General features: G+C 32.6%; 1 long non-coding RNA gene across 1 annotated transcript; it reads left to right on the top strand.

Annotated features, from left to right (window-relative positions):
* Positions 1 to 49,179: 49,179 nt before the first annotated feature.
* On the top strand, positions 49,180 to 125,421 carry LOC126770696 (uncharacterized). The gene is made up of 3 exons (XR_007669480.1): positions 49,180 to 49,284; positions 63,950 to 64,049; positions 125,232 to 125,421. It is a non-coding gene; the product is annotated as an uncharacterized LOC126770696 (long non-coding RNA).
* The last annotated feature ends 18,758 nt before the right edge of the window (positions 125,422 to 144,179 follow it).

The raw sequence follows: 144,179 nt of genomic DNA, 5'->3' as shown, positions 1-144,179 counted from the left end.
CATACCATGACTACACGACAATATTTAATTGGAGTCGAAAATAGGAATATTTATAATAACTAAAAAATGTACTATTCTTTAAAATTAATGGCTCAGTGGTTTTAACGATAGAACGCATGGATCTTTCCAGAAGATCGCAACCTGTATCTCTCGCAACCTAGGCTGGCTTTTGACTTACAAAAGAAAATGATCATTGTCATCATCTGAATTGTCATTACTGTTTTGTCTCTATTATACTAAGGGAGACAAAAGAGATACGACGATTTGTCGTCTCTCTTACTATACTGTTGTCTCAGTCACTCTTGCCATTTCGGTGTCATTTATTGCATAACATTCGCATTATTATTAATATAATTGTCTTTGCTGGAAAACATTGCTTCAAGGATTTATGTGTAACTGACTTAACTTTATATAAAAATATACTAAATGCGTATCTGCCGTATTAAATGATTTACTAGCTTTATTATTTTATTGTTATGTATTATGTCTTTAAGACGTTTAAAAAAATAGAATGTCTTTGCTAGCGTATGCAGCAGCTGTTATAAATGGCTTCCGCGATATAAAACAATGATTTATTATTAGGAAAACTTTTTTTACAATCATTTAAATATAGACGAATTTAACGACTTATAAAACGACATTGCTTTAAGTATTTTATGTTTTTATTTTAAACATTATATTTTTTATTGTTTAAATCACCATATTGGAGGGAAGTCGACTTATTTTGAAAATAAACTTCATCCGTGATCCATAATATTAACACTTTAATAAAAAGAATAAGAATAATAAACAAAAATCTGGTGTACCTACATTGACAATTAAAAGAAAATCAGCTGAGTTTTTTAGCCAATTCATCTCAGGTCTGTGCTTCCCTTCCGAACCTTAGATTGACTATCAATAAGAAATAGGAATAACAAAAGGTATATATATTATATAATCTATATCTTAACTCGGCTTATTAAAAGCCGAGATGGCCCAGGGGTAAGAACGCGTGAATCTTAACCGATTATCGTGGGTTCAAACCCGGGCAAGCACCACTGAATTTTCATGTGCTTAATTTGTTATTATAATTCATCTCGTGCTTGACGGTGAAGGAAAACATCGTGAGGAAACCTGCATGTGTCGAATTTCACTGAAATTCTGCCACATGTGTATTTCACCAACCCGCATTTGAGCAGCGTAGTGAAATAAGCTCCAAACCTTCTCCTCAAAAAGGGAGAGGAGGCCTTAGCCCAGCAGTGGGACATTCACAGGCTGTTACTGTATATCTTAACGTTTATTTAATCTTAAATACAGTACAATTCATACAAAGATTTAGAATAAAATTCAAATAGGTAGAATAAATACTTAAAAAAAAACCACCCCAAGTTCATTCTTATCATGAAAAGGTTTTTAAATGTATTATACAATTGTCTGAAGTAGACATATAAAACCGTATATACGTGTAATCAAAGTAAAGTATTAGCATAGCGATTTAAGTTAGCTTATTAGTTAAGTTTAATTTTTTTTTTCGAAAGTGCCTATGCAGCAGAATTGAAAACAAAAAACGTTTTTTTTATTCAGAACCAAGTAAATTACTTAAAAAACAATTATAATTATCTAGTCAAATATACAACCTCTTTTTAATTAGGTTAAAAATATATTCTGCCACAAAATTCGAACATAAAACAAAGTTTATTTAGTGGAAATAACGTTTTTTTTTTTACTCTTAATAAGGAGTATTTGTGTTGTCATACTTCAAATTTTATCTTTTAATCAATACACGAGTGTTGACATAGATTTTAACACCAACTGGCTCCGCGCACCAGCATATTGAAATGAATGACACTCAAAGCTCTGTTGACGTGTTTGTTACTATCAGTTCTCACTGGTTACTCGATTTTGAGATAACAAAAGTTACAAATTAAACGCGCGGGGTATTAATGATTAAATTTTGCTATTTCCTTATTTTCAAAATCGTTTTAAGGATGTAAAGAAAAAGGTTTGAATGCAAGTAGTGTTGATTCTTTTTTTTAATGTCCCTTAAGCAATCTAGCACAGAGGTTTGGTTCTTATTCCTTTTAAGAAGAATAATACAGAGATTTTAGCGAATTGCAGACTGATGCTCTTGTTAAGCTTATGACAGCTTGTACCGGAATTTACTATTATTTTTGCAACTGGAAATACAAAATATTAAACTGCATTATTTTACATTGCATACATCGCATTATTTTAGTTTAGTTTTAGTTTAGTTATTTCTTATATCTGATATGTTTTTTTCGTATTTCGTAACTACCCTTCTAGTGTAGAACGAGACAATGTGTGCATCGTGTGAGCACAGTGTTTTAAAATCAGCTAGTGTGTATTCGAAATTTATTCAACATTTTGTACGCAATTACGTGTAGAATAAATTTAGTTTGGAGTTACTTATTATATATATATATATTAAACACATATTTGAAAATATTCAAAATTAAACTACAAATGAAAATTTAAATTTCGAATCGTTCTCATTCGAAATGTGTTTCTTTCGAGAAACTGTTGTATCGTGACACATCAGTTAGTATGTAGTTAGAGTAGTCATGGAGACATATTCAGGCAAATTGCTGGCTCGAAGCCAATTGCCAGTCATCCTGACTCGATTTAACTAACAATTGTCTAGCTACCGGACCAGTTGCTATTGTCATTATTCAGGTGATCAAAACTCTTTCAGCTATAGTTTGAATTTCACTGGATGAAACTATGATATAATAATAATCTTAATATGAATTGAGCATGATTTGTCATTATTTATCAAAAATATATTATATAATTTAATTTTGTGATAGGGCTCAGCCTGCGATCGCCCCCTGGTTATGTCTATATTATGCTGAAAATAAAAAAAATATATACATCAAAATTAGACACAAATCAGTAGTTCTTCTCAGATCAATATATTTTACAATCCAAATCGTTGGTACTTTCGTTTTGTAATTTACGATTATATGTACATTGAATAAAGGAATTTGAATTGAACTGAGTGTATTGTAAAGCTCATATGATTAAAAGTAGGAAATATTATTTAGAAATGTGGTAAAAAATAGACCACAACAACGAATATTCTTTGCTGTTCTTCAATGTTATTGGTGTAAGAAACAGCCTGTGAATGCCCCACTGCTGGTCTAAGACCTCCTCTCCCTTTTTGAGGAGAAGGTTTTTTGGAGCTTGTGTTGGAATACCACGCTGCTCCAATGCGGGTTGGTGGACTACACGTGTGGCAAAATTACAGTTAAATTAGTTTAGACTATTAGACACATGCAGGTTTCCTCACGATGTTTTCCATCACCGTCAAGCACGAGATGAATTATAATCACAAATTAAGCACTTGAAAAATTCAGTGGTTCTTGCCCGGGTTTGAACCCACGATCATCGGTTAAAATTCACGTGTTCTTACCACTGGGCCATCTCGGCTATTGGTGAAAAGCAACGAATATTTCCGTTTTTATAAAACATTTATACTGAATGACAAACATAAAAGGAAAACACTTATTTTTTGGGGTCACAGTTTTGCTTGGCGAACGCAGAATACCTCATAATAATCGGATGAATTAAACCAAACGCATAAACAATAAATATGGGCAATGCAAATGGACAAGAATAAAAAAATAATTTTTTTATATATAGAAGAAGATAAAACTCTAATAAATTTTAATTTCATTTGAAAAAAAAAACATTGATGAAGAAGGCGTCGATCAATAAATGTATATGTAGATGAAACAGCGTGGAGTGGGTATTCGTTTATTATAATGTTGTGGAAAAAGGGGTAAATATGAGTTACATGTAACCTGCATATAACATTCCACACCGGTAGCTTTACTTTAATTTAAACAAGTATATATAGTATAGTATATATATAGTGTAGTATATATATACTAATATTATATATATACATTAGTCTATATATATATATATATTTTTTTCTTTTCATATACATTCGTTGTCACAGGATAATCTAATCTGGAATACACGATAGATGAGCTGGCTTATGTGATCAGAAATGCAATAATAATATCTTCCTGGCTCGTGCCAGGAATATTTATACTTGTGTGAACACTTATTGTTTATTATACAGGTGTAGTTTCTATTTCCTAATTCGTAGAGTCCGACATGAAAGGAGAGAGATTAGACCCAAGACATGCTTCATATGCTTTTTGAAGTTTTGTCACGAAAGTGTAACATTACAAATTACCTTACTCCGATTGCTAAATTCCTTGAAAAATATTTTTTTATTGGTCTGACTCAGATTTAGAACCCATGACCTAGGGATTTGTAGCCTTATTAATTAGCCACAAGACAAGGCAGTTGGAGTTGCGAAAAGTAAATAATACTGATCAATAACAAAGAATCACTCAAATTTAACTTTTGTAATATTTTTACTAGTGTCTCTCATTATATATTTTAATGACGTCATATACAGTAAGCAAACTTCAACAAGTAACAGCTTGAAGAAGTTTTTAGGTGAAAACAACAAACAGGGAAAAGGGTAATAAAGTGTCACGTTTATCTTCTACGTTGTCGTTAAAAAAATTTTTTAACATAAATGTGAGACACATTAATGACAGTCAGTTGAATATAATAATCGTTTTTAAAAACCTATGAATACACGGATCCAAAAAAATACCAGATGTCTCTATATAAAAAAATTGGTGATAATTTTTCGGCAAAGATAATAAACAAGGGGCTGACTGAAAGCGATAATATTTTGAAAGACGACGCTGCTAAGTAAAACGCGTAGAGTTTCGCAGTGAATAATAACATCGTTAGGTGTAGACTTTTCATCGAAGAATTCAACATTTTGTTGATCGTTCTTAATATAATCGACTTTCCGAACCGATTCTGTGCTCGGTTGATCAAATCATTTGACTCGAAAGACTTCTAGAACAATACGATTTATTTTAAACAAACTGGGACCCGCGGTTTTTCCCGAACTCACTTTTAAATATATATATGTAATAATAAAAAATCCTAAGGCCTAACAATAGTAATTGAAGTAACGTTTGTTTCTTATGAGAAATTTCGGATAATCCTGCAAAATACTAAAATAGTGTTAAGCAGTATGTAATTTTAGATTGTAGATTTTTCTGACATATGTATAGGTTAACGGCGACAGACAAAAATAAAAATAATACTTTTGGTATTGATACTTGCAAAAAACTAGTTATACTTAAAACCAAAGTAAGGAATTTTATTCATATGTATATCTGAAATTTTCAAATTTAAACGCAAATGTTGACACACAAACTTTAAAAGATGTTACCTGCTATATATTCATAGAGGGTTCATCTCGTTTAGTAAACAAACATCCTATTTAACTTTCTGACACCGCGAACATTTACCGTGAAATATATACCCAAAAAATTGTCTTTGTTTCTATTCTAGTAGAGTTTCTAGTGGCTTGATGTAAGGCCGCAGACCCGGAGGTCCTGGGTTCAATTTCCAGGTTCCGGTCGTGTCGGATTGCCGTCCCATTGGATTATGTGAGAGTGAGGGAAGAGATAGAGTACCTGTGTTTGCGCACACACATGTGCACTATAATATCTCAAGCGCAGTTGGCTAATCTCTCTTGCGATTGGTCGCCGTGGCCAAAATCGGTCTGAAGGACATTATTTATGTATGTAAGTATATTATTGCGATTTTCTCTCAAAATATTAATAGTATTTAAAAAAAACAATTTATTTTCTTTCAAATACGTAATTTTATAGAAGCACCTTAAAATTTTACAATATTTATTTACTTCTTACTGGTGACTACAGATGTGACAGAAGTTTGAATTACCGAAGTACGTCATGTATAGTCACAATAAAATAAATTAAAAATTTATGTCAAAATTATTTTCTAAAACGCGTCCCGTAAAACCGACACAGTCGCTGAAGCTGCTCAAGCACTCAAGTACCGCAAACAATCACTCTTATCTAACGAGTATGAATTTGCAGGGCTGGGTTTTCTAACGTCATGTCCGTGGGCATCAGATACCAAACCAATAATAAAAGACTTTTCTTCAAAACTTGTGTATATAGACTAGGAGCCCAAAAAATTAGAGCTGTAATATCACCAGGATCATTGATTTACACATTTTTTATAAAATTATAATAAAATATATAATCTGTATATTTCTATGTAATATTTTTTATTATTTGTTATGTTCTTTTTTCGTTATAATAATAAGGAAATATATTTTTAAACAATTATATTATTACAACAATTTTAAAATGTTTTTATTAATAAAATACTCGTTTTGATTGTTTCGATACAGATTTTATCTTTTCCTATTTATTTAAAAAGATCAAAATATATCTATTAAACTTGGTTTTGCGGCTTAGAAGTATTTATGAAATTTAAGCCATAATTAAATACAATCGGACTTACTAATAAAAAAAAAACCTGAATGTGTCTAATTTCATTGAAACTATGCTACATGTGTATTAAACCAACCCGCATTGGAGCAGCGTGGTGGAATAAGCTCCAAACCTTCTCCTCAAAAAGGGAGAGGAGGCCTTAGCCCAGTAGTGGGACATTTACAGGCTGTTACTTACTTATTAATAAAACAATTCAACAAAACAAACAAGATCATTCATAATATGATCTGTATGGAGGTGAAATACAGTTAGAATATAAATCATTTGAAACTTTTAATTGAAACTGAACTGTTGAGAAGTTACGCTGGGATCTGCGTGGTATTACTTTTATAACAATGAAATGGATGAATTAGCTTTTATTTAGATTGTACTCATAATATGACATGACATTTCAATATTATTCTTTTTAGGGATACTTTGAAATGTACAAATCTATGAAAATATTACGTGAAATTGTCAGAGATCATTTTTGGTATCTTCCTTTTCTATGGTCATAGATAAAATAATATTTTTGTGTTTTAATTCATTAATATTAATTCATTTAAAGTTTAAGTCTTCTTTATGTTATTTCTTGTCTGTTGAAATTGTTCAATATTAAAGAAATGCTACGTAATGGGAATTTTTACGAACCTAAAAATAAATAAGCACATACAAACTCATGTGCTTCTTTCGATAAACATTAAATCAAACTATGGGGTCTAGGAGTTTGAAGTATATAGTAATCACCATACGGATGATTTACAAAAATTGGTCATTTTATTTCTTATACCAACATTCGGGGGAAACTGAGAACCTTCCTTTTATTAAGTCAGCTAAAAAAATAGATGTCTATGTAAGGTAAATAAGGTAGACGATATAGAGAGGTTCATAATATAAGTTTTGTTTACTAACAAAAACTAATAAAAATAATACTAAGCCAATTGATTGACAGTACTTTCATATTATGTAATACATTTAATTGGCTGTTTCTTTAGAGATATACCACTTTTTATCGTAAGGATTAAGGATTTATTGTACCTAAAAACAAGTCAAATAAAAACTGGTGATTTTACCGGAATGGCCTAGTGGTTAGAACGCGTGAATCCGTTCAAAGCCGGGCAAGCACCACTGAATTTTCATGTGCTTAATTTGTGATTATAATTCATCTCGTGCTTGACGGTGAAGGAAAACATCGTGAGGAAACCTGCATGTGTCTAATTTCATTGAAATTATGCCACATGTGTATTTTATCAACCCGCATTGAAGCAGCGTGTTGGAATAAGCTGCAAACCTTCTCCTCAGAAGGGAGAGGAGGCCTTAGCTCAGCAGTGGGACAATAACAGGCTGTTGTGTGGCAGATGACATGTGGCAGAATATAATATGAATGAAATAAAATAATATTTGCGAATAAAACATTGGAGAGCAATTAAGTCGATACGATAGTGGTGATTTTTCGGTGAAAACTTACCAAAAATTTATCAACGACGTTTAATTGATGCGAACCAAATTTTGCTTTTGTAAATTGGGAGATTTTAAAAGTTTACTCATTTTTACAAACCAATATAAAATCATTTATTTTTATAACATCATAAATTATTTTAAATAAATGCGTGTTTTGTATACTTTGATTGCTATTATTTATTTACGAGACGAATTTATTTGTTTGTTTATTCGTGTTTGACGTTGATTGTTGGTTTTACATTTATCAAAAAATATTGGTAGTAGGGCTTTGTGCAAGCTCGTCTGGGTGAGTTTCACCCACTCATCAGATATTCTTCCGCAAAACAGCAGTACTTGGTATTGTTGTGTTCCAGTTTGAAGGGTGAGTGAGCCAATTTAATTACATGCACAAGGGACATAACAACTTAGTTTCCAAAGTTGGTGGCGCATTGGCAAAGTAAACGATTAACATTTCTTACAGAGCCAATATATATTATTGTATTTGTATCTCTCGCGGTTATGGAAGTACCAGACGGATTTAGAAAGAAAAAATCATTTGGTAGTCATATTCTTGCCTTACATCTCGTTTTGACTTACGGGGACGAAACAGTAATGAGTTACGCGGGTGAAACCGGGCAGAGCAGCTTGTGCCCTATATATTAAATGCATGCTGAATTTTAAGTTGACGCTTGAATCGTGCACAGAGTATTCTAAATTAGTAACATTTAGACACTACCAACATTTAAGTTAGTCGATTTTTAGATAGAATAAAAAACCATTACTCGATTAAAACTCGTGTAACTTTTTCATTTGTTTGTTGCTATAATTGCTACAGTTCGAATATACATTACAAATAATACCCTTTATTTCGTTTTTGATTAAAATCTTACTCCTAATAATAATACAGTTATGTAAGAACCAGTGTCAATTCGTCTGCATAATATGCGATTGCTGGCAATTATTGTAAGAAAAGCAATTACTTACCCGTGGCAACAAATTTTCACAATGCCCCAAGTGACTCATATACTCGACTGATTTACTCGCTGGAACTTACCCTATCTTATTTTTTATTCCATTCACGCAGGCAAGAAAGGGAAAACAATGTGATTTATAGACGAGACTTACAAATAAAAGGATATTTTAAACTGCAAAACGATTCGACAATTCCACGACTCTCGGCTATGGAATGTTGAATGAATGTTTATATGCTGAATTATAATAATTGTAATCTACTGAATACTTAATCCTAAATGTTGCCAACAGTGAAAAAACAACCCTGAAATTTTAATAATTTATTTTTTTAATATTTGCTGGGTTTTTTCAGTATAGGTAGGCGGACGAGCATATGGCATACCTGATGGTAAGTAGTCACCAACGCTCATAGAGATTGGCATTGTAAAATTGTAAAAAATTAACCATCGCTTACATCACCAATGCACCACCAACCTTGGGAACGAAGATGTTATGTCCCTTGTGTCTTTAAGTACACTGGCTTACTCACCCTTCAAACCGGAACACAACAATACGAAGTACTGCTGTTTTGCGGTAGAATATCTGATAAGTGGGCAGTACCTACCCAGACGAGCTTGCACAAAGCCCTACCACCAGTAAGCCGTTGCGGCTTTTGTAATCATATTTATAAAGATTTGAGGCTCAGCGCGAAATACAGTTTCTCAATAAATCATTATAGTGTGATAAATGAAAAATCTCTGTGTCTTACAGTTTCACCGGTGCGTTTATAATAACTCAGTCAGGTGCAATCAGGTGCCTTTTACATATACATCTGTAATTATAGTTAGAAAGGTAGTCATTAGTTGAAATATCAAACAATCAATACATAAAGTAAGATTATTCACATTAATGGCCATTAGGGTAAGTCGTTTCATGGAATAGCCGTTTTCGAATTGTCAAAATAACGTAAACAAAGCTATTATCCAAAGGACGTGTGTATCCAATATCGATCAGAACCCACTATTGCGTGATGACAGATTAAGGCTTTAACTCACAAAGCGATTGTGACAATTGTGACGGAATTGTTAAACTACTGTTCAAAACCAATGTACATTCGGAATAGTTGGGTCGAATATGGATTTAGGACGATCATCCGTCTGCGGGTTATGCACAGCTTATGCAAGTGAAACATATGTTATTGTTGAGGTCTCGTTGATTTACGTCTTACATTTTCATATAAAAGGTCTGATGTTTTTTGTTATCTAACGTGAAAATATCGATATGTTTTAGGTAGAATACGGTACGGTAGTCATTATTAACAAAAAGATTTATAAGACTTTTGTTTTATTAAAATATATTCTGCATTGCCGTGTGTTGATTATTGTATTATGGGCGGGCAAACGTGCCACCTGATGTTAAGTGGTCATTAGCGCCCATAAACATTGTCGATGTAATTAATATTAACCATTCCTTAATCACCAATCTGCCACCAACCTGGGAAAAGAAGATGTTGTGTATCTTGTGCCTGTAGTTACACTGGTTTATCCACCCTTTTAAAAACCGAGATGGCCTAGTGGTAAGAACGCGTGAATCTTAACCGATGATCGTGGGTTCAAACCCGGGCAAGCACCACTGAATTTTCATGTGCTTAATTTGTGTTTATAATTCATCTCGTGCTTAACGGTGAAGGAAAACATCGTGAGGAAACCTGCATGTGTCTAATTTCATTGAAATTCTGCCACATGTGAATTCTACCAACCCGCATTGGAGCAGCGTGGTGGAATAAGCTCCAAAACCTTCTCCTCAAAAGGGAGAGGAGGCCTTAGCCCAGCAGTGGGACATTAACAGGCTGTTACTGTACTGTATCCACCTCTTAAACCGACACTCAACAATACTAAGTAATGCTGTTTAGACTATTTGAGGAGTGGGTGCTATTAACCCAGACGGGCTTACAAAAAGCCCTACCATCATGAGTGAGTGTGTTATCTTTTATGTATGTGTTCATTCTGTGTATATATAGTATAGTACGTTTTTTTTAAATACTTTAGAAAGGCTTATTGACCTTTTGAAATTTATCGTTATTGCAAGATATATAAACCTGTGTAGAATCACAGCGATAATCCGCCGCACCGAACGAACCATAGTTATAGTATGGTTTATAATAATTGTGCCTGAAATTACTGGCTCACTCATCTTTCAACGTGAAATATAGTAACACACAGTATTAAATGTTGCCCGGTGTAACAATTATATTAATTAGTGTGTAGTCTAGTAGTATTTAGACTGGCCTGCAAACAGCCCTTCCACCTTGTAATAGGAGTCTGTTTTTCTTGTTTGCTTTGTATTCTATAGAACTTGTAAAGATCTACCTTTACAAGGCTATTTCCTCTATCCCAAGATTGCCTGGAATAAATTGGTTTTTCACGATAATCGCCTTTTGTGCCATACATTATTTTTAGATTGTTAATGTAAAATAAAATGTGCCATTATTATTATTATAGTAAACATGTATGTATTAAGAATATATTCGTAACTGCCTCGTTGGTGTTGTTTCTACATGTAAGGCCGCAGACCCAGAGATCCTGGGTTCAAATCCCAGGTCAGGCCAATAAAAAGTTATTGAGTTTTTTTGTCGAAAATTTTCAGTAGCAGTCCGGAGTCCGGAAGTAGGAAGTATGTACACTCAGAAAGCGCGTAAAGCCGTTGGTTCTGCGTCCGAACTCTTTCCGTCCGGTGTCGGATTGCTGTCCCATCGGATTATGAGATTTAGGGAATAGAGAGTGCACCTGTGTTTGCGCACACACTTGTGCATTATAATATCTGCCGCGCAGTTGGCTAATCTCTCTTGAGATTGGCCGCCGTGGCCGAAATCGGTCTGAAGGACATTATATTCGTATCTATATGATATTGTACATAATTGTATTTTATTTGTAATACCCAATCTAAATATTTATTACCTTCGTTCATAGACATTGCCACTCAAAAAGTATAACTTGTTTATTACGCCTTCATTGCGTCCTTTCGTACCATGTGAAGTAATGTAAGATCTGTTATGCCTGTGATATACATTCTTATTCTCAAACTTCAAATCAATACACAGAAATACCGAGTATCGATGTTCGGCGATAAAATAATTTATGATTGGGTGGTGTCCACTCAGAAGTGCCTGCACAATACGCTATCTCCAACACTACAATCGAGATATATTTGAAAATAGAATCACATCGAAAAAACCTAACATTCAATTTCTAATAATACGTTTTAAGCCTTAGTATCGTTAAAAATATGTACCAACTTTTACGCGATTCCAGCCGCGATTAATTTTACTTTTTCACTCCCTTAATTCGTACAATAGTTAGTCTAGATAACCTAGTTTTTGTTTTAAATAGGACTGGTAGACTCTGAGATTAGCGAGTTCAGACAAACACTTTACCTTTACATTATCATTATATAATCGAATAAAAGTTGGCAAATGATCCATCTTAAGTTAGTTATGAACTCCTATAGAATGCCAATGCTCTGTAAAAAATATTGATATAGGGAATAATATGTTATGATCTCTGTGTATGTGTGTGTGTATGTGTTACCTATTAAGGCAGGCTTGCTTAAAGCCCTATCAACGAAGGAAACATATTATACACTAGTTGTGCCCGCGGTTTCACCCGCGTATAACTTAAAGAAACCATTAAGAACATACTTATAATATTTCAGTACATACAAAAATTTAAGTTTTATTTTCGTTTGATATTATGATTTATTGATTTTTGGCCGCACCCGGATATAGATGGGGCAACGTACAATTGGCCATGAGAAAAGCATCATTCCCTTAAATTTATTCCAACATACTTGAGTGTCTTTCCCTGTGCTTTGTTTATTGTGACTGAAAACGATAAATTCACCGGAAATTTTGTTAACTTTTAAATTTAAAACGTAATTTTTTATTACAAATCGAAAATAAATGCTTATTTATGAGAATTTTCAAGTAACTTACTTAACTACCTGTTGAAATAATGTCAAAATTATAAAAAGTACTAAAACTGTCTATTGCCTTATCTCGATATCTTTCATAAGAATAGTACCACGTTTATAAAAACGACTTCGCAAATAATACATTATTTTAGAAAAAATAATTCGCTTAACCGCGAACTGTCCAACATAAGCTGAACCCTATTTAATATGATTGATCACATAGATCTGAGCTCAACTTACATTAGAAGTCTAAATCTCTGAAATTGTCCATTTTTTAACTTTGTGTTGTTCCTATAAACTATCAATCATCATCATTTTATAGCCTACCTACCTACCTAAAGTTTTAGTCAATTCAACTGCACAATTATTTTATAGCATTTTTATCGAAAAAAAGTTTGAAGTGATCCTTTAAATTGACATAACTTTATTATTTATGAACCGATTGAAATAAAACAAACAAAAATGAAATTTTAACAGAAATAAGTCATAATACATTAGTGAAAACCGTACCCAAATCCGTAAAGCCGTTTTGAAGATTAGCATGCACAAACACACAGATAAACAGATAAAAATTCTAACAATCATTTATCTGGATTCTAATAATAATAATAATGTCCTCCAGACCGATTTCGGCCACGGTGGCCAATCTCAAGAGAGATTAGCCAACTACACATGAGATATTATAGTGTACAAGTGTGTGCGCAAATACAGGTGCACTCTCTTTTCCCTAACTCTCATAATCCGATGGAACGGCAATCTGACATGACCGGAAAAAGTTCAGGCGTAGGACCAACGACTTTACGTGCTTTCCAAGGCACGGGAGTGAACACACTTATTCTATAGTTCTGGATTCTATTGCGTAGATAAAGGTTTTACACACATACCTTCCATGTACAGACAGCGATCAGATACAGATTTATTATATGATAGATACACAGTAGAGACCAGAAACTAGTATTTGAATATAAGTAGATATAATATGAGAATGCTTTTGCTTCCATTATCTCTGAATACATATTTAAACAGAACTTGATAAAATATTCACGCGCCACAATTATTGCGAAATTAATTTCCTCACTTTATGAAACGGACATTCCGTCATAGGAATGTCTGCATCTAGGTATAGTTGACATAAAACATTTTGGGTATAACAATGTTATTGTATTATTTTTATATATTAGCGACATATAAATATGAAGGAAAATATGTAGAATATACTAGACGAAGACAGTTTCTTAAAAATATGTAACTAAGTTTTGATATACCTACTTTATTAATGCTTTACTCCTGATTAAGATAAATTATTTCAAATAAATTTTATATTTTAAATATATGAAGCATCGATTATATACCGTAAGTCACAGATTTGTTTTTGAAAATTTAGTCTATTGTCATGAGGGTTAAATAACAATATTAGTAGCTTTTAAAAATAACGGGCATTGTTATTATTATTTTTAAAAAATAATTTAAAAAGTCAGGTGTCCTCATGATATTTTCTTAATTTGTCGTCCTGAAGGAGCTTTCGTTATGGAATCTGATAATATATTTCCATAGCGAAAGGTAGACAGCGAATAACTATGTATGTACAATAAAAAGTATTTATTAATATTCCATTTAATTTAATTAAACAAAGAAACTTGATATAAACAATTTTTTTTAATAATAACACAACGAATTTAATTATAAAGAGCGGGACAGCTTATTCGGCAATGTCTCTTTTGCTTAACAAAAAGGAGAATGCTGCCAGTATTTCCTCGATTTGTTAAGGCCTCAACATATAGTAAAACAGACGTATGCAAAAAGTATTTGTACGTCTCGAAGAATAATTTTAAACCGACTTGAAATAAGAACCTCGATCAGAGAGATCTGCCCTAAAGTTCAAATGTTTTCACTTCCTATCGTTTTATTTTTGTAAAATGTTTAGCTAAAAATAGCCGAGTAAAGACAATATCGAATACCTAAGCGGGCAGATAGGATCAGAATTTAAACGTAAAAAATTGAGTGATCTTTGTTCTCTCTTTTGAATTCAGGCGTACTTCTAATGAAGTAGTGAACCCATCAAGATAACCTTTGCCTTGTCAAAGGACTTCTCGAATTCAACAACAGAAGCATTTTGAGACAAAGCTACCTCATTGTGTAGGAACAATACCTGAGATAGCAGCGCTTCGTTTGTGAAGTTTGCATATTGAATGATGACTACGTTATTGAGTTTACAAAGTTGTTGGCGATTAATTTTATTGACAATAAATGAAATGACGTTTTCTAAATTCAAAAATGTTTCTTTCGTAATGTATTTAATTTAATGTTAAACAACACAAATATTAATTGATGGTAAATAGTAACTACTAGTTCTTGTCGACTGAATATACATTCCGATCACCGGTTCGGAACTAAAAATAACGATTTAAAACTGCTTGTTAAACAATATCTAAAATATTTAATTAAAATATATTTTGAATTAATTCGTTATGAAAAATACGTCAGCTATTTACATGCGTTATTATCATTGATTTTCACGGAGGGTATAATTATATTATATATAGTAAGATTTTATAGATCTAATAAATATATAATATTATATGTGCTATTAGAAATTATTAATAAAAACAAGCTATCGGTGGTGATCTACTTCAATGAAATATATAAGAAGAGCCAGGAGGGTCTTCACCAGAACTCATTTTCTTGTTAAAGTGGGGGTAGATGGGCGTGGTAGAATAAATGATCAACTCCGAGATACAATCGACGTAATTTAATCAGTATGCACATAAATAGTACGATGATCAGATAATTAGGAATCACTTCGACACAAAATCATCATATATTTGTAGACTTAGTTCAGCATATATTTATACAGATTTTAACTGAAAATGTTTTAATAATAATATGTTATTTATATTAATACGTATTTTTTCCTCTTGAGTTTATCTCTCATGTTGTGAAAATAATGAAAACCCGCGTATAAGAACCGTAATTAGCTTACTGAACGAAGTTAATTTTTAAAATGATGAAATAAAAACAATTACAATCAATAATATTTTTTTTTTGTAATTATATGAAAAAAGTAATTAAAATAGACCAGTCTATAATTATGTTTAATAACTATGTCACTGATACTTAATGTCAAACGGTGAAAACTAAACTTCCTCCATGATTAAAATGTTCTCTACACAGCGAGTTTTAATTTAGTATACTCAAGTTGGAAGTTCAAAGTTTAAAATTTTCAACTACTTAAGGGGAAGTCTTTATTGATATAGAAACTGCTTTGGACAACATAATGCCTTGAAATCTTTTAAAGAAAAGTTCAAACGTTAAAACTTTTGAAAATTAATTTAACTTATATTGGCAACGACAACGTCTCTTACGCTTTCTAGCACTACATTGTATATCTAGTACTAGCTACCCCACCCGCGATAAGCCTTCCCTTCAAACTTCAAAATCTTCTCCATAGGAGGATGCGACCTTTTTTATAGTATTATATAGGTAGGTGGACGAGCATATGGGCAACTTGATGCTAAGTGGTCATTAAGGCCCATAGACATTGGCTTTGTAAGATATGTTAACCATCGCTTACATCGTCAATGCGCCACCTACCTTGGGAACTAAGATGTTATATCCCTTCTGCCTGTAATTACACTGGCTTTCTCACTCTTCAAACCGGAACACAACAATACTAAGTATTGCTGTTTTGCGGTAGAATATCTGATGAGTGGGTGGTATCTACCCAGACGAGCTTGCACAAAACCCTACCAAATGGTGGGACAATATACAATTGCCCTCCACTGGTTTCATACAAAAAATCAACGCTACGAAAGTAATAGGGTTCTCGCAAATTTATTATAGCTAAAACTTGTAGCTATTACATAATAAGATGTAATCAGTTTTTATAAATTTAACTCTTTCAAACTCTGAACTTTATAAATTAATTATTAAACATCGGTTAAACAAATTTCTAATGTGGCTAGTGAGCGGAAAATTATATTCGTCGATCTCAAAGGATTCGCAAGGCTATTAACGTCTTTTAAGAAATTCGATAAATAAATAAATCTGCGAAAATCGTAACTAAATTATTACGTTTCATTATATCCTTTAAGAAATATAATTTCAGGTTTAATTAAATAAGATTATGTTCTAACAAATTTTTCATTTTTTTATATTATTAGCGTTTATTTTAAGCCCGTTTTCTCAAACTTTAATTAATAAGAAAAACAATATAAACAATTAATATAGATAACAGTATACATACATATATTTTGTTAAAATTTATTGTACTTTTATGTAAGGACTTCACGCAAAAACCTTGGACAAATGCATATGAGTTCAATGAATTTTTATAAAAAAAAATCAAGAGTAAGAAGTCTTAACCATCCCATACATCCACAAAGTACTATCAACCTAAGGAGCAAAGAGCTTAGATACGACCCTTTTTCCCATAGTAACACTGGTTACCTCACAATTCAATATAACTATATACTAAGCATTGCTTAATGATATGATGAGCTTAAATTAAATAAAAAGATCCGTGACCCTCGATGTCTGTCACCGTAACTTTTTTTTTTTATTACTATGTGTATTCTTACGAAATCGAAACGAAAATGTATTTGAAATATACGAAAACGAAAAGTTAATACCACAATACTTACAATTTATTTCATTCCGCACGACTGTATCCATTCGAGACAGATCATACCCTCATCACTTTCGTGGTTTTCTGAACAATACAATAAGGTACATATTTCTATGCGGATAATTTCAACATATTCAGAACTGGTGAACCGTAAATACGATATTAAAGGTTAGGCATGACCAATAGTCTTAATATTTTTTTTTAATTTGAATATAGAATGATTACTATATTTGAAATAAAATTTTGTTTTATTAGTAAAGCATTTTAATATTGAAAGAAAAAAATAATCTTGTATTAAATTAATAGACTACCCAAGTGTTTTGTGATTATATTTATATTTTCAGAACACATGTTCGACGAAGCGAAGTCGTTAATTTATATGATGTAATTCTTTTTTTTTTAATTAAATTTAAATTGTCAACGATTAACTTTTAAATCATATAATAAATATTTAAGTGTTAAAACGTCGATTATACAAGTTAAATTTATGTTGCATAAATTCATTTTTACGTTACATGTTTTCACCAAAAAATTCGGTTACGATCTATTCAGACGAAAGAGTGATTAAGTACGCTCGTTTCAAACAGAATATCCAACGATGTCACTTTATTGCCTAGCGAATGTTACGCGGAGTTACGGCGAAATTTTATAAATTAAATATTCATAAGCTGTTCAGTGGCACTTGTTTGTTTTTATATATTACGTTTTTGTTTACAGGACTTTTATGTTTTTATTGTCGTAAGTTCTGACGAGAATTCATTAGGAATATACGGATTTTTGTTAGAAATATCGATTTAACGTTTACTTTTTTTAGTAAATTACTGTAATTCTAGGCGGAATATGATTAGATATATACTATAATACGTATTATTTCGTCCACATTTCCATCTCTTCTCGTACGAATACAATCGACGTTCCATTTATGTGATATATAATATAATAAGTTTTTTTGCCAATGATATTCATCATACGATTTCCATAAACGTCGACGACGAAAATCGTTATTATTTATTGAGACTACTCTAGCAACAGAATTAGACTAGCTGCTAGATATTGTAACCCGAGAGTGAGCCCCCTTAAAAACATGTTACGACGACAATCACTGATACCTGTCGTTTTAGGTCGCTGGAGACAGATGGTTATTTTAAAATAGTTGCCCAGGTAAGTTCTGTTTGGCTTATCCAGTACAAATAAGTGAATTTAAAAATCGAGAATGATGAGCATTTCAAGCAAATGGTCCTCTGGATCAAGAACGTTTTTATTATCACGGTTTAATTCGTGAAAACTAAGATAAGATCGAACGCGTAGCAGAAGTAATTGCGTAGCATGAACCCGAAAACCGTGCCGTTTTAGCTGAAGGCGCTTCACGTATGAGAGTCAGATTTTGGTGTAGAAGACTTGATGAGATCTCTGTCTGTAAACATTTGTTGACGATACTCGCTCGACAGAGACGGTGAATATTGCAAAATTAGAATAGAAATTAGAATTGAAATATGCGGTTGAAATAGTGAACCCGAGTCAATTAATGTTATTTGTAACAAACATTCATTTGTCAGTTTCAAGCGTGCTAATAAAGGCGGTTTATCGAACCGCCGTTGGCATAATTGTAACACGCCCCAACTCATATTTAATTTTAAAGCTCGTTGATTTATTTTTTGTACCGTTGATTTTTTGATACATGCGAATAAATATTAACTTTTTTCAAAGTAACAAGTTAGGTATGACTTCTTTTATGCTTTTTTTTTATTTGTCCCAATGTTTTTAATGAGAAGGTTTGGAGTTAATTTCACCACGCTGCTCTAGTACCAATTAGTAGATACTCGATACGTATAATGTGTAGAAGAACACCAACCGACACATGTAGGTTTCCTCGCAATGTTTTCCTTCATAACAACGAGACGAATAATAAAAACATGACAATCTTGCTATTGTTTCTATTGTAAGGTACTTATAATTTGTGCCTCGAATTTTCGAACTATGTCACACGTTCCCTCATTCAGACTTTTGCTTTTAATGATACATTACACGACTGATTCTCAATATAACGAATACAGTTAAAAATTTCCAGAAGCACTGCATTTATACTTCTTTAGGCATTGTTTCCACCAATCCGCATGGGAGCAGCGTGATGGAATATGCTCCAAACCTTCTCCTCAAAAAGGGAGAGGAGGCCTTAGCCTAGCAATGGGACATTCACATCCTGTTACTGTAGGCATTGTTTGTTAATTCACTCTTTGTCCGCTCGAATTCAAGAAATTTAAAAGTAAATATTAGGATATTGCTCGTTCAAAATTGTGTATCATAGAAATGGCAAAGCAGATTCCAAATAATTGACTATTGAATAATATTTATTTTATATTAATGAATTGGGTAATTCTAAGCTCACAGTAAAGATGCGAATTAGAAAATATATTTCTATTTATAGTATATTTGTTAGAAAATTGGCAACCAAATTCAAGTACAAGCAATCAGCGCAGAAGAAGAGCTTATATGTGCGCAAACACGATGGACAAAAGATTGAACAGGCATAGGACAGTGGCTTTACGAGCTTTTAGTGGCACAGGAGTAAAAAACGAACGCTTGGTAACTCCGATCTACACCCGTGAATTCCAGTAAAATACATTTTTTATTTGCAGTTAAGGATATAAAAATATATTATACTTTATACGATAAAAACGCTCATTACAACTTTCATGAAAAAATATTATAAAATGTAATGGTTTTTAATTCAATATCCTTTTTTTACTATGAGGTTGCAACAAAGCCATCTTATTAATAAGTATACAATTATAAAAATATATTTAATATACACTACATTTTTAAAACACTTGATACTAAAAAAGTATAAAACAATAACATTTTTGTTTACTTTAGTTTTGTGAACTGTTCAACCTGTATACGACATTTGGCTGACTCATAGCAATTGTTATTTCGGTCACTGGGTTGCCTCCCTAAAAAAACAAAGCATATTTATTACTAAAAAATACATGTCAATATATTTAACCGTGTCTTTACTTAAAGGCAATAAAAATGATGCGAAGGAATTATTCTCTAATTCCTACATTCCCCTGCCTTCCTTCACAAGTCGCGTGCTGGTTCTCGATGTCATTGTGACATAAATTCTACCGGGAACAAAGAAATTCGGCAACTTTTTTCTTTGTTGTGCTTCCAAAAAATGAAATTCTTCACCAGCTCACGTGTTCCCCTCCTCTTATAACCTACCTGGGTTCCATCAAACGTGGAGTGGATCTTGCGGGCCGCCAAGGCGGGGCTGGCTAGTGCAGAACATCTTCTCGATAGTACTGGCAGTCGTCGCGTTTGGACTCTACTACCACTTACTATCAGGTGGAGTAGAGTCATTTGCCTTCCCGGCAAATATATATTAGCTATCAGCAAATATATATCCTTCGAGCTGTTTCTGCAGCACTCGTACTACGGTAGAACTCGTACTCGTAAATATATCGATATTTCATGTTTTCCATTGTGCGGTAATAAGCGACGCCAAATAAAAAAATAATGAGGAAAAAACAAATGAATGACTGTTTTCAAAACTCAAATGTATCAGCTAAATGAATTTATATATTTGAATTTGGAATTCTTAACCAAAGAGGAGATATTTCAGATCAAAGTACTGTCCGTGCTGCGTACAGTACTGACCATACGACAAAACGCTAAATTCATATGTAAGGAGCTAATATATTAAATACAAATATCTATCAAAAAATTATTATAATACTGAAACTAACTTATATTATAAATGCGAATGTGTTGAATTTTATTGCTACATTTCACTTATCAGAGAAAAGGTAAAGCGATTGAGGAAACAAAAAAATTAACTTCTTACTATTTATTATCTTAAAATACAAAATATACTGTAAGGTTTTGTAAATCCATGAAAAAAGTGAATCATAATTATGTTTTTTAGCGAGATACGGATTAAGCATTTTAATTTAACTCCTGTGGTTTATGCATCACCGGTGCAGATGTTACGGATCGTTATTCAGCGTTTTGTGATCTCAGACGCCATAATTGCTGCTTAAAATAAATTACTCCTAAATTGTTGTACAACAACAGAAAAACCGGGTCAGGTTGTTCTTTATAACTGACTAACCGTTTATCGTCACTTTTGATCTCATACGATGGGCTTTTTTAATTATATAACACACTGATTGAGCACGGATGTAATTTTAGAATTTTACAATATATTTGGATGTCCTTTTTAAAGAAAATAAACAAATATTTATACACAACACATATTATATCTGCGTTAAGCCAATTGATCGATTTGCCTATAATTTGCTAATAGCTTATCGCATTTGCCATGTATTTTTATATGTATTTATTGAAATATCTTGTATTTGAAGCTTAAATTTCGTTTATTCGTTTTTATTTTAACAAAAACTGAAATTTCGTATATTTTTGTCTATTCTTTTAAACGGAATTTTAAAAATATTATGTATAAAAAGTTTGTTTGTGTTAATATGTATTTAAAGTGAATTGACGATGTTTCCTATGCCTAGTGAGCTAACAATATCTAAAAAAATACAACATATTACCCTACTATGAGGATTTGTTTGTTGAAATGTTATAATGAAATGTATTATGAAATGACAGGCCAGAATAACCTCTAAAATAAAAAATATATAAAATACCAATAATTAATGTTATCTCCATTGAACCCGCAATCTTTAATTACGATTAACACGTTTATACCACTGGGCCGTGTCGGCTTTTGGTAAGACTAGGTACATTGTTTGTTTATTCAGCAAATATTCACAGATGTATCTCAAAGAGTCAGTAATCTGTGAAATTGAATATCAAACACGTAAGTCGCCAATGTCAAGTGTCACATTATATATACATGTCTAGGCGGCTATTAGAACGATGCCGTATATTTTTGCTCCATCGCTTCATCTTACATAATACGAGAAAATTTATGCTTTATAAAATATTAACACATTGTTTGACAAATTTCTATATCTTTATATTTTATCTTTACGTTTTTATAAGTGATATAGTGGTATGCTTGGTGGTAGTGCTTTATGCCAAGCCTGTCTGGGTAGGTACCACCTAACATTTCATAACATGGCCGTTTGTGACCGAGCCAGTGTAATCATAGACACAAAAGGGATATAACATCTTAGTTACTAAGGTTGGTGGCGCATTCGCGATGTAAGGAATGTTTAGTATTTCTTAATGTGACAATGTATATAAGCGGTGTTGAATACTTACCAATAGGTAGGCAACCTATTACCAATAAAATAAGATAATATAAGTAATAAATATTTTATTAAATTCGGATTTTTGTAAAAACAAAGAGTAACTACTAAGTTTCTTGCCGGTTCTTCTTTATAATCAATTCTCATTCCGAACCGGTGGTAGCACTTGACGACTTGGGGGCCCCAGAGGCCGAGCATCATCAACGCGATGCTCGGAAGCGATGAGTGCTGGTCGTAATTGGTCTCCTTCTGTGAAAATGTAATGTCGCGTTGCGTTTTTCCAGCGTAAAAAAGCAAGCTATACGAGCGGAGTACTGTACTAGAGGGCAGCAGAAGCATTGTTTCAAAATTATACAAAATTTAAATATATAAAACGACATATATGAATATCATATATAAGTATATAAGTTTTGTTGTCATAGAGGTTTTAATGAGTGGAAGCCTTTGTCAGGCTTTACTGTCTTCTTTTATATAAAATAAGTAATAAGATCTAACTATACCAAGTTAATTAAATTACCTTATGCTGTTTTCGCATATTAATATTCATGAAAAAAGCTTATAGAATATATTTTTATCCATTTTACATAAACGATAAATATTATTTTTAGGGATTACTTATATTATTTTTACTTTTAAAATCTTATATCTTTTAATATTTTTTTTTTTGCCAGCAAAAAGCAACTGATCAGAATTTGATTTTACTCGTATGTCAAAATCCTACAATACCGTAATATTTTTCGGTAAAATAAATCATTAAACTCACAGCAGAGAAAAAAAATTAAATGTTAAAAAAGGATATGCGAAATCGACTGTAATAATTATAGCACTCAAAAGACACACTCATCAAAATAGAATAGAATAAAAGCACTCACTTCTTTCCAGGGTGATATCTACCAATTACCTGAGAATCTATAAAATAAGGAAAGGAATAAGCTCCAAACCTTCTCCTCAAAATGGAGAGGAGGCCTTAGCTCAGCTGTGAGACATTAACAGGTTGTTACTTCTATAAAATAAATTGTAAACACAAAATAACTTGTACATAGTATTTTCCCGAAGCCGAGATGACCCAGTGGTAAGAACGCGTGAATCTTAACCGATGATCGTGGTTTCAAGCCCGAGCAAGCACCACTGAATTTTCATGTGCTTAATTTGTGGTTACAATTCATCTCGTGGTTGAATGAAAACATCGTGAGGAAACCTGCATGTGTCTAATTTCAGTGAAATTCTGCGTATTCCACCAATACGCATTAGAGCAGCGTGGTGGTAAGCTCCAAACCTTCTCCTTAAAAAGGAAGAGGAGGCCTTAGCCCAGCAGTGGGACATTTACAAGCTGTTAGTATTTGCCCTTTTTTGCCTATGGGCTTCGATTTCTCCTCAATTCTCTAACTCAAGTGGGTTTAATAAATAATATAATAATAGTCCGTAACAGTGGTTAGGTATTAGTAACGCGTAGTTCGACGATCATATCTACATTAATGTAATTAGATTTCAATTAATTGCGTGCGTTTCAAACTCGGTATTAAATATTTCGAACGTTGAATTAGATATTAATATAACAACGGCGCAGTTAATTAATGCTATTCAATTTTAGAAACGAGATACGATGCTGATCAATTTCCTGATTACTTCTCTTATTTATAATGAGTCTCGTTGAAAATGCGTATATAAGTTTTAAGATAATATTTTTACATAATTTAAATTATGGTGTTTAATATAGCGTTGAACGGATGGTAGGTACAAGCTCGTCTGGATAGGTACCACACACTCATCAGATATTCTACCGCAAAACAGTAGTACTTGGTATTGTTGTGCTCCGGTTTGAAGGGTTAGTAAGCCAGTGTAATTACAGGCAGAAGGGTTATAACATCTTATTTACATATCATGATACTTATCATCTAGTTCCCAAGGTTGGTGGCGTATTTTCGATGTAAGCGATGGTTAACGTTTCTTACAATGTAAACGTCTGTAGGCGTTAGTAACCACTTACCATCAGGTGGCTCATATACTCGTCCGCTTCCTATTCCTATATCTAAAAAAAATTGAAACATTTTTCAATGCTAATATTAATGAAAAATAAAATTACATGTTTTTTCCACCACCTAAATTCCGTCCACCTAACTTTTTATACGGCTATTAAGACGGCTTTGCGACTGTTCCAAGGTCAGGGAGTTTAATACTGTTGACTTACTAACTCCTGCTGCTAATGAGAATTCCCTATCAACATTTGGTATTCCGAAAGGATTTTCGGAAATTACAACAATCACAATGTGCAAATTAAAATGTATAGATAAGAACGAATCAATGAATAATGTATTCTATTGTAATCAAAATTCCGGAATGAATTATTTTATTAATGTAAGTAATTACTATTAGTTATTTTTTTATACATTGTATTATGCATGGAAATTAACCGCAAAGGTTCGATCTCAGTCTATTAATAAATAAAATTTTATTATTAATAAATCAACAAATACATAAAAGCAAATATGCAAATACATTGAATATAATGAATATCAATAGTTTGCCCAGACTATATTTTTTTAGTTTTTGCTTTAATTTTGGGCGTTATCGTATCCGAAATATGGGGGGAGGGGGGGGGGGGAAATTCAAGTGATTAAAACTTCGAAAAATAATATAGCTAGTGGTTTTTACAACGCACAAACCACTAGTGGTTTGTATATATACATATATTTTATATTGTGAAAGTGTATCTGATAGTAAGTGGTCAGACTGGCTTGCACGAAGTCCTACCACCAATTACATGAATTAATGTAATAATTATCAAGAAGAATTTTCAAAGAACATTATCCAATACAAGCAATAGCAATATTTTCCCGTTTCGTATAAAGCCTTCGATTTTATTGAACAAATCGAATAAACATCGTGATCTTTTATTTAACTTAATATGTCTGAAGTAAACTTTGTTCAAAGGCAAACAAGAAAATGTGACATGCTTCGTATACGCGTTGAACTGGCTAGTCTGAGCGGCGGTTGTCGAAACTCGCAACTTTAATTATTTATTCTACTGACTCAACTTACTTGTGACGCTTTATTCGAAATAGTTGTTCGAGTAGAACAAACATTAAAACTTCATTCGTAACTCAATATAGTTGATTGTGATAGTGCAATTAAGTTCTCGTTCCCGTATAACTTTCTAGTACATTAGCTAAATACACAAACTGTATATTAAACACAACTATATTAAACAGTTGATTAATATATCATGATAAACTGACAGTACATAATCACTAATAAAAAATTACCGCTTGACAAGCTATTATTTGTCCATATCCAAGTAAGGTATGTATGTATGAAATAGTATTTAGCTTATAATTATCTATATATAATTTTATATATGTATGTGTATGTATATATGTATGTATTATAATAAGTGTTTAGTAGGATGTAGATATGTGTAGTTTATTAAATATTCTATATATAATATATAATAATATCTCCTTTTTATATGTAAATGCACTTACCTGTTCTCTTACAAAAATTCTATTATATTACAAATTCTATTTTACTATTGGTAGGGATTTGTGCAAGCTCGTCTGGGTAGGTACCACCCACTCATTAGATATTCTACCGCAAAACAGCAGTACTTGATATTGTTGTGTTCCGGTTTGAAGGGTGAATGAGCCAGTGTAATTACAGGCACAAGGGACATAAAATCTTAGTTCCCAAGGTTGGTGGCGCATTGGATATGTAAGTGGTGGTTGACATTTCTTACAATGCCAATGTCTATGGGCGTTGGTGACCACTTACCATCAGGTGGTCCATATGCTCGTCCACCTTCCTATTTTATAAAAAAAAAATTATTTCACCAAAGGTTATCTGTGAGAGATCAGACCGCCTTTGCGCACCATTTTTTATTTTTCTTTTTCTTTGATTGTTTCCTATTTCTCTTATCTTATTTATATGTTGTGCAACAAGTGTTCAATAAATAAATAAATAAAACTTAATTCTTTATATTTTTTACATATTATTTAATTTCAATACACATATATACGTGTTGTAGTGATACCAATTTTGTTAATACAAAATAATTAAATTTGATTATTTTTTGAACATTACATAACAAAAAAAAACATTGATGTCCTACTTGTTAAAAAGAAACCAAAACACTTTAAAAATATATTAATATACGATTAGAATGTATATTCTAAGATTGCCTCTCGAAATATATCCCTGAATCATTACGCGTTACTCTGCCACCGTATATCGGTGTAAACATACGGGGTAAACATTACTAGGAGATTGTGAGAATATGAGCCACATAATTATTTGATAAACAAAGGGATTGTTTTCGTTTCGCTTTTCACTCTTTTCAACGATATAATACATTCGGTAAGACGAGCAAATTAAATAAGAATTGTCACATTTATTGAATATGCTTATGTGGGTAGACTTGAAATTGATTGTAATATCTGAGTAGCTTCCTGTTTTGACTTCGTATAGGTAAAATTCGTACCCCAAAGATCAGGTTTTAATTAGCCAATAACGAACGTTCTAGAACTCTATATTATGATAAAAGTGTTTATTAGTATTACTTATAACACCGTAGTGGTTGATTTTTTTTATAATAGGACGTGCATATGGGCCACCTGGCGGTAAGTGGTCACCAACACCCATAGACATTGTAAGAAATATTAACCATCGTTTACATCAATGCGCCACTAACATTGGTAACTAAGATGTTATGTCCCTTGTGTCAGTAATTACACTGGCTCACTCACCCTTCAAACCGGAACACAACAATACCAAGTACTGCTGTTTTGCAATACAAAATCTGATGAGCTGATGAACTCAGACGAGCTTGCACAAAGCTCTACCACCCGTAAAGGTCTACCACCAGTACAAAAGCCTGTATCGTTCTACAGAACGATACAGGCTTTCAAGCTTCAAGTTGTTTTTACTGTTAAAATCGTTTCATCGGCTTTGACATTAGACAGACAATTTTTAATCAATAAAATTATAATCGATTTATTATCCGTTATCAATGGAAACAGGACCTAGTATCAACTAAAACGGTTGAATTCATTTGTAAATTTCTGATTTCACGATATTATTTTGTCAAAATTACCTAATGAGCTAGCAGTTTAATGATGTGTGCTTGGATTTCATTGTGATATGAATAAGTAAATACAATATTTGGTTATTCATTTATATTTCTTGTAATACATTTTATATTTTCTAGTAAACCACCTAACATTTGCAGAGCTTCTTGCCGGTTCTTCTCGATAGAATCTACATTCTCAACCGGTGTTAGATTCAATATAATCCTGTAAAATGACAATTCATAAGTGCTTGTAAAACTAACCCGAATATCATATGTTTAGATGCGACTTGAATGAATACACCCATTTTTAAATACTTTAAAAAACCTTTTTAAGGTCTAAATAATAAAGCTTTAACCTCGGGATCATAATGTACAGTGAACTAAGTAACGCCCTATTGTCTCACTAGCTAGTAACTACCGTAAGACAATGAACTTCCTAGCAACAATGGTTTTAATCCTCTAGAGACGGCGCCTTAAATGCTCATATATGTTATATTACATAAAATTTGAATAGAGAAGAAAAGAGAAAAATAAGAGAACACAGACAGAGAGTAAATTTAATAAACGTTTTCCATCTTGCCAATTATATTTACTACAGCTAGGAGATTCCCTGATCCATACAATAGCTTTGTTAAAAAAAAAAACGCTCGCCAACATAAAAACGCCATTTTATTGGTGGACAGAAATTTAAAGTAATTAATTCATTATTGGCGCGACTTGTGTTCGTTGAATGTGTCCAATTGTGTTATTCGGATTTTAAAGAGTAATTGAGTAAATTATTTACATAAATTTGTATGATTTGTTGTTCTATTTTTAAAAAGACCAATTTGATGTTTTAATAAAATCAGTTTCACTTCTGTATGCTAAATCTATATATGTACATTATTTATATTGTTCGTACTTTTATTTGTGTTATCCTACTGTTTTGTCTTTACAGTTTTAACTTTACGTCTATCTATATACAGACTATCTATATATAACGACTAAATTAATTTTAAATCTATCATAAATTCCAAATTTAAAAAATAAAAATGACATAATGTAATACTCCACCTCGCAGACCAAGTATATTTATAGCTCATATTTTTGAATATAAATGATTTCCCAGTATTAGCATGTAATTATATTAAAATTACTTTGCAATTAAATTACGTACATTCAACATTTTGCAGTTGCAATCAGAACCATATTAAATGTCGACACACGTCCTTTTGTTAGCGAGATTTATCATTTAAGTATTTCGGCTAAATTTAGAACTTGTTGAGCTTCTATAAGTACCCTTATACGTTTAAATTTGAATTTAGATATGAAAATTAGTTTGAAAATAACGCTCAATGCGGTCTTTGTTGAAATAAAATTATTGTTTGTGTAATAATTTGCATCGTTAGTTTCATCCTGTATTTTTTTCATTTTGCTGTCTCATTTATGAATTATAAACAAACGCATTGTAAAAGATTCAAACTCAAAAAACCATTCGAACATCAGATTTCATATTTTAAGCTTTTTATTGACCCCACCAATAATTATATATTTTTTGGACTATTACAAAATTAACCGTAAACTATTTTTTAAGCAATAGTTATGAGGGGACTTTATGTTATAGTTTGGCGAATGAGCAAATAGGCCACCTGAAGGTAAGTGTTCACCACCATCCATAGACATTGGCGATATAAGAAATATTAAACATTCCTTAAATTCCAATCCAAAGCGCTACCAACCAGAGAACTAGGATGTTTTGTCCCTTGTGCCCGTACTTATAATGGGTAAGTGTTGCGTTCCTGTAATCCGGAACCTAACAACATTTAGTATTGGTATTTAGTGGTGGAATATCTGATGAGTGAGTGTTACCTACCCACATGGGCTTACACAAAGCACTTAGTAAAAGTCCTATTTTCTTCTCAACAATATATACATTAGTGCTACCCTTATTATATAGTATATGTACGTTACTGTACAACCGTCCGTTTACTAGGCTCAGCAGTCACACGCGATTTTATTCATAACTAATAATACGTTTCAGTTCACGACAAAACATTAATCTAACAATTGTGCCATCAATTTGTCTCATCTTATTAGACAAACAATAAATTGTTTCATACTACGAACAAGTATATTATTTGTAACCGTATCGTAGTTCATGGTTAGCAAGCACCCGTACAATATATTAGCAATATTATATTTATATAAATCATAATATTTAAAAAAACGTATTGCAATGCTATCTCATTATACAATACAAAATGTATACGAATAGTTTAATTATAGATCTGGATTTATAAATGTATCGAATATGGTTACGCCTCCTATATATAGAACTTAATATATAATATTTACATATACGTATATAATCGATACGAATATTAAAGAGTGTAATCACTTTAAGTCTCGACCGACTTTGTATCTATACAGGCTTTAGTTTGATGGCAATATACTGCGAAATAATTAACCACCCCCGACCCACCGCCCCGCCGCCATTTCCTGTGAAGTGCGAATGATCAAGCTTAGTGCACTTACTAAAATTTTCCAGGTTAGTTGACGCTTGTGGTCTACGATCTATAACTTACTCAATAACGTACGTACAGATTTATATGTAAAAAAGTAGTTTCTTAGAATACCACAATTATATGTGATGATATCCTCTTGACAGGGTTCGGCCACGACGGCAAATATTAAGGGAGATTCATCGTCAGTCATATTATATTAAACAAGTGTGAGTGCAAATACTGGTTCACTCTCCATTCTGTTGCTCTCATAATCCGTTGGGACGGCTATCCGAAATGTCCGGAAAGAGTTCTAGCGCAAGATCAAGGCTTAACGTGCTTTTGGAGGCACAGGACTGTACACACTTCACAATTTCCAGACTCCGGGCTGCTACTACTAATTATTATTCGACGGAATAATCCAATAACTTTTTATTTTCCCCAACCTTGAGTTTGCACCCATCTAGCCACTAGACCGAGGCAGATAAATATAGTTACATACAGACAAACACGACGGGCGGATTTTACGGGCGGTACCAATTTTTATGAAAATTGGTTCAGTTGTTTAGCTTTGAGAACTTAACAGACAGACAGAGTTACTTTCGTATTTATAATATTTGCATAGATGAAAAAATACAAGAAAGAAATACAAGAAAATAAAACTTGCAGCAACAGCGGTCTTACCGGTATTAAAATAGCAATCTCTTCCAGAAAAACCTTTGAATAACGGACATTGAATATTCAAGTAAGGTTGTGAGCAATGAATACATAAAAACAAGTAAAGAAAAAAGAACTTTTAACATTATCAGGTATAAAAATAAAAAATAAAACCCAAGTAATGTCCTACAGCCGAGCAAAAGCGTTAAATGCTCTTCTCGTTAAAAAGGATATTATTACAACGTTTTCGTTACAATTTTAATATCACAGATTAGCAAAAAGCTATCAGATGTTAACTATACTACTAGTTGCGAAATAAATAATTTATAACAAAACGTTACCACCCACTTGTCATATATTATACCGCCAAACAGCAATACTTAATATGGTTGTGTTCCAGTTGGAAGTGTTATTCAGGAACACAAGGGACATAACATCTTAGCCACCAGGTTGGCTACGGCGATGTAAGGAATGGTTAATGTTTCTTATATCGTCAATGTCAATGGGCGCTGATGACCACTTATCATTAGATCGTCCATAGGCGGACGCCTATTCATTATGAAAAACTTACTGCTATTTATACACGATAGTCGGAATCCAATTGAAAAACAAGTAAACAAATCTTGTGATGGGCGTAAGATGGATTTATTATAATCTTTACTAATATTATAAAAGCGAAAGTCACTCTTGTCTGTCTGTTACACGTCCACAGTTAGAACACTGAATTGATTTTGATTAAAAATAGTATGAAGCAAGCTTTAACCCCGATGAAGGTTATAGGCCACTTTTTTATAACAACCCCTACCCCAAACAAGTATATCTCCCTCCTTAGCTAACATGTGGGCGAAGCCTCCGGCAACACTTTAGTCGAACATAAATAAGACAAGTGCTTAACCGAGTTCGACATTTTCATCGTCATCTTCTATCCACTAAACTATCTCGGCTCTCACATATTCGTACACTGAGTAAGTTAATTAAGTTTCAGCAACATACATCTGTTTCAAAGCAACCATATTCTCGTTCCTTGTAACTGTACTTGCGAGTATGTACATTCATAGAGGTCGTGTTATTACTAGCATCGTTGAATTGAACATTGAAAGCCTTTATAGTATGTTTCCTTAGTCATTTAAAGTACCTATACAATCCATCTGAGTGTACTATGAGAAAAAAAACATTACTCATTTTAAAGAATAAGAAATAAGTGGGTTATTAAATTAAGTAAAAAAACTCATATTAAATATTCAATTATAAAGCTTTACAGTATGCATAAAACGAAGCAGAGAAAATGTTTTTATATTATCTGTTGCCGCAAACACGATTTTATCGGGACATTGTTAGTTCCGAAGTAGCACAGACGAGTTTTAGTAAAAATATAATAAAAATGAAAACCGCTAATAAAATCATATGTAATTTATAATACATAGTTTTTTTTAAGTTTGTTCGAACATATGTGTACCAGGATAGTAAAATAGTAAAAATACGACGTTCTTAACCAATCGCGAATTCAAATTCGAGCACTATTTCGTTATAACGTGCTTAAATTGTGTTTATTATATTCGTGCTCTCGTGTTCGTTAAGCGGGAACTAAGGTGTCGTGTCCCTTGTGCCTATAATAATATTGGTTCACTTACCCTTCAAACCAGAACACAACAATACCGAGCTAGACCTAGACAGGCTTGCACAAAGCCGTACCATCAAGTACTAGGTAGCACGAATTAATAAGGTGTAAACTTTAGTTTTACAGGGAAAGCGGCTTTTGCCCATCAATGGAACGTCACACTATGTGTCACATATACTAATAGTAAAAGCTTGTTTGTGGATATTGTGTACTTGTATGTATCTAAGTATTAAAATGTACACCACCTCTTCATTTAACAATATTGATGATTTGTGACATAATCAACAATGATTACACGTGACTGCAAAGGTAGACTAAAAAACGTTTATAAGTGCATTTGGCTATTAAAAAAGGAAGATGATAATAATCTCCTTAGCACCGACGTGAATGAGACAGCTATAATAGGTAGTGGCGATGTATTATGCATAAACAGAAATGCTCGTAACCCTGAATAGCATAGTTGTGAATATGACTCGAGTTTGTTGTGTCCTAGTTAAGCCAGCAACTAGCTTTAAATGAGCATTTGCAATGAAAATGCATTCGTACGTGACAATTAATATATAATATATATACATATATTTGTATAATAATAATATATTATGATTTTTTCAAATAATATTAATTTCAATAAGTAGGCGCACTACTATAAAGACCACCTCATAGTAAGTGATCAAACCGCCTATAGATATTGGCTTTGTAATAAATATTAATTCAACACATTGCAATGCACCACTTACATTTTTTTTTTTTATAGAATAGGAAGGTGGACGAGCATATGGGCCACCTGATGGTAAGTGGTCACCAAACGCCCTTAGACATTGGCATTCTAAGAAATGTCAACCATCGCTTATAGCCAATGCGCCACCAACCTTGGGAACTAAGATTTTATGTCCCTTGTGCCTGTAATTACACTGGCTCACTCACCCTTCAAACCGGAACACAACAATATCAAGTATTGCTGTTTTGCGGTAGAATATCTGATGAGTGGGTGGTACCTACCCAGACGAGCTTGCACAAAGCCCTACCACCAGTAAGGACATATCTTAGGACATATCTTAGGAACTAAGATGTTATTGTACCTGAACTCACAGGAATACAACAATACTAAGTACGGTAAGTGCTGTTAAGCGGAATTAGTGTGACTTTGTGGAGTTCCTACTTCTAGAGCCAATCATGGATGTAGAAAAAGATCATGCCTAACAAAATATGCATAATCATCTCTACTGAACCATCGTGTAAAGTTTTAACTCCATAGAATAAGAGGAAGTGATTCTGGTTCAGCTTGCCAGATTTGTTCAAAACAAGCTAACAAACATTGCAAGTTATTTGAAAACTTTTAAAAATCTCGTGTCTTTTCTGTAAAATAATGTCGAATATGCAGCTGCTTTAATTGCAATAAACTTGTAAAATTACTAAACAACTAATAAACATTTATTTTTTTACCTGATGGTAAGTGGTGACTAACGCCCATATACATTGGCATTGTAAGAAATTTTAACCATTGCTTACAATTACATCGCCAATACGCCAACAACCTTGGGAAATAAAATGTTGTGTCCCTTGTGCCTGTAATTATACTATACTTTTTATGATGTTGTATCTTAGACTCCACAGACGTGTTGTCCGTGCCTTTTTTCCTACCCGTTTATAGGTTGGTATTTTATGTGCCTGCGTATTTTCATGTCCAGCCAGCATCATAGTCAAAAGGTTTGGATTGTTTTTTTAGTGTTATTGGGATTCTAGATTCCTAGGCTTGTCTGGATGGTGGTCAGCCTGTCTATGATGAGGTCGTCTCTATAGATCGCCATTCTAAAGTTCTCTTATTTGTATATATAATATACACAACTATATATTTGTAATAAATACATTTAAATGTTTAAGACGTAAAGTTGGATTATCTAGGTAGTATGTACTTTTTATATCTGTTAAGGTTCGGTCAGTTCGGAGCTGTAAATAAGTAATTAAACTGCACTCGGCAATTGTTCTCTCCTAGGATTTTCTGTCGGATTCTCTAAAACGGACGCGGGTCTGAGTTGGGTATACAGTGTACACAAAGCTGTATTTTTTTTAATCATGTTGTTTTTCCTAAATTAAAAGATTAATGTACCTTTGGGATTTTGAAAGGAGCAGCCCTTAAATATCCCACAGCTGGACAAAGGGATACTTTCTGCGTACAAGTTTTGCACATTAAGAAAAGTGACACTGAATTTTCATGTCCTTAATTTGTGTTTAAAATTCATCTCTTGCTCGATTCAGGAAAACATCGTGAGAAAATCAGCACGTGTTGGATCAAATTGTGTTACATGTGTAGGGCTGGCAACTGGCATTGGAGCAACGTGGCCGAATAAACTCTAAGCTTTACCAGATAAAAATCCAAGGTCGTTACTTAATTAGATTATCTATTTGAATTTTTCGTAATTAAATCTTTATCGTCTTATTAGTTAATATGTATCTTACATATTACCTTTAAATAATGATAACTAATATAACATATTACTATTGAGAACCTTCTTTCGTACAGTTAACGAGAGAAAATATTCTTTAAACTTACTTTTAGTAAATATTTTTAAAATATTTTCAATATCAGTTGTCACTTAACGTGAAATTGACATTTTATCTTCAACAACTGTCATAGCAGAAACTTAAAAATTGGCTTCGATTCATAATATTTCTATATTCTACGTAATTTAATTTAAATATGAACTATTTCTAAATCATAAAAATATTGTTGTTGGAAATACCCGTAAATTGATAGGTAGACCTTGATAAGGCGTTTTAACTACTTAAAATATTTGGTTCTTTAATTTTTCATTATTATTGAATAATATTTTACGTAAAAGTATGATTTCATATTATATTACTTACTTATAATAAAAATTCATAATAGACTTGCCCTTCTGGGTGAATTCAACCACCAACTGTTCTACCTTCATAGAATACTCAGCATCCAATTTGAAAGATGAGTGACGAAGTGTAATGAAAGATACAAGGAACATAACTTCTTAGTTTCCAAGATTGAAGCGTCAGTAGCTTAAAGGTTTACGGATATATATATAGGTTGGTTGAATAGTTAATATTCCTTCCAGCACCAATGACTATAAACGGTCGTGACCTACCTGTAAGAAATAAAAAAATAAAAACTGTAGACTTAATTTATTCACTATAACGAATAATAATCTACTTCCAAGTTTATGACAAAATCATTATCCTTTCATGCTTTATTCGCTAACTACATTTAACTAAAACAGCTACATCGTCTAACTTAAATTATTTCAAGTAACACAATGTATCCATTATTTTAAATTTTATACGCAAACAGTTCACTTAAATTTATTTACCACTTAAACTGTTATATCTTAACTTTGATTAAAGAAACCGTCGACTTTAGCGAAACTCGAGACGTTTTTATGTTCCTGTTTTTAATAAAGCTGATTACAAGTGCTATTAAAACTCATAGGATGACTGAAATGCTAGGAAGTTGGACTAGTTTAGTTAGAGCTTTAATTGCTAAATGCCTTTTAAGACATGAACATTTCCCTAATTGAAACATTAATGTTATAATCGACCTCTTGTACTTTAACTACAAATTCAATTTATACACGGGGCAAGGTATAGAAAGTTTTTATTGGCATAAGTTTAGTTAAGTGCCACAGACAAAACTACTATTATCATTATTTTAATGTTCCATCGCTTATATTCTTTGTCACCTGTACGTCTTAATTTAATTTTTAACAAGCAAAGGAAATAAGCGGTTCCACCTATAGTTAGTAGACATAAATAATATATTAATTATATTGAGATGCACCACTCACTAATTTTAAGCATTGAAATTTAGCTGATTGATGAAGGTTAGAAATTTCAGGCAGGTAATGACGGGTCACGGTTGTTTTGGAGAATACCTGTGTAAGATCGGACGCGAATCGTCGGCGATGTGCCACCACTGTGGTGCGGACCGGGACACCGCTCAGCATACGCTGGAGGCGTGCCCCGCGTGGAATGTGGAGAGGTAGATCCTAGTCCACGAAGTCGGACAAGACCTGTCCCTGCGAGCAATCGTGTCGGCGATGCTCCGAAAGGAATCGGCGTGGAGGGTCGTGGCCTGCTTCTATGAGACCGTCATGGTCCAGAAGGAGACCGCGGAGTGGGAACGGGAAAGGGCTGATCCTGCTCGGTGGAGACGACGTCGGCGTCGTCTTGGCCCTCCCACAGCCCCGACGCCCGGGGCTTAAAAGATAGAGCGTAACCCTGGGGCCGTGGATGCGTCTTATTTCAGACGGCCCTGAGGAGGACGGCAGCCGGGATGGCCTCGCGCTGCCGTACGCACTAGCGAGGATTGCGGGGGGGGCGGGATTACCTTTGCCCCCTGAGGAGAGCTCCGCCGAGCCACGAGCAGAGCAAAGCACGGGAGAGGCCGCGGATGCGTTATATCAACATGTTCCCGCAGCCTCTCAGATCCATGCCGAGGACGGCCACCGCAGTGGTTTTAGTGGGTAAGAATCCCACAAAACCCAGTTCCCCCCATGGGAGCTGGGTACCTTTCTGAAGGTTTCCACTGCGTGAAAAAAAAAGGTTAGAAATTTCATTAACCCCTAACTAAAAAATCAGGAGTCATATTTGTGTATTTTATACACACAGGAATTATAATTAAACAGATATAACGGTTTTACCTATTAACTGTTTAGAGGATGATTACTTAAACAACGCTATCCATTCTTCTTTCCTGATAGAAAGTAAGAAATCAGTGTTTAACTAAACACCCGCTGAATGACGTTTATAAACTAGGCTGTTAGTATTTTTATTTTTAAACAATGTAACAACTATTTAAAACGCATAATGTTGTTTATTCATCAAGTATCTTCATTAATTAAAGTATTAAAACTGTATTGTAAAATTGATATAATCATAGTTACTCTCAAAAATTAAGTATTCAGTAAGATATATATCCTTTTTATATTTTAATTTTGGGATTTTTAAAGATATTCGTACATACATTAATTATATATAGTTATTCGATTTAAGCCGAGATGGCCTAGTGGTTAGAACGCGTGAATCTTAACTGACGATCGTGGGTTCAAACCCGGGCAAGCACCACTGAATTTTCATGTACTTAATTTATGATTATAATTCATCACGTGCTTGACGGTGAAGGAAAACATCGTGAGGAAACCTGCATGTATCTAATTTCATTATAATTATGCCACATGTGTATTCTACCAACCCGCATTGGAGCAGCGTGGTGGAATAAGCTCCAAACCTTCTCCTCAAAAGGGAGAGGAGGCCTTAGCCCAGCAGTGGGACATTAACAGGCTGTTACTGTTACTGTTACTGTTTTACAGGTATCACTAACATCAGCTAAGAATAAAACATAAATAAAGCATGTTAAGTATGTGGCTGGCTTTGTATTTACGACCTTTGGTTTGATTCTCGGATTATCTACGTGTTCTTTTTCTTCGTCCGTTCCAAAAAAAAACGAGTTATATATTCAAGGTTTTTCTAATTTGTTTAAGCTTGTTGAACATTTTTTTTTTTTTTTTTTTTTTTTTTATATCGCCGGGAGGGCAAATGACTCTACTCCACCTGATGGTAAGTGGTAGTAGAGTCCAAACGCGACGACGGCCAGTACAGACGGGAAAAACGTTCTGCACTAGCCGCCTTCGCCTTGCCGGCCCGCAAGATGCCTCTTCACGCCTCGTTTGAAGGAACCCGGGTTGTAAGAGGAGGGGAATACGTGAGCTGGTAAGGAATTCCATTTTTTGGAAGTGCGACAAAGAAAGGAGTTGCCAAATTTCTTTGTTCGCGATGGAATTGATGTCACAGTTAGGCGGTGACATCGAGAACCAGCCCGCGTGGACTTAAGAAGGAAGGGGGAACATATTACTTTATCTATTCAGATTAGTGTGTATTTATTTGAAAATCATTACTGTGACTGACCATTTAACCGCAGTCGTGACACAAATGATGACTGCGGTCAGATCTTATTGTCATGGTATATACAAAATGAAATACACCTCAATAACAAATAATATCTACATTTTAAAAAATGTATAATCCAAAAAGGATTAATCTCATCGTTTATAAAATTTAATTTGATTTAAATAAACAAAATATAATCTAAAAAAAATTAAAGAGCATTTGACTTACTAAACTTGCGCAGGTATAATCTGTGCTTTCAAGACATATCAAAGTAATATACGGAATAATGTAACATATCATGAAGATTTATATAAATTATTTTCTGTATAGTAAGATAATGAAGGCAAGAAATGTTCAGTATAATGACTCCCAACATGCGTAGTCTTATCTTGAATCACATTTGGAGTGAAGTGGCATACATTTATTTAAATATAATGTATATTTGAACGAAGCAGGAATATTATTTTTTACTTTACTCTCCACTTTAGGCGCTGCAGTGGGTCAATCAAGCTTTTCCGTGATACCATTCCTGAAAAAAATAATTGATTTATCCAAAATCATTATATATTATTTAAAATACAATATGTTTTTGCGAAATGAATTTCAGACGAAACAAATACGATAAAATCTTATGTAACTGCTAAGGCACACTCAGACAACACACAAATACAATATATAAACACCACACACGCGCGCGCACGAACGCGGATATTCATTTTTATTTGTTTTTCATTAGATTGTATAATATACATCTACACTTATTGTTTTTATATATTAATAGAAATCAAACATATGTCTTCATAAAAGATAAATGACACACTTACATGATAACCTAGAATACTGCATTGAAATTTATTTCACAAGCTGAGCTGACAAGTAATGAATGTCATGATGAGGTTATACTAACGTAAGTGGTCACTCGGTTGAAACGAAGCTCATGTCTTGCGGTTTTGCTAGTTCATCCCGTGACGTATAAAATTTTTCACAAACTATACCATCTATGTGATATCACTTAACTAAAATTAAATTTAAAATTTAATTAACCCCGACATAAAAAAATACCTATAAAAGAGAAAAATTAAATATATTTGTTCGGCCTTTAATATTATAATGTGTTTTTTTTTTTTAATTCATATGCTCCTGCTTTTGAGGAAAGAAACTATGTGTTACATTTTTTCAGAATACTGCCTCATGTGTGCCAAACTACACACATTGGACGATCGTGGTGGAATAAGCTCTTAAGAGGAGCAGACTCCATTCAATCAGCATTTGTATATTTACAGACCATACTTTTGGCTTTTTGCGATTAAGGCCCGATTTTTCAATTTCCAGCTAACTCTTATCTGATGAATAAGACCTTTTGACAGTTTGTGAAGAAAGGTTATATACATTTCATTATTTTTTACATAACTGGAAAATTAAATAAGATGTAAAATATGTAAGCACTGGCTAAAAGTTCTAGAAGACTTTATTGACTTTCATAGTTTCCATTATCATAATCGAAGACTGTTCGCGATATAAGTGAAAAATGTGATGCAACAGATATTCTTCATTTTATAATTTATCTTGGGAAGTTCGACTAGAAAATGGACAACTGTTGGTAGCACACCGTCTAAGTATTGCAAGCTACAGGCTCCAAGGTGTTATATCCTTTGTGCCTGTAATTACACTGGATCACTCACCATTAAAACTGGAACACAGCACAACAAAGTATTGCTGTTTGGTGGTAGAATAAATGGTGAGTGAGCATTAATCAACATAGTGGATCTCCATAAAGCTCTCATGCATGCTCTCGTCCCCGCGTGGACATTATTGAACACTGATATTTGTCTTTACAACATGTAAATACAATTATGCTTATGTATATTATTTGTTTATGCTTATATATATTCAACTAATGACTAATCGTTACTATATTAAAGAAATTTTTACTATTATTTACTGATTTCAGCAGTAATTAAACTCAGATATTTAATAAATACATATATTGATCAATGAACATGCAAATTTGTATATTATTCGAACATTACTTGTTTTGAACAGCAGCGCTATTCCGTAGGAACTCACTCTGTATCTGACTCGTAAATAATGTAGAAAATCGACTTTCAGTGTTCACGCTATTTTGAGTCGTATATAATATTAATATTATAATAATTTTAGTCAATGTCGTATATCATCCTGTGACAAATCATGATCATGTTCTGCGGTGAGTTTCGAGTCTGTAATTACAGAATAGCTCTACATAACATTGACATTGTATATCTCATACAGTGTAATTCTACAGAGTAAATAATTTAATTCTAAAAATTACATTTTGATTGCTTTCGTTCAATATAGCTTAAAAATAACATATTACTAAACATTATGTTTTAAGTTAACTTTGGGGTTGAGTGAGCACCGAAATATCTTCTAAATGAATGAGGAGGTCTGAACCTAGCAATGGGACATTTCTAGGCTGTTATTTAAATTTTAGAATCAACAGCCAATTTGACAAGCCGGTTGGTAGATACTTTCCTTTCACGCCGAAAAGATTCTCACTCACGGCAGACATTTGTGTACATGAACATGTCAGTTTATCCTGAATCGCGGTGAAATTATCTATATATATGCATATATAAGTATATATGTATTTACAAAAGAAAAGTAGTATATGACGTATATCAGCTGTCTGGTTTCCATAGTACAAGCTCTGCTTAATTTGGGATCAGATGGCTGTATGTGAATAATGTCCCAGGATATTATTATTATTATAACAACTAGTGAAATGTCTCATTACGGTCAAATTAGCATACAATTAATTGAATCAATAAGTAACATCATACTACCTGAAGCTGTTATGAGATTTTTGTGATGAGATTATATATATGTATTGAAGATACTAGGCCTTTTTTGCTCTTAATTGAATCTAAAAAAATATATAAATTATGCACCTGGTAGAAGCGTTTTTACAGCAGCAAAACTTTTAAGGAATATTTGAAACTTATATAGTTTATTCGACTATTCTCTGTCAAGCACTTTTGTATTAAATCATGATTCGTCAGTTTACTAGATTATATAATGTGAGAATGGTGCAAAATGTAAACAAAGAAAGAAAGATAATCCACGAATCAAGTGAAATAATTATGTGATTTAAATACAATTAATAGGTATTCCATAAAAAAATAATAACGTATTAGCTTCAGTTTTTTTTGATTGCTTAATATTAAATAAAATGAAATTATATTTTTCTGTTATCCTATTGATATAGAATCGGTGCTGTGGTTTTTCCTTCAACTTAATTTCTATATTTAATCATACTTTGAATAATTTATTTCCGGTATCTAGCTTTCATTCTTTTGTTCGGTCACTTTCTTTCTTTATAGCCAAACTTTGTTTCTTCTTCTTGTACAAAAATATATTTTTTTATTACTATGAAGCATTCAATTTCTTTTATTGTTTTAATGTTGTACATTTGGTTGGTATTTGTTAATGTCGAACAAATTTTTAATATTTTATTAATATTTATAATAAACTACTTTAGTCTTAACTATTAAATTTAAAAATCAGCCCTAAAACTTATGGGCAAATGGTAATGGTAACAGGTCACCATCGTCTTATCGTCTCATCGTCTGGTGGTTGTGCAAGCTCACTCATCAGATATGCAACCGCAAAACAGCAGTACTTGGTATTTTTATGTTCCGGTTTAAAGGGTGAGTGAGCCAGTGTAATTACAGGCACAAGGGACATAACATCTTAGTTCTCAAGGTTGGTGGCGCATTGGTAATGTAAGCGATGGTTAACATTTCTTACAATGTCAATGTCTAAGGGCGTTGGTGACCACTTACTATCGGGTGGCCCATATGCTCGTCCGCCTTCCTATTCTATAAAAAAACATTGGAGCTGTAAGAAATATTAACCTGTCCTTACATCGCCAATGCGCCACCAACCTTGGAAACTAAGATATTATATCCTAAAGTGCTTGTCATTACATTGGCTCATTTACCATATAAAGCGGAACAAATAATACAAATTAATGCTGTTTGGTGGATGCTTTGGTGCTCACCCAGACGGACTTGCATCAGTTCTACTATCGAGTAAAGTAGTAAGTAAGAATTTGATGAAAATGTTAACAATAGGTTTATCATTATTGTCATCGATTCCTATATATTAAATTTATGTATTTTGGATTATTATTATCAATATTAACGATGAAACTACAGAACTGGTAAGCCCTTGTTATAACCCCTTGGGAAGACCTTAAGCAGTACTCGGTTTACATTAAATACGAATAGTTAAATACTTAAAGGCAAAATTACCAGCAAGCAATGAATCTTTAATATATTATGTAAGAAATTAACTTATAGTATTCCACCAATTATGGTATGTTCATGGCATTATTCCGTATGACAGAATAAAAACAAAAACATGCATATATTTTTATGTATAATAACATCCCCAATCAATAATCCAGTATTCGCAAAGCTAATTTTTTACCTAATTTATTTATTTTAAGCAATTTAGTTAAGAAATCATTATTATGACAAAATTGATGTGTGAAATGAATGCTATCTTTAAGTATTAGCATTATATTATATACTCAGACTTTATATATACATTAAAATACATATTAGGTAATCTTTATAACATTTTTATAGAAAATATATCTTACTTTAGTGAACTATTAAATCTATATTAAGTTTTCACTGTTATATCGTATTATTGTTTGCAACGTAAATATTACTATTTTTCTATCGTTATGATCAAAAGTATCTTTTTCCTTGTTTTTAATTCGCTTTATTAGTATTGGTATAATTTTTCAAATTCACTGAAATAGCCTTGATAAAGTATATGTGTGTAGCCTTGGCCTTAGTAATGGACTACTGTTTGGTTTAATTGCAGGTTACTTTTACAGTTTCTCTATTTTTCTGTATCTACGTATAAGTAATTAGCTAGTGTTGGAGTTAGTTAGATACGCGTAATAATAACGTACCTAACCTAACCTAACCTAACCTATAAACTTTAGCTTACAAAGTTATTTACAAACGAAAACAAATACTTAAATATGAGTATTTTCTAACATGCTACTCAACTACCAGTTGAAATATGTCAAAACTATAAAAAGTACTCAGAACTGTCTATTGTCATACATCAGATTTAGATATCTTACATAAAAATTAATGCTATGTTAAAAAAAAACTACTTCTCAAATAATGCATTATTAGAAGTTTTTAAAAGGGACAAATCCGTCATAAATGATTGTTGCGTAACATTAACCGTTTACGCAGAGTACGCATCTGAACCTCTCAAAAGAAATAAATTTTCCGTTTTTGCAACATTATGTGATGTTATATAGCCTTCCTCTTCCTCCTAACCAAACAAACTCTTTAGCTTTATATATATTTATAGAATAGGTAGCCGGACGAGTATATGGGACACCTGATAGTAAATGGTCACCAACGCCCATAGACATTGGTACTTTTAATAATAGTATAATTGGTGAAATGCTTCATAGGTAGATCATATGTTTTCTACTCTGCTTGTTACATTAACTCAACTTTGAAAAGGATTTTTTAGAGTAATTAGGTATTTAATATTGCGAATTAAACGGAACAAACGACATTGTTTTCATTAGTCATTTAAGGAGCAAAATGTAAAATTATTATCGATCGTAATGATCGTACACCCAGCCGCACAGCAATAAATAATTACTATACTTTATTTATAAACAGATAAGAACTATATTTCATTAATTATTGACGGTATTTCTGAAGCCTACCGTATTATTCATATCACTAATGGTACTATCCAGTAATGGATTTCTCTTAGTTTTAAAATATGTATTAATGTAAGTGAACGAATGGTTTAATGTTGTGTTTAAGCATCGCGGATGAAATTTTTTCAATGAATTTTATGCAAAAAATGTATGCAGAGAATGTTTCAAATTTTAAATCTATTGTCCATTTCGATTAATTAAAACGATGGGTACAGTACAGTAACAGCCTGTTAACACTGTCCCAGTGCTGGGCTAAAGCCTCCTCTCCCTTTTGAGGAGAAGGTTTGGAGCTAATTCCACCCCTAACCCCCTAACCCCTAACAGCCTGTGAATGTCCCACTACTTCCCTCTTCCTTTTTGAAATTTGACATTGAAATTTAGCTTCCATAAAGCACAAAGGAGTTTTATTTCATTTATTCATATTGCTTTAAAATAAAATAAAAATATTTAAGTTCGATTTTAACTTCTTTATTAATATTAAAATCCGAAATATCCGGTTTATAATATACTTAAGAAACGATTCGTTATCTTACAAATGGTAGAATAGACTACGAGTCATTTTCAAGAGCGTAAAAATTAAAGTACGATTCGTTAAATATAGAAATCGGGTATAATGAGGGTAACTTGACTGGCTTTACTTAACTTTTTACAATGACTATATATACAGGAGAACCTTTCTGGCTATTCGTAAAAATAAATTTAAAATTTCAAAGAAAAAATGTATAATCTCTTACATTTTCACTCCACAAATCAAGCAGAAACCGTAATAGTAATCTAGCTGTTCGTACATATTGCTATAAAGGCTGTTTTTGCATTTAGTCGTTGCTTAACCTAATTTAACAAGTAACACAAAAGGACCACAGGCGAAACCCATTCGTACTAACATAATGATTTTACGTATTTCAGAGCAAAATCGAGTGACCAACTGAATACAAATGTGGCGAGCGAATGTTAAATACCCGACTATTTTCAGTCGAAAGCCTGCAAATTACTTTAATATTGCCGGAAAAGAGCGGCTGTGTTGCTGATTGTTTTTTTTTACATCGTTGTTGTGTGCTTCTTAATATACCTGCATTATTTTATTTCAAACTCCTCTGTTCTATAGAGTTTTATCTTTAAAAGATAAATAAGACGCAGACTTTTCTGTCAGCATTTTGAGATTTAAAAATTCTTCATATTATGTTTTTTTTATATCTTCATATGTGTTTATAATTAATTTCTTGTTCGTTGGTTATGAAACTTTTACTTGTATGAGATGAAATTTTCTGAACCCACCAAACCACAAAGTTACAGCATGATGGAATATGTACCAAAACCTTTTTCATCCAAAAAATACTGAACGGATATAGATGAAATTTGAAGTACCTTATATTCTAACTTAACATATACGCTACCAAACATCTGCCACCTCCCCCACATTCACGCGAAACCACGAGCGGAAGCGACATTATATTCTGTCGTGTAAAAGCTTAGTTATGCATTTTTAATTTTATATTAATATTAAATTAATAATTAAAACATAATTTTAGGAATTACGACATGTATATATATTATATATTATTCTATAATACGATACGTAAATGTTTACCTGTAATTTAAAATATACCTACGTTTTATTACTTGTAATATATTATCATCCATTGAAACGAAAAGCTTAAAAAACTTGAAAGGCGACTAAAATATTTTCCATTCAACAAGTTACCATCACGAAGAATGTCAGAAAAGAAAAGTTGGTCATATCTTTTCACAGCTCACTTCTATACATTCGGGCTCGAGGACAGTTTGAAAATTTTAATCGTAGCGTAGAGGAGTCACACGAGTTGTCTAAATTTTAATATCACAGTTCAAAGTCGATGTAGACAAACGACAACAGCTAAGACAAAGTGCGTTTTTCGTGGAATGAATATTAAAAAAAAAAACTTATACAGGTATATAGGAGAACGGAAAGAGACGACACGATAAGCTTATATCTCTCTTCTTTTTATAAATGTACATAAAGGCAAACAAGTTCAGTAAATATGTCCTGACTTGAAATCCTCAATACACAGTCAACGAGTAATCTGTTCTTTGTGTTTCATGAAAAGTGGTATTAATCGTATAATAAATATTTAACGGATAACAAATTGGAGGGAACGACCCCAACCAGCCGCAATAAGACAAACTGTCGATGGCTTCTAACCAATATAAGATGAACTATATTTTATACATCTCAACTTGACATCAGAGAGTGCCAATTAAGATTGAACTAGACTAGTTTGTATTTTTTTTGTAATTGCACTAAGCCGTATGTGTACCTTCTCTATAAAGTAAAATAGATATGACAGTTTCTATAGACACTTGAGATCTTCAAAAATCAGATAAAAAATATACACTCTCTGAATTAAAAAAAATCTAGAAGTCGTTATGTAAAATCAATAAAACTGTATGATTTGCTACCACCGGTTCAAAATTTATATTTTACAGAGAACAACCGAAAGAAACTCAGTATTTACTCTATTTAATTAAACATTTCATCAATATACTCATACAACCTATGCTCGTTTTTAAACTATAAGCTACGATGTTGTAAAATTTTCGTGTTGATCGGAACAATGCAGTTTTAACGTGAATCTGCAAAAAAATATAAGGATATTTCTTCTTTATTATGACGATGGTAATGTCCTGACCGATTTTGGCCATGGCTTTCAATTTTAAAAGAGATTAGCCAACTGCGTGGGACATATTTTTTATAATTTACAAGTATGTAACACAGATGCACTCTACTACCTCACTTTGCTCAGGATAACGGCTTTTTCGTGTTTTTCGACGCACGGAATGTACAAGTTTCCAACTTCCAGACTCCGAGTCGCTACTGAGAATGTTTCACAGAAAAACACAAAAACTTTTTATTAAGCCATCTCGGTTTTATATTAAAATATAATTAATATTGTTTTCGTAAATGAAGTATTTGTTCGGAATAACTTATCACGGTTAAGTTCTATATTCGACATGTTGTTCTCAAAAAAAGGAAACTCGGTCGAAATAAGCATTTATATTCAAGACGAGGCGTCGTGTACAGCTGATGTGAAGGATAGCTTAAGCATTTGGCGACGTATAAGGGATATTATACAAATAATTTGTTTTTTTATATAACTTGTCAAATTTAGGATAAAAATGGATCAACAATAATACAAAACAATATTATTAACTTAATTATATTTATAACGATATAGTCTGTATTTATATTTTAATTTAAAAAACGAATAAAAAACGAGTCAGAGCCTTGGCCTAAGCATTTCTTTCTTAGGCATTCAAGCTAACAAAATTTACGAACATACAATAAAGCTTCATAGATGCACATATTACATACAAAATTTTATGAAAATGATGAAATTTGTGAAAATGTACACTTCTTGAAATATGGATATAAAAACACTTAACGACATCGTTAGATGTTTTTAATGTTTGTTTAAAGAAAAATACTTTATTCATTCTGCCTTAAGACTACCTCAGCCAAGTGTGCCCTAAATGTGTTTCATTTGCTGTGGCCAGATGCCGCCGTCAGGTGAAATATTATTCGCAATTTGGGAGACCTCCGTTTCTTTTCAGTAACCCTAACTTCTATGTAAAGTATTTAAGACATATCTACACCAGAGCAACAATTAAGACTTAAAAGTTTCGTTAGCATTTGCTAAAGTTCCATGTAACATTATTTTAACGTATAATGTAATGTTTTGAGATCAAAAAGGAAATATGTAACTTTAAAAATTGAATTTAGAATTTGTTCCATTTTTGCAAAATAATAAGTGTATTGAATATTTGACTGTTTAAAATTTAATATCAAATGGAACGTGACTGAAAATTCAAATGAAAACTGTTGTTCATTTATCGAATTAAAAAACAGAACTAGTAAAATTTTCGAATCAAAGTTTTATTTTGACTCCACAGACTAAAAATTAAGGTATAAATGAATAAGGAAAAATCGATGAGAGAAGATAGTACTGAATCACATATCTATATGATTTAAGGTTATACTTCAAACTACTCATTATCCCTTTACATAATATTTCTCTTCCTCTATTATACTATTTCTTTTCGATAGTAATATAAAGGTTTGCTTGTACTCTGATATAAGTTGTCTTTCTCTTTTTTTATATTTGAGTATTATTGTCTGATCAATTAATTTTAGCCTCGAATGACAGGAATTTTTGTAATTATATAAGAATTTTACATAATTTTCATGAATATGTTATAAAATACTTGTTCATATTTTAAGCCAATAAATGCCTGATAAAATCAATGTAGTAGTTAAAATGATATAAGCAAACAAGTCAAAAAAATACAACAAGCAAATGTGTTTAACAACGACGTAAAGCTGCAATATATTTAAACCAAAAATCAAAATAATTTCGCTTTGCATAATGAATTTGTTATTTTTTTTTATTGTTGATAGATACTCTCATACATAATTTTATCTTATTTAATAAAAAACAAAACATTTCAGTTTATTTAAACAGAATAGCTGTTTTTTATTAAATAAGATAAAATTATGTATGAGAGTATCTATCAACAATAAAAAAATAACAAATTCATTATGCAAAGCGAAATTGAAAAGTACCCACAAATTTTAAAATTAAGTTTTTCAATTACTTTAAAACATTTTTGACGACGTCACAAATTTGTAAAATTCGTGACTACGGATCTAATGACATACATTAGAAGCAACCAGTTGAGTTGTATACGCTATGGTACTCACACATGCATATGTAGATACAAACCAACTGGATAATATTTAAAAGCCATAAGCTTCGCCGTTTTTGTGTTGTTAATTGGTCAAGAATCAGCGATGTACCCACAAAGTACACAACATCGTTAAATTTTAACGGGAAAGCTATCCAGCTTTACCGTATTGTTGTTCAAAACTTCAATAAACGAGTGATTTCAGCAGTATTGCATCTAATATTGCAACATTTATTATTCCATTACTGAATGAGTAGTTACTTTAGGTATTTTAATATATTATTTATAAAATTAAAAATAAATGAACAGCTAATCGCCAAATGGACATGTAGTCCATCAATATCAGCTACTTACCCTACCTGTATCAGGTAGGGGCTGAGGCAGGGCGGGCGGGAGAAGCAGTGCAACCGCTGCCTCGGCGCGAATCGGACGCGTTACAGTGACGTTCTAAATCAGTGCCCGTTCTGAAACTGTGTTGTTCTATGCCGTTTTGTTTGGTTTGTTTTAACATTAGGATCCAATTCTAGGTACGTCAATTATTTTAAATAAATTATTTAAAAAATATATCTTCATACAATAATTTTTTAATGATTTAAATTAACAAAGAAACAACTTGTGGTACAGTATTCCTTAAGCAATTCCCATATTATATATATATTATTTAATGTAACATCGTTTTTACTTTTAAAAGATTTTCTCTTTTAATTTTAAATAGGTAACATTTTAATTCAGTATTGTAACGTAATTATTACCGCCAACGGGGCTCGGACTAACGTGGATTTAACTTGTTGCATACATCGTTAATGTACTTCATTTACAAAATTACCGCTACATTTATTTTCAGTTTCAGTTGTACGTTTTAAATGTACGTGATTAATTTAATATTTGTAATCAAGATTTACCACTTGTACGTTTATTTGTATTTCAGAATAATTATACTTTTAACATGACCGTTAAATGTTTTAAGTTAATTTTACGTGGTTTTAAAGACTGAAATGAAGGAGTAGGGTATTTTTTTAATTATTATTAGTTCTTTGTATCTTAACTGATATTGTTAAAATTATATTAAGATTAGTTATAAATATATTCTGATGTAAAGTGGATAACATTGCTTTAATTAAAAATAATTATAATAAAAACAATTATTAATTTTGTAATATTCAATTAATGAACGAGTCGCACTATAATGGTCCAGGTCTCGTATCCCTATGTAATTACTGGTTAAATGAATCGACTAAATTCTTCTGGGTTCGCCATACAAGAGAAAATATATAATAAACACTATATTGAAATCAATATTTTTAGTAAGTTAAAATATATATATAACCAATTGACTGCCTCTTTGGTCTAGTGACTTGATATAAGGCCGCAGACGCGGACGTCCTGGGTTCAAGTTTCTGGTCGGGCCAATAAAAAGTTTTTGGTTTTTTCTGTCAGAAAATTCTTAGCAGCAGCCCGGAGTCTAGAAGTTGGAAGTGTGGACACTCCCGTGCCTCGGAAAACACGTAAAGCCGTCTTGCGCCTGAATTCTTTTCGGTCGTGTCGGATTGCCGTCCCATCGAGTTTATGAGATAGATTATGAGAGTTAGGGAATAGAGAGTGCACCTGTGTTTGCGCACACTTTTGTGCACTATAATATCTCCTGCGCAGTTGGCTAATCTCACTTGAGATTGGCCGCCGTGACCGAAATCGGTCTGGAGGACATTATTATTATCATTATATATATAATCCAAATATAAAGATTTGTCTACTGATTTGTTTCCGACAAAGTGAGTTCATCGTCATCTCTAATCTTTTTTGAAGGAGCTAGGAGATGCTTTGATCGTAATTTAATTAAAATACTAAAGTTTCTTTATTATCTTCCCTTTAATTTCCTGGAATAATAAGTATCCATCTTGTATTATCTTGACTACACTACTATCAGACACGAAGTCGGAGTGTCGCCTTCAGTAGAAAACTCGTGATGATTTTACAAATATACAGACAAAAATAATATTTAATTCAATTTATTTTGTTTTATTTGACTGTATATGAAAATAATTCCTAATGTTTTTTGTTTAAACAAAAAACTTGCTACTTTGTTATTTTATATTATTAAAGTCTGAAATTTTGTGTGTTTGTAAGTTTGTTAATCAATCGTGACTAATATCCCGAAAAAACACAATGTTCCAAAAAATTAAAATACATTTTTATTAGAGCCGAGCGAAACTAGATCGCCCAGGTACTAGGTAACGTATTTTATATACTTCAAATCATTTGTGTTTTCCGCCCGGAGAAACATTAGGCCTCCAGTGCTTAATGGTGCTTAAAAGGATTCATGTTTAAAGTAAAGATATGATATTTACGTGACGACTGTCGGGTGGAATCGAGCTTGGGCAGAGAAACATTAAGATACGTTGGACAAACAATTAATAAGAATATCTTATCTGAATTTGACCCAAAACCAAACTAAAAATAAATAATATCATAGTACTTTGCCAAAATTAAATAGTATACATGATTGTGGCTTGGTGGTCAAGTCGCATGACTTCTTGGTTGATAGATTCGATTTCCACTTGAAGAATAAATATTTAATAAAATCATATCTTTTCGATCCGGCTGCTTGTTGTTCGGTTTACTTATTTAACGTACTTACGTTTATATATATTTAACTTTTTTAGGTTAAATATGAATCATAAAAAGTAAACAACTTATAGCTCGCACATATATTTCAGTTCATGGATGAGTGAGCTACTGTAATGACAAGGGCTGTAATATTTTAGCTTTCTGTGTTTTCGGTGCATTGTCAGTGAGCGGACAGAAGTGACCACTTACTAGCAGTGGGCCCTTTGCTCATCTGCCCTCATAAAATAAATTAAAAAACTACATTATGGAAAATCACTTAAAAGAAATTTATCCTATAATTATTTTTTAGTACCCAGGTGGATATTTAAATGGTTAATTAGATAATTCAGATTTTAAGTCTTGAGAAAAACTTATCTTGAAAATTAAAATGCTATAGGTAATTGCTATAAAAATCAATAACATAAGAAGAAAATAAATTTGACGTAAAAAATATTGAAGATAAAAAATGATAATGAGTATTAGAACATCGGAAGACTTTTTAACTTGAAAGTTAAAAGTTCAATATATTGAAATTCATTTTCAACTGTTGCGCTTGACGAACTTGAAGTTGAAATATTTTTAGTCCAACTGATATATAAAATTGACTTTCCATTATTTTATTGCATAGTTTAATGATAGTAATTAAAACTCTATAAATCCAACAGATAAAACATATTTTTTTTTACAAAAACATTCGTTAAAACAAATTGAATAAGCCTGTTCGAAAATATCAACAGTGTTTTTGGCGACTGGGCAGTCTAACATTTTCCGTTATGTACTAAGCTTTTCATTCAATTGTTTATATGTATTTTTTATTTTAGTAACAATTCAAATCAAAATCTATATAGTATATTTTACTTTTATGGATATATTTTATTATTTGGACGATTTGTCTACCGAACATTTGGAACAAGAGAACATTGTTTTTATATTTAGTGTAATGGAATAAAGATTCCTGATTCATAGGAAAATATAATATAATGTTTTCCATGCAATTATTTAAATGTTTTGACATAATACATCAATATAATTTTATATTACTGACACTGGGTACTTCTGAGCGGGTACCACCCACAACTATTCTATCTGTAAACATTAATACTCTTATTGTCTACCTCAGTTCAGCAGAGCTCGCAGTAATTGCTATGCTACTTAGGTTCCAAATTTATAGTTGAATAAATATAACAATAAGTACCAAATGTATATATCGCAATGGTGACCACTAAATACACCTAGTGTAACACTTTACCCGCCATCAACTCCATTAACATAATTTATTTACGTAGATAAACTCTTACAGTATGGTGTGTGAAAAGAAAATATAATATTATATATACACATACATAAAAGCGAGTATAAATATATGTAATGCTTAACACTGCTTATAAAAATAACTCACTTTCTTTGTAGTTCACTGTAAAAACAAAAAAATACAGATTTATCTAATTAATGGTGTGACATATTTTTATGGCTTTGTACTTTTATATATCTACGCCGTCTCATATTTAATAATAAAGAATACGAACGTGGGCAGGTCAAAGCTCGGTGTGATTGATTTTTACAGGGTTAGTTATTCTTTTGTGATACTTGTAAACGCTTTTATAACTGGAAATAAATAACGTTTTCAAACGGTTACGTTAAAGAAAGAAATTGTTTAAAGTTAGTGTCAAATTCTTGATGAGTTTTTCTCTTCTTACAAACAATTTATCTTTTTATTATTAAATAAAACAGTTTAGAAGTACTTGATTATAATGATGTATGTTATAATAAATATGGTACAGACAGTTTTGTCGTGATAATATCTATCTATATATTCATGATTTGTATTTACTGTTATTTTTTAAGTTACATTTTATTACCTAATTTTGATCTTTTCTGAGCGGCTTACACTGATATAACCATAAAGTTTACAAATAGGCTTAGACTAGTATTCTTGCACGGCAAAAGTATACATGGCACACAAAGCAAAAATTTATGGAAAATATGGAATTTGCCACGAAAATATTTGCGTTGAATGCATTCAATTCGCAACGCAAACTTTTATCGATAGCTTTAGATCTGGTGGTTAGGAGCATAGTAAGTGTTCCGTGGGCAATATCAAATTGTTAATATGTATACAAAAAACATCGCTTGTTAAAATATAATATACATAATTATATAAAACTAAATGTGATGTTTTTTTTAAAATATTATTGTATCTGATCGTAAGTTGTCACTTCATAATATAATATTACCCCATCTACGCAATACTAACGTCTAACATCTACGATGTTCTTTATCTTATTCCTGTAATTTTAATAAACAATTTCAAGCGGAAACATTATTTGGCGATAGAAGAACTAATTGATGAGCGACTTGCACATACTTAAAGTATCCACAAAACCAAAAAGATAATCAGTTCAGAGATCCTTAAAGGCCGGCAACGCTCCTGCAAGCCTTCGGGTGTTGCAGGTGTCCATGGGCGGTGGTAATCACTTTCCATCAGGTGACCCTCCTACCCGTATGCCCCCTCGCACATAAAAAAAGAATACCATTTGTATTTACATACAAATAATCGATAAAATTACTATAGAATTATGAAAATAGCGCATGCATGGTCTATTATAGATTTATATTATAAATGCAGGAACATGATAATAACCGCCGCTATGGCTGGTGGCATCGTTGTCACGTTCATGCACTACCACTCAATATAAAATAATTTTATTGACATTTCAAAATTTACACATTGAATCCATACTGCTATTAGAATATCAAAAGCTATAAAAGCTTGACAAGGATTTAATTTGTATGTATAGAAACATAAGTACTTAACTGCAAATTCGTGGTGTTTCAGATTCCCTAATAAGCGAAAAGGCCTGGAGAATATTAACTTCTACATATTACAATTTACAGCTAATTGTATAATTAAATAGATTACTAATCATAAACAAATACGTTCTGTTATGTTTCATGTTGTTGCGATTGCTTCCGTGAATAAAATTAGTTTGATAGGAAATAGCCGAAATCATTTAATTAATGTACAAATATACAATCAATACAATTGCTCTCATACGTAATACTTCTGATATATGCAGCCAAAGTGCATTTACTATTTATTAGCGGGCCTTTAATCAATGATAAAATGTACTAAATGAAGATTATAAATGTGTCTATTTAATACTGAATTCTAAAGCCAAGATTTTACTTATGTTTAACATTATACTCTAGTGTCCGTTTTATCTCGCTTTTGAATAGATTTTACATTTCTTGGCAGGCATCGGTTAAGTTAGTAATTTCGTAAATGTCGCTATTCAAGTGTATAAGGTTTTGGAACGTATGGACATTAAAAAAGTACTCGAATGTGTTAAATTATGACGTAGTGTCATTTGAAGTCGAAACACTTAAGTCATGAAGTAATTTAGTGCAAAAAAAGACTTAACGGTCCATCTCATTGCATTCACCGGTGACTGGACCCATTTTTCTCACAGAACATCGGAACTGCGATTCAACAGAGAAAAATTAGCATTTTTGTGAGCATTCAGCATGCAGATTTATTCTGTAATTATTGTTAGGTTATTTTTTTTTGTTCTTAAATATTATTCTGTATAAATAAACGTAGAAGTTATTTTAGAATTTGTTATTTTGACATTGGGAATATTAACAAAACAATTTTATTATATTCATAAGCATATAAGTCCATAACCAATCCTTATAAATTAGGTTATTGAATATTGTCATTAAGGCAGTGATATCGGACAATGTTTTCAATATGTCGTTGAATTGACGTTGAAAACGAGAAGTTTTTCAATTTTGTCGTATTACCATATTGACGGATCAAAATATAATGGACGTTGGCTTATAACATCATTCAGCTTAGTATCAATTATTATTATCATTAATCTTGATTATAATACTTTTTCCTTATAATCTTTATAGCAGATTAATTCCAGAATGAACAAGGTTTTCAGGTCAAGAATCGAAATGTAGGTATCCACTTGGAATACGTGTTTTAAACGCAGGCCAGGCTGATTGATGGATGTAGAATGTTTTTAACTTATATCTTTAAATATATGGATCTATTAAATACTAGTATCGTCTGATGTAGAAGTTAGTAATTTTTATTACGGTATATTATAAAAGGCATTTTTTTTTAATTAACAGCCTCTCCTTTTTGTGGAGAAGGCTTAGTTCTTATTCCACAACGCTGCTCCAATGCGGGTTGGTGGAATACACGTTCAACATCAAGCACATGATGAATTATAAACACAAATTGAACACATGAAAATTCAGTGGTGCTGGCCCGGTTTAGAACCCACTATCTAATGCTAAAAGTTGAATTCCTCTCATTTAATAACAAATACTAAAAAATCTACGATACTTTTCGTTGCTTACGTAATATGATATAGATTATATGTATATGTTGTGTGAAAATGTAAAAGAAATATTTAGAAATGAGAAAATGAATGCAAGTATGTTCGTGAAAAACTTTCATATTGAATGGAGTTCTTTCAAACTGGAAAATTATAGTTTATCGTTTATCTGAGTTGAAACAATTTTAGAACAAATTGGAAAAATGTTCAAAAAGACTTCCTACGTTGCTAAATTAAAAAATAATGAATAATTCCACATTTATAATAAATTAGTAACTCTTCTAGATTGAAACAAAAAAATGAAATAAAGATGTCGTATTAGTGCGTTTTCAGCGCGAAACACTTGTCATACCTCATAAACATAATTATATCATTATATTTATTTGCCCTAGGGTGCAAAATGAATGACATATTTAAGAAGTTGAAGTATAATAATATCTTATCTTAATCTTGTAATATTTTGTTGGTTGTGAAAACATGCTCTGGTGTTATTAATTTTTTTGATATTTACATGTTATTATATATCTTTTTTCTTATTTTTGACCTCTTTTAGACTTCAAGAATTAACTTGTGCCATCCAAAACCAAATTCTAAATAGAAATGTAACAAATAAAAGTTATTTACCGAAAAAAAAAAATGTAAAACCAATATCTTCTAATAAAATCTCAATCCCTCGTTTCGAATAGGTCTCTTTTCTACCTCATTTGTCGGCTAGATGCCGTTCTGTACCCTTCATGCTGATCTATGGAGTGATCCCATTCACAAGGGGATCCGCTAAGTGAATATATTTTTCCAATTTCGTTCACACGACAGTCACGCTCAAAGGAACGGCCCCTGGCGTTTACCTTGCGGCTTTTTTAGGAACAAATTCTATTCAATTTATGCTGTCCTGGTAGGAATTTGTTATTTTTGCGTCGAGAAGTTTATTTAAGTAATTTATTGTGTATATTTAATTTTCTAAGTAAGAATTATATGTTTTTTTAATATAATAAATATTAGTTGATGTATCTCATTTTAACAAGTTGTAATGAAAACATTATTACTATATTCTTTAAACATATTTAAGAAATTAATTGCCACTTTATATTATATAATAATAAATAATTAATTAATTGTAATAAGCACAGATTACAAAGATATTTTATCAGTGATAGTTTTATTGAATTTTAAGGAAATTATTAAATAATATTAAATTAATTCCAATAGCGTTTCGGAGAATGTTGAATTTGTTCTCTTTCCCAACTGAATTTGTATGTTTTTATTGAATAGTTAAATGAAAGTAATTAAAACCTTTCAAAGCAAAACCTAACGAGTTTCTGAAATTTACTAAAACGTTCCACTAAAATAGATTGAATTTGCTGAAAAAAAAACAGATTTGGTAACTGATTTTTATTTTAAATAAAAATGTTGACGGCTTTATTAAAGGCATAAATAATGCGGCCCTAAATAGGTTTTCTGAGAACAAATAAAGCGTGAAATCAGTTTTGCGCTCGTGGGACAAATTTCAACTTCGCATTAGAACTTAATGATTGCTTATTTATAACATGTAATACAATGGATTCCCTGTAACGTTTTAGGGATTGTTTATAGTACCGTAGCAATAACTTTGTTTATGTTCGAATGTAATACACATAAAGAAATTATTCTGCAGTAAAACTTGAGTTATAATCAGAACGGTTTCTCGGTCAAATACGGTAGCCTCCTGGTAATAGCGCTTAGCACACGTCGAAGTCTGGGTAGTTACCACCCACACACCAATTATGTTGCTGCCAAACAGTTTTGTACTGTTTATTTCGAGGTTAGGTTAGTTATATATTTCAGGCAGTTGACGAAAGTATAGTCTTTCCAATTGCCTATTTGTCCACTTTACTGGTGGTAGAGCTTTGTGCAAGCTCGTCTGGGTAGGTACCACCCACTCATCAGATATTCTACCGCAAAACAGCAGTACTTATTATTGTTGTGTTCCGGTTTGAAGGTTGAGTGAGCCAGAGTAATTACAGGCACAAGGTACATAAAATCTTAGTTCCCAAGGTTGGTGGCGCATTGGCTATGTAAGCGATGGTTGACATTTCTTACAATGCCAATGTCTAAGGGCGTTTGGTGACCAGTTACCATCAGGTGGCCTACATGCTTGTCCGTCTTCCTATTTTATAATAACTTGTTAACATTAAAATAAGAAACTACCTTAAAAATCTAGTATATTACGTGCTTTTGACTCACGACTATAGCTGATAACTAGAGTTAACTTGGAAATGTCAATAACGTTTTAAGCGTACCCTACATATTATAGTCGTAATACTGAATAATATATGTAACTTAAATGGAATAAATTGAAGTATTTTTTTCACTCTTTTGTTAGTTAACGTTACCTACTTTAGACGTCAAATTCAGATGGACGAAAAAAGGATATAAAAATCAATTTAGTTCCATTATTATTTAAGTAGCTTGGAAAAAATGACAGCTGATGAATACCCTGCTGAAAAAATACTTCACTTTTACGAAAAGACTTCGGTTAGTTGAAAGAAGTTGGGTGGTTTTTATGGTTTTGTTCTATTATTTAATGGTTTTGATAAATAAATTATTATTTGACGTATATTTATTAGACACATTAAATTTATTTATAGTAAAATATTTTAAATACGTAGACAATGAATATGAAGTGCGTTTATTTATTTTTGCCTTTTCAGTTTAAGATCTAAAATTAGATATCAGGAGATAAATTAATTATTATTAGTAATTTTTGTGCTCCTTCTTTTTCTATTTCTGCATATCCTTTATGAACTGTATGAATAAGAATTTATAATAGTTAATTATATGTACTTAATCATATGTAAATATTTAATTATTTATACTCCTATCTGCTTTACCATATTATAATAAAGCCCTTTTTCCGAATATGGACATGGTGTTATTCTTGAAGTACAAGTGTGACTGCCGACTTTCAAACTCAGGGCGGTCACTAAAAATGACCAACCTACGACTTCATTAACTTCAATTGCAAACTTGCTACGAATACAACGAGGTAGTTTAAATAATATAATTACGTATTTTAAAAATAACATATAACACTCTTGTTTAAATTTAAAGCGCATTTTGGCCCGTCACGAACATCATTCATCCAATGGTTCGACGTAAAAGGTTTAATGATTTGGAAATCTTTCTGATAATCTATACCGGAGGTATGTTTTTATTCGTTTAACATGTGTTTTTTTCCGTGTTCGAAATATAATTTTCGGTTCGTGTTTGAAATGACATATACCGATATGGCTCAGTGGATATGTTCAGTGAAAGATGGACCACAGAATTTTTATGTTTTTAATTTGATTTTATAATTATCGTTTTGACGATGAAGGAAAATGTCGTTAGGTTGTCTTCATGGGGTAGGGTAATACAACGTTTGGGGTAGGGTGGAAAAATAAGCTCCAAAATCTCCTTTTTAGGGGGAGACGAGAACTTTATCCAGTAGGATATGCATGGGCTGTTACTTTTAATGAAATACGTAAAATACGACTGCCTCTGGATTTAGATGTTCCGTTCAATCACGCTCAAACAAGTAGACGGATTCTAATAAAATTTGGTAAGAAAGTCGATTATATTATTAAATTAGATTATCAAATTTCAAAATATATTTTTTAGTTCTAATTTTAAATATATTTACGTAAGGTTGGGAAGCTTCCCAGTATCAATAAAACAACTCCAACTGATTTATTATTCCCATAGCGTTCAGCAGAAAAGCTTTCTATAAAGACGTTAGATTTTTTTACACAAGCATTTCTTTTATGTGATTCAGAAAATATAGGCATAAAAATGAGAATTTGCTATGCTTAAATATTTCAAATACACATTTTTTTCATACCCGGTATTAGGGAAACATTTACATTTCGGTTTCGATTCGCGTCAGCGCATACATACGACTCGTTTTTACCAATTGATACGACCTGGATGAAATGGAAGGCAATATGTGAGAAATCCGGCTTGTTATAATATATCTATGAGTGAAAATAAGTGTAAGGGATATAATACGATTCAAAAACATTATTTATTTACTTATTATTTACTATACAAGTCAGTGGTTAGAGTACCTGAATTTCAACCGAAAATTGTGAATTTTCAGATGCTTGTTTCGTGTTTATATTTCATCTCATGCTTGGCGGTAAAGGAAAATATTGTGAGGGAACCTAGACACATATCGTTTGAAGGTCAACCACATATATCCAACTCGTATTGGAGCAGCGTGGTTGAATAATATCGGAGAAGAGGCTTTTCCCAGCATCATTATATTTTTAGACATTTTATTAGTTATTTTGATTTATTGTAATATAAATTTCTTATCCAGAAAACGCATACGCACCGATTTTTCTAGCCGAATTAATAAATGCTTATATCTTGCAACTGAATTGCAAGCCAGTTTTACCTAACCGTTAAAGCTGAAATGTCGTACATATTTTTTAAACTGTTACTAAAATAGTTAATTTTAATTGTTTACAAATTGCAACATGCATTATGAATTCGCTTTCTCTGTACTCTGTATTTTGATTGTAACATTGTAATGTATACTATGTAATATTGATCTTGCAGTTTGAATTGTATTAAACCCAGCTCACCGAACTCATTTAACTGTATCCGAACGCACGAAACAGATACATCTGAGAATGCAATGATAAATCTCCACTTTGAAATACAAATACATATTGGATAAACTAAAGCGGAGTGGTGCTAATGGCTAACATGATAACTAAAAGCTCGTACACGTCACTATGTAAGCCCATAGTATATTCAAGGTTGCTTCGGAATATAATTTGCCGCGAAGTTTTAACTAGTTCTTATTATAAAACAAAGTATTTTATTTATTAAAAAATATAAAATTGAATGTGGTTTTAATTAAAATTAAATGTCAAAATCTTTGTTAATATATTTATTAAACTTACTAATTCATTTTTACAAAGTTCGGAAATCGTAATATCTCAAATACAATTACAATAATTACAATTTTAAAGAAAACGCACTTAATAAATATACGTGCATGGTAGTTATGAAGATTGACTGCTTAGTAAATATTTTATTTAAGTTTTTAGTTTAACTGTTTAAACTGTTGTATTAAATATCTTCTCAGGCTGGTTGTTTAACGTTCACTCATAAATCTGGACGTTATTATCATTAACCATTTAGGTTACGCTTACATTATTTTTACATTATACATTATTTTTTGTCCAGAGGGTGGATCTACCAGTTATCTGTCCGATAGCTGGTTGGAATCACTACGGGTACGCGACCCCGGACTGCTCTAGCTACTAGTGTCACATTCCTGTATCTTCCGTGATCACAGTATCCTCACCCCTCTCCTTGATACGTTGTTTCCCAAAATTATCCCAGCGTCACGCCAAAGAAGAAGGAAAACTAATATTAAACCCGGAGCGGTGCCTCCGTTTAGGCGTAAGCCAGTCACCTGCGGCCAAACCAGCACCACACGTATTGACTCGTCATTCCTGCGGATCCTGCTGGGGAGGAGGAGAGGGTGGCATGGGTACTGGGCAAGCTCGTGTTGCCATAAAGTCGCCTGCCCAGGCGTAGCAGCATCCACGGAGAGGACACTTCGCTCACCTGTCTTGCAGGTGGAAAACAACACGGAGAGTGGCTTGCTTAAATCATCTGACAAAGATGCAGAGGCCTATATATACATTATTTATCGAGGAATGCTCGACATGGTTCAAAGACGTCATTACTCGATGATTTCGCGTCCACTTCATGATAGTGAGGATCGCAGTCTTTTCAAAACACGTTGAGCAAATAGTGTAAATGGAGTAATATGAACATTATAAAAACTAACGCTATATACAGTTCAATGACACTATATGTTTTTATAAAAATCTTACAACTATTTCTTAAGCCATTATCACCTAACCGATAAATGTGAAATTTCCTTTTACGTTTGTATTTTGTGACAATGCGCTCTAATCTACTGAATAGTTTAATTATAATAGTTAAATTTAATACATATATTTGATTCATATAATAATAATTCTTATTGAGAACTTAATTCAGTATTTAAAGTATAAAAGTAGTATACTGTACAAGTAATAATCGCGTTTAGTACATAAAAGCTTTATTTAGAAATAACTTATTAACTTTTTAAGAACTATATTGTTTCCCAAATGAAGTACCAAATACACTTTAATAAGTATCAATTTGAATAATGTTTTTGTTTTTAATACATTTAAATTCTATTAATTGTACAAACGTCCAACCAAGTGAAACGCTACATGCTGTCTATTGACAGAATATTCAATGTATGTTTTTCGCACTATGCTTTTTGTTCTAATGCAAATCCATCTCATAAATTAAAATTGAGTGCCACAGAATAAATAAAACTGACATATCTATTTTCGAATATCAATGAATGAAATAAAACAGATTACATACGTATAAAAATATCTGTCTTCGAATGAGAATGAATGAGAATTAGAATGGGTTAAAAATGCCGCTTTAATCTTTAAAGAAGCATATCTTTTCTAATAAATAATAATTTTCAGCAATTTCGAATATGCTCTTCCCCATAATTTATCATTACTACAAGGTAAAAGAAAGGAAAATTCCCAAATAAAGGTAACGTTGAGTCAAAATTTAGACGTTACTTCAGATTTTTATTTATATTAAAATCTTTGTTAGGAGAATACAACACGCTCGTTTTTCTTGAATAATTGATTTTCTCATTAAGGCTGGAACAATCGTGTAGATAGAAAGGGAATTCTTTACACAGGTATGAGATTAGCTAAATTATGATGGAGTAGTGGATTTGCGGTCTAATTATATATTCTTATTTTGGATTTATTTATTTGATCTCTTTTCATGAGTTCTTCATAATATTCTATTGCAAATTACTGTGTATTATTTCTGTGTATTATATTTTGATGAAGGATAATATTTTATGCAGTGAATAAAATTCATGATTCTTTTTATTTAAATTGATCTTTAAATCTCTGACTTTCTCTTGTTTTTTTTTATATATATATAATAAAAAAGACGGACAGAGGTAGACGGACGGACATATGGGCCGCCTGATGGTAAGTGGTCATCACTGCCTATAGACAATGGCGTCACAAGTAAGAGAGACCTGGTTCTTCCTGACTGGCCTAGCCAGTCCGGGTACGGGCTTCGGGGTTGCCCCTTTTACTCGGGTTTCCTCATCGGCAAGTAATCTTGCCGTGTCTTCATTTTGGCCCGAAGGGCCAGAGTCTCAATGACCCAGTGGCTGTTGTCTTCGTTTAGTCCGTGTTTAGTTTGTCTTATCCGGGTGGTTGTCTTGTTCAGCGGTTGTCGTCCTACCATTCGTGGTCCTGTTCGTCGCTGCCATCAGTGCGTGCAATAGAGCAGTTGACAGGCGATAGCAGGAGTTCCCGAGGTAGAGGACGCCCCTCAGGTGATCGTGTATGCAGTGGTGCAATGCCGTGGAGGTGCACGCACTATTGTCCGCTCTTCCGAACATTGTGCGCGCGAGGTGTCGGATGAACTCCTCCACGATGGGCTTTCTGGTGTCTGTGTGTGTGACGTCGTTTCTGGCGTACCTCGGGGCTCCTACTATCATTCGCAGGCATCGATTCTGCTGGATCTGCTTCGCTTCTGGTGCTTCTATCTGTCGCTTCTGGTCAGGCGCGAGCGGGCATAAGCTCCGAAGATCCTCAGTTTGGTCTTCTGTGCTAGGGAGGATGCGAAGAGTGTGTACAACTATTGGACCGGGCAGCCGTGGCATGATTCATCGCCGTATTGACGGTGGATATCAAGCACAGACTGCAGTAAATGTGACACCCCAGCCATAAGTAATATTAACCATTCCTTAGATCACCAATGCACGACTAACCTTGGGATCTATGTTATGTCCTTTGTGCTCTTATTTACATTGGCTTACTCACCCTTACAACGGGAACACAACAATATTAAGTGTTGATGTTTGACTGTAGAATATGTGACGTGTGGTTGGTACGTACCTAGATGGACTTGCACAAAGCCCTAACATCAAGAAAACAAAAATAACGATTCTTGACATCGCATTTTTTTAATGGATTATGATGTCATTTATAAAAGATAAAAAAAGTTTAAACACGATTATAGCTAATCTAATAATTAAATAATATAATAAATTTTTTGTAAACATTGTCCGACTACAGAGTTTTTACATAATTATTTTTAGGCGTAATTTTAATCTGTTGCGTGAAATAATATTATTTTTTCTTTGTTACAGATATTCGTGCTCTGTGCTAGTAAAAAGTCTGGTTATTTCTAGACAATTACAGTGAAGTGTTCGATATATTGAGTTTTCTATTCCTTCCAATATATTAAAGGTAAGTTCTAATAAAAAGCGAAATACGATTATGTAAAAATATCACAAGAACATATATACCTGTAATAAAATATAATACTTCGTCTGATACTATTTATTATTTTTGGTGGTTCATATATGGTCATATAAATAAAAAAAATACCTAGCATGTTTTATAAACAATAAAATCTACATAAAGCAAGATTATCTAAAATTATTATTAATAATTAATATTCTCAAATTTATTTTCACACCACAAAGAAAATAATAAAATATTTATTATATTTGACAATAATTTAGTAATTATTTTTATTACACGAAGGCGAAAAGGGATTTTCCCTGAACACATTATTAAACGTAAACCGCTTTGCCTTAATTACGTGTAAACTAAGGGCTTTACCCCATTAATGCGATTACGATCGTTCATGTCTTGAATGGGGCGGCGTGCCAACAAAAGTGTATTGTCAACTTTATAATCGCTACGGAACCACAAGATAAGGCCTGACGATAACGGGGGCTGTCCTATTTTACACGCGACGAGTGAATTGTAAGAGTTTCTGAATAAAGCTGTTTATAGACTATGCTACGTTATAAACAAATTGACTTTCGTACAATTAAAGCCCTTACCCTCTAAATAAAGTAGCGCGCTTACAAAAATTTGTTGTCGTCTTAAATCGCTACGACACCGCAAGATAGCTTGATAACGACGTGGTCTGTCCTAGTTTACACTCGACGGAAACTGAATCGTGAAGGTTTGTTGTTTAAAACTGGCCATAGATTATCTTACTTATACATATATATGAGTTAAAATAAAACTCCCAAATCTGTCTACAATGTGAATGTGACAGTCGAAAGAATGTGTAGAAAAAAATACTAATAGTAGTATTATTATATTTCCAATGGATATTTTTTGGAACGTGATCGGCTGCAATTTGTTTACATAAGAGTTATGTATCCTGCGCTTAGACTCTTTTTGGTCGAGACAGGCTTGAGAGTAAGATATTTTTTTAATCGGGTCAATAAAAGTTATCGGGTTTTTCTGTCGAAGAATCTCGTAAAACCGTCCCATCGTATTATGAGAATGCACCTTTGTTTGCGCACACATTTGTGTACTACATTATATTCTATCCAGTTGGCTATCACTTGAGAGTCGCCGTGACCGAAATGGGTCAGAAAGACATCTTGTATAATACGGTCCTAAAATTTTACCAAATAAATACACAAATCAAAATATAAATTGGTTATTATATATATTTAAATTAGTTATTATATTATTTTTGTCTTAATGATTGCATTGTTAATTGAAAAATATAAAGGAGCGTCTATGGCAAGCTTTATTTCAACGCCGACATTTAGCGGTGTATTGTGAAGCTTTCTTGGCTAAATGAATGTGTTGTACTCTGAAGCAGATGCTTGGCAAGACCGTGAATAATGCGCAAAATTCTCAAAACAGTCGGTCGAGATCGTAAATCGTTGGATGAGTAAAGATAACGTTTACGCCAGATATTTCGTCGTAAAGATGTAGGAACTATTTGTTCATTGATTTTTTTTGTTTTATTTATAAATTGCGATTATTTTTGAATTGGTAGTTTTTTGACTATGAATCTAATATATTAAATGAATATTAGCTATTACTATGCGAATTTTCATAGAAATGAGTGGTTAAAAATGTACAGATTAATATTTATTACTTTTATGTAAATTATATAAGTCTATAAAACTTTATCAAAAAGGGGTAAATTTTAGTTTAAAGACAAGTCAAGAAAAAAAATCCAGTTTTTCATGTATGTATCATGTAACAGCCTGTAAATGAACCTCAGGTCAGCTAAGGCATTTACTCCTTTTGTAAAGAAAATTTTGGGACATATACATATATATAACCAATGCACCAATGCGTATGTCTGAGTACACGTGTTGTTTTCATCCCAGAGTACAGATTTCTTCACGATGTTTTCGAAAATAAAATTATAAACACAAAATAAAAATCATGAAACTCCAGCAACTCTTGCCAAGCCCGCAATCTCTTCAACGCTCACGTATTCTAACAACTGGACCATCCAAGCTTTTAAATACTGAAACAAAAAAGGTTTTCGTTGAAAAAGATATTCTAATTTGTGTTACGCTGACTTGAAACTGTTGTTAACTTATCCACATAACTTTTTATGAAAAAAACTTATGCATGTAGAAATTACCGCAAGTTACCTATGTTCACTTAAATTGTGCAGTGAAATGTTTAATTTTCTGAACTTAAGTACATAATTGGAAATATTTAGAGGAAAAATAGCGAAATAATAGAAACATATCATTGAACAAAACATGTGAGTACCCGACGCATTTCCTCGGCGGGAGGAAATCTACACGTGTCGCATGTCATATGTACATCCACAGCCAACAGCAGCAGTTGTAGAATAATTTCAAAACCTTTTTAAAATTATGATGTTCTCCTGACCGATTGCGGTTATGATGGCCAATCTCAAGATATAATAAGTCAACTGCGCGGGACATATTATAGTGCACAAGTGTGTACGCAAACGCAGATGCACTCTCATAATCCGATGGGACGGCTTTACGAGATTCTTTAACAGAAAAAACCCGATAACTTTTTATTGACCCGACCTGGGTTTTTAATCCAGGACCTAGGGATTTGTGGGCTTGTATCTAGCTACTAGACCACCTAACCAGGCTTTTTTAAGGAATTAGGCCTTTGCTCGGCAATGAAAATTTTACAGGCAGTTAAGTACTGCAAATTTCATTCATTACTTATATCCTGATTTATATTAATTACATGCTTACATATAAAAAACAACAGCAACAATACCTCCGAGCTATTTCAGGAACATAACATTAAACATGCTTCCAAGAATTTATAAATTCGTTTGAAATCCGGAAACATGTAAGTAATACATGAATAATAGACACAATGATTATACACATCGAGTCATCGAGTTCCCGCACGAGATTTAAAACCGTTTTTATACATTATTTTAATTTGACATATACTCGTATATCTAGTTTCCAAACTTATGTATTAATATTATATTGAAGTCAACCATAAATTGCTTAATGTGAAATAGAATAATGTTTATTTAAATTGTACTTTTAGGTCTAAATAATTACACAGAATAAATAAACTGAAATAGCAGTTATGAATAGTATCAGAACTAAAACAATTTTGTTTAGTTATTTAAATTCTATGTACATAAATATAAATGTTAAGCAACAATTAAATTATATTAATTAGGTTTAATTCAAGATGTCTAAGATGGGTGGACTTTGTATTTTATATTTCATAGCTTTAAACTGGATTACAGTTTCATTAAAAGTTATTCCGTGACGTCTATGCGATGCTTTGCTGTGCTTTCTAATGCATTTTTTGCATTTTAAAATGAGTTTTTTTTAATTTAGCATAGGTTCCCAGAGTGGCAGATAGCCACCACCCATAGACATTGTAAGAAATATTAACCATAAGTAAATAAGTTTTAGTCTTGTGCCTGCAGTTACACTGGCCCTAAATTAATTAAAACTTGAAATACAATAAGTATTGATGTTTGGCGGTAGAACATGATATCAATGGGTTTTACCTACCCAGAGGGGCTAGCACAAAGTCCACCATGTGTATACAAATCAAAATTAAAAAACGATTATTTACAAATCTTGGCAAGAATGCTTGCAGCATTCCCCCGTTGAATCGCAATAACGATTCTCCACATAATAAGTCCATATGAAGTTTTGAATTTCGATTCAATGTAATTGCAAAAGTCATTTATGATTGACTGACATGACACAAGTATAATTGTGTATCTCAAACTCCAGAGCACTCGGATGGGAACGATTCTAATTTCGGAACGGAGAAACAGATCATACTGAGATCAAAACAAGTTTAGGATTGGAATTTCGCATCGGAAATCTTATTTAGAACACTATGCGCTCGTACTATCATAAGCGCTTTACTCGCGGGTATTTAATCTATTATTAAATACATACATATATATAGATTAGCTCAGCTACCTTTATAAAAACTAAATGAGTACACGCGTTGCACTTTTTAGCAATAAGTTCAAATTTGAAAAATAATCTAAAAAATAAATTTAATTATTGCCAAAAAAAGCCTTGCTGATATTAATTGTTCTTACATTTCATCGCTAGCTAAGTTTATGGTAATATAAATGAACGCCCCAAGCTTTTATACATTTATTAAAGCATTATTTTATATATGATTTTTTTTATAGCTTTTACGTAATTTATACTCAAATTATTTAGTAAATATAATGATAATACTATTAAATTAATGTTATATAATTTTTATTTATGAACAACTTTGATGCGTTTTGTTGTTGATATCGATATTTTTCATTCCCATCAATAAAGAAGTTACGTTTCTCCTTAATTGATAATTGCACTATTCAAAAGAGGTTGTAGGATTCTGCTTTTATATATACGCAGTGTTTGTAGCGGGTAAATTAGTCTTTTTTTTTAAATAATTATAAAAATATTATTTTAAAACATTAATAATATGTATATATGTATGCGTGTTACAAAATAATATAGATATGACACTTCTATGCCATTATGTTGATTGAGATTATAGTTGGCTTTTACAAAATGTAAAATGACTCATTAAATTTTCGCAGTCTAATCCACTTTTATAAAGCTTATATAAGGTTGAATGTTAAAAAAACAATAACATTTTGAAGTATACCACTACTGGGCAAAGGTCTTTTCACCTATCAATAATAAGAGAACTTCATCTTTCAAGTTTCGTCGCGGTATTTTTTGCTTGTACTGTCAATCATAAGATAAATTATTAACACAAAATAAGCACATGCTAGCCTAATGTTCGAACGGATTTGACTTTTCAATCTTATATCATTATTAATATTATAAAAGTAAAAGTTTGTTTGTTTGTTACGTTATCTCGTCGTACCTTCTAAACCGATCATGAATTTGCTTACACATTGTCAGTGGTATAGAAAAGGACAGCGTATCTAACAATCACCCGTCCCTGTCTCACTTACGGATGGAGCCGCGGGTGAAAACTTGTAATAGGATAAGATCCTGTAGGTCTGTCTACCCACGGGACCGCTTCGGCTGTTTTGAGTGTAAAGGTTTATTTGAATTCTATGTATTATGTGTATTTATGAATATATCTGTAAGCTGAAATTTAAATTCAACGAATGCAAAATTATTTACTAGATTTATGATATGCTAAAATAGTTTCTTCATAATATTTCTTGCTATACGTATACATTTATTGACGATTTATTATTTATCGCTAGTCTGCATTCCCTCGTGACTGCATTCAACATAATTTTACAGTATGAGGTAAAAACTTCTTGGGGAAAATGAATTAAATTTAAGTTGAGTTTGAATTCGACAAATTAACAGTACAAATACTAATATTTTAAACAATCTGTAAACTCAAATTGATAAAAATATTTTTAGTTTCAAAATAAAGACAAAAACAAATTCAAAATTGTCTGACTGTACATGCTTCAAAATTTTTTTATATTATTTTATTGGTAGACGGATGGGCAGACGGGCCACCTGATGGTAAATGGTCACCACCGCCCATAGACATTCTAGCTGTAAGAAATTATACCTTTCATTATATTCCTTCTTATCTTATATTATTATATTTGGCCTTTCCTTATATCGCCAATGCACCGCCAACCTTAGAAACTAAGATGTTATGTGCCTGTAGTTACGCTGGCTCACTTGCTTAAGTACCCATGCCACCCTCTCCTCCTCCCCAGCAGGATCCGCAGGAATGACGAGTCAATACGTGTAGTGCTGGTTTGGCCGTAGGCGACTGGCTTACGCCTAATCGAAGGCACCGCTCCGGGTTTAATATTAGTTTTCCTTCTTCTTTGGCGTGACGCTGGGATAATTTTGGGAAACAACGTATCAAGGAGAGGGGTGAGGATACTGTAATCACGGAAGATACAGGAATGTGACACTAGTAGCTAGAGCAGTCCGGGGTCGCGTACCCGTAGTGATTCCAACCAGCTATCGGACAGATAACTGTTAGATCCACCCTCTGGACAAGGACTAGAAATACGTAAGAGCTATACTGAACACAACAATAAAATATCAATCAAGATTCATAAACAACAAAGTTATACCCGAACAAACATAAAATATATAAATCTACGACGACGCTTTATGAGGTTCCACTCTGCAGCACTACGACATGCAATTTACCATTTTTCTTAGCAATTTCTTATAAGGAACCATCTGTGAATGTCACACTGCTGGGCTAAGGCCTTTTTTCCCTTTGAGAAGAAGGATTGGAACTTCCATCAAGCTCGTGTGCGCTTGGATACACGTTTCAGAATTTTAGTGAAAATAGACACATGCAGGTTTTGCCACTCTGTCCTTAACCGCCAAGGACGTGATGACTATAAAAACAAATTAACACTTAAAAATTAAGCGGTGCTTGCCAAGGCTTGCATCTGCGGTCGTTGGTTAAGATTAACGTCTTCTAAGCACTAGACTAAAATTATTAAAACTGAAAGGTTTTTATTATTTTTTCCTTTTAAATTTGACTCTTTATTTTTTTTGTATGGTAATTGTTTATTTGTACCTTTACTCAATATAATCTGACGAATTTTGCTTATCTATTAAGTTTTTTTAATTTTTTTTAAAACGAATGTCCAATACGCTTCGACGACCTATTGTGCGTTCATAGCACTATGCCAAATACATTCACGCAAGTGTCAATAACAACTGTACAGATTTTGAATTCAATCGGATTACAGGTACTGAACGTTTAATACGAACCTTCACTCATTTATATATATATAAAGCAGTAGAAACCATGCGTCTGTACATACAATAAATTATCAAAAAATGAGTGTGGATGATAAAACTAGAATAACAGAATACTAAAATGCATTACATATCGTAATAAACAGACTTTCTCGTGAACTGAGTGGAGGGCAAAAGTTAGTTATTCAATAAAACCTTTTTGAATGACCTTTGCCTTATAAATTGCTTCGTGCTCTTTGTATGATTTTTTTTGTAGATCCTTATTCTACACGCGTGAAGCCGAGACGGATATTCATCGATATAAATATCTATCCGTTTCCGAATAAAGCAGAAATCACTAATAAGAATATGCATTTCTAAAGTTTATTCAAAGTAGCATATTGACTAGGAGTTACTAAACGCAGCTTGAACAATATTGTATAACCGACGGACCGCAACTAACGATAACAACATGCTAGCAGCGTTTTATCGTTGAATCGCTTCCGATTCTCTGCGCGAAAATAAGCCACCGTTCTTTTCAGCGGGGAAGGCAATAAGAAAGGGTATTAAATATATAAGCACAATAAATAAAGTAATACTTTGTACATAATTGACATTGTAAATTGTAATTAGTTGAAATTTTATGTGCATTAATAGCGTTGATTCATTCATTAGAGTTAGTTTAGTTTTCAAACCAATAGTTTGATCAGTAGAACCAAAATCTTAATAAAAATTTCTTAAGTAAATCAAATCACATCACGTAAATCATTTTACTGGTGGCGGCTTTGTGCAAGCTTGTCTGGGTAGGTACGACCCACTCATCAGATATTCTACCGCAAAACACACGATATACTACTACTTGGTATTGTTGTGTTCCGGTTTGAAGGGTTATTATTATTATTATTGAAGGCTGAGTGAGCAAGTATAATTACAGGCACAAGGGACGTAACATCTTGGTTCCCAGAGTTGGTGGCGATGTGAGCGATGGTTAAAATTTCTTGCAATGCCAATGTCTATGGGCGTTGGTGACCACTGGACCATTTGCTCGTCCGTCTTCCTGTACTATAAAAAAAACAAATATTATCTACTTAACTTTAATGTCTTATATTTATCGTAAATATTTCTAATAATAACTATTATTATAAATGCGAGAGCGAGATTGTTTATTCGTTTTTTTCTTACACTTTCAAGTCTTAACTGCTGAAATCATCATCATGAAATTTGCCATACACATTTTCACGGGCAAAAAGGATATAGGGTACACCGCCCAAAGTGGTCGGAATCTAGTTAAATATAATTGCAGCTTACATTTACAAGTTTTATATTTATTGAGAACAGCCAAGTATTAGGGTATTTAAAGTACTGAGGTTCTCACCGGTGCCTTGGTTGCCAGTAGAATCCTCATTCCAAACCAACGGTAGCTTAAATGTATTTTTCTTCTATACCTGTTTGAATGGTGTATTTTGCAACTGTATTTTTGTTTGATATGTAATGTATAACTTTTTAAACATTATGAAAATTCTAATTTAAAGTAACTTTTAGGCTTAAATTAATATTATATTATGTGTTCTTGTATGCGCCACTTTTTCATTTGTATTCAGTTTTGGAAAGGAAAAAAAAACTAAGAACTCGCAGTCCCGAGTCCCGAAGACTGTCATACGATAGGCTTAGTGATTTTGCACCGCTACGTCGACCTTAAGCCTGACGGATAACTTCTATAACTATAAGACTATATGATTATTAAATTATATACAGCCTTATTTTTGAACGTTGTTTTGCGAGTGATTAGTTAATGCTGTATCTCCTTCATTCTATTGTATAATTTGTAATGGCAGAAAGAGCAAAATCAGTGTTTAACTAAACAGCCGTTGCGTGACTTTTATACTTTATGCCAATAGTCTTTACTGCATTATATAAAAAGGATAACGTAATGCTTGTGAGTTATAAAATATAGAATAATACATTTGTGTGCTCAATCGTGCTCTACTTTAATTTGTTGTTAAAATGTCAGACGATATTATAGATATGAGAAATTCAAACTCGTCAGTCTTATAGCGTAACATTCAAAGCTATTTAAAACCGACAAAGAGGAAGTACGCGGAGCTCGCTGCGAATTTGCTTTACGAATGCTCAAGTTGTAACATGTTACGTTCAATTCATGCGAATCAGTCACCACCTTAAGTAGAATCTGCCTTTTGATGTCGTAGGTATTAAACGTTTAAATGAAATGATTATCTTGCAAAATGTTAATTTACAAATGCATGTATATTGCAAGTTGGTTAAGTTCACGTATAATTAGATTATATTTTAATTAAAAGGTCAAGTCAACTTGTTAAGAACGAGGTGGGAACAAGAAATGTTAATTTGTGTACGTAGAACTATGCAGCGTTTTATCAGAACCAAATCAAATTTAATTGAGATTGCTAAAAATTTAACACGTCAATCATTTATAACTTTTTTTTAGAATATTATATATATCTAATATCTTACTAATGCAAATATTTTATTATTTGATTAAAACAAAAAATTACATTATAATTAGTTTTGTTATACAGTCAGATATAAGACCAATAAAACAAATTTCTATTATTCCGCAACATATATTTATTGTTCAACAAACTCACCTGTAACAATTATAAGATTTTTAATTAATTCTCGTCCGTATAAAAGTGGATAATAAACAAAAAAACTAATATCTCACCGCCTCCGCATAACATCCAATAAATAAGACCAGTATCACACTTGCAGCTGTATCTATAGAACTGTGTACAGTCGAGTGACTAAAAAGAGATCTTCTTCATATAAACGCTATACATTTATAAACTGAACTATTGCTATAAGCTACGAAATAACTGTGTGATACGAGTCTTATTCAGAGAGTGGCTTATAAAGGACGGCTCGGATTTGTACCGGATTTACTTTTTGAATATCTCTCTTGCGGTTTCAAAAATGAATCCCAATACTAGGTCAAGACAATCTGATATTACAAAATTCAATATTTCGCGGACATCTGGCTTTTGTACTTCATAAAACTGTATTCAATAGTAAATTTCCTTCTACCTTTACGCTTATTCTGTCTTATGCTTACCACTATAATAATAATGTAACAGTCAGTAAATACCCATTGCTTAAAAAAAGCCTCTTTTGGTGAGGGTTGACCACCATACCGCTTTAATACATGTCGGAGATTTTCCGGATGAACACTTGCAGGTTTCCTCATGACGTCTTCCTTCAGCGACCAGAATGAGATGAATTATATACAAAAAATGTAATAAGCTGCATTAATTTAATCCGCGATATTTGAGTAAAATTCACGTTTTATCATTACTTCACAACTAAAGTACATCTAACGGAAATATAAATTTTTCGTATGTAGTTTTAAGTCATTCTTTTAAAATTCCAAATGTTATATATAAAAACGATGCCGTTAAATTCGACCTCGAAACTTAGCTCTGGCGCCCTTTATCTGAAATTCATGGCCATTGAATATTTAATAAATTAAATTATACGTATATAAACATTGCGTGCTCTTTGTGGTCGAAATATTGAAATGGTTCTAATTTAGATTTTATGATATCACATATTATTTACATAAATTTTTATTTTCGTTAGATTTGTCATATTCAATATAACTTTTCACTTCAACAAAGAATTTACTGTACGGTCACGAAATTGGAGCACGCTTATACCCGCATCTTGGCTTAGTTGAAACGTAATATTTATTCTGTGACAAAGGAAAATCTGATTTGTTGTGCAGTTTTATAAATTTGATAAGAATATTTGTTTTCTTCGAAAGTTTAAAAAATAATTACATATGTAAATAAAATATTTAGGTTTATAATTTTTCAAAAAATAAATTTTCATCAAATGTTCAATATCATTAATGAATAAGGCATTTTTTAAAATTAAATAGTTAGGAGTGGTAAATGGGCCACCTGATGGTACACGATCCATAGAAATTGACGCTGTAAGAAATATTAAACGTTCCTAACCTCCCCGTTTGTGGTGCACCAACCTTGGGAGCTAAGATATTAGGTTCTTTGTGCCTATTATTTTACACTGACTCACTCACCTTTAAAACTAAGTATTGCGGTTTGGAGGTAGAACATCTGACGAGGGGGTACCTACTCAGAATTAAATTTCGTAAGCTGTAGCCCCCTCTACATTTTCCAAGACACGAAAATCCTTATAAATAAATAAGACTTGAGACATTTTTATAGAAATATAATAGATTTACACTTGTTTTTTTCAACCCCTACCTCCTTCCGTTCCAACATAGTGACCCAATAATGTTGTTCCCTCATTTCGAGGAGAAAATAGCTGGATGCTTGCCATATTGCTTGCCATATTTATATTGATAAAACCGACCTTGACTCACCGAGATTTCTGGTTAAGACACCATGCTCAATAGCGTCATACATAGCTGAAACATTAGTAATGTAAAATTTAAAATAGAATTTAATTTAAAAGAATTTTCGACGATATTTCTCTTTGAATGGGAACGTAACTGCAGTTTAAATCTTTACTGATGTTATAAACAGAATCCGTGTTGGTTTACTTGTTTTTTGTATAAAATTAAATTATTCAACAAGTGCTCTAGGCTAAATTTAAAAACAATTAATAAATATTTCTAATAAACTAAACAACTGTTCTCCTGTTATTTTAATTATGTACATATTCTACTCAATATTAAAAAAATATGACGAAGATGAATTAGATACTACATGATCTACTTTACTTTACTTAATACTTTATTGTACACCACACCACAAAGAGAAAAATACAAAACATGTATACTGCCTAAATAAATGTACAATTATGGCGACCTTATCGCTACAAAGCGATCTATTCCAGGCAACCAACGGTGTTAGTAATTACTGATAGGATATGAGGTAGGTGGTCTATAAATAAAATATCTAAGTAATAGTATATGTAGAATTCTCGTTTTTCAATTCGAATCTACTTAATTTGTACTCGTGCTTGCGTAGGATGAAATTCTGTCGTATAAAACTCCTGAACTAAAGTGGTTGCGAAAACTTTAAATCAGTGGAACAATTAGATTATGTTACTTTAATTATTTTACATGATAAAAGTGTTACCAAATACACATTCATATGTTAAAAGGCCAAAAAAAATTCGACAAATTTTGTACATCATTGATGTGCGAAAACTGGTATTTATCTTTTTTTTTTTTTATAGAATAGGAAGGTGGACGAGTATATGGGCCACCTGATGGTAAGTGGTCACCAAACGCCCTTAGACATTGGCATTGTAAGAAATGTCAACCATCGCTTATAGCCAATGCGCCACCAACCTTGGGAACTAAGATTTTATGTCCCTTGTGCCTGTAATTACACTGGCTCACTCACCCTTCAAACCGGAACACAACAATATCAAGTATTGCTGTTTTGCGATAGAATATCTGATGAGTGGGTGGTACCTACCCAGACGAGCTTGCACAAAGCCCTACCACCAGTAAATATATTATCTGTTGAATTGCAATGCATTCTCGTTAAACATAGAGGATTTTGGAATGTAAAGTAAACCAAAATTCTTAGAAAAGGTACCCATAAAAAATAACTAAAATTGTAATCCGATTTTGATGGCTGACAATTATCTTATCACAAGGACCTAAACTTTATTCAAAAGTCATGAAACGTATCCAAGGTCGCAAGACAGTCTATGAAAGTAATTAGATACTGTCCCACTGCTCAGCAAACTGCGACGAAAAGTTGGAATTATTTGAAACTCGGTTGCGGGTGGGTGCTACTTACTAAAACGCTTTACAGTTTTTCGCAGTACTCGCCAGAACCCTCTGTAATTGCTATCACACATTTGGTTTTAAAAACTCCTAATATAAAGGTGTTAATGTTTGCTTTGCGGGTACACATTAAAACGAAATTACGTTTGTTATCTCTCTTGGAGCTCGTTAATGGCAAAATAATTGTAGTTACTTTTGATGTACGTACTAATATTTTAATCACGTATAATTTAATATGTAGTAGTATTTTAGATAAACATTTTATTATTTGTTTTTATTGATAAATTAAAACCAATATAAATACGAAATGTACATGATTTTAATTTTTAACCACGTTATAGCAAAAACTAAATATAAAAGTCCAATGATCATTAGGAACATATCACAAACCATTGCAATAACCCGAAGCGCATTGCTCACGTCCATTCCGATGAATATAAAATGCAAATGGAAATGAAAAATTTAATTTTATACTTTCAAAAGTGAACGCGGTCCACGACTCAGAGGAAACATAACACAGTAAAATGGTGGCTTCATCGCGGAAGCTGTGAAGATAAGAGCCGTTATATCTAACTAAACTTTATGGTGCAGTTTGCCTATAAACGTGTTTGTGAATGAGAATAGATTTTTATCTAGTTTACGTTTCATTTTGATGTCGTGAGAATTAGTGGTCAAAACGGGTTTTTAAGGAATTTGAGTCAATTTTCTACTTAACCTTTCACCAGGCAAATTATCCCGACAGTGTAACTGACACGCTGAAATATGCCTGTTAACAACAATGAATGAATGTTTTTCCTTATTCACTTCTTATTTGGAATATTATCAGTTGCCCAATTTTAAGAAGTCCAATTTTTGACACAATACAATATGTTTTGAGACTTCAGAGTTCGATTTGTGTGTTATTTTTAAAATGATGTATGTATATTTAGTTTCGTTAACATTAATACTGGTCCAGCCATATAATCATTTAAATCTAAATTTGTGCAAACTGACTAAAATTCCTTAACCCCTGAAAAGGGCTGATTGTTTTTATTGTTTTAATATCTACAAAAGTTGTATAGCTCATAAAAAATCAACATCAGTCTCTTAAATTTATCGCTACTACAAAACTAAAGCGAAGATGATATTTAAATATTTTAAAATGCCGTCGTAAGTTTCAACGTCAATTAATTAAATGTTAAATCAAACAATTATTTTTTAAATTGAAATTGATAACATTATTTTTTTATTGTGCAAACAAGTTATATTTTCTGGTTGAAGTGGAATAAATATTATCTGTGAAAAATATACCGTCCAATCCGTCATCGGAAGAGACGATCCCCTCTTGAGTTAATAAATCTTCTAAATTTCCCTCTTTAATTAAAATGTTTTTAATGATAAGATTTGCACCTTTAACTTTACTACCATTGTACTTTATGTAAAGTATTGTAGAATTGATAATGAGCAGCATGATAGAACAAGTTCCTCCAGAGGAGGAAGCCCTATATCCAGCATCAAAATATTTAGTCTGTGAGATGTATCTTCTAGTGAATTAATATTCCCGGGGAAATATTTCAAATACCATAATATTACTTTCATAAATAAATAAATAACAAAATAAATCCTTTCTAAAACTCTTAAGCCCTACACTCAATAATTTGAATTTACACTTTATTTTATAATTAATAAAGCGTGTATATAAACATCATACCTAATAGAAATGCAGTAGAATAAATAATCAAACTACAGAGATTTTTCTTAAATAGAAGCTTATATTTGTATAATGAAAACAGTAAAAGGACTAATTAATATTATACGCTAATGGTAATTACAGCACAAGACGAAAGTGCAGAGATACAGATTTATTATAAAAAATAAAATACTACTTGCTTGGTGGTTTTGTGCCAGCCAGTCCGCGTGGGTACCACCCTCTCATCACTTATTCTACCACTAAACCGCACTACTAGTATTGTTATATTCCGGTTTGAATAGTGAGCAAACCACTGTAATTACAGGCACAAGGGACAAAACTTCTCATTTCCCAAGATTGGTAGCGCAATGCGATGTAAAGATTTGTTAATAATTCTTATAGTACCAATGTATTTTTAATCCTTACAGTCCGTTGACATATTATTAATTAAAAATAAATAGTGTTACGCAAATCTAGATAACCATAAGAAAATTTTATTTATAAAATAATAAAAATAAGTAAATATTTTATTTAAGTTACAATAAATAGATCATAGGTAAGATTTGTTAATCCAAATTAACGCAAAAACAATTAATCTATTTGATACGTACTCTTAGATGAGGTCCAGATTGATTATAGTTACAAAACATATGTACATATTGTATTCATGATATGTGTATTGTTATTTTGAAATATGCGTTATTATATGAAGTCGTCGGAAATAACGGTACGGCACTCTCCAAAAAGAACTGCCACAACTATAAAATATACCATAAAATTTTAAGTAAAAAGTAAATATCTGCAACATCATATAACTATATTGCTTTGCGTATTAAAAAAAATGTAATGTATATTTTTGAATGATCATAAACAAAAATAAAAAATAGACCTTTACGTCTAAAATTTTTTTACAGAAATATCCTATACGTAAATCTAATCCATAATCACAAAGTATGAAATAGAACGGTCGAAAAAGGAAAATTTGATGATGCGTGTCACCCTAACGTTCATGCATAAAATACTCATAGCTTAACATTTAACCATAATACGTATCGTAAAATCGGCGTACGAAATGTGATACTTATCAGCTATAATTATGTAGATCAGCTGAAGCTAAATCTTTGTGAATTTATACTTTTGCGTCGTAGTGATGATCATTATAATTATCTCTTGACTGATTTCGGCCACTATGGCCATTCTCAAGGAATACTAGCTAACCACGAAAGATATTATGCGTAACTGTGTGCAAAAGCACAAGTGCACTTCTGACTCTCCATTTTATCACTTTCATAATCCTTTAGATAGGACCTGCTTTAAGTGTTTTCTGAAACTCAGACTTCAGAAAATATGTTCTAGTAGGTTTCAGATTCAAGACTGCTATTAAGAATTTCTCAAAAGAAAACCCCAAAATCCTTTTATTAGCCTTATTTAAAAATTAGGACCTCGGGATCTACTGCCCTTTATAATATTTCGTCTGATCAAAATTCACCAATTTTTTTTTATCTACCTTTTCCGGTCACGTTTTTAATATATATTATATTGCTTTGCAAGTTTACATATATTACACGAAAATGTTCCGGTATAAAGAATTTTTATTTACTTTATGTCATTAGATAGCAATTTATTCATATAAGCAAGAATTCGTAATATATTTTCTTGGAAAGTTTCGAAAGCGAGTACTTGATCGAAACAGTTTGTGTTCAGTCAAAAGAACAGAAACTTCAGCTACGTACTTCAAACATGAAGGAGCGTTAAGCTGCTTGAGAGACTAGGCATTTTAAGATTTTTGTTTACTTAAGTACCAATCATTTTCTAACAGATTTCTACAATATAAAAAAAACAATTAAATTTGTAGTTATGCAGGTTGTAATTGGTGTTAGGGTTTTTTGTCAGCCCGTCTATGTCTGCTAAGTACCAGCTTGAAGCTTTAGATTCAGTGGATCGTCGTGCTAGAAGGCTCATTGGCGACCAGACACTGGTCGCCAAAAATCCAGACCTTGGAACACCGTCGTAAGGTTGCCTGTCTGTCGGTTTTCTACAGAATATATTTCGGAGAGTTTGCCCAGGAACTATTTAATTTGGTTCCTCCGTCACCTTTTTACCATAGCACTGCGAGGCATCGTAAAGTTCTGCACCCGTACGTAGTTGATGTATCTAAGACACGTACGAAACGATTTGCTTTCTCATTTCTGATACGCACCCCTAAGATCTGGAATACCCTCCCGACCTCCGTTTTTCCCACCACCTACAATATGGGTACCTTCAAGTCTAGAGTGAATAGGCATCTTCTAGGCAAGCGCACTACATCTTAGACTGTATCATCACTTTCCATCAGGTGTGATAACAGTCAAGTGCTAGTTTATATATTTAAAAAAAAAAATGTATGTGTAGACACCATCCACTCATCACTTACTCTACCACTACCGCAGCGCTACTACTACTACTACTACTTGCCTACTTATTATTGTCTTCAGGTTTGACAGTGAGCTACTGTAAATACAGGAACAAGGCTATGTAGGGATCAGTTATATAGGGGCAGTTCAGAATTATTCTTACAGTGCCAATGTCTCTATAAAGGCGATAACGACCACTTACCATGAAGTGGCCCATTTGCCAGCCAACCTACCTAAATATATACAGAAAAGAAAATAAAAACTATTTGTCTCAATCACTAATATACAGGCTGCCTACATATGTATGTAAAAGTCATGGGTCGATCTAGAGTTATACGATTACTAACAATGTTAGGTTCTCTCAAATTCAAGTTGGACATTTACTTTTTGGAAAATCTATTAATAATGCAATGCACTTTGCAAATGTTTAACACTTTATTGACATACTAATAATAAATTAATTTGATAAAAAAAATAAGAAATACGTACCATTAATAAATAAAAATAAAGCTATTATTATTATAATATTTTATATTCTCGTTTCGTGTCATAATATTTTATGCATATTAATACATTTTATCTTCCAATTTTTACTTATTCTTGACGCCTGCTTTCCTTGTATCTGTCTGTGTCTTTGTCCGAAACAAAGTCAAGATTAGAGTACGGTCATTTCCAATCAACAAATTGATTCGATAATTCGATTAAATTGAATAGTGAGAAGGCACTTTAATCGGAAACGATTATCTGACGTTTTCCTTTACAGTAAATGGGATCAATTATACTAATCTGATTTAGCTTTCCTTAAGATGGAACAACTTTGATTGCACACGTAATGGACCTACCAACCCAACAGGGATATAAGCTTTTTATCCGCAACTACACTTTTTGAAACATTTCCCCTTTAATGTAATATTCCAAAGTATGAATTCATGCTTTAGCAAATGTCGCCGCAAATTAATCTTACTCATTTCGTTGGTACATTGCGGTCTAATATAGCTCGAATAGTGGCATGTTTTATGAAGAACATTAATTAATTAAGATTATTATGTATTCGACGCAATATTCCTATTTAAAGGGATAAAAGTTTTTTATTACTCATTGTACAACAATGTTGTAAGTTATTATACGGTGATTTGTTAAATGCTCTCAATGGAGTTTGTTAAGGTCATGTCGTCAACATATGTAAGATTTTATAAACCATCTCTTTCTTTCTTTCTTCTAAATTCATCTTGTTGGCGTGTCCTACCTCTGTATTCCCAGGAGTGCAATTGTAACATAGTCTTGTATTCCCTTAGGATCAAATAACACACTACAGCCGTTCATATTAACTTGTAAGATTTACGCTTATAATATTAGACCACAATGTGGGGCATCGGTCACTATTTATATACTACGGACTAATCACTATTTATCAGAAATATTTTTCGTATTTTACCACTTATTCCGTTTTAAGAACTCAACAATAATAAAAAAATATCTAAAGTAGTGTAAGGTATAGGCCTTTTATATTTATTTTATTTATTACATCTTTAAGTTGAACTGTAGAACAGTTTTTGGCATGCTTTAGCGTGTATGGCATATATTGCATAATATTATAAAGAGGCTAAGTTCCACTCCCATAGACTGGCATTGGAAAAAATATTAAATCATTTCTTATATCGCTAATGCGCCAACTACCTTGGGAACTAAGATGTTATGTCTCTTGTACCTGCAGTTACACCAGCATACTCAACCTCCAAACCGGAACACAACAATTCTAAGTATGGATGTTTGCTGGTAGAATATATTATGAGTTGGTGGTACCTTCCCAGACGAACTTGCATTAAGCCCTACGACCAAATAAAATTTCCTTTATAAACTATATAATGGTCATGTTAAAAGGATACATAGTGGATTGCAGAAAATATCATAAAATGATTATGGAAGAAACGAATAGACCACAAATCCCAGAAATATTTGAGCGACTCGTTATTTTCCTCACTTCAAAGTCATTAAAGCTGTTGAAGTTGTAATGAGACTCAATTCAAGAACTGGAGCCAACGTGATTGCATTTTATGACACGGAGTTTTCTGTTTGGACCATTGAGTTCGCACATTGAAAAACAGCTACGACCTATTCACCAACGTCTATGTAAACATTTTTGTACACTTTTATTTCATCACAGCGCAATCAAATGATATTTAGTCTCAATCAATTTGAAATATTGGATAATATTCATAACGAATATATACTAATAATTATAATAATATACAAAAATATTTTTTTAATAAAATATTATCAATTATTTTCATTTGACCTTTACAGGGTAGAAAAGATAACCCATCAAGATCAAAAGTACTACTTCGGTACCATCATGTTTCGTATCACTGAGCTATTAATTGTCTACTAGTACAGTTACAGTACTGGGTTAACGAAAAGCTTTAACGTGTTATAAATTTGGCCTTCGCTTCAAACGCTTACGGCCAAGGGAACGAGACCACGATCATGCACGGAAACACGTGTTCATTTGCTGAGAATATCAATATGGTTACAACTGAAACACTGACACTATAAATTACTTGTGTGTAAACATACGTATTTACGTTATACACTAATTAATTAACCGCATCTGATTACTGTAATATATAGCCATTTGTACGAGATAATTTGTAACAATAAGAGTTACAGTGGAATCGTTTAGCTCGCTTTACTTCTGTTAATTCTCGAAATCATCATTCGTTGCCCTTAATCTATTTATTTGGACGGCGTAGTATATTTCTTCTGTTTATCTTTATGCCTAACTGTATCATTACTTACGCTGTTCCTGAAAATATTATCTCTTATAAAATCAACCTTCTTATACCTCCCTTTATACTCACTATTTACTATGAAAATGCAAATCATACTTAAAATATTTTCTTAATTTCTTAAATAAATGAAATACATACAACTATCACGCGTCTGTTACAAAGGCAAATTAATGTCTGCGTTATAGGTAACCTCCGAAGGATGTACGTAAAAATACATAATTCATACTGATATACATATTACACCTACACCCAGAGCGGAAGGCAGTCAGGGTCGCTGCCAAATGGGCCAGACAATTTAAGTAACATTAAATTGTATCTCTCATGTTAGCCCTCATATAGTCAGCCAATCTTTATTTTTTCTTTCACCTTATAGCCGTACACACCCATTAATACTATTTCAGTATGTACATGTTTGGTTTGCATTATAAAAACAACTGGAAGTTGCTACATATAAGACTTGATGGATTGTCAAAATTACCTTCACGATGAAGATACAATCAAACGGTTTGGCGATCGGACTGTTTATTTTGTTTTTTATAAAGATCATTACAAACCGATATTTTTATGCCAACTGTTTATAAGAATCGTTTGATATAAACATACGAAACGAGAATGATATAAGATGAATTAATTCTGAAAACATTTTGAATGACTCATTTTTATTGACTGTTTCTTGTCTTAATATTTCGCTTCGGTTAAAGTTTAGAAACAAATGTTGCCAACATGTACATGCTTTATAACTTGTTGATAATTTTAAGTTAAATATGATGTTTGTGTATGTTTCTATTTGATGAAAGTTTGTATCAATAAGTTTCTGATGTGTAAGTTTTCTTGAAGTTACTGCTTGCCTTGTTCATCATTGTTAATGAGTTTGTTTTGTACCATAACTTTTCAGTTAGAATAATTCAAAATAAAATAAACAATAAGCGTAACGCTATTTGCTGAACAACGTTATCTAGAATCTGAAGTTTTTGTTTCAAGAGTTACATCCTTTGTATATTGTATATGAACCTTGTTAAAAGTACAATGCTAGTTATTTATTAATCTATTTTCTTTTAGGCATTTGGTCACGGTCATGAGTATGTCACTCCTGTGGGAGCTTAAACATACAAAAATATTAGCTATATAGTCGAATTTCTGCGTTTTAAGCCTATTATTATAAATTTATACAGCATTTCTGCTTTTTTGTATTCCGAAAAGGCAAGATTGAATGCCAATTATTTAAATTATACACAAAATTTATATTTTGAGTGGAACAACTTAGATTATTGTAATCTATCAAAGTATTATTTATTCTTTTATATTTATATGTTATTTTATTCAAAGTGGGTCTTAATTCTATGTTATCGTATATTTAAATAACAAAAATATAAAATTAAATCAATACAACCCAAAGTTTTTTTTTTTTATATTCGCCGGGAGGGCAAATGACTCTACTCCACCTGATGGTAAGTGGAAGTAGAGTCTAAACGCGACGACGGCCAGTACAGACGGGAAAAACGTTCTGCACTAGCCGCCTTCGCCTTGCCGGACCGCAAGATGCCTCTTCACGCCTCGTTTGAAGGAACCCGGGTTGTAAGAGGAGGGGAACACGTGAGCTGGTAAGGAATTCCATTTTTTGGAAGTGCGACAAAGAAAGGAGTTGCCGAATTTCTTTGTTCTCGGTGGAATTGATGTCACAGTTAGGTGGTGACATCGAGAACCAGCTCGCTTGGACTTAAGAAGGAAGGGGGAAGCAGGAATTAAAGAGAATAATTACTCAGAGCATTCGCCGTGATACAGTCGATAGAAAGCGCTCAGTGCTGCTATCTCACGACGCAATTGTAAAGGTTCAAGGGTGTTTGTGACCTTTTCGTCGCCAATAATGCGTACGGCACGTCGCTGCAACCGGTCCAAGGCCTCCAGTAGGTACTTAGCGGAGTCATCCCAAAGGTGCGAGCAATATTCCACGCAAGACCGTACCTGTGTTTTGTACAGCAGGCACAGTTGTTGTGGCGTGAAAAGACACCGCACCTTGTTCAGAACTCCGAGTTTCCGTGAAGCTGTTTTTATAACAGCCTCGATGTAATCCCTTGGACTAAGGTCGCAGCGAACGTCAATCCCCAGCATGGCGATTTTGCTTTGCATCACCAGCGGAGTGCCACAGAGGGAGGGAAGAGGGGAAAATGTTGACTTTTTCGCCGTGAGAGCGCATACCTGTGTTTTCTTGGCATTAAGCTCGAAAAGATTATCAGAGCCCCATTTGGCGATGAGCTCTAACGTCCTATCGAGTTCAATGACAAGATCCTTCCGCCTCACCTCAATTTCCGCTCGCCCAGCCACTGCGCGTCCGTGGTATCCACAATGCACTGTACTATCGTCTGCATAGCAATGTGTGTTCCCAAGAGAGAGCATATCATTGATATGCAAAAGAAAGTGTGTGGGAGATAGCACAGATCCCTGGGGGACCCCAGCATTCACTACATAGAATTGTGAAGCGCAACCATCAACTAAAACACGAAGGCTACGCTTGTGTAGGAAGCTGGCAATCCAGGTGCATAGCTGAGCAGGCAGACCATATGCCGGCAGCTTGGAGAGAAGACTTCTGTGCCAGACCTTGTTGAAAGCCTTGGAGATATCGAGGCTGACAGCCAACGATTCTCATGCTTGTCGACAGCTTCACCCCAGAGGTGTGTCACGTACGCTAGAAGATCACCTGTGGACCGTTTTGGTCGAAACCCGTACTGACGATCATTAATTAAACTGTAATCTTCTAGGTAATGGATCAGTTGGTTGCTTAAAATCCGTTCCATCACCTTACAAAGTACTGAGGTGATAGCTATTGGCCGATAATTTGCCGGGTCAGACCGATCCCCTTTTTTGGGAACCGCTTGCACATTAGCTCTTCTCCAAGCCTCCGGCACACATACCGAAGAGAGAGAAAGTTGGAACAGGCGCGTTAACACAGAAGACAGCTCCGCTGCGCACTTCTTTAGCACTATGGCTGGTATTCCATCGGGACCGCTAGCTTTCCGTACATCAAGTGATTGCAGCTCCGCACGCACATCACGTTGCCTCATTTTGATGTCAGGCATCGTATGGCCACATGAAGGTATTGTAGGTGGCAGTACACTACAATCATCGATGACGGAATTATCGGCAAAGAGTTTAGCCAGGAGATCAGCTTGCTCTTGCGACTGTGAGCTAGCAAACCGTCCGGATTTCTGAGCGGTGGCAGCGAAGGTTGGCAGAAATTGTTTTGCACAGACTTGGTCAGACACCAGAAGCTACGGGAGCCCCTAGGATGCGAAACAAGGTCATGACCAATCTGTACAATGCGCTGTACATCCGCTCTCGTGTATGCCTTTCTACAGGACTTGGAATTTTTATTGTAGTTTGCTTTCAGTGAGTCAATGTTAGATGCCCCGCTAATGCAGCCGTTGATCCACTTGCGATATGCCGCCTGCTTAGATGATACAGCATCGGTACATTCACGAGTGAACCAACGGTTACGCGTACCCCTACTGACGAGATCTGAACTAGGAATGTAGTATTCCATTCCCAACATGATCTCGTCAGCAACATCAGCGGCACTAGCTGTCGGGTCATTCCCACTGAAGCAACGTTCCTTCCAAGGGACCGACGCATAGTATTCACGCATACCGTCCCAATCTGCCGACTTATAGTGCCAAACGCGACGTTTGCATACCGCTAGTGGCGGCAGCTTGGCCTATGGCACTCTGGTAGATATAAGGCTGTGATCCGAAGAGCCAAGAGGAGCCTAAACCACAACATGATATTCCACAGGGTGAGAAGTCAGCAGAAGGTCCAGTAGAGAAGGAGCTTGCCCATCAATGTATGGGATCCTGGTGGGCTGATCAACCAGTTGGGTCAAGTCATGTATGAGAGCAAAAGCATGAGCAGTCCTTCCAGCATCGTCAATTTTGAGGGATTTCAACCATGATTCGTGGTGAGCATTAAAATGCCCCAAAAACACCAATTCCGCGTTAGGAAATTGCTCTTGCGCAGCATCTGCCACCCGACTAAGATGGTCAAATAATCGGCTTGTCTCCAAGTCACCATTGTGGGATCTGTAGAGGCACACGTAGACTTGACTCTGACGAACCAGGTCCACGCGTACCACCAACATGGAGAAGGAGGGGTCCTCCAAGCAGCGCAGTCGGTGACAGCAAACATCCGTCCTGACGAACAAGCATACTCCGGCTTTCGCTTAGAAGGATTCTTCAAGCGTGTAGCCGGGATAATTAAGGTAGCTGGTATCGGCAGGACGGAGTATTTGTGTCTCCGTGAGAAACAGCATTGCTGGCCGTGTTGTCTCGAGATGGTGGTGGACAGCGTTGAGGTTAGCGTGGAGTCCACGGACGTTAGAGAACTCGACCTCAAACAGCGAGGGTATGGTGGGGGTGTGCACCGCTGTACGACCGTTATTTCTGTTTTGTTGCGCTACCATTTGGGAAAAAAAAATGGAAAAGAGACTTGAAGCGAGCGACGTATTGCCACGATAGGGATGGGCAAAGTGTGGAGGCGTGTTTCCCCAAGTGGTTGCCAAAAGGAAAAATGCACTGACCCGCCGGACGGAAGGGCCCCCGAACCCCCCCGGAAGTGGGACCCCACCTTCCGGTCACCAACCGGCACGACGGTCCACCCCGAGATTATGCGTGGCCTGGTGGGGCAGCCTCGCGAGCTGGTTAGGCACGCTCAGGCCCCTGTACTATGCCACGGGCGGCCAGCGGAACAGCCGTTTCTTCGGGTCTCCCTGTCCGGCAGGTCAATACAGTTTCCCCCAGCATTGCTTCAACAGCCGTCTCCATTGGACCAACACCCATCGCGGCAATACTCGCGCGGGCTCAGGCTGTACGCTGGCTGACCTCGAAACGCGGCTCCAAGCCACTTCACGAGTTTTTCGCCATGCGTACGGTGGTAACAAGCCAGGCGGATGTTTAACATCCTACCACCAGAAATAAGAAAGAGTTGCAAAATGATAATAATATAAATGAACACTTTTTGGGACATCTAAAGACGTCATAACTGTTAATTCATTATTGTGTCTAACTATTCCTAAAAGTGTTAAACATTCGCTTCTTTATTATTACATGTCTTGCTCAACTTGTTTAAAAAATTAATTTGACTTTCATTTAAATCATTTTCGAAACCACGAACGCTTATTATTCAAATATGTTTATTCGCAATATCATAAACCACGTAAGCCTACACTTCCCATTAAATATAAATAAGGGAAATGTTACACGTAAACTAATTATTCTTGTCTGCTATTATTAAAATATAAAAATAAATCTAGCATTACATATAGAAGGATTAAAATCACGTTGGTATTGATAATACGGTGAAGGAAAACATCGTGAGGAAACCTGCATGTGTCTAATTTCACTGAAGTTCTGCCACATGTGAATTCTACCAACCCGCATTGGAGCAGCGTGGTGGAATAAGCTCCAAACCTTCTCCTCAAAAAGAGGAGAGGAGGCCTTTAGCCCAGCAGTGGGGCATTCACAGGCTGTTACGGTTACGGTACGGTATTGATAATTATTCATAAAATGATAATGCTGTTACTAAACTACTACAAAATAAAAAAAACTTGTATAATAATATACTATACTGATACATATCACTTAGTTTGAAACTTAGTTGAATTTCTTATAAATTTTACGGAGCAACAAGTCTAAAGAAATACCGCAGACTTAGACTTACTGCTTTCTTACGCTGTTAAAAAGAAAGGTCTACTAGCTCCAACGATTTCCATACTTAATTTACTCAATAATCTATATAATAGTTGTAAAAAATGTTTAATGTAAGAAGGACTTTTTAAATCCTTGATTTCTATACTAATTTCAAAATACAAAGGTACGGAATCTTTAATGATTAATTTATATCCACGCTCTATCGCGCTAAATCACTTGAATTAAAGCAATGATCTGCTAAAATGAGGTGAAAATTCTCTTTCAATAATATTTTTCTTCGCAGCGAGCGCACAAAGTTATTTTGTTTTATAAATTTAAAAAGAATGAAGGTATCTTGAAAACCATTTGATAGTGCTTCACAAGCCTTGTATATACAATGATAAAACATTTTTCTGTAACAAGCGCAATTTGAAAACTCTTATTATCTTTAACGACTCTTGAAGACACGTAGGAACTTAAGAAGCCAATTATCGTACGAGGAGATTTTGCATCTATCTCTATACTTCATATAGGAACCACTTGAGTACCTACAACCACTTAGGTAATATATGGCTTAAAACTAAACTTGACAATTTATGACACTATTCTGGGACCTTTGCCAATATAATACGGACTATTTTCGCATGCCTATTCGTAATGTTATTGCTGTAAGAATTTGCTTCACTGTTCCCTTACTTTTAAAGCGTTGGCTATTCTGTGGAGCAATCAAATGGAATGGTAATGAGCTGTATTCATACAGCAGATGAAAATAGTCACTCATACAGTTCCTAGTTTCTCCATTTGTGTTGGATAACGAGAGGAAAATGATCTCATACCTTCGGAATGCTACATGCAATTTTGTATCTACACGTTTCGGTTAAAGCAGTGATTTCTGGTCCGAGAATATCAAAATAATTTATTATTTAATAGAACGCCTACGTTCTTAAATCAAGCAAGCATTTTAATAGGTGCTATTCTGAAATTATAGTAGTAAATTATATAGCATAATTTTTTTATGCTTGTTATTTAGTTTATAGGGTTAAACGTATTTCTAATAATATTATTCGAGTCTTATGTGTGATACCGAGCATATATAAGCTACGGGTGCTTAAAGAGTTTTTGTTTTATACTAGAAGCTTATAAAAGATAATTAAGATATTTCTGCTGCAATGCCGAAAGAAGTTTTCTAGCAATTTATGTCACGTTATCATTGTCATATTTAGACATTTTTATTTTATTTAAAACTATGATAAAATATCTGCATTTATATTTCTACTTCGTCACAACATTAATGTTTCATTTTGTTGTCCTTATCTTCGTGAACTTTGGGTTTATTAAATTTGAGGAAAAACAATTATGAACTGAAGCACAAAAGTAGCTGCGCGCAATTAGGTGAAACAGTTTTGTTTGTTTTAAAATTGAAAAATTACAGAATGATCTTTTTAAATTTATTTGACATGTTTTTTGTTCTAATTCACATTTTGTTTTGGGACATAACATCTTAGCTCCCAACTTTGGTGGCGCATTGGCGATCAAAGAAATTGTTAATATTTCTTAAATCACCACCGTGTATGTATATACGTATAACTACGTATAACTTAAAAAAATGGGTTTATTTGTTGATTATTCTTTTTTTTATTATTATAACGAAGTCATCGTGATTGAATATAGTGCTACAAACCGTATTTATATTCAAATTAATAGATGACACACAAAGAAACGTGTATTTTTTTTAGAAAATTTGAAATTTATATCATAATTCTATCTACATAAATTATATCGATAATTACACTGGCCGCCAAAAAAATCGACCCACCCGTATTTTTTTACTTACAAAGTTGTTATCTTAACTATGCGACGACCTAGGTGGATTGTTTTACTTATGGGACATACATTTAACATTTTATTACCCACTTGATATTGATTTTAGGAGTTGTAAGTGTTATTGAGGATATTTGGAATATTTTTAAAGTATTGATAAGAAAACGTTACTTTGTGCACGAAGTGCATGGTTAGTTTATTTCCAGTTCTTAACGCGGAGTCATCTCGGTTCGATGTTTATTATTGATTAAGTGTATGAAACTTTGTTGAAACAATAATTTTAATAAGTTTAAACATAAAAAATGGATACTACTGAAGCAGAAGCTGCTCAAGTCTTAGCTCTTATTCATGAGGGGTTAAGTCAGCGAAATGTGGCTAGAACACTAAAATTAAGTCGTTCAGCGGTGCGAAGAGTGTACAAACGCTACTTGGAGACTGGGGAGTATCGCCGGAGACCAGGATCTGGCAGGGGGCGTGTCACGAACCCGACCGATGACCGTTTTATTGGTTTGACGTCTTTAAGAAACCGACATCTTTCGGCTGTTGACGTTCAAGGTAGACTCCGAGAAAGTCGTGGAGTGTCTGTGAGTGAAAATACTGTAAGAAGAAGACTTCGAGAGCAAAACTTAACCCCTCACAAGCCAGCAACAGGACCAAAACTCACAGCATCCCATCGACAAGCAAGACTACAATTTGCTAGGCAGCGTCGATTGGACACTGGACCAATGGGAGACAGTATTGTTCAGTGATGAAAGCCGAATGTCTCTAGTAGGCTCTGATGGACGACGTAACGTCATGCGAAGGCCAGGAGAACGCTACTCTCAGTGTTGCATTCGAGAAACAGTCCGATTTGGTGGAGGCTCTACAATGTTTTGGGGAGGTATTTCTTTGACGGGACGCACAGAGCTGGTTTTTTCCGTAATCGTGCTGTTAATGCTGAAACTTACATAACGGACATTCTGGAGCCTCATGTGATGCCTTACGCTGGATATATTGGGGATAATTTCCAACTTATGCACGACAACGCACGACCTCACGTCGCTAGAATTGTTAAAGACTATCTCAGGGAAGTCGAAATTCCAGTTATGCAGTGGCCAGCCAATAGTCCGGACTTAAACCCGATAGAGCACCTCTGGGACCAGCTAAAACGTACGGTTCGAGCACGAAATCCAATTACAGAAACCCTGAATCAACTGGAAGCTGCCATAACTGAAGAATGGCAACGGACCCCACAGGAAGACATTAAAAAGCTAATCAGGTCACTTAATAGGCGTATGCAGGCAGTGATTAGGTCAAGAGGAGGAAACACTCCCTATTAAAGTAAGATTTAGGCACTCAAATTTAAAAACAAACGGCATAATCGTTTTGTACACAAAAAAATAAAATTGCGTAAAATTTTGTGTTTTGTCACATATTTACCTAAAAACCTATTTTTTGCGCACTATTTCTGTTTTTGTACAATCCTACAATTGCATTTTTTCATTATCAATCCTAAAAATATAAATATGTGGTAGTTTAAAACCATACGATAGCTTTTTTACAAAAAATGTAGGTGGGTCGATTTTTTTGGAGGCCAGTGTAGTTACATTACGTTACTATGTAACACGTAATAACGCCTGTATTTGAAGGTACTCCACTAACATACCAATTTTAAATAAATCAACTTATTTTAAATGGAATAAACAGTACAGAAAAGAAAAAAAGAAAAATAAATTTTACTTATGAATGTGTGTGTTTAATTAAGCTTTGCAGTTTTATCACAACTCAGATTAAAAAGCCAATTAGTAATTTTTAATTTGTCTTGTTAGTGGGTTGAGATTAATTTTTTTTTATTTCTTTATTTATTTTGTTTTAGTTATAATAATACGTAGCATTCATATGATGATTCATATAATAACAACAGTCATTATAAAAAATATAAAGTCAAATACAAATGAAAATAAGGTTCGATTTTTCCATAATTTAAAATAATATTAAATTAACTGTAAGTTCATTAAACATTTTGGTTTTGGCCTTTCCCGAAAAGTTTGTTATTAAAGGATGATTAAAATAACGACATGTACATGCGTGTACATGTAAAAAGTTTTAGAATATATGTAACGTATTTTTCAGGCGTTCCAGTTATAAAGCAGGAATCAGGCCACAGCCCTTACCGAGCATCTTTTATGAGCACGCCTTCTGCGTTTCCATTGTATGCGTCTGATGCGGCATAAAATAGGTAAATACTAAATATGAAAATCAGGTCGCAAGCTTATAATAATGTTTGAACAATGTTCGCGATTGTATGTGCAAGTTGGTGTCGAGTGTGAACTTTATAATTCGTATTTACAATTATTTTTACCGATTTGTTTTGACACGGTGATTATTTGTGTTTAGTTATACAAATGTATTTTCAGTATTGATAAATCAATTTTGATGGAACTTTTCTTTTCTTCATCTTTAGCTTTTTAGGAACTATATATTTATATAGCACATATGACTGAAGTTAAGGCTAATTTTAAAATAAATCTTATTTTGTAATTGTAACCAATGTTATTTTTCTAACGTTAATATTTTTATCATCACTGACTTCCGCGTTTAATCCTTCTTAAAAAATGTTGAAGACCTTTTTGTTCATGTTACTTACAGATTGTGAACTGATTTTAATAATTCTTCTCCTTATTACAAATCTATGCTAAGAAAAAAGTTTTACCCGTAACGGTGAAAGATAGAACATACGTTTTTTGTGTATATAACATGAATATAGCACTTAAATTCAAACAAAATAATAATTAGATATTTATTGTTTATGGTTTTTTCGAATCGGTGTTAGCAATAGCAATGCCAGGCAAATCGAATCATATATTCGAAAATTTTTTATCACTTTATTGTGAACCGTAACTGCCTAAGTGTAATTGCCTGGCTATTCCGCTTTAATCCTTGGGTCTGATTGCCGCTAATAACTTGCTATAAAGAGAGATAAGGGATTATTTGAAGGGTTTGTTTTTATAACGTTAGCTGTTGAATCTAGTATATATCATCTACCATATTTATGTATCACGTATGATATTTTAATTGAAGAATATTCCAACTATTGTGTCAAAGGACTTATTACTTTAACCCAGAGTTGAATTCTTTTTTTTGTATTCAAAAACGTTTAGCGTTCTTCGTATAGTTATCGTTGTTATATTTTTATATATTCAATAGAAATATTACACATATTAATTAATTAACAGTATACCATTTCTTCAGATTCCGAAAACACATTTCAAAAGAAATTAAAATAATTAAAATGAAAAAACAATTACAATATCAAAATATAGTCATTAATGAGTATATAATATTCACACGTCAAATTCAATCTCATAGAGCAACTCGATATGTTGACGGCACTTGATACATTACGTCACTTGATTTCAACGCGTCCTCATCTTTTTTAAGGGTACGTAGTTTCTTGAAACTATTTTATTTTTCACGAATATTTTTGCAGTAAAATAAGCAATTTGTGAAAACAAAAATGATATCGACCACATCAGCAATATCGAGCTATTGAAAGATACCACGCGAATTATCGCGCGGTGACCCTTTTATTGACGCTGTAAAATGAACACGCAGGTTATAAAAGCTCACTCTGATTTTGATTGTGATAATCTCTCTATCTCTATATACATTTTTGGAACTATTAAATTTTATTCCACTGCATTTGACACATATTGTTGTAAGGTTTTTGATAACATGAGTAAAAGTATCTCACACACAGCAAAAATTATAAGGAGAACGTAATCATTACATAAGCATTCCTAATACTATTACTTCCCTTTTTTAAAATAATGGCATGGTGTGCACGAGCTCTAGGCCTCAAGCTGGATGAGGGGCTGAATTACTGAAACCCAGTGATGCAAAGATCGTTTTTCAAAGTGGGTTGCTAGATATAAATGTGACATAATTTTATCCAATCATCACAGTTTCCACATAGTGTTTTCCTTCACCAATCTCAAGGTGAATTATGAACACAAATTAATATGAATGCTCAGCGGTGCTTGACGAATTTATGTTTTCTATGTATTTGGTCATCACGTTCCCCTCTACCACGAATTAATAAAATAAAAGAAGGTTGATGGGGTCTGGAGATCATTATCCTTGAAACACGATGGTTCTTTGTATATACTATGATGGTTCTATATATATATATATATTATATAAAATAATATATATTATAAAAAGTTACATTTACTTACTTTAGTCAATTTACTTGTTTTACAACACATTAAAATATTCTTTATTCAACTAAGCTCTTTTAATCACTTTTTAATGTTAGAGGACTAATTTAAATTTAAAACTACCGGTTTGGATGTAGGTTCTACTGAAACTTATTATTATATTAAACTCAATTTCTCAAATTAAATTTTGGTCAACTATATACAATTAAAATTATATGTCATGTGTGGAAATCAACGACTTACGCACTGTGCATTTCGCACGAATTACGCTTTTTTGTAGGTTGTTTTAATAAAAATCAATTTACGTTTTTTTTTTAACATTAAGATATTTCTAATTTATTAAATGATACGAGAAATTATAAATACTGATTTTTATGTATTTATATAATCTATAAAGAGTATGGTCACCTAGATTGAATTTCACTCTGCCCTTCCCTAGAGTTTTTGGAATGTAATATTTCGGGGCAACACTGTTTCAGGCACGAGCGTTTTAATATTTGAGGTATCTTTTATACTTCACCGCATTACGAAAGTAAAATTTTATGAAGTAACGACCCAACAAGAATTATGCAAAAAATGACTTATCAATGATAATGAGATTTAAACCTCATCATTTTTAGAAAAAAACAAACAAGAGTATTAACTGGTATATAAGTGGCAATCTCTGTTACCTAAAACATAATCCTTCTTACATATAATAATACCCTTCGTATATTTTCAACCACTTTTCTTTTTCCACATTAGTTATATTATTATTATCCTAATGTAAATGTAGTATTTGTGTTTATAATTCATCACGTGCTAGACGGTGAAGGAAAACATCGTGAGGAAACCTGCATCTGTCAAATTTCACTGAAATTCTGCCACATGTGTATTCCATCAACCCGCATTGGAGCAGTGTGGTGAAATAAGCTAGAAACCTTCTCCGCAAAAAAAGGAGAGAAGGTCTTAGCTCAGCAGTCGGATATTCACAGGCTGTTACTGATTACTGAAATATAAAATAATTATTAAGTCTTATCATTGAAAACGATTTCGTGCATAATTTCCATGAATTATTGCATAAGAAATCTGTTATATTTTATAGTAGTCGCACGGGAAATGTGGCTCCATTGGCTTGGTTGTAAATGTAACCATCACACTTAGACATCGGCACTATAAGAAGCATTTACCATCTCTTCTATCGTCAATGCACCACCAACCCTGGGAACTAAGATGTACCTCGTATAATACTGGCTTACTCACCCTTCAAGCCGGAACACAATAATACGGAGTATTGTGTGACGGAAGAATATCTGACAAGCGGGTGGTACCTACCCGGAAGGGCTTGAATATAACCCTACCATCAAGTAAAAAAAAATAGATTTGAATAATATTAATAAAATTGATTTGTAAATGTAAAGGCTATTGTACAAAATCAAAAATATACCAAAAACACAGACAAAGAATATTCTCACAGTTACCATAAACAGAAATCTACATCCTTTATGGATGTGAACGTGAGTCGGAACAGACGTATAGACGGGTCTGCACCTTTCCACTGTTTATCTATGCCGGTCGTTACCATGATTCATGGCGGATTCGGCTCATGCCAAACTTTGGAAACAAAATGTGCACTCGATAAATCACGCATCATAACAATTGGTTTCTACGTCAGCTATGTGTTCCGTGTAAATTGCGAAAGAAAAATTGTTTGGCCCTGAACGGTTCTGGTTTTCGGAGGATTTAAACAATACTAAAAATATATTCTCTAATCATCTCGTCTTCACGAAGCGACAGAATTAATTTAATCCTTATATTTTAAACTGGTATTGTAAAAAGGATCGATTTATTTTTGTATTTTGTTCAAAATCTGGACACACAAGGGATTTTGTATTCGTAATTGTATTAATAATGTCATTGCAATTATAACACGTCAAAAGAGACTCCTCCACCCTCATGGTCCGTAGCGTGATCTTATAACAGTACAAAACCTTCATCAATACAATTTTTCAAATCAGACTTCCACTATCTTCCAAGAGACAACTGGTTAGCTTTATAACATAAATATATAATATATATAATGTTTGATGTTAATGTCACACTTGTTATGTTTATCTTGCAAGTTTTATATCATAAAATTGAGCGTGATGCGTACAACTTTCCGGACTCCGAAAATTATGGTTCGAGAACGGTTAGTGAAAAAAAATCTTTGCTCCATTTATTATAGGCAAAATATAAAGTTAAATATCTTATGTTTTATTTTAATACTGGTATTATAAATCTCTTAAAAAACACGCGTTTAATACTGATTTGAGTATTCCGTAAAACGACAAATAAATACTGGTATAATGAACGTCGCATTCAGAAATTGTTGCAAACTCGGTCAACGATTGAGGTTTATTGGAAAGAGAAGTTTTCTCCTCCATTAAATTGAGTCAGATACTTTTCTATCATCTATACATTGAATACAATAGTAAAGAATCCATTATAGTAACGTTCTAATATAAGATTATTATATGTCTAGAACTTTCTATCGATAATGTCATAGAATATAATTACGAAGAAATGCCTTATATGACCTTGAGATATATGATTTATTAAATATCTACTACTTAGAAATTTAATTAACACGAGTTGTATTATTTTATTTTTCGTGGAATTACTCCAAAGTGGCAAAAATATATAATTAGGAAGATATAAATATATATTCTACGATAAATCAAATGATAAAATAAATGTCATCAAAATATATGTTTTTGATCATGCAAACATTTCGGACTCATATCTAAAACAATAAATAAATAATAATGATTTCAATGTTTGTCCTAACTGACTATCTACGCACAGTCAAAACTAATAAATCTATTCTATAAATTTGAAATTCGGAATTTTATAATGAAAATGCGCTAAAAAGGTTTATTGGAAATTTTAACTCCAAGGGGAAATGGGAAAATAACTTTATATTAATTTTACCACTACGGATTGGGGATGGGTAGCTAGGTAAACATACTCGAAATACACGATATACTAAAAACTTTGAATATAATAAGGGATGCTAGAGTATCCAAATTAATGTTCCCCAATTAATGTAGTCCCCATTCTGATCTCGTTTTTTCATTGCATTATTTTTTAAGAGTAAACCAAGTTTCTGCACTAGGTTACACACGATTTTATATTATCATACATACTTGTATTATTTTAGTATTCCACACTTACATCTTTCAAGATAAACTTCGGAAAAAATATTCGCAAAACATACAAGAATTACTTGAGATTAAATAAATATTTGTTTTTCTCGTATCTCGTGTTCTAAGAGTTTTGCTTTCCAGTCCGACGGACTGCATGTCGGCAATTTGCCAAATACATACGTATTACAACTTAATAACAAACTATAGTCAGAGTCAAAACGCATGTAAAAATACGTTGAACCGATCCCAAGAACGCAAGGTAAAAAAGTGACATCCTGTAAAGTTCCCACTGCTGGGTTGAGGTCTCCTCTCCTTTTGAGGCGAAGGTCTGAAACTTTTTCCACCACGCTCCAATGATGGTTAGTAAAAACACATATAGCAAATTCCCAAAAACTTATATATCTGTATTTATTTAAATTTTCTAAAAAGAATTACTTGCTCACAGGTCTATTAAATTAAGTTTTGGACTTTGTAACCGAGGGAAAAGAAGCTAAGAAATCATCTTAATGTGAAGTCACTCAGATAATTGCATTTTATAGATTCAAAAAAAGAACTATAAAAATATTCACCTTAAATTTTTAACACCTACGGCACACGAGTATATAAAACTAGTATAAAAGCTCGCCCGGTAATATTTATATGAACTACAGATATTGGAAGAGCAAGAGAAAAAATATTAACTATATTAAAAAAAATTCATCGTCATTTATCAGCATGCATTAAGCACATAAACGAGAAGCCGTTTGGGAATGTCTTCCGCCGAAGAAATCCAGTCCAGAAGTCAGTAGTTACTCTTAAATACTATTCGTAGTCGTTTCTAAGTCTAAATATATAGACAAAATCTATATCTTAAACCTCTGAATTCCTTATAGCTTCTTGAACAAGTATCAAACTGTCTATATCAATGTTAGTTATCGTATGAAAATTTCAAGTGATTACGGGATTTGGTTTTGATCCTTTGACTAAAGTTAGGGACAATATTCTCTTGAGGGTATCTTAATATCTCATTCATCCGTCTTATGCTTCAAAAGGCACGTTTACAAATTTGTATCGATTATTACTCTAATAATGTCAATTTTGACTACAAAACTATCATATTTTTTTTTTATATAGAATAGGAAGGTGGACGAGCATATGGGCCACCTGATGGTAAGTGGTCACCAAACGCCCTTAGACATTGGCATTGTAAGAAATGTCAACCATCGCTTATAGCCAATGCGCCATCAACCTTGGGAACTAAGATTTTATGTCCCTTGTACCTGTAATTACACTGGCTCACTCACCCTTCAAACCGGAACACAACAATATCAAGTATTGCTGTTTTGCGGTAGAATATCTGATGAGTGGGTGGTACCTACCCAGACGAGCTTGCACAAAGCCCTACTACCAGTATTATTGTAAGCAGCAATTAGAAACAAACGGTACCTTCAAAATCGGATCGATATGATTGATCAAGTATAGGATACGTTTTATTTATTAATAATATATGGTAGATAATTTAATAGCCTTTACTCTATTTAGCCCTATATTAGCCGTTTGCCGCACGATAAAGTTTTCTTGGAATTATAAGAGATAATTTTATTATCGAAATAACTGATGGTTTAATTCATAATTCCTTTGTGGAAGTGAAGTGGAAGTGTGGTTGTATGGCGCCGGAAAATGTAAAACCCAGACAGACAACCCCTTTTTTTATTGACCCGACTATTAAGCTCTTAAGCTTAAGCACAGGATCACGGATTTTTTGTCATCTAAGCTAGCCATTAGATAAATACAGTCAAATAAGCATTTGAAGTTTGGAGCTTTTACGAACCGACTATGCAGATTTACTCACTATTGTGTACCTTCACCGTCGAACACGAGATCAATTACTAGTATAAACACAAATTATGAACATGGAAATAGCGGGCACACCCGGGTTTCAACGCGCAATCTTCGCTTAAGATTTATATGTTCCAGCCATTCGGCATTCTCGAACATAATTTCTCCTTCGTATCACAATTATTTATAGAAGATTTAAGGTGATATTTGTAACAATGAAAGATAACCCTCAAACTTCTAATTTTGGATTTAAAATATGAGATTAAATTTCACTTACCCATTCATTATTCATACGGTGCAGTGTTTTATGTGTGTTATATATTATTACGGCAACTTGTATGTTGACGGTTATCCTTGGTTAATGCCTTTGCCGCTCAGTCCCTTTCTTACTGTAAACTTAATAAAATGTAGGGCCTTATAGTATTGACGGATGCTCTTTGCACAAATTGACTCTTAGAAACCCACGACTTGAGATGGACGATGAGTATTATGTTTAATTATTTTTATAGTATGTCGGTATGTTTTATAATGATTACATAAATAAATAAACAAGTATATAACACAATGTAATAATAACAGAATCGTTATTAATGTAAACAAAGTTCCCGCAATAAGAGCAGAAGCTATATACAATGGATTATATCTTTCATACAAACAATTACATAGTTCCTTCAAATAACGGAAGAATCAAACGAAAGCAATCAACAAACAAACGCTATTGAATGAGCATGAACTGCTACATAACATTGCCACATAACGTCAAAATAGACAAATAGGTGTGTACTTCATAAATGAATAACTTCTATCATGGAATTTAATTTATTAACTACACATTATACTTCGGATATTAAAAATAAAAACTAAAAATTTACATCTCGTAACTGACCCCTGCTGGGATACAACCATCGCTCTTGTTAAAAACAAGATTGGAGCCTATTCCACCACCCTACTCCAATGCGGGTTTATTGATATACAGTATATCTTAATTTGAGTTCAATCTAATTTAAGTTGCTTAAAATTTTCGTGTTGTCGATCATAACATTAATTGAAGTTAAATAAAATTTTGTAACATATACGATATACGATGATTGAACATTTTGAAGCTTTTAGGATATTCATATTTTAATATATGTGAAGGTACTCATTTTACTTGGGTAATATATTATGTATATTTTCTTTCGACGTTTCGACAGTTTAACGTCGGTTATGTTCACTAGCTGATGTGCAATCAGTTTGATATTCATGCAAGATATTTATGTTTTTATGGACGTTATATTAACATTATTAATATTTTATTTGAAATTTTCTTGCCTACTATTCTCGCTGCAAAAATCGAGAAGAGAACTAAAACGATTGTTTGATCTTATAAAAGTTTATAAATATTTCTATAAAAGACAATCTGAATATATTACGTATTTTTATTTTTACATTACTGAAATTAAAAAAATAGTTCACTGAACATAATTTATAGTTATTGCTCTTTTCATTAGGTTATTTGAAATTTATCGCACAAATACTGAATTTCTGAGAACATCTTTAAGTTGCCGAACACGACTTTGATGTTAGTTTATGCAGCGTTGCGATTTTGTTTAAAACTTTTAAAATAAACAAATTTTGAACAACCACATGTAAGAAAGTATGGATAAGAATTACGTTTGTCGAATTCAAAACGATTTTTTAAATATTATAAAATAACTTTTTTAAGGTTTCGATTAAATTTTTTTATATAGTTTTAATAAAAATTAAATAAAGAGTTCCTTTATCTAGAGCAAATACTGGGTTAAGAATCAGGGCAAGCTTATCATTAAAATGCATAGTCGTCAAAACTAAACCAACATTTAAAATTTCGTCTAAACTCCGTAGGATAAGAAACAGTGCTCTATTGTTTGTTCATTTGAATATTTAATTGCGTTTAAAATCCTGAGGTCATTTTCCTTGGGTAGAACATCAACTACGTAATCGATGATGTCAATTCTCTGTTCAGGTTGTTCAGTTGTAATTGGCCCATCTATTCCACATAGCATCTATTGAATCGCATAACACTCTTTATTAAATAAGATGTCATTTAATACTGGTGACAAGGGGCGATTCATTTTTCGTCTAGAGATACGGAATTGCAATCCAGCGAGGAAATGTTGCTAGCATAATAGCAATCTTGCTAACGTGAATGTTTTGTTGAAAATAATTTATTAATAATAATAAATATAACCTGCATATGGTTTTAGTACAGAAATATTTATTTCCGTCTCTCTTATATTTCTATTTATATTATTTATTAAGGAAAGTCGATATTATTTTAAACTTAAAATATATAATTTTCACGTAATTTCTTACGTGCATCCGATTTCTCACTTCAGTTTAACACATTTCCATCCCAAATACACACAGTTTCATTGATACTGCGTATATATTTACAATTCCAGCGCCTGGGAATGCAAACTTGATTTTGTGTTTTCAGTATTTCCATCCTGTGTGGTTGTATTAATATTGTGATCTAATAATAAAGCTAGCTCGCTAAATATACGATACACCAAATAAATGATTTTATTAAGAGCAACTCTTGGTGTACGGAATGAATATTCAGTTTGGATACCTAACTAAATACTTAAATGTTTACCTCACAACTTAACAAATGAGTCTTAGTTGTGATTTTTTTAAATTAACATTATCGTTTCCTTGCTTTGTTTTCTCTTGTCTATAAATTGATTTTTGTTTTGCGCGTGCTTGCGTTGCATCAAAACTTATTTTTTTTAATATTATAATCGTAGTATAAATAGTTTAAATGGTTCAAAAGTATCTTGGGCAAGTGTCGTATACAAACCTAATACGCCCTTAATTTAAAAAAGAACTAACGTACTTATGATTATAGCGTTAAAGTTTAAATATATTTGTCCTCTTATTTTTCCCTAACAAACCAAAGCAGCATTTTATGCAACATCAATAAAAAATGTAATGTCCATTTAATTATAAACTGCTGGGCAAAGATCTCTTTTTTAATGACTACGTTTTAGACCTCTTTTCATGGCACTGCTGTACAACGACAACAAGCTTGCCAATTTCACTCTTCTGAGAAACTGACTCGTTGATTGAGAGACTGTCTCGTTGGTCTTGTGAGGCCGCAGACCCAGAGGTCTTGAGTTTAAATCCCAGGTCGGGCCAGTAAAAATGTTATTGAGATTTTCTGTCGAAAATTCTCAGTAGCAGCCCGGAGTCTGGAAGTTGGTAGTCTGTACATTCCCGTGCCTTGGAAAGCACGTAACGCCGTTGATCCTACACCTGAACTTCTTCCGGTCGTGTCGGATTGCCGTCTCGTTGAGTTATGAGAGTTAGGGAATAGAGAGTGCACCTGTGTTTGCGCACACATAGTGTGTGCGATCCTGCGCAGTTGGCTAGTCCCGCTTTAGATTGGCCGCCGTGGCAGAAATCGGTCTGGAGGACTATTATTAGTATTATTACTCTGAGAAAACTATCTGAAACCAAGAAGATATCATGCAACCACCAAAGATCTTAACATTCACACCGGCTATAACTTTCTTGCTGAAACCAATTATCCCCGATCATTATAAAAACAATGATCTTAACCAATAATTACGCATAAATACGAAGCTAATCGAACCACAAAAGACACGTAAGACCACAAGCATGTTCCGCGGTCCGTCCATTGCGCCGTAAACATACTAACAATGGCCAGATGTAACAAAAATAGACGGGTAACGTAAACATTGCGGACAAAGCGATCGCTGGATGAAGCAGGCCCCACTCTTGACCTTCTACATCAGTTTATAATATACTCGATTTTATTAATAACTAATTAATTACATCTCATACGCACGATACACGATTACATTTTAACAATATGATATATTATGATGGTATACCTTAGTCTCCACATGAAGAGCGATAGGTTGGCACTTGTTTTGGAACGGTTTAACATGCACTTTTTTTATTACCTGTTAACGTAAAGCTTACAATATTACGAAAATCATAAGCTTAGTTACATAGGGATAGGCTTAGTGTAATTATTTAATAAAAATTATCGATCAACATTAAATGTTGAGTCCAACTCGGACTCACTGACTAAGAGTTCTGTACCACCCTTGACTTAGGACAATTTGTTATTGTTATTAGTGGTCGTAGTTACCCGTCATAAATGTTAACCGGCTAGTTATTACGGTTCTAAAGATGTGACAGACAGTCAGCGTAGGCTTAGTGATAGGGTCAAACCCTTCAAAAGTGTATTGTGAAGCGAAGATAAACCTTTTAAATTAAAATATAATTGTAAATAAACATTTCTCTTGTCAATCACTTAATTGAACTGTTGGTCCTCAAACGCCTTTTAAGTACACGAATGACCATCATGGCCACCAGTAACCATATTTTAAAAGTGGCAACGATGATTGTACTTACCAATACTACCAATGCGCGGCATAAATTAACAACGAAATTTATTGACTGAAAAATTTACAGCCTTATAAGATAACCATTAGACTACCGAAGCGGTTAATTAGTTACATAGTAATGCGAGTAGGATAGGTCTCTCTTCATTACAGTGGGACTCCTATCAAGTGTAGTGGAAACAAGATAACAATCAGTCACAAGGCTCGAATGGTTCATAACAACGGAAAATGGAACTGCTAATTATATTTCTCATATTATCTGACAAACTCATTCAACCATTTATTATGAAATAAGAAGGTGGACTGGCAAATGTGCCACCTAGTGGTGAGTGGTCACCACTGCCCATAGACAATGGCGCTGTAAGTAGTTCCTTACATCGCCAATGCGCCACCAACTTTAAGAACTAAGACGTTATGCCCGTGTGCCCGTAGTTATATTGGCTCACGCACCCAACAAACCGAAACACGACGTGGGTGGTTCCTACACAGATGGACTTGCACAAAGCCCTACCAAGAATACTAGAAGACTATATCATGTTGCTGACAGTCAAGCAAATTTATATTACTATGTTCCAAATCTAAACAACATACCATATATATCTAAATTGACTTTAGAGTTTTAAAAATAATTATTTTTAGAAATAATTAAGAGATGGCCCAGTGGTTAGAGCACGTAAAACGTACGGGCTCAAACCTAGAGAAGCAACACTGAGTCATGTGATATTTGTGTTTAATATTCATCTCGTGCTGTACGGTCATGGATAATATCATGAAAAAACATACTTTTGCTGGATGAAATTCTAGCATGTGTACTAGTATGATATTCTACAAGAATTTAAGCCATGCGGTGGAATGAGCTCCAAGGCGTCACCTCAATAACAGACCGTTTACCAGCAGTGGTACGATTAATGTTTACTAATTACTTTATATTGTAAGAACTAGATCTCAACACGCAATCCGCAATGCTCGTAAGAAGAATTCAAAGTCTATCAGTTTCCCGCCATGAAGAGTATCTGTCAATGTTCTTGTTGCCAGATTAAAAATATAGATTATTATTGAACAATATAAAGAAATGACAGATACTCTCCAGTAATATTTAATAATAATTCGTATACATCTAATGTTATATATTACAATCTGACTTCGTCTTACAATCATTTTATGAAAGATTAATAAATACCTGAAATAATAACTCTTGATCATGGTATGAAATGCTATTCATCACTACTTAATCCCTTATAAATTATAATGAACGAAAAATACATAATTTATTTCCATTTGGATTGAAATATTATATTCAACAGGTAAAGCCCAAATGGAGCTGTAATTTCTCATTTTATTCATTTCCACCGACAGCTGTCAATACCGATCACAACGGCTTTGCCCGAATTATCATAGTCTGTATACACAATAAATCAGCCTATGTTAGGATTTACTGTCAGTTGTTATGCGATAAAGTTTGAACGGTATAGTGACGTCACAATAAATAAACGCTATTCGCGTTATGAGGTTTTCAATAAAACTGCTATCGTTTTTTGTACAAATACATATTTTGACGTCGTTATTACTTTTTTATTATCTGCGGTATAAAGTGCAGTCGCTTATCTTATAAAAAAAATAATAATAATATTTTAATCTAAATATAAATCTGTATTATTTTTACTATTAGATTCTAAAGATCTAAGATGATATTAAATTTTATATAAGAATTTAAAGATATAAATATATATTTATATAATTAGATAGATAATAATTTATATTCTAAATATTTAATCATAATGCGAGCTGCATGCATGCATTTTAATGGAAGAGCTATTTAATTATCGAATTCGTTCTCAGTTTGTAGTTAGTATTTTGACGAACCATACATTACACTCACTAAATCGTATTTATCACTTTTTAAATTAAAGTCGTTGGATGATATGTGAGTAAAATTTTTCTTTACAAAAAAAGGTTAAATAATATAAGTCCAACCTTTTAAAACAAAACATTTTTGATGACAAAAGGACGTAAAATGGGATTCACATCTGACATATATATTTATCTTGTTTGTTTGCCTCAAAGCATTTTTTAAGTGCCTATGAGCAATAATTTTACTTACTAATCATTACAGATGACGAATGAAAAAAGATAAATTAGCGCTTTCCAAGTTCTTGTTTCAAACATATTTCAATTCACAATTGAGCCATTAAACAACTCGTAAGGATGAAAATATTGACGTTCGCGTTATGAAAATAAACGGTCTGACATTGTTAGGAATAACCCTATTATGAAATGCTTATTTTAAACGTTACAAAAGTTATATTTGTATGTGCTGACATAAATGTTTTACTTTTAAAGAATTAATATATATGTATTGGTTTATACGATATCCCTTAAAACTTAATTTTTGGAATAAAAACTATTCTTAAACAACTAACCTATAAACTATCACCATTGAAATGAATATGCTACAGAAAAACCCAATATATTTTGAATTATTTTTCAGCCCGACCTGGGGTATGAACCGAGGACCACGGGATCAGTGGCTTTACCTAGCTACTAGAGCAAAGGCAGAGTATTTTGACAAATACAATATATACTATAAAGGGTCAATGCACCGCTAGCCTTAGTATCAAAGATATATCTAATATCCCTAAGTCTGGTATCAGTTATGATACTGACTTACTTTATCTTCAAACAGTAACATAAAGTATTTATGTTGAGTTGTAGAATATGTGATGGCAAGAGTTCCCTAGCTAGCAAGCAAAGTTTGCACGAGATATCAACAGCAGAGTAAAAATACCAGCCTGCTAAATTTTCTACTGCCGAGTTTTGAACTACTCTCCTTTTGATCCAATGCTCGTTGTTAATGTTGTTGTTTTTTTGTTTTTCCCCACTGCCTAAGCACGAGATGGATTACAAACACAAATTAAGTACAAAAAAAAATCAGTGGTGATGATTTGAACCACTGGACGCGAATCAACTACCACCACATACCACACAATTATGTAGCATATCAAATATCTTTATTAATTTAAAAGTAGGTAGTAATGTTCTTGTATTACTTGCACAAAGGCGAGTTCACATTAAAAAATCATGATAGCAATCTATACGTACGTTTATTAACGTGATCAGTCATTTGAGTAATTACGTTCAAAAGTGGAGCGAGTGAATTATGAAATGTGAAAATTTACGTCGCTTTGTTTTGTAAACGGTTTTAGTGTTGTATTAATACTCGCTCGATGAAATGAGGGGAGAATTTAAATTTGTTATGGTACTTTGAAATTAGTGAGCCTTTAAAATTGGCTGTACTCTATCACTTGCCAACAGCTTTGTTCAGATTAATGTCGCTCGATTAAAAGCTTAAATAGATTTATTTCAACACATTAAAATCAATGTGGTCTTTTTTTCGTGTAAGGCACATAATCGACTTTCAAACATACTGACAAAAGATGCTATGTTTGTAAATGGGTCATATGATTTGAGTTTTTAATGTAAATATATCACAGCCTAAAACATAATATGTATATTTTTTGTAATATATGTAGGTTGACGAGACCCACCTGATGGTAAATGGTCACCAAAAATAGGCAATGATGCTGTAAGATATATTAACCATTTCTCACATAATAAATGCTATACCGAACTGAAACTACCATGTTACGACTAAAAGCAAAAGGCTTTTAGTTACACTGGCTCACTCACCCTTCCAACTAGAACACAATACTAATTATTGCTGTTTGACGGTAGAATATATATTATATGTATCGATAAAAAATATATATTAATGCGTCAATTAGTATTCATTGATTTCTACGGAAGATTTATAAAAAGAAATTAAAAAATTAATTAATATATAATCCACATAAGATGCCGAGATGGCCTAGTGGTTAGAACACGTGAATCTTAACCGATGATCTTGGGTTCAAGCCCGGGCAAGCACCACTGAATTTTCATGTGCTTAATTTGTGATTATAATTCATCTCGTGCTTGATGGTGAAGGAAAACATCGTGAGGAAACCTGCATGTGTTTCATTTCATTGAAATTCTACCACGTATGTATTCTACCAACGCGCATTGGAGCAGCGTGATGGAATAAACTCCAAACCTTCTGCTCAAAAGGAAGAGGAGGCCTTAGCCCAGCAGTGGGACATTAACAGGCTGTTACTGTACTGTACTGTACCACATAAGAAACTAACTACTGAGTTTCTTATTTACACACAGGTCTTTGACATTTAAATGTACATTCCGAACCAGCGATATATTTAAGTTTATTTATTGTTATAAAATAATGATGAATAAAAAGTTTCTGTATAGATTAAACAATCCACAATTACGTGTCCCTCTTTTTTCCAATCACTATAGTACAACTGAGCAATGTATTTATGATTGAATTAGCTATAAGAACTTATATAAAATATGTTCTGTGTGATGAGACTTGACGAGTAATATTGCCATATCTACAGATTTTTCAAATCAAATATTTCACTTGTTTTATCAATTAACATGAGTATAATCACTCATTTGACTAATGTCGTTCTAAAGCTGCGGCGTGAGTTATGACGTCAAATCATTATATTACGCAACAGACGTACCGCCTAATTAATGAGGGTGCTTGATGAAATAGGCATTCAAGTTATTAATTCATTTAATTAAATGAAAAAAGAGTTTTATTAAAATAAACAGATAATTAATAACATTTTGTTTTTAAATTGTATGACAACCGAGTCTTTCTGGCCTTGAATACCGCCATTTTCAAATAATATTTTATAAAATATATATATATATTAGTTTTATAATTTGTTGTTCTTCGATTAATAAACCAGAAAATCCAATTTCACCAACCAGAAATATTAAAACCTGGTTTTTAAATATTTATGGAATAACACGATTTATCTATTGATTAAGTTTTAATTTATACTTAAATTGTATTACTTGGTAAATAAAACCACGAAATGTTTTAAGGTTACACATACAACTCGATTACCCCATAGTAATATGCTACAAGACACATAAATAACAATAGGAGACTGTGATTCGGTAAAAATCTCATTGTTACTATTATTCCTCGCTGTTTTATTAAAAAAAAAACAATACATATTCACTCTTTTTTTTATTGTATAGGTAGGCGGACGAGCGTATGGGCCACCTGATGTTAAATGATCACCACCATCGTTAGACTATGGCTACGTAAAAAATATTAACCATTTCTCCTCTAGGGAACGAAGAGGTTATGTCCATTGTCCTGCAATTACGCTGGCTCACTCACCCTTCAAACCGGAACACAACAATACCAAGTACTGCTGTTTTGCGGTAAAATATCTGATAGGTGGGTGGTACCTACCCAGAAGAGCTTACACAAAGCCCTACCACTAGTAAACTTAAACTACATCTAATATAACATTGCAGGTATTATACAATTATAATTTTCGATCTTTATAAAATAAAATTCAATTTCAATAATCATATAGTCCTTTTTTAATCTTGAAATTAGTGGATAATAAAAAGTATGTCGAACAACACAACAGTTCATTATTTGTGGCGATTCATATTATGACAATATTTATTCTTATCGACCATAGCGGAAAACGTTCATAGCGGAACGGAATCTGTCTATTAAAAATAATAAACGAGTATACCAACGACGTTCCTAAATTAATATAAATCTTAAAAAATACTTTAATTCAACAAGTTGTCATAAAGGAAATTCCCATTAAACTTGTTGAACCAATTACTTTTTATTTAAGTGTTAATAACCTTCGACACCATAATGTATTAGAATACATAACAGCGTTTTAGTTTTTTAGAAATAAAATACGTTAGAAGACTATCGTAGACATTATTATTATTATTTAACTTTTAATAAGTTCATATATACATAATATCAGGTGTTTTAATGATTAGTTAAGAATATAAATAGGTCAAAACTAAAATAAATAATAAAATTAAGCACCGACGTACTAGATAATGAAACCAGATAAGTGACAAATTTACTGCTTATTAAAATACGATACAGAATATAATAAAATCGTATTAATATTTAATTAACAATTTTTATTGTTTGAGTGAGTTTGTTAAGAATTGTTATTAAAACGAAAAATAATTCGCATTAAATGTAGTTTCGTGTTAATTACAATTTTAATATAATGTGTAGCTCTCATTAACGATATCAAATAGGAAATTTTATACGAGCCCGCGTTGAGCCTATTTTAATATAATTATTTAATACATGTTAATTTAAATGAATTTATTATTTCGGATCCGGTACGAACCAAATTAATATTAATAATTACTACATATTATAAATTTTATTTTTGAACGAAGTGTACTTTATATAAATATAATTATTACGGTTCATGAGTCAACATCGTCTCACTTTAATTTGCTATCGACAAAGGCAGCAAAGGGAAGACTAAGAAAGATTAAAAAAGTTTTTCGTCGCACTCATATATTGTATGTCAGCTGATTCATTAATACAATAAAATATTTTCTAGTAAGTTATCAAACATTCTACACTAAAAACCGAGTCAAGCTTTACGATTTAAATTTATATCGCAAATCTTTAAAACTAATTTTCATTACAACAAGTATCTATTGTCCCTTATAATTTTCCATTAAGTGATGGGCTAATCATCACTAACACAGGTTATATATAGCCTATAAAGATCATAACAAAAGATACATAACATTCTTTGTAAAGATCAATCATTTAGAAGAGTGCTTACTTTGTAACTTCAGATAGTAAGCTTATTTTTAACAATAGTTTTGAAATAAAATTGATTATTGATGTGTAAACATCTCAGCGCTCGGTATACACTAACGGAGATTTCAAGCGTCAGACGAGTTAGCTTAAAATTTCGAGTGTCACACAACTTCAGCGTAAGATTTCGAGCGTCAGATGACGTTAGCGTAAGATTTGTTATTTACACACCAATTATCGTGATTACCTTGTGACTCACACCATTTCTAATAGTATAAAAACAATAAAATGAATCTATTAAACATGCTTCGTATATCGGTATAAATCGTTACCAATGAATTTATACGTCCTCGTCGGATAACATAAACCCAGTTGAGAATTTTATTACTATTCTATTAGGTCAAGATTAAGCCAAATAGTGCTGTATTCTACCGCAAAACAGCAGTACTTGGCATAGTTGTGTGTCGGTTTAAAGGGTGAATGAGACAGTGTAATTACAGGCACAAGGGAAATAACATCTTAGTAACCAGTGTTGGCGGCGCATTGGTCATTTTAATTTTTTTTTTATCAAAACCTTAGTTATACAGTACAAGATATACTAATGTTTACCATCTACAATAACAGACAAGTTCGATCGTTCGTCAGCAATGCTAACCAAAGGTACCTTAATAGTTCGTATATATATGAATAATATATGTAATGTAATCACACCACAATACAGATAATATAAGAATTAAAACATATATTCCTTTATTGCAAATGCGAAATTAACTTTGTCTTTTAAGCTTTCACGACTAAACCACCGATTTTGATCAAATTTGGTATGTAGCAAGCTTGAACAATAATGAAGGATATAGGCTACTTTGTGTTAAAAATTTTCACTTCGCAGGTATTAAAATTCAAACACTCTTCTCCGTCTTAACGATTTTATTATTTTAATACAACTCAATATGATATCAACAGTGTTAACAACCAACTTGTTTCACAGCTCAATGATGATTGCCGTTCTTACTTTAAAAACACAAAAATGAGAAATCATATCAAGTGCTCAACTTAATAATATAATATTTACCGAAACCGTTAGTCAAAATAGAGCTACTAATAACAAAAATACGAAATATTTAAATATACAATATAGAAATACAAGCAAAATTCACATGTTTTGTAGTAAATATAACAATAATATAAATTATAATTTATTACATTATTTTCATAATGCAAACTTATTTTAATGGGCACGGCTATTCTTTACAAAATTCTCAACACTTATTTGAAATTAAAACGTGATTATTTTATCAAGCTAACATCTGAAACTAACCTCTTACACGCGGGTGAAGCCATGTTCGGAAACTAGTAGTTAAAAACTCTTTTGTAAGATAGTAAAAAATATAATAAAATTGCGTTTGTACAATATGATACAAAAATGTTTAAAAGGTTCGTCTTTTTACTTAAAAGCGTAGCTTTTACCATTTTTAAAGAAAATATATAAACGTAAACAAAAACAAATAATAACACTATTTCGCATATTTTTTAGATCGGAGGTGATTTTTTTTTTTCTAAATTGGAATCAATTAATACATAAGTAGAGAAAAGTAGAGAAAAACCAACGACCTCTCATGTAACTCGCTAGCTTCCGTAACAAAATCTAAGAACTCTATTTGAGTCCAAGACATTGTCACATCATTCACCGTCTGGAGTCACAGACACCGATCAAAAATAACACTAACCTATTGAGCCTGTTAGCAATGTTGGTACATATATAACTGCATGTATCGGTATGCGGTAACCATCCACGTAGGCGGTCATTCAAAACACATGCTTCACTCATTTATAACTAAAATAGTGCACTCGATATTATTATAATAATAAATAATATTCTTATTCACTTTACTTTTTCTTGAATACATTGAAAGAATGAGAAACATGTCTTCTTATATTAAACCAAAATAACGGTTTTTCGTATTATATTTTTATACTAGTTTCCGCGTTACGTTACGTGGAGAAGGGCAAGAATAAAAAATGGCCTATGTCCTTTCTTGGGGCTCAAGCTTGATTAATATCAAATTTCACCAAAATAGGTTTAGTGGTTTTGCCGTAAAAGCGTAACACACAGACAGTTTCTTTCGCATTTATATATTAAAAATTAAATTATATACCCGATTGTAATTATTGCGTTAGTTAAAAGTGATGCAAATTTGTATAAATATATTTATAGGTACCTTACATTTATAAATCTATTATTTTTTTCACAATAATTTAAGCTTTATTTAACAATATAAAAGTCAACTGATGTTACAAATGGTATCTGTAACCCATTTTCAAACGTGACCTTTATAGAGAATGTTCTTGATAGCCGGTGTTGGCTTCTTACTATACTAGTAATGCTTCTATTGATAAAGCGTCTATTTGCCCTTTAATCACATTATAAAATAAAATAGTTTATTTACAAATTATTTCATTGAAATACATCGTAATATTTAATTTATTTAAGTTCCCCAACTAGTGTTTACACTAATTCAAGGTGCATTTTTATAATTTTACTAACAATTTTATAACTACTTCAAGGTAAACTCCACATGCACAAAAGATAAAAAAATAATAATAATATTATATACACATCTAAACATATTCTCACCCTTACACTCATAAATACGTATGTACGTAAAAAAGACTTATTTGAATGTAATCAACTGTAGGCACGGAATATCAGTGCTGAGGGGTGACTGAGAAAGCGAAAACGGTGATATTGGCTCATATGATTGGTTAGGTAAATATCCGTTATGTCCACATGAAATACCTCTTAATATTTTTAAAAACATGAATATGCAATTTATACTTGTCACGTCAATAAGCTAAATTTAAAGCAGTCAAAACTGCGAACCGTTATACTTATAAGATAATATGATATATATTGAAACATATACCTGCGCTGAAGTAAGTTTTGTGTAATGGTATATTAACTTTTTAGTTAAGCTTAGGCTGACGTTTAAAAAACGTCTCCTCATTTATTAGTAAATATATTTATACACAAGTTAATGCAATCCATAAGAAGCTTATGGCTTATTGTATTAATTTGTGTAATAATAAAACAAAGACATATTGGTTCATAATCCATAAAAACGATCATTTACTACTTACGTAATATGCTTATTCTGCATTACCAACCTCAGTCGGTTAGCTGACCAAGTTAGATCCCGCGTCTTATTTTTTTATATTTATACTTATCTGTTAAACTGTAATGCTATATAATAAAGGTATCCTCTTTGTGATTGATAAATAGCTACCTCGTTGGTCTTAGTGGCTACATACAAAGTCGCAGATGCCAGCGCGGAAGCCTGGGTTAGGGATTTTTCTGTCGAAGATTCTCAATAACAGCACGGATGTTAAAAGTGTGTATACTCCCGTGACTCGGAACGCATGTCGTCGTGGCAGATTACTGTCCTATCAGATTATAAGAGTGAGGGAATAGAGAGTGCATCTGAGTTTGTGCACACACTTTTGTACTGTCTTTCACAGTTAGCTAATCTCTCTGGAGATTGGCCGCCGTAACCAAAATCGGTCAGGAGACGATCTTATTACCATATTTGGCTATTCGAATAACGTTATGTGCTGGAAACTATTAAATAAAACATATAAACATATATTAAAGAAAATTTTACAGAAATTCACTTATGATTTTTTTATGAATAGAATACTTATTGAAAATTGAATATAATTTAATGTGAAAACGGTTTATTTTTGTAATAAAGAAGTCGTATTTCTCAAGTAACTGGAAACCAAAAAGAATATCGTCTGAAATTTTCTTTTCATAAAAAAGATTCCACGAACTTTATAATCAGAAATGATTGAAGTTCGTAAAAAGATGTCATCCGTCTAAATCAAAATAGGATACGAAAGATAAATAATATAGTTCAACTTTCTCTATGAAAAATTGATGAACTAAATGTATTGTGTGTGTGTGTCCATATGTGTGTCTGTCTGTGACAACGTAGCTCCCAGCCGAATGCAACCATTTTGTTGCAGTTTTTTTTCTGTTTGAAGCCTCGAGATGATTCTTAGCTATAAATCATGAAGATCTATTCAGGCATTTGAAGATCATCAGCTCATTTCCTACTTGACAAAATTTTCTTACCAAATTTCAGAGGTCCAATAAAATCGTTTTGAATATTTTAAATGTAAGTTTACAACAAACAAATAAATAATTTACATTTTATTTAAAATTCGAATTCGGTGGTGAAGAAAATTAACCGTTAGGAAATCTTTACGTGTCGAATGAAAGTCATCCACATGGGTATTCATCATCCCGCATTAAAGCAGCGTGGGTCTAAGTTTCAAATATTACCCCGAGCCCGAGAGCCCTTTTCCAGCAGTGAACAATAATATGTTTTACTTTATTTAGATGCCTTATAAGTTGTAACCAGGGAAGAAAATTATATGTAATGAATGTTCTTAGTACGACCAAGAATTATGCCGTTGCAAACGCTTACTGTAAAGTTCAGTAGACATGTGCCAGATACATGTAAACTTTTGATTTATTACTTCAACGTGTTCGAATGACTCGATTGGTATGGAGTTGTTAGTTTGTCACGAATGATTAATACTTGCTACGCAGAGTCCATTTATATGGCCTCTTTAGAGTGATGGATTGTTCACTGTGTCACTCCCTTTCTAAATCATCGCATATAATATAGTTCGAATTATGTTTTTAATATAATTTGTTTTTAATGTATAGGCTAGCGCTTGACTGTTATCACACCTGATGGAAAATGAGATACAGTCTAAGGTGGAGCGCGCTTGCCTGGAAGATGCCTATTCACTCTAGACTTGAAGGTACCCACATTATACGTGGTGGGGAAAACGGAGGTCGGGAGGGTATTCCAGGCCTTGGCGGTGCGTATCAGAAACGAGGAAGCAAATCGTTTCGTACGTGTCTTAAATACGTCAACTACGTACGGATGCAGATCTTTTCGATGCCTCGCAGTTCTATGGTAAAAAGGTGACGAGGGAACCAAATTAAATAGTTCCTGAGCACACTCTCCGAAATATATCTTGTAGAATACCGACAGACAGGCAACCTTACATATATATGTATGTGCGCTCGTAATGACGTCTGCTGCCGGCGTCTCCGAAACTTGGAGGTACCCGATTTTTCGGTAATGTGGTGCGTATCGGATACAGGCTTGGAGCAGATTATATACGCCTGCGTCTATAGGTCGCACAGTGGTGACCATGAGACAACTCGGATGTTTGAGTATCTCAGCGTGACGGCTGATGCCGTCCAACGTCGTTATCCGACTGCTCAAATAGTGTTTCTGGGGGATTTCAACGCTCACCACTAAGATTGGCTATTCTCATACCAGAACACCGACCACGCCGGGAGAGAGACGCTCAAATTCGCAATATCCCTAGATCTCTCTCAGCTGGTACATGAAGCAACTCGGGTGCCGGAAGTGGACGGTCATACACCTAATTGTCTGGACCTTCTGCTGACTACCGACCCTGACCGATTTTCAGTGTCAGTTGCGGCTCCGTTGGGCACTTCTGATCAGGTCGGTCTACAACTTCCACCCTCTGGACTCTGGTCCCACTGGAACCAGACGGGTGTGGCGATACAAGTCGGCAAACTGGGACGAAATTATATATATATATATATATATATATATATATATATATATATTCATAAAATAGCGCCATTAAAGTTAGTCAATATATTATATGAATGTATGTACCTAATTAAAATTGATTAAGCTCAAATACTAACGAATATAATAAGTACGAAAGTGAGTTCTTTTGTTACGCTAACAAACACAGAACAGAATGGGCATCTGCACGCGACTTACCCCACACACGCGGGACAAGTCGCGTGCAGAAACCAGTTATACATAAAACTATAACAATAATAATTCATATCAACAATTCCAATGTCAAATAAAATGTTACAAAATTTCAAATACACCAAAAAAGGAAACCCTGTTAAAAATATTCGATTTCATAATATGGCCGCAAACCTTTATGGCTGTCATTTCGAGCGTATTCCTCTCAAACATAAACCCGCACCGACCAAATTGCGACTGTAATGTTAATTGCCATACCTCTTCGGTGCCTGTGAAGTCGGAAGTACGGTTAATGAGATACAGTACTGTGTGTATGAAGTGATGTGTAATTTTTATATCATTTGAATAATATTTGACTAGGCCGACCAAATTGGTTAGTTCATGCGTAATATGTTATATAACTGGGATTTATATGGGGTTCGTCTAGCGACATGGAAAAACAAGTCGACTGACTATGATAAACCTTTTTGTATATAAAAATAAATATATTTCAAATCCAGTATATATTTTACCTTAAGAAAGAAACTGAAGGTATAATAAAGTTGAAGATACGTCTTCTGTAAGTTATAATTCATAAATGCAAAAAACATACATTACAATTAAAAAAAATAGAATTCTTTAGTAATGTTTTATTGTGTAATATTTTAACGCTTGCATGCTAATGGCTATAATTAAAGGTAACAATACAAATTACACATTAAACAATCAAAAATTAACAAAAATATATTCTTAAAGAAATATTTTTTTTTTGTCTGATGCATAGTTTTATTTTGATTATGAATGAGGACACAACACGCTAACGAAAAATAAACCAATAGAACAGAGTCTATAGCTTATTTTTTACTAGCTATCCGCCCCGGCTTCGTGCGATTAGAATAAGGGTCAACATGAAACGTTTATAACTAAATACATATAACTCCTAATAATTTTTTTTGTTAAACAATTTTCACAAAACCATACTGAATTATACACCTAAATCTTCCTCATTGGATCACTCCGTTCATTTGTGAAACCCATATGAAAATTGGTTCGGTGGTGTTTAAATTTATAGCGTTCAGACAGATAGACACGAAGGAGGACTTTGTTTTATAATATGTAATGATCGCGAAAATAATCTCAAAGTCTCAGAGTTCAAATAAGTAAATATTAAGTAATAAGTAAGTATATAGCCTCCATGTATCCCCATGAAGAGAAAGTCGAAGGAAAGCTCTTTTTATCACAATAACGGAATAATAAATATTAACTTTGAAAATACATCAATTTCATGTTTCGACTTTGACTTTTATATATCACACTCGCTTAATACAAAATACTATTAAAAGTAAATTATTCTTTTTTTAAATAACCAATAAAAATGTTTTAACCGCAATTTCTCATTATAATACAAAGATCACCATTGATTCATACTCGTTTACATTATTCAATTTCGGAGATTCGAATTTTAAAATCTTAGTGAAATTAAAGCGTTGTTTATTAATAAAGTTCTGTATAAAACATATTTGTAACTGTCTAGCATTATTAGAGATTTAGCAAGAGAAAGTCACAGTATGGTTCCGAAATGAGCTTCATAGATAACTAAAGAGAACACTTTGTTTTATTATTTTTATCAGTCATAACTTTTTACAAATTGCAAAGATATTTAATGAAATATTATGTAAGCAGTCGTTATGAAAGTCGTAGTGTCATTTTTATTACGATATTTTGAGAAAAAGAATATTTCATGTTCTGTTACTCTTCTAGTACACATGGTTTTAACAACTTTATTATACACACACACACACACACACACATATGGCATATTTACCGTAACAATTAATTTCACGATTTAAAGCTGAAAATAACTTAATTGACGTGAGAACAAAGCATAAAATCTAGCACTCATATTTCTTCTTCTTACGTATATAGAAATAATATATAATATTACTTTAGTTATGTAGATAATACATGTAGATATTTTATTTAAAAATATTTATCCAGAAATATATAGCTTTTTGTAATTAAATGTTCCATCGACGGTCTGGACACATCTACAATATATCTTATTTTATCACAGTGACTTACTCTTTCAAACTTCGATCCAGACGAAAATAACGTTATTTCTATTTGACGTTAGAAAACTTATATAATTACCAGTTCGTCAAGTATAACATCATATTTTAGTGATTTCTATAAGTTCACGAAGTAATCTAATAAGTAACCTTCCAAACTCCACTGTGTATTACGTAATATTTCGCTTTATAACGGTAACGTAAAAAGCGTTAGGACGGGTTTTACTTTATACATACTGAAGTAAATTATGGTACTCAAATATCCATACATCGCAGATACGAGTATGTAGCCAATCTTTATTACTGCATGAGTTTATATAACATATTGAGATGTTAGCATAAAATCATACTGGATATCGTAAGAAGCTGAGATGACTCAGTGGATAGAATACGTTTAATTGAAGGTCGTGGTGATTCAAATTGGAGTTTTGTGTGCTGCTATAATTCATCACGTACAATTCAATTTAGCGACATATCAATCTTTCAAACAGAAAGCTGTAAACATTTTCCTTATATGAGGACGAGGTCTGTGCGAAACAGAAAGACATTCGTAGATTATTACTTTTCTACACACAAAGTAAATATAACTTGTGTTATTTTATTTATTGTAGAGAGGCAGACGGGCAATGCACATAAGAATTCGTATTCCATAAATTGACCTTGCGTTAGCAATTCTATAATAGGAAATGTTAAATTCCTGATACCTCCAATTATTTCGGCTCACTCGCCGTTGAAATTGGAATGTAGCAATACAAAGTATTGCATTTTAGTAGTAGCGAATGAGAGCGTATAAAGTCGTGAAGAGGCCGTACTGCATACTACGCCATAATAAAGATTCAATAGTTCGTTCTATTTTATAAACAAAAGCGACACACATATATACGAATATTTTATATGCGTTTTTAATAAAAATAATTTTAACATATTCATAAGACTTTTGGTCTTTGTACAGTTAATTATAATGCTCGTAACTTACACTAAGATTAAAAAAAATTCTTCTCAGTTTTTGTATTTAGTTGTGTTTATAAATTCAGATGACATTTTACTGTTTGTGTATTTAAAAACTTACACAATTTATTCAGGCTCTAAGCATTTTTACCTGCACTCTATGTATGGTACATAACAATACACACTTATGAGTATATACACTTATAGTTTACTTTTATATTTTGCTCGTTATCGCCAATATTATCTTTACTGAGTTATCGTATATTGTTTTTTTTTTTTTTACTATTAAATGCAAGTCATTTCGTTGTTATTATATTTGTAAATGTTGTAAGCATATCTCATTTATCTCATTGTTTTGTTTGTTTTGTTATTTTTAATTGTATTTTCGAATGAAGTGACGAAAATATAATTTTTGAATATTTATAGTATAGTAAATTTCTTTATTTCCTCCTCTAGGTATAAAAAAATAAATCAATAAGAACATAAAAAGAAGATAAAGTAAAACATTACACAAGTATTTTTATGAAAGACAAGTTATATTTTCATTTAAATTACTTCAGTACCTGAAAACTGAAGTATTTGATCAAATTGTTTGGTACTTTAACGTCGGCCCCACTCGCAAGCTCAACATCGCTCAGCGTATTTCTCAGTTATTTGTCATGAAATCCGTAGACGAAAGAAGTTAACCGGCCGTCAGTCATTTCAGTTCTCGAATAGATTTCTCGATAGTAGTAACTACCTGAAGTAGAGGAAAAGGTATTGAATAAAGGTAGGGAAACTACTGGATTTAAACTGCTGGACACCGGACTATTTGAGCTGGCGCCAAACAAGGCAGACCTATGTACAGCGGTAGATGATAATATTTATAATTACCGTTATTTTTAATACCAGATTTCATCCTAAATTAATCAATATTAGGTGCTGGATTTACATTAAAATACCTAGCGTCCAACAGTTTCGTCAAGCGGCAATTCAAGGATATTTTTAAAAATATTTATAAAAAATGTCAGTCACAACAGAGAAACTCAAAGGGCAGTATAAAATCCCTTAAGCTTAAAATTGAATAAAAATGTGGCCACATTACGTTATAATAAATAATAATTAAACTTCAAACTTTCAAAATAAATCCATAATAAATGTAGATCATGTATCTCGCTATCAAATTCATAATGAAATGAATACTTTTAAAACTTCAAAATTGCTTATTCTTTTTTAAATTTTCACCAGCCTGCGCTCCATCTCCTTCAACCAAGCATACTACAGCTGATAGAGTTTAATTATTCTTATTATCAGATAAAGCAATAGATGACGCCTCTGACATAATACATGTCCTTGATTTTGTAAGAGTAAATCTGAAACATATATTTCAATAATAATAAAAAATAAAGTTGAAGAAAACGATTCATAGCAATTTAAAAATAAAAAACTTGAAATCTAAATATGAAATAGGTCAAGAGTCATTATAAATTATTTTGCATAGTTTTCGGCAAACGTCCCTCCTATTAAGTACCGTAAAGAAGGTAGCGAAATATGCATAAAACATAACGACATAGATATGAACTCACAAGTTATACCGTATTTTATTGACATGACGATTGCGTATCTTTGAATTTTATGTTCCTCTGGTATCGAACCGAAAAAATACGACATGTGTAAGAAATATACGCAGCATATGGCCGTATTTGAAATCGTTTTGTGTAAATCGGGTGTCATTACTGTCCATTATATAAGGATATTCTTCATATTGACCTACTTAAAATATTATATGTCATATTGAATGAAGTTTCAATTATATAGATTAAAATACATTTTATTTTTCCTATCATAAGAAGAATGTTGAAAAATCCACTCAAAGACATTGGGACTGTAAAAAATATTAGTATTAACTAATTTCTATAGCATACCTACATATACATTACTTTTTATTATCCTAAATCAATCAATATTTGTGCTATTCTATCAAATATTGAAGAAATCCTTTACTTCATGAAAAATTATTTATTTTATATTTAGTTTGAAAATACAACTATATTGTAATAAAATTTTTAAACAGAAAAAAAACTGATAGGAACTCAATTACTATAAATTTGACATTTTATTTTAAATTTATATTTGTATTTATTCAAGACTAATGTAAATAAATTTTATAAATGGTAAAAATACATATTAAATTAATTTCAATTAAGTTTCAATTTAACAGCTTGGAGACTGTTAGCTTATTATAATATATTTATTGTAGTTCATCATCATTCTCTTCCTTATTCTCATATTTTTGGATTGGTGTGTGTTTTTATGTTCCATTCATCTCTATCTCTAGCTTATATTCTGATGCTTCCATATATCATCTCTAACATACTCCATCCATTTTTTTACTTTTTACGTCACATTCACACCTAACAATTTTCTTATAATATTTAAGTAGCTAATATTTAATATACCTTGCATTTTTTATTGACTTTTTGCATTCGAAAGCTTTTTATTATACTTAAAAATAAGAGAGTACGAATTGAATGAAATAAGAAAGCATATTCAAAGGCATTCATAATGTATCGTGTTACCCACAACGAATATGAATTTCGCACGGTATTTGTTTATCGTTTGTCAATCAAATATTATCATGAAAATAGTATATTACAGTACATAGTAGATATGCTTGATATATTCCAAATGTCTAGCCCTCCACCAGGGTCAAATGAATGAAGTAATGAGGAATTTAGGTCTCGGGTAAGTGGTAACCTCAACTATATTAGGTGTATAACTATGTTATCCATCTGACAGTCTGCCTTCTAATTTTATAAAAATATAATCTATTTGAATTTCTCGTCAAACCAAAAAACAAAAGAGTGCAGTCCGTTTAACAGTACCAGTCTGTTACTGGATTAACATTTACAAATGGATGAACTCAAGTAGATTTTAATATCATTAAGTTGGTATGTCACATACATGAACTTCCCGATGTAGCTCATGTAATTATATGATGCGGCCATCAATTTTCATACAAAGCGTACGCTCTGGTAATTTGGCAACGCGTGCGTCTGAACTCAAGTTAATTGTTAGTCATAAAATTTTTGTTTGTGATCAAAATATTTCGACATCCGTTGAGCAAATGAGGATTTGCCCTCATTGCGTGCCACAAAGCGTTCCTTTCATCTTGTATGTCCTTAAAATCGAGACTATTTTTTCTTGAGATTATTTTCCAAGTTCTTCGTACATTTAGCCTGTCCTTTAATGAAGGGACGGATATTTCCAAGTGTTTCTTAAAAATACGGTTACGAAATTTGATTTCTATTTTATATACGTTTTAAAAATTACTTTTAAAGTATAATAAAGATTTAGAACGAAATATTCATGTTCCATAAAATATACGATACATGCTCTAAAAGTTTATAAATAACTTATAAAAAAAGTTATAAAATATATTTATAAGATTTCCTTGCCTGATATAATTTAAAAAAGCAAATTAGTTCTCGAGTCTTAATCTTACCGTATAGTTGTATTTTATTTAAATGTTTTTTTTATATATCACTAGTATTACAGAAAGTACTTTAAGCAAGGTTTTGCACTTCAACTTAGATTTTGTACAATAATTTCGCCAGTGTCGAATTGCCAACTTAGTCTTACCTTCACTGTTTGCACAATGCCAATTAATTCCATATTTCTTACAAATTATTAACGAGCTTATTGTAACAAAAGTAGCAAAACAAAATAGTTTTTCTATTTTTCTCTTGTACTATAAAAACGTTGTATTCATGATTAATACTTATTTATAAAGCCGAGATGGCCCTGTGGTAAGAATGCGTGAAACTTAACCGATGATCGTGGGTTCAAACCCGGGCAAGCACCACTGAATTTTCATGTGCTTAATTTGTGATTATAATTCATATCGTGCTTCACGGTGAAGGAAAACATCGTGAGGAAACCTGCATGTGTCTAATTTCACTGAAATTCTGCCACATGTGTATTCCACCAACCCGCATCGGAGCAGCGTGGTGGAATAAGCTCCAAACCTTCTCCTCAAAAAGAGGAGAGAGGTCTATTTAGCCCAGCAGTGGGACATTCACAGGCTGTTACGACTTATTTATATAGTATAATATTTATAAGTACTTCAAATGTATTTGATATCAATGGTTTTAAAACAAACTTCTGGAATGATCCGTGCCCAATATAGCACTTATAAATTGAATAGCGATCATAAAGCGATAAATACCAATCATCAAAGGAAATATCTCCGAATTAGTACGAAATTTCCGATAAATAATTTACAACTTCCTTCACTTATTAGTCATTCGTGTTTCTTTTTGTTGATTTCCTTGATCTGTTTTTAAAGAATCCAGTATTTTAATTACCTTTCATTGTTTTACCTGACGTTGTAACAAACGAGGATCGATTTATTCTTTTGTTGTTGTTGTTTTATCAAATCTGTTGTTATGTCTTTTGTTGGTATGTTGTTTTATCAAATTATTTACTGGTGGTAGAACTTTGTGCAAGCTCGTCTAGGTAGGTACCACCCACTCATTAGATATTCTACCGCAAAACAGCAGTACTTGCTATTGTTGTGTTCCGGTTTAAAGGGTGAGTGAGTCAGTGTAATTACAGGCACAAGGGACAAAATACCTTAGTTCCCAAGGCTAGTGGCGCATTGATGATGTAAGCGATGGTTAACATTTCTTACATTTGCAATGTATATGGGCGTTGGTGACCACTTACCATCAGGTGGCCCGTATGCTTTCATATTCTATAAAAAAAATCCCTTTAGTTAATTAGATACAGAGGGTTAAAAATATAATCGTTTAATTTTATCCAATCCTAAATCAAAGTTGATCCTAGTTAGCTCAGTGGTAATAGTGCCCGAGCAGCACTAATGATTCTGTGCTTAATTTGTTTTTGGCAGTGATAGAATAATACCGTATCTATCGTATCTATCTACACATGTCTGATAAAAATGTGCTACATATGTATCCACCAACCTACCTTGGAGCAGTGTGGTGGAATGAACTTCAAAATTTCCCCCATTAAGGAAAGGAGGCTTTACAACAATAGGACATTTACAAATTGTTACTTTAATTTAATAAGATTTTTTTTTTTGTGTTAAGCCTTCTTTACACTTCTCTTATTTAGATTTTGAATATATATTAATGTTTTTTTTATTTATTATGTATTAATTATTATGTATTTTAAGATGACCAAAACATACATATGCAACTTATAATTTAAATAACCATTGTATCTGATCTAATGTGTTTTTCTTTGTTACAGGTTTTAAAACTTCACATTCCAAAATCATGGAGCTCTCTTCTCACTCTCTGGTAGAACAGTGTACGCACTCTTTACCAATTCAAAGCGACACTTATCTGTACAGTTGAAGGTCTTCCGAAGATGGTGAAATAGTAGTGTAGTGTATAATAAGTGATAAAATGAGCTTATAAGTTAAGTGAATGTCAGGAGAACGGGAGATGCCTTACTACGGGTACCGCGAGGGTGGGTCGGACTCGAGTGGGGGGTGTTCAGATTCTGAAGGGGGGGAATCGGACTCAGAGGGTGGGTTGAGCACGGAAAGTACGGTGGGCCAAGGCCTACCCTTCCCAGGCTTCACCCCAGTAGCCCTCAGGTATTTGACACAGGACACGCGGCCCAGAAGTTGGTGTCTCACACTCATCACAAATCCATATCCTTTTCAATAAATAATTGTATTCAAAATAAGATAAATTCGTAGAATGATATTTTATATAATCATTAGCAGGTAATCATTAATTTTCTGTCTAAAACTTTAAGCCACATTTGTAGTTCCCTGAATTCGGTTGGCAATAAATTTTATTTACATTTAATGGTTTATATGAAAACTTTTGGGACCTTTAGTGATTCAAATAATGATTCTATGTTGGTGTTTTACAGTCGAAATAATTAAGAAATATAATAACTATTTTAGAATAGTTACAATTACATAACACATTTACCATTGTATGCAATATGTCTGTGTCGGCGTATACAAGTCAAAGTCAGTTATAAAATATCTGTTTAAAAAAAACAATATTATTATTATTACTAGACTATACAAAATAGACTATTTATACAATGGATGGCAATTTATACTATGGTAATAAATAGAACTTTGACTTATATACGCTAGCAATAATAACAATAACTCTTATGTAAATTTCTGTATTATTATTAATATAAATCGATGGTATGGTATATTTCTGTCAAGATATTTCTACTGAATAGCTGAAAATAACTCGTATCTACAATTATAAATTACACTGATAATTATGATTTATTGATTATAGACTATATAACATAAAAGATGATAATGTATTCCATACGGTATTATATCATGAATAAATGATAACGCTAGATCAAAGCACAACTCCATTGGTCAGGTTTAATTGGAGAGGCTTATGTAAATTTATAATCAAAGGTACCGTATTACGTTTTCGGAGACTTTGTTGATGAGGATTTGGGAGGTATACATCCTCACAAATCCTTCGAGGTTACGTGATTTAGTGTCGAATTATGCTAAGTTAGCATCATTGTTAGCAGTCAATGAGCTGATCGGTAAGTTCGTTGCGATCTTGTAAAAGTGGAATTATATACTAATATAATAAATAGTAGTTTTGTATGTATGTCTCTCTGTCTGATACGCATTCACATCTAAACCACTGAACCGATTTTAGTTAAACTTTTTATAACCTTAAACATGGAAAAAACCCGCGGGTGACATTAAGAAGACATGTATATGCACTAATAAGCTCTTAAAAAACCTAGAAAATCTTGTCCCAAGATTTATTAAGGATATTTTTGAGATAAAAAAAGTACCTTAGTTGATTGAATAAATCATCAGACATTATGTCTGAGATTTGAACATTGTTACTGATACTTGGTATACGCAATCGAATTTTTACAACTTCCCTGACCATACAACAAACACAATTAAACAATAACCACGTTAAGTCAAATGTCTCACGGGACAGGGAAATTGTTTAAAAAATTAATAAATTAATTTTTACATACATTTTTGCAATTTATCTTTACAGTACATATTTATAAGGGCTATATTTCAATGAAAATGAACATCGCACTAATTTGAGCGAAAATCTAAAAGAAACGCTAAAACTGCAAGCCGTAGATTACTATGGGAACTAACTATCGTATAAATTATGAAAAACAAATCTGGCTTGTTTCATTCTAACAACATGTGTACAATACAGACATTTTTCATGTAGTAAAAGAGGCAAGAATACAGCGAGAAATCATTGTTGGTAATAAAATCAAATACAATACGGCGTCTAAATTGAAAAAAAGATATTACGCGTGTGTAGGATTTTACGTTTCGTAAGATTCTTTAAATTACAATAAATAATCATGTGATTCTAATAAAATGAGATAATCTAGTGGTTCAAATACGCTTGTGTTAACTGGATATTGCCCGTTCAAACCGGTATGTGTTCAGATGAAATTCTGCAACATGTGCATTCACTAAACGAAATTGGCACAACGTGGAATAACCTCCAAACGGTTGTTATATAACTTTTTCTTTTACTTTATGATTACATAAACAATAAAGAAGCGTAATGTTTAACTACATATAGTTATAAAATTTTTTATTCAGAATAGCAACCGAAATTCTACCCGGTTCTTCTTCGTATATTATTTCATCTTGTTTATATACGATTCAAAGGTGCTTTTAAAATCTTTTAGAATAATTGGCATGATGTGTTACGTTTTTATTTAATACGTTTTAATACGTGGGTTCAAACCCGGGCAAGCACCTCTGAATTTTCATGTGCTTAATTTCTGTTTATAATTCATCTCGTGCTTTTCGGTGAAGGAAAACATCGTGAGGAAACCTGCATGTGTCTAATTTCATCAAAATTCTGCCACATGTGTATTCCACCAACCCGCATTGGAGCAGCGTGGTGGAATAAGCTCCAAACCTTCTCCCCAAAAAGGGAGAGGAGGCCTTAGCCCAGCAGTGGGACATTAACAGGCTGTTACTGGTACTGGTTACTGGTTGGATCCGAATATCGTAATGTATCATATTAATATTGTCACGCAATAAGTACATTCGAAGTAAGATTTCAAATATTTCTTGTTAGTTTATTGCTATTAAACAAATTAGCGTTCCTCGTCGGATTTTTATAGTCTTGTGAACAATCAAGAAATAAGTTGGCAGAAAAATAATTAAACAAAATAATTATAGCTGTGTTTAAGCGAAACAATTTACCAAAATTTCAACATGAACGAAATACAACCGTTTCAAAATATAAAATCGCAAAAACCATCAATAGAAATGTAAGATAAAGGCGGTTAGTCACGCTCTATAGACGACTTGATTGAAACCGCAATTGAAAGAAAAAAATTTTGAAAAACCTTCAAATTTAACAGTGAGAGGTTTGAGTTTAGACTCTACATTAGTTTCACTATACCAGGTTGTGAGCAATTAGGACATACGGGAACAATTAGCAAAACAAAAGCCAACGAGATCGTACAAATACAGCGATACAACAATGGGAGTAGAATTTACGTTTTTTATTGCTTTTGACCTACATTTACATAAATTAAATGTCTCTTGTGTTAGTGTACATATTTTATTTGAAAGAATGACCCCTTAAAGTTTTATAATATACACTTTTGTATAGCGTTATTTGACATTTGAATGCAAAATTTTTGTTTCGCTTATTTTTACTGAAAATATTTCTTAATTAAGCGTAGTTTTATTTTAAAGAACGATTTCTTACTTTCTAGATGATGACTGTAATGATTTGAGTTGTTAATTTATATTTGTAATCTTTTTATTATATTTATAAACAATTCTTATCTTAGGCTTAAATAATACAGTTAAAAATGCGTTTCTTTATAGTTAACGTAGTAATATTTACCTTTATTAAAAAGGTTCTTCAATTAATAATTAAACAATAAAGGCCAGTTGTTGTACGTTTAGTGAAAATAACAGTGTTAGGTTTTTAGATACAGCTATATAGATACAAAAATCGAATGTTCACAATGACTTCAAATGAATGTTTAAGACAACAAGATTAATTTATTCAGTAATTTGTTTCCTTCTGGTGAAAGCGAATACAGAAATATGTTTAAAAATAAATATGAACAATATTTTCCTACATTTATATATTTATATATGCCTTGCAATTTGAATCAGCACAGAGGCTAAACTCAAATTACGATCATATTTTCTATGTAGCTATCTTGAATATTGCGTAACTTTTTTTGTCAAAAAACCACAAATCAACTTAAAAAAGAATGCCATCATTAATATAGTTAACATAAATTAACCATTAAAATCATTGACACAAAGAGAAAACAATAGATTCATATCATTATTATTTTATGAACAATGCACTACTGTGCTATTAAAAACAATGCAATTATGAAAAGAGTTATAAGAATACAAACTTATTAATTAAAACATTGTATTGTAATAGTTTTTACATATAATAATAATATCCTGGGACATTATGACTACATATACTATTTTTCTTTTGTAAATACACACTTGTATAGATAATTACACCCAGACTCAGGACAAACAAACATGTTTAAACACACAAATGTCTGTCCTGGGTGGCAATCGAACCCACGACCTGCGGCGATAAAGGCAAGTATCTACCAACCATGCCTACCGGTTCGTCAAATTGACATATGATAAAGCTGAGTGCACACCTTATAACTACGAAGCAATTCTCATTTATTTCATACTCATATCCTGGCAAGATACATATGGTAGTGATCCATATGTGTAATGTCATAATATGTACCACCCACTTATCAATTACTCTAAAGCGAAACAATCAATACTCTATAATTTGTCCCGGTTTGAATGTGTGTGAGACAGTGTAATTCCAGGCTCAAGGGATATAACATCGTTGGTATACTATGGTTAGCAGAGCATTGACACTATTAACAGGAATTTTATACATCTAGGTGTGCCCTTATCTAAGGCTAATGCTATCACCTATCATCAGGTAAACCATGTGCTCATTACAACTTTTCTACAATAAATGAAAAAGCATAAGTCAAGATGACTTACTTACAGCTTACATTAATGTCAGTTCGTTTAATAAAAAAATCTCAGCTCGCGAACATATATCCCTGGTTCTTCCTCTATCTCTTTCTCTTGTTCCTACAAATACATATATGTTCACATCATTATCTTCCGTCTTTGAGATGTAAGCTCTGAAACATGAAATAACGTGACCAAAGTTACAAAAAAAAACGTCTGCATCCGATACGGCAAACTAAAGAAATTGATATTTTCTGAATTCAAGGTCACGTCGTTTGTAATAGTGGGAATAAGTAAAACAGTTTTCGACATAAGTAAGTTTATATACGTAGTGTATAAGTGAATATGATCGTCAAATCATCTTTTCTTTAATTAAGTTAAGTATAGCCCTGAAAATATTACATGAAATGTCAACTAGCAGTAGTGTAATTATACAAAATTTTAAATTTGTTAGACCATTCATTAATCCCTAAGTACGAAATTAAATAAAAATCATGAAAACATTTCTGAAATATAACGAAAACTTAAAAGCGTGAGGACGATTACATTATAATTTTCATTAATATAAAAAAATGTAGAATGAACCGGATTCTACCGTGGAGACTTTACTTCGCTTGGGTTAGCGATGTTCCTTTGTTTAATCAAATATTTCATTTATTCACATTTTACATTAATTTTTTTTCGGCCAAACTTCTTTTCTCAAGGCCAAACTAAGCTATACTAAGGGTATAATTGCAAAAGTGTGTCCTCGTTCACTGGTCATATGAAAAGGCAAATCTGCTACGAGTGGACAGTACGTAATACCAACGTCTTAACATTCCGAGGTGAGAGATTATAACACTACCATCTTGTCTATATCCAGACTGATGCTTAAAACGAAAAATATGGATATATATTGATATATATACCATTTACCCATTCAATCTTGGGCTGGGCTTATGCCCAGCCCAAGATTCAAACCCAAGGTCTAGGATAGCTTTATAAGCTAACCACTTTTTTTTTCTCGCAGTGGAAACCTTCAGAAAGGTACCCGGGTCCCATGGGGGTGGAACCGGGTTATGTAGGATTCTTACCCACTAAATCACTGCGATGACCGTCCGCAGGACGGATCGGAGAGGCCGCGGGATCGTGTTGATATAACGCATCCGCGGCCTCTCCCGTGCTTTGCTCCGCTCGTGACTCGACGGAGCTCTTCTCAGGGAGCAAAGGTAATCGACCCCCCCCCCCGCACTTCTCGCTAGTGTGTATAGCAGCGCGAGGCCATCCCGGCTGCCATCCTTCTTATGGCGGTCTGAAATAGGACACTCGAGGCCCCCACCTTACGCATCCACGGCCTAGGGTATAAGCTAACCACTACACCAACGAGGAGGCAGCTATGCCTAAATGTTTCAAACACGTAAACCACCCATGGGCTAGCTACGAGTAACACACGCGGAATGCCAACATAAGGATTATAGTCATTATGCAACATCAATTTTATTATTTCTTATTTCATAATATGTAGGCGTCTTTCTTGCTTAGAAAATAATAATTATAACTCATAAACTACTCATATTTTGCTATTATATATGTATCGTAATATGTAAGGCTTAGCGTCAACAGAGGGTAAGTGGTCACTCTATAACATATACATTAATATTATATGAAATATAATCCAAAACAATTTAATTGTGATTTAGACATCTAAGATGTTCCCTGGTTTCTTTTATAGTAATTTGTTTCACTACTTTATATACACACGAAAAAGAAAAACTTTTTCAATTCTGGCTTATAGAACTCTGAATTTTATCGAAAGTTGCATTAACAACAAGATGTACAAATGTTATTTTATTAAAATCGATATTTTTTTTACATATGATGCATGCGCAGATTCGCAAACAATTCGAACAAAATAGTAGTAATGGTAGTAGCAAGAGCCTGTTAATATCCTGCTATACAAAAGCCTCATTCATTAACAAGATATTAAGGCTTATCTCACCACACTGCGGCTTATTATTGGATACATGTGGCAAAATTTCATCCGACACATGCCGGTTTCTTTGCAATGTTTTCCTTTAATGCTCAGCATTTTAAACACTAATTACTTCCAAATTCAGTGATTCTTACCACGAATTTAAGCCCACAATCTTCGGTTATTCTATCTACTTGGCTTTCCCTGATCATACATCATATCATTTTTGAAAGTTAGCGTAGAGGGTTCTGTTCTCGAACTTTCAAATAGAATCCCTGATGTGGAAATACTTTACCAGGATTAAAAATTTCTCCAAGCTTTCGGCCATAGTCATTGGTAATGAAATAACTAAGTTAAAGTGGAAATATTTGGGTCATGTATTTGTGGATTGACCAGCAGCCCTATAGTCAAACGACATTTTTGAATTTGACAACTGGTTAAATGATCATACAATGTGAACAGTACCATTAATTATGGTGCGACAAATAAAAAGACCTATGCCCAAAAGTGAAATAGTAAAAGCTAATATCATTATGTTAGAGATTTTTAATTGCATAAAATATTAATAAGGTAAGAGCCCAAAGCGCCATCACATAAATAAAGTTTACACAGAAAAAAAACAACTTCGACGTACTCACCATAAATTTATATCAATGATTCTGTGAGTTTAGTTAATTTTCATTACTTTATGTATATTTATAATTTTTCTCGAGCTCGGTGGTTATCGAAAACATCTTAACAAAACCTACATCTGTTGGATTAAAGTCTGTCATATGTGTATCCACCAACCCGCACTGAAGCAACCTGGTGAAGTTAGTTCCTTAACAGGAGATGAGGCTTTTCCCAGCAGGTTTTTTTCTTTTGTAATGATTTGTGACCAAAATTAAGGCTAATGACATTTTTGTTCAAATAATTTTAATTCCATTTAATTAAATAATTTCATCGTGATTCTTATTAATCTGAATTCTTTCAAAATTCTTGACTTTTTGCCCCCAGCAACAATGGCATTCTAAACACGTTATAGATGATTTATCTCGTATTTTATTTTTACACGTCTGCTAGCTCTATAAAATTGTAATAATAAATAAACAAACGCGCCTTGGCCTAACTCCAAGAAAGTTTTAACAAAATGTTAAACCAAATCACGTTGTTGACGCAATATTTACTATCCCTTCTGATTAAGATATCGATGCTAAGTAAAAGATAAAAATCTTTATTATCTTAGTTACATATATTTTATATAAATTAAAAAAAATATATTAAAAGTATTTGATTTTAATAAGAATTTTCTAACGTTTAAATGGTAAATTCAATAAATAGAAGAAAAAATCCTTTACATATGTTTTTTATTAACTATCATGGATAAGTAATAAGGAAAAATATAGGAAGATTTCACTAATGAACGGAGTAATTTATGTGGAAGGTTATAAGTGTATTATTAATTAAGACTTTGTATAAATTGACTGAATATGACCACGATTGTTGATTAAAGAAATCGTGCCGACTAGAAGCTTTACGCCAAACCAATAGTGTCATATATATTCTGATTTAAACGTTTTATATAGGACTTAATTTGATCTCTGCGAAGCTGGGACAGATAGCGAGTGATAATAATATGTAAAAATATTTTATAACAAATGTGACACAACACATGTTCATAATCAGCTATACCCTTGTTTATTGTCTTCTTAAGTAATTTCATTCATTCAATGACATTCATTACTTCAATGACAGAGAATGTAATCTTTTAAAACTTATTTATTGTTTTATTTTAATTAAATTCTTTTTTTTTATCATCAAATTCAATGTTTCACATCTCCGGGCGTCCCGTGACGGCCACGTCTTTTGAATTTTATTTTTGGGAAGAGTCCACTTCAACTCAAAAGATGTTTTTGACAGTAAATGGTCCTTCGATTAAAAAAAAATTTAAACCGACAATGCGAACCAAACCAACAGCGGTTCCAACTGTAACGTTCCTTTTGCTTGATTACGCTTAACGCACACACAAATTAAACAGGAACACAGCAATAAAAAGTATTGTCGTCTGGCGGCAGAATTACTGACGAGTGGGAGGCAGCCACCCGATTTGTAACATAATATTCAAAGGTATTTATATAAGCAAAAGCCGATCAAAAATAAACTGTAAATACCTACATACTTATAGCGTAATTCTGAACAAATATATTCTTATAATAAATAAAACATTACTATATTCTGAAAGACTAAAACGATGTTAACGTTTCTCTTTTTGTACATTTTCATTCAAAAGAAAGCCAACAAGGAATTGTGTTTTTGTTCTTTGTCTAGCAATTCTATTCAAACGTCTAACATGATCCTAATGGCCTATAATCCTTGTTCCGTGCCGAATAAATTCTGTTTATACGTGTATCCATAGTCAAACGGATTACGAAGACATCTAAAACTACGAAAATGATAATGCGGTGCTTTTCGGGTGAAATACATTTACATTTCAAACAAGTAATGCTTGAGGATTATATGTCAAAAATACAGAGTATTTGTTTCGTTTGTATTTGTAATGGACAAAGTTATATTATTGCATTGAATAAAAACGCGTTTTTATATAATAGTCATCATTATTATAATATTTAAAATTACTATATAATATATGACTATATTATATGTTTATCATAGTTAATATAAAAAATGACACGTTAAACGGATCAATTGAGTGATGTTGAAGGCTTAGGAATTACATCCGTAGCGTGTTTTTTGCACAAGTATGTCGTTGCGTGTAGTCAGACCATTTAATACAAATCCATACGTAGTATTAATGTGATTGTTAGCACCATACATGCTTTCATTTAAACATAACATGCTAGGAGCTATATGGGATAAAACCTATTTATGATTGTTTTTTTATTATCCCTATTTATATATAAATAAATGAAATATATAAATAACTACGTAGTAGTCTAAATATATTATGTCATTTTGATATTTAATTATTTTTTTCAAACTTACGAAATAAAGTCCCGCTTCCAATACATAACTGGTGGTAGTGCTTTTCAAGCTCTTCTGGGTAGGTAGCACCCGTACTTAGTATTGTTGTGTTCTGATTTGAAATGTGAGTGAGCCAGTGTAATAATAGGCACAAGGGCCATAACATCTTATTTCTGAAAGTTTGTGGCGCATTGGCGATGTAAGCGATGGTTAACATTTCTTACAATGCCAATGTCTATGGGCGTTGGTGACCACGTTCCATCAGGTGGCCCATATGCTCGTACGCCAACATATACTACAAAAAAACATAATCTTCCTTGATGATAACGTAATTAAAATAATAATATAAATACGATAACCAATAACGATACAAAAGTCGAATATACTCGTACTACACAGTAGGCTGGAGATCGTTTTTCGGTTTCGAAATCCAGATCGATCTTCAATTCGTGATTGGGTGGATTTTAACCACTTTATTTAAGTCGGATATCGGTAGAGATAACTAAATATTTAACACAATAAACCAGGATTGCCCGCATTGGAGCAGCGTGGTGGAATAAGCTCTAAACCTTCTCCTCAAAAAGTGGAGAGGAGGCCTTTAGCCCAGCAGTGGGACATTCACAGGCTGTCACGGAAACCAGGATTAAAAATTTCTCCAAGCTTTCGGTCCTTAGTCGAGATAGCCCAGTGGTAAGAACACGTGAATCTTAACTGATGAACGTGGGTTCAAGCCCGGGCAAGCACCTCTGAATTTGCATGTGCTTAATTTCTGTTTATTATTTAATAATTCATCTTGTGATTTTCGATGAAGGAAAACATCGTGAGGAAATCTGCATGTGTTAATTTCATCGAAATTCTGCCACATGTGTATTCCACCAACCCGCATTGGAGCAGCGTGGTGGAATAAGCTCTAAACCTTCACCTCAAAAAGGGAGAGGAGGCCTTAGCCCAGCAGTGGGACATTTACAGGCTGTTACTGTTTCGGTCCTTAAGGTCTCTGTAATTGATAAAAAAATGTATTTTTGTAAAAAAAAAGAGTAACTACCGAGTTTATTGCCTTCTCGATAGATCCACATTACGAACCGCTAGTAGCGCTTGAAGATTCTTAAGTACTTGTAAAAGTGAAAAATTCAATTTTGATTTTGACATAACAGCTCTACCTATAAACATTTAGGGTGTGAATAGTTAAGAAATATTATCTTTTCTCGTATATCAAATCAATGATGACAGAGAAAGAGCAACTAAATAAAACCAAAAAACCAATTACTAATTAATGCATGTTGAAAATGAAACTCATTATAAATAGAAGAACCTTGTATTTTAACATGCCAATGACTTTGAAAATGTTATAATGTACTCGTTTAAAAACGTTAAAAGGATTGATGTCACTTCCGGCGCTGAACCGCGGCTTCGCCACGACATCCGACTGACATTGATTCTACATCTGCGAATGTTTCAGAAAGCCACGAATTTAAAATTAGATATTTAAATTAGAGTGTAATGTATGTAAGGTTAAGGTTATTAGAGTTATGAAAATAATGTTAAATTTATTCGGGTTTTCAGATTATTCTTATTCGGTATCTATTCAAATGAATAATAATAATTGTATGCGAAGTGTTTGGAAATAAAAATATTGAATCTGATTTTGTAACGAAAATTTGCTCCATTGTAAGATATAAAAAGGTCTCTTATCAATGAACGGTCATATATTGATGAAACGCAAAGTAGATTATATAGAATATATATGTATGTAATTTTACCTAAACCTGCATGTGTCTAATTTCATCGAAATTCTGCCACATACGTATTCCACAAACCCGCATTGGAGCAGCGTGGTGGAATAAGCTCCAAACCTTCTCCTTAAAATGAGGAGAGGAGGCCTTTAGCCCAGTAGTGGGACATTCACAGGCTGCTACAGTATATATATATTTTTAATGTATTTCATTTCTGCCAGAAAATCGTCCTTCAGGGGACAATTGTAAAGAGCTTTTTTATAAAAAGAAATACAAACATTTTTTTATCGAGTAACTTGTTCCCTGCTATTTTTACCTTATAAATTTTATTGGTTCGTATTTAGTTTATTAATGATGAGGTACCAATAATCAAGCAACTTTTGCATTTATTACTAGTTAACCGACCCAACTCCGCACGGCGAGAGTCTATAAAACGTTTATATTGAAGAACAAACTTTTCCTGGTGGTAGAGATTTGTGCAAGCTCGTCTGGGTAGGTACCACTAGTAGGTATCATATATTCTACCGCAAAACAGCAGAACTTGGTATTATTGTTTTCCGGTTTGAAGGATGAGTGAGCCAGTGTAATTACAGGCACAAGGGACATAACATCTTAGTTCCCAAGGTTGGTGGCACATTGGCGATGTAAGCGATGTTTAACATTTCTTACTTATGGCAATGTCTTTGGGCGTTGGTGACCACTTACCATCAGGTTTTTTGAGCCATAAAACCTTTGAGAGCGTACGCAGGACTACTCTCTTAAAGTTTCGTCACAATTGGATAAATGGTTATATTATTAATTAAGATTAGATTAAGATAAAGAAGATAAATTAAAAATTTCAATGTGTAAATCCTCATTATAAGCACCTGACGATTGAATAAATTCGATTGTTTTATATTTTAGTCGAGCACTGTATATTTCATTGAAAAATCGGCCCTTAAAGTACTAACAATTTACCTTTGTTTCTTGAATAAAAGTGAACAAAATGAGATCACAACACAGTCTGCAACACCTGCAAACAATTTTGGAATGTAAAATATTTGTCAATAGAGAGCGCTATGGATCGCCAATAAATAATAAATTATAGCATGCTCGGCAATGCTATTTCCAAATCCCACTCTTCGAATAAGAGAATTTATTTTATGTTAAAATATGATAGTTATGAAATAAAATGAATATTTTGTTAAGCAAATTTCAGTGGCATGGTATTCAATTTTACGACAAGAAGATTATGAAAATTGCTGAATTAAATTATTGTTATTTAAAAAGTAATTTGGTTTATTTTAATACAATTATTTTGCTAAAATGTTGTTTAATGTATTTTGTACATAAAAATCGTGGTTAGTAATTTATAGCTCTAGTAATGAAATACAACAACAACATCACTAATGCTTAGTCGTATGACCACTAATTCCGAGGTCTTGAGTTCGAACCTCGAGTTCTTCTAATAAAAAAGCCTGTACATAGGTAGTTGACAGTTCTTCAATGAATAGCAATGTGCTTATTACAATCATTTGCTTATTTCAATTCTTGATTTAATTTCCACTTGCCAAACTATATAAAACTATAAAGTCTAAAACATCATGAATTAGCTGCGCATTAATTATATTGATTTCTCTGCTGCTTTAAATCATTCAAAAAATCTTACGACTAATGATCTTGGCTAATAAAGACTGGCTCTGTAATATAAAGCGTCAATGAACCGACAATGGAATCTAAGACATTCTCTCCCTCGTGTCTGTTACATACATGACTCACTCACCATTCAAACCAAAACTCAGCTATATAAATTATTGACAGAAGCTGAATTCGTAATACTACTTACATAGACTGCAAGAAATTGTAGTTTTCATCAACACAGTGCCTAATTTATACCATTCAGATAAAACTATAAAATATTAATGGCGTACTTGCGTTCAGTCTATTCAATAGCAAATATAATCCTAACTGGACATTATTATAATTATCATCATAAAGCTGAGTTTATATCTTAGAGGACACACATGTTTGAATTACCTTAGGGCGTATAAATGTATTGTGATGCTATCATTTTAACTGGTATGTGCCGGCATTGACCATAGAACTGATAATATGGTCTATTGATTTTATAAATATCAAAAAACAACAAAGTTATTGGCAACAAAACAAAAGAACATTTTCGGTAGCATTTTCATTTCCATTGCATTTCGTTGCACTTAAAGGTCACGCAATTTCATAAAATCTTAGTAAACATCAATTTAATATTTGCATAAAACGACTGCTGGTATTTCATTTCAAAAGGTTTCTACTTAAGATGTCAAACAATTTCTATAGAATGAAATATTAATGTTGAGTCGATGATTTGAAATCTGAGTTCCTGTCGTCCGCTCTTGAGAATAGCTTCGTTCTTTATAAAATGTAATAAATATAAGACTTCTTGCTCACAATGCGGTGGTTCTTAAAACCATTCGTCACGGCGTTACGGAATAAAAATTAAATATATATAAATTTAAGACTTTTGTTATTACAAGCATGTAAAAAAATGTATCATTAAACTAGAAAATGTGATATCACTGAGTTATAAGTGTAGCAAAAAGTTTTTATAATAAATTAAATCAGTATATAAAAGTGTATTTTATATAATATCAGATAATATAACACGCCCAAATGAAAGAACAACCATTATATATTATATTAATAAAAATATTTACGGAACATATAAAAAAATAAAAAATGCTTTGTAAATATTTACTAGGTTCTTGGTATGAACATAATGTCTGCGTTAATACCATCCATTAACATTCAGTTAATAGTGTCACGTGAAAATAGCTTATAATGTGATTCGCCTGAAATAGTTCATCATTGCTGTTTTGAAACAATTGCAATTCCTCAAAAAGCAGAATACGTGTATTCTTCAATTGTTAAATAATAATTGTTATATAAAATAAAATAAAACAATAAAAATTACACGGAAGAAATAAATATAAGTCAAAAAAAAATTATTTAAACAAATACTAAAATGTCAGAGTTCCAATCGTATTAAAATTGAAAGGTAATTAGTTTACGAGAAACCATGGAATTGTTCACGACCGGCTATGGACAACCCGTTTGTTTTCGACACCGCCCATAGACATTAGCACTATAAGATATAACCTTTCTAGTTTTTAACTTCTAGTTTTTATTAACTAAGGATTGATGTCCCTTTTGCCTGTAATTAAGCTGACTCACTCACCTTTCAAACCATAACACAACAATACTATATATTACTGTTTAGCGGTATAATAAGTGATGAGAGTTTGTCTACATAGACTGGCTTGCACAAAGTCCTACCACCATTAATATAATTAATTCTAATATAGCATCGCTTATGATCTTTGAATAGCTAAATTGATGTTATATTTGAGAGAAACAGAATAATATATTGCTCCAAATAATCACATATTCACACATATTACATATTAGTTACGCTTAAGTTACATTGGTACTTCTTAAGTGTAGCTTAATGTAAATCAAAAAAAAAGCAGATAGAATTACATTTTTTTGATATTTTAGTGTATCAAACTCAATAAATATCGAGGCTAAGAACATATTTTTTATACTTCCATCACTGAACTCTCTGCAAATAAACAAATAAATACGTTTTATTAGATATTTATTTATTTTATTATATTTATATGCAATACATCATTCCTGAGAGTCGTAAAAGCTCTTCGATAAGCATATAAAATAATTTTACGTCGTTTACAAATCTATAAAGCCACATTACCATCTGGGGTTATTTGATAGTTTAGTTAATTTTTGTTATATACGTAGGAATAAAATAAAAAAGTTTTATCCATTGAACGAATTGGTCCTATGCTTGCAATCTTTTCGACCCATTAAATTCAATGGTCTTTTGCACCATCAAAAAGGGTTCGAAGGGTTCTTATGAAATTGAATAATTAAATTGGCTTTTAGAGAACTCGGCTTGTATATTGGAACAATTCAAATATTGCTTCAGCCGCTTAGTAGAACAAAAGCGTGGCTGGCTCTCGGTATTGGATAACAGTCTTTTGTGATCCTAGACAAGCCCACTTTGTATAATGTTAAATATTATTTATTGAAACTGAAATGCCGTATTGATTTAGTCACAAATTATTATATTGGGTAACGTTTACACAAGCTCCTAAAATATTGTAAAACAAGTATTACCAACACAATTATCCTATTTAATTGATCTTAGATTCATTCGGTTGTTTTTTGTTTTAATTTTTTATTATTTGTTGTATCATAATCAAACGCTTTTATAAGTGTTGCATTGTAACTGAAAAATTTAACGGACGGGTAGCTAGTTATTTTCATAAATTAAGATCTTTCCATATATATAATATATACGAGTATATATTATATATATGGAAATATAACTAAATAATTATAAATACGATAAAACGAAAGTTTCCGTATTATAAAAAGAGAATTATGATGAAAAGCTAGCGGCAAGGCAATAAAGATTATACAAAGTGGTATCGGTTCGGTCTCAGGACGCTTATTATTGGCAATATTTGTATAAAACAAACAAATATTTATCGTTCGCTTTCTTCTTCCCTGTTTTTATATTACACAAAAGTGTATAAATTAATTAAATACATTAAATACTTTGATAAACATAATGATTTGAATGTTTTATCAAAAAACGGCATTATTAGGCTTCGCGTGTCATATAATTTAAGCATACCTATAAAATTATATATTTTATAGGTATGCTTAAAATTAGGAGGAAAATCCATCTCAAATTTCATATAACATTTATTTTTAATATTTTCAAATATTGCAAGTATTACCTTAAATGTTTAATAAGACATTTGTACGCCTCCCACGCCGTATCTATCTCTCTCTTGTTATATTCAAAATTTACTTAATCAAAAACATCAATGAACTTTTTCATTTATCGCGCATTCAAAGATGTACTCTGCAAATGAGGTTAATTTCTTGTTTGCTTAATCTTTAAATTAACCCAATTTCCAGAGCATTTTAATAAATTTACGTATATCTGTTTTAGTCTAGTTTTTGGAGCAGAACAACAAAATTTTTAAAAGAAATAGCTTAAACGCTTTCTTTAGTCTTATTATCATTATATTTCCTCGTTTTAATAATAATATTATCAAGGCAGACAAGCATTTATCAGAATGTACCGGATGTTTAAACATTTAAAAATATAAAGTCTTCAACCAAAAAAATAAGCAAAGAAGCGTAGATTATGTAGCAAAAATACAAAAAGAATACATTAAAACCTCAATTTTATTGTAAGGAAGCTATTCATATCTTTTTAATTATATTAGTATATAAAGTGTCAGTGTTTATACTTATTGTTTCAAATCGATTGCCTCGTTGGTCTAGTGACTTGATGTAGAGCCGCTGACCCGGAGGTCCTGGGTTCATTTCCCAGGTCGGATTGCCGTCCCATCGGATTTTGAGAGTGAGGGAAGAGAAAGTGCACTTGTGTTTGCGCACACACTTGTGCACTATAATATCTCCTGCGCAGTTGGCATTGGACAATCAATCTCTGTTGGGATTGACCGCCGTGACCGAAATCGGTCTGGAGGACATTTTTTTTTCGATGGAAAAATGAATTTACGCGTTTCCCCCACATGAGGTGGGGGGTATGTGGGACTAGCTGGCACTGAAGGCGCCGGAATACCCACTAAAAAACCAGCGGTACCCACTCCGTCTTGTCGAAGGGGTGTCACGGGATCGCTTGCGCATCCTACCGTGAGGTCTGGAGAACATTATTATTATTATTATTATTTCAAATTATTATGAGCAATAAAAATCTATAGAGATTTCATAAGATCTGAGAGTTAAAGCTGATAAATTTCTGCTAACAATGCAATAATATGATCTTTTTCTAATTTGAAATTAATATGTAGAATGAAATTTCAATTTGAAATAGTAATATATATTTGATTAAAATTATATAATTCATATTTACTTTGGTATTATTTTTTCAAATAAATAAATTATTTATTTGCTTTACGTACATTGGAAACTAATCGATTGGGACAAAGTAAAACTTATGTTTCTAGTTAATCACACGTTAATTACATATTTCTTTGTTAAATCTCGGCCGTAATAATGGAAGGCCCAATTTTTTATAAACTCTCAACACATACATAATAAAGAAGTCTGTACTCAAAGTAAGATAAAAGGTTGCGTAGACATTTTTTCACGGCTGGTTCGTTCGTGAAAAGGTACGTAAGTGGGAGTAGATTTCACAGGTCATTGAAGAGAAATAGGGCAATGACCTTCTTAAATTTATTTCGGACAGTGCTTGTTTTTAAATTTTTAATTAGTGACAATTATATCAATTTAAACTTTGAACACAATAGCATCTCTTTTTTTTTAATTTACAATTTTCAATATAACAAATAGCCAAGGCTTCAACTATTTTATATATAAGGTGCGCTATCTTCCATGTTACTTTGGATGTTATGTCAAAATGTCAAATCAATAATGATGAAAAGAAACTAATCAGTGTTTAACTAAAAACCCGCTAACCAAAATTTGTTAGAAAGTCCGTAAATGCATTTTAAATATAACAATTTTTACAAGTATTCTTAGAATCACTGACTATAATGGAATAGTCAAAAACAACACTTCTTTGTGGAGCTATGTTCTCGGTAATGCAATTTACAAAACTAGCTTAATAAAAACATTATAAGGAACATTTGTGTATAAGAGGATATTATACAATTTGTAATTTAATAAATGATAAAAGTAAAATAAAGTAATATCCTTATGTCCTATCCTTGTTCTAAGGCCTCCTCTTACTTCGAGGAGAAATTATGGAGCTTATTCCAACACGCTACTCCATTAGGCGGATCCACATACGGAGGTCTTCACTCGACACGTCCAAACTTCCTTACGATATGTTGTTTCACTGGCGAGCACGAGATGAAATATAAATACAAATTAATAACATGAAATTTACCATCATCCGGGTATGAATCCGCAATCTACGTGTTTTAACTACTACGTTATTCGGCCGTCGTAATGTAAAAAAATAAAAATCGTAATAATTTCTTAGTTAGTTATCGTTAAATAATGATTACACATCAGATTTGCTCGACGATGTTAATATTTTAGACCATCATGTATTAAGAGCTTGTTATTAATATGCGGAATGGTTGCGATGCAGTGGTTCCGAAGTAGTCCCAACGGTAACTGGCCAGTAAAATTGATGGTCACTTTGTAATGCACAAGGGAGATAGCATTTACCTTTCCAAGTGTGCACTTAATAAAATAAATTGTATATTTTAAGCCATCGTTAAATAATAATATAATATGAGGAACCTGGTCTGGAATTAGTATAGTAAAACTCTTTTGATGTTTATGATGAGAGCAATGCTTCATATAACCAACTCGACATACAATGAATAAATGAAAACGGCGCCTATTGAAATGTTCTTGATAGAATAGACCCAATAAATTTGATAAGCCTGATCATAGAATTAAAGCTGGAACCTCAGGATCTGCAGTTAATTTAATTAGACTCCTCAATCTCACTATGATACATAATATTCAATTAA

Source organism: Nymphalis io, chromosome 9 (genome assembly GCF_905147045.1).
Source record: "Nymphalis io chromosome 9, ilAglIoxx1.1, whole genome shotgun sequence".
Classification (NCBI taxonomy): Eukaryota; Metazoa; Arthropoda; class Insecta; order Lepidoptera; family Nymphalidae; genus Nymphalis; species Nymphalis io.
The sequence above is the reverse complement of the archived record's forward strand: the minus strand, read 5'-3'. Positions and strand labels throughout refer to the sequence as shown.